The sequence below is a fragment of the Thamnophis elegans genome, chromosome 3, assembly GCF_009769535.1.
Source record: "Thamnophis elegans isolate rThaEle1 chromosome 3, rThaEle1.pri, whole genome shotgun sequence".
NCBI lineage: Eukaryota > Metazoa > Chordata > Lepidosauria > Squamata > Colubridae > Thamnophis > Thamnophis elegans.
This window is the reverse complement of record NC_045543.1, coordinates 22939381-23083559: the sequence shown is the minus strand read 5'-3', so window position 1 is coordinate 23083559 and position 144179 is coordinate 22939381. Positions and strand designations below refer to the sequence as shown.

Below are 144179 nucleotides of genomic sequence, written 5' to 3'. Positions count from 1 at the left end.
AGGAAATCCAATAACCTTCAATTGACAATTTACACCAAATTTAGGATTAAATTAAAATTGACAATTTAAAATTAATAATTTATTTTATTCTATTCAGGCCAGGCCGGCTTGCTGAAAAAGCCAACGGAAGGACCGGAGGTCGGGGGTTATGTGAAGCTCCAGGGGCAGCTCATTCCAAAGGGAAGACGCTCCCAGAGAGAAGGCTCTCCCCCTGGGGGTCGCCGGCCGATACTGCCTGGCCGACAGCACCCTGAGGAGGCCAACTCTGTGGGATCGTACTGGACGGTGGGAGGCTACCGGTGGCAGTAGGCAGTACCCTGGGCCTAAGCCATGGAGCAAGTACCCTGGGCCTAAGACATGGAGCGCTTTAAAGATCATAATTAATACCTTGAATCGCACCCGGAAAACAACCAGCAACCAGTGCAGGCCGCCTAAAAGGGGTTTAACATGGGAGCACCTAGGTACTCCCATGACAACCCATGCGGCCGCATTCTGGACCACCTGGAGTCTCCAGGTGCTCTTCAAGGGCAGCCCCATGTAGAGAGCATTACAGTAGTCCAGGCGGGAAAGGACGAGAGTGTTAGTGACTGTGCACAGGGCATCCCGATCCAGGAAGGGGTGCAACTGGCATATCAGGCGAACCTGGTAAAAGGCCCCCCTGGTCACAGCCGTAAGATGCTCTTCTACACTAAGTCACGTATCAAGGAGGACTCCCAGATTGCGGGCCCTCCCTTTATCTTCCTCATAAAAAGCTAGTTCATAAATAAGTGTCCTCTTAGACTCACAGATCTGACTTGAAGAGCAGGTGACAGCTATGGCTAAGACGGCCTTTCAAAAGATCTGTTTTGTGTATTGTTATGAATTATGGCCTATCCTGGATCAGGAGGCTTTGCTAACTGCCACTTATGGCTCAGTTGTTTCAAATCTGGATTACTACAATGTGTTCCACAAGGTTGCCTTTGAAGGGCATCCAGAAACTACAACCAGTCGGGAATTCAGAGGCTTGAGCAATTAAAGATATTGTTCCATCTGCTTATGTAACAAACACCTCTGCTACAAGAGCAGTACTTGCTGCCTGTTGGTTTCCAATGCAATATGAATGCTGATTGTCATCATTAAATAATTCCATGGCTTTCATGGCATATCTATAGGCTCACCTTTCCCCTATTAATTTGTTAAGATTTGGAAGACAAACCTCTCTCTGGGTTCCATTTCAAGAGAATGACATTTTCAGGAATCCCAGTGAAAGGCTATTTCTGAGATAGCATTCCCCCAAAGAGTCCCATCCTGTCAGCTTTTTTGTGGAACCTAGCTGTCTCAATAGGCCTTTGGGAGGTGGAAGGGAGCCATTATAAAGCCACATGATAAGAAGAGTTTTATGATTGTCCCAAAGTGCATGAGATGTTGATTACCCCATTATTACATGGTATAGGTTGTTCTCAACTTATAAGCATTCATTTAATGATCAATCTAAGTTACAATAGTATTGAAAAAAGTTATGACTTATGACCAATTTTCACACTTAGTTCCCGCATTCTCAAGCTAACATAACTAAAAATCAGGTGCTTGAGAACTGGCATGTATTTATGAAAGTTTACACTGTCCTGGAGTCATTTGTAACCTTCCCAGCCAGCTACGGACAAGCAAAGTCAATTGGGAAAGCCAGAATCACTTAACAACTGCATTGTTCATTTAGCAACTGCAGTGATTTGTGTAATAACCGTGGCAAAAATGATCATAAAATGGGGCAAACTTAACAGCCTTGCACAGCAACAGAAATTTTGGGCTCAGAAATTGTAGTCGCAAATTGAGGACTACCTGTAATGCATACTGTATATTCTTATATTTAATTTTGATCTTATTGTTTGGAGGTGCTTAGAAACAAGCATATAAAAGCAGCATATACACCTAAAATAATAATAATAAAATCATCAGAGGCATTTTTCAAAGGTCTATAATACTTTTAATAATTTAAAATGTGTTAATTTAATCCATTATTAAACTGAAATCAAATATTAAAGTAATATTCTTTATTACATTTAAGTTCATAATTTAACTGTCATGCTAGAGTTTTTAAATTAACTTTCTGCTGTTTGAATACTATTTTTATGTTACTGATATCTAGCAAATAATTTACTAAGTTTCTAGTTAATTTTTTACATTGTGATTTCAAAATATTTAAATTGCAAACACTTTGTTTTAAAGTGTAGACCTCAACTGTTTAAAATATAAGAATAAATTGTAACAGAGTATATTTTGAAGCTACAGATGCATTCCAAAGTTTGAAATCATTTGTTTGGGAGTTTTTTGTCCACTTTCTTACTTCAATGCATTGGTCTAAAAAAAAAAAGCATGTGAAAAATAATTAAGTTAAATGAAACAGATTAATTAGATATATCTATGACTAGCCATTTGTCCACTCTTTACAAATGACTTGGGGACATTCTGGAGCAAGGACAAGATTAAAATTGTTGGTTTCTACATGAGCCTGAAAATTATGTCGAGTGTTTAAATGAATCAACTAATTAGACTTAGAGTAATTTTATTGTCACTTTGAATGTACACTAATAGGCATACATTAAAATGAAATTGTTTTGCATATAGCTCTCAAAGGGTCTCCACCTCCAATATACACTACATAAACATGACAAAATAAATAAATACAAAATTATGCATACACCAACATATATTATATAACACGGAGAAACAACACAGTCTAGTTCAGATGTACACATGTACATGGGCGAGAAAAACTAAACTTGTGAGTTCACTAGGTGGATGGCATAGGAAACAAAGCTGTTACCGAATCTGGTAGTCTTGCTAGAAATACTTTGAAACCTCCTCCCAGAGGGGAGCAACAGAAACAGACTGTGAAGTGGATGTGTGGGGTCTCTAACAATGCTTCAAGCTCTAAGCACGTAGCACTTTTAAGCAGCATCTTGAATACCAGGAAAGTGAACTTCCTACGGTCTTCTCCGCTGTCCTTACCACTCTCTGAATAGAGTTTCTCTTATGAACTAATTCAATACTCAAAGCTGCCATAGTCCCCTACTTATGAACAAAATTGGGGCCAGAATTTCCATTGCTAAGTGAGATAGTCCTTGAGCCATTTTTGTTGTAAGCAAATCACTGCAGTTATTAAGTGACTCACCTCATTAAGTGAATCCAACTTCCCTTCTGACTACTTGTTGGAAACTGACAAGAAAATGGCAATCACATGACTCCAGGACACTACAGCTATCATAAATACATGCTGGTTGCAAGCACTCACATTTTGATCATGGGATGGTGGGGATGCTGCAGCGGTCATAAGCATGAGGACCAGTCATAAGCCACTTTTTTCAATGCCATTGTAACTTCAAACATCACTAAATGAATTCTTGTAAATCAAGCACTACCTGATCTTTTTTCACCCTCATACATATGCCTGAATGACATAGCTGGCAATCAAAATGACTTTAGCCCATTAAGCAATCCCCAACCTTTCCGGCTCTATGGACCAGCAGTGGTGGCGGGCGGTGCCAGCAGGAGGCAGTAGGGAGGAGATAGTTTCACACGTGCAACCTAATCCTGCACATATGCAAATGGAATTTTGCACACTCGCCCACAACTTGCACGGCCTGGTTCCCAAGAGGCCACAGACTTGTAGCAGGCCAGAGAATGGGGATTGGGAAATCCTGCTTTAAGACAATTTCAAAAATCACAGTGGAACGTAAGCAAAAAGTACCTGATGCACAAATATAGTCAAGGAGCCTGTGCCAATGGAACTATACATCAGAGGGTTTCTTCTCTGCAAGTAATAATGCTGTACCTTCCGACAACTGGCTGCTCACTGACATCAATACAACTTTAGAGAGGGAAAGGTTTCTCACTACCACTGGCATGGTAAGTCTACCCAAGTGTAATGTCAGAAAAGGTTCTTTTCTTTTCAAAATCCCCACTCACTTTTTCAGGCTCAAAAACATATGCTTCAAGCTTCCATGCTCTTAAGAAGTAAGGCGCACATGATATGGCACAGTAGGAGCTAAAAATTGAGGGAAACAGCAGTCGTCAACGTAAATGAAGGATTAGCAAGCACTGGAGGCTACATTTCTTTAGTTGCATTGGCAGCATAGAGTTTGTCACACCAGGGTTCTGTCTACCCTGATATGTGAAGAATGCCTGCAGGTATCATCACTCCCGCTCTGTCACTTTTGTTTCAAGTGAAAGAAAGGCAGCATTCTGTAGTAAGGGAAAAGATAAAGAGGTTCCCACATATCTTAAAATGAGTTTTTATGCAGTTTAATTGTGTTAGAAGTGATCTCCTACTCAAAAAAACAAAGCAAAAACAACCTTCTATTTAAGTTAATCCATGGTACTTCACTGTCTATTTAGGATTACTCCAGTTTAATGTTTCAGTCAAGCTGCACTTACAATACTGTCCCTACTATTTCAGTGCCTCAGGCATTAAATCCTGGATGATTTTAGTAATAAAAATGCATACTATACTTTTATAGAGTGGCAAGTAGAAGCCATATTGAATGCATGCATACTTACCATAGTTCCCTTTACTGAAAAATTAGGTTCCAGGTACTGAAAAATGTTATTAATGGAGAAAAATACCTATTTGGAACGAGCTCCCCGTGGAGATTCGGACCCTCGCCACCCTTCAGGCCTTCCGGACAGCCGTTAAGGCCTGGCTGTCCCAGCAAGCCTGGGGTTGAGTTCCCCCCCCCCTACTCGAATTTGTTGTGCTTGCTGTGCTTTTTTAAATTGTTGTATTACTCTCCTGTTTGTCTTACTTTCTGTATTTGTTTTCCCCTTCCCCTGGTTTTTGTTCAGCCGCCCTGAGTCCCTTCGGGGAATAGGGCGGCTTACAAATCGAATAAATACCAAAATACCCAATACCAATATTTGGAACAGCAACCAAAATATTTCCATTCCTAAGGGACTCAAGCTCTAAAATTTGAAAATTCAAGCCTTTCAAAAAAATATTGGCTCTATTCCAGCGGTTCTCAACCTGTGGGGTCGCGACCCCTTTGGGGGTCAAACGATCCTTTCATAGGGGTCGCCTAAGACCATCGGAAAACACCTATTTTTGATGGTCTTAGTAACCGAGACACCGCTCCTCTATGGTTGGGAGTCACCACAACATGAGGAACTGTATTAAAGGGTCGCATCATTGGGAAGGTTGAGAACCACTGCTCTATTCTGTGATTAATTTGTAATTTTCAGCCCATGGCTCAATCCCAGTCTTAATTCCTATCCATTACTGCTGTTTTAGACAGTTTTTCTAGGGAAGTTACACTATCAGTGTTCATATTGCTCACCTTCATATGAATGCATTATTATAAACTTGGTAAACTTGATAATCTAGGATACATCTTCTCACAATAAATATAAATCACAATAATGACCCCACAATGCCCCCCAAAACTGAGGGTTCTAAATTTCACTCCCAAAGTTGTATCACACAATAAAATCCAAAACAGGGAAGAGAGAAAAAGTTGCTATCCAGAGTATGCTTTACCAGCATATATTCTTTCTGAAAAACAAGTTAACTAATCCTGCCAACCCCTGTGTTGAGACACCCAGGTTAATCTTTCATCTTTTCAGAATATTCTTTGCATAAAAGTTTATTTTGCTTCTGATCAACTTCCTTGAGGTTGAGAATTGGTGCCATCTAGGGGTGAAATTCAGCAGGTTCTGACAGGTTCTGGAGAACCGGTAGCGGAAATTTTGAGTAGTTCGGAGAACTGGCAAATACCACCTCTGACTGGCCCCAGAGTGGGTTGGGAATGAGGATTTTGCAGTATCCTTCCCCTGCCACGCCCACCCAGCCATGCCCACAGAACCAGTAGTAAAAAAATTGAATTTCACCACTGGTACCATCATATAATTCTGACAAGTTAAGGAAAGCATTCAAAAGACATGTGTTAAGTAGAGTGACTTAGAAGAAAGACAGAGTAATGGTTATATTCTGAACAAGATTAGAACAAAAAGAAAGAGTTGTAAAGGAGCAAATTACAGCTATAGGATTGGATGATATCCTATAGCAATCATTCTAAAGCTAAATCGATTTGAAAGTAGTCATTATCCAAATTGGAGATATCAGAATATTACACCCATTCCTCACTTAAGTGACTATTCACAAATGCAACAGAAATAAAAACTTTACTTTCCAAACAACCAATGGAATTATGACTAAATTTCAGACATCTAACAACACACATAGGAGTAAGATCAATGATACTATGATATTACAAGAGAGATTTTCCGGTAATCCTTGATTTACAACCATAATGGAGGCTGCCCATTATGGCAGTAAATAGTGATGGTCAAAAGGCAGATAATCATATGAGCGACCTGATTTTATGTCATTTTGTACAGTGACCATTAAGCAAATCACCATGGTCATTAAGTGAATCAATAGTCATTAAGTGAATGCCATAATCATTAAGCAAACCCATTATTTGCTATTGGATGTTCTTCCTAAAGACCAGAAATAAATGCACAGTTTTGGCAAAAACATAGTAAATCGCAGTCATGTAACCATGAGATGCTGCAAACAGCTGTAAATCCAGGCTGGTTGCCAAGCACCTGCAATGGAGTCTCATAATGTGTGTGGGGATGGGGGGAGAGAAGGTGGCCATCAGGAGTGGATCAGAAGTACCTTTTGCAGGGTCCATTTTAACTTTAAAAAGTCACTATGACAACTATTCATCAGAACTACCTGTAGCTGAAAGAAATTGCAGAAGCCAGTGATCTTTGTAGCATCTCTTTTTCACATGTTCACTTAGTGACCATTTTGCTTAATGACCTAATTGACAGAACAGAACAAGGATTGGGTGTATATACACTATTCTGAGTTCCATTATGGAGAAAAAAAAAGAATGATGTGTTGTAAATTTGATAAAACACAGTGGGTTTTCTGGAAAATTGACATGATCAGAGTGGGATGGATCTCATTTAAATAAAACACATCAAGATTTAGAAGCCTGAGCATAGCATAAAGCACTTGGATGGAGACTCTCTAGCTGACTCTTCATACATACAACATTTTAAGAGATAAACAGTAGTTTATCAATCACATTCACTATTAGCATATTGAATGAATTTAAGACATAATAGTTTGTTTTGGTTTAGAACACTGAACACAGCTTCGTGATATTTGGTCTGACCTATGAGTTCAACATTTGAAGGGCAAAAACTACACAGCTCTCAACTTAAACAATGTCCACATATTGCACAGGAAAACATGAACAAAGCTGTCTGCCTCTATGACCTACAAATATCACTGTTCATTTACTGTGGGCAGTAACTGTCATATCTTCACCACGTATCTAAACAACCGTGCACAAAGAAAACCGCTCAAAGCAAAGTTTGTACATTCCAGGATTAAAAGGATGGGGGGAAATGCTGATAGTTCAGAGAAAGCTAAGATGACAGAAGTTGGCTTTAAGCTAGAACCTAGCTGTTTAAAATCTGGACAAAAAGATCTAGTATTAGGGGGAAGCACACAAATATTAAAAATACCTGTCAACAATTTTTGGAGTAAAAAAAATATTAAAATGGGAGTGGGGAGAGAAAAATAAGTCTTCTCAACTAAAGACTTGCTGTTTTGAGAAGCACCTGTCAGGAAGGAATAGAAAGTCTTCATATAATTACTCTACCGTTTTACATGCAGATTGTAAACATGTAGACCTGTGCATGTCTACGGAGTTTCTCAGTCGTCTAGGTCATAATTGTCTCAAAGGTGCTTTTTCTAAAGGCAACTAGACTGAAAAAGAAGTTTTGATTCTCATCCAAGTTGTGATTGGATAGCGGAGGGAAGACTTGTACTATGTCTTTTCATGTAAGGAAACTGAAGCATGTCAAGTAGCCCTCAATTCCAGAACTAAAAAAATAGCAATTAACAAAATTTATCTGTATTATTTAGCTGGATTCACACATCAAAATAAGCCATAGCACAGCTTGTTTAGTTTTGATTAAGTATGATATGTAAATCCATATATGGCCTAACATTGTATGCAAATCAAGCCAGTATGGACTGTTACACTACGTTTTACAACATGACTTAGTATGGTTAGTATTGCATCTTTACCACTTTCTTTGACCTCTGGTCTTCTCCATTAGTGGCCACATAGAGTATTAGTAGCAATAACTAAGTACTGTTGCTAGGTTACTGCCATATCAACATTAGATCATCATGAGAAACCAAAAGAGGTTACTATATTCACTAGAAAAACACCAAACTGTTTAAAAAGAACACTTATTTCCAGACTTATTTTTACTCTTCCCAAATACTACTGAAATTGCAGAAGCCACTAAAGTCAATGACTATGATCAGTTAACCAGAATTCAAAAAGTAATTAGGCACTTGTCCTGAAGAGGCTAAAAAGAAGAAAGGATAGATTATCTTTAAATAGCAATGACAGCGTTAGCATTATTCTCTCTATTTATTCAAGTAATGACAAAATCTTTTTGGTTCTATTTTCAGTTTATTTTTGACTATCATGCTGTAAGATACTAGGTTGATAAGCATTGATAGCAAATACACTAATGTGACATTTCCACAGGATGGAGCAATAATTCAGCTTTTGAATAATTATTGCTTCTTTTCCACTCGAATCTTAATCTGCAATTCTTGTCAATACTTAATGAACTTTAAAATCTATATCTGTATCTAGATATCTGGTTCTATCTATCTATTTATCTATTTATCTATTTATCATCTATCTATCTATCTATCTATCTATCTATCTATCTATCTATCTATCTATCTATCTATCTATCTATCTATTATATCTATCCAGGGGGGAGTAGTCTTTCCAATAAAGGAGAATATTTGTAGCTCAGGGTTGGCATAAGGGGTCCTTAGTGCTCTCCGAGCTTGCTTGTTTTCTTGCAGACGTTTCATTATCCAAACTCAGTAACATGATGTTATGTGATGTTACCTAGTTTGAGTAATGAAAAATCTACAAGAAAACGAGCAAGCTCAGAGAACATCAAGAACCTCTCAAAGCAAGTCCTTGCTGGGAAAAAAATGGCAGTAAAATGGTGATTATTTTAATTTTCTAAACAGGAATTTCTTTACTGAATTTTGTGATTGTGAGCATCTTATATTATATGTATTTATTAAATTTATTCACCAGCCATCTCATTCTGCAAAGCGACTCTGGGAAACTAGTAATATTCATTAAAGTGATGCAGTATGGTAAACTGCTTTTACTCTATTGCCAACAATACAACAAGGATGTGTCCATCTGGTTATAAGGCTTGAACATTACTCAGAGGACTTATTCAGCTGAAATATAGAATTCTCCAGCAAGTATTAACTTGTTTCCTAATGAGAACTGCTTGTCCTGGGCATCTATCTATAATAATAGAGCATAAATAGAACTTATGCTTCTCTAGAGTAATCTTCTTTAATTATAATTTTCTGGAATGCAAGATTGATATCAAAATTGTAGGTCCTTGAATGCACTAAATCTGCAGAGTCCAACATGGATGCATAGACATCTTGCTTGCTAAGTCTCATCCCTCTTGATTGTTTTATGGCTTGCCAAGTATCATCACAACCATAATGCTTTAAGTATGCACTCTAACCCATAAGATAGCAAACACCTATATAGTCAAAGATAAAATAAAACAAATTGTTCATAAATACTACAGTATGTCAGATATTGAGTCATTTGCAATTTTGTCTGTTGTCTGCTATTTCCTACAGCTATTTTACTCTAGGTTATTTTTAAAAGTTTTTGATTAACTTAAGTATAAAAACAAGAAGATTTAGATTTGATTAAAAAAAGGTACTATATAGAGAAAGTAGAATGTACTATATACAGCATAATTACTCACTATATCCCATCTAAAAATTATATACACCATCCTAATTGAGACTCTTACAGAACATTAACAATTGTATATAAAATTAATCAAAACCCTAACAAGACAGACCCCAGTGACAATCCGGGCAATAAGATATAATGTGTGTTTTGGCACTTAATTGTACTTTTAGAGTTGCATAAACAAGGATATATTATTAAAAAAGAAAAAGGTGAATCAGTGTACTAGCGCTAACAAAAGTTAGCATTACAAGAACAAGCAGTAGCAAATTTGCAGATATACTCCCTGTCCCGACATAAAAGCAACATATGTGCTATCATTTCATTGTTTATTAGTTGAGACCACTTCATAAACATGGTTTTATTTCATAGCTGCCAATATTTGGTTGTAATCACAGTTAGTCATAGTTATTCACACCTCTGTCCACCAGCTGCCAACCCACCACTCTTATATTTTAAGTAAAAAATGCAAAGCAAAGCACCAGCAGCATTATTTTTTATTTCCAGGAATGTTACTATGCTTCAAATGGATATAAAAAGCCTTCTTAGAAAATAAAGAGATCAATGAATAAAAATTAGCTTTGTTTCTTTGGTTGGAAATATGCCGCCTGCCTAGAAAGTACTCGAAGGAAAACAAGAATATTCTGTTGGCAACAGATGGAAGTGATGGTAAGAGTCGTTTTGGTAAGCTGGATATATCCTTCACAATAGTTCTTTTAAAACTTATCAAGATTTCATAGCAGTTGTTTTGTGAGAGCACCCACAAAATTCCCGAAGTACCAAATATATGAATAAAATTAGGGATTCCTACACTACAGTAAATTGTTAAGTTAAAAAAAAACCTATTACATCTGTTTAAGGTAAGTAGCTCTATGATGTTTAACTTCACAAGACAGCTTTTGTCATCTTGGTGCCCTCAAGATGTATTGGATTAGAATTTCTTCCACCAGCCACCTGTGAATTATGAGATGTTTGATCAAATACACCTAGAAGCCAGTACATTGGGTGAAGCTGTTTAAAACCATAAGGGCAGATAAAAATTTAATAAGAAGACTTACCATCACTTTGGGCTTGGCTTTTCATTTCTTCCTTCCATGTTGGAATATCTTTCAAGGGTACATAATCCCGTACATATTCTTTACGTCTCTCTTCCAATGTCATTTTCAACAAACGTTCTATCAGAAAGCACATGAATATGTTTTAGCAAAATTATGAAGCAGATCCATGTGTAGCATGAATCAATTATGGAGTTCTAATACAAGTATTTGAGGAATTTATGTAGACTAAGATCAGATTTCAAGGAGATTCAACTAATTTCTTTACTCAGCCTAATTACTAAGACTTGGAGTGAGCCAAAACTTCAACAACTCAGATATGATTTCAGAAGCTCAATAAATTGTACTTTAAGTACTTTAAGCCTAAATCCATCTGAGAAAGTTTAGGGATGAGAGCAACATTTAGTTCTTAAGAAAGATTGCATTTATTCTGTTTATATATCCTTTTTTGGTATTTTATATTACAGTTTGTAGGCCACTGTTTGATCTTGGCAGATTGATTAGTTTACATGTTATTGTTCTATAGCAGATAACTCAATTTTTAAATTATATAAATTATTCTAAGCCATTTAAGCATGGTAATCTTCACTCCTCACTTGAATTTCCACCAAGAGATACTTCTTGATATTATGGTTAACAAATCCCACAAGCTATTACATCATGTTACAACTTGAAACAGTTTTTGAAATTATTTCATTAATGGTTATTTCATAATTTAGAACTTATCTTCCATTGGCATTAGGCATTTAAATATTTGTCTCAAAAATAGCATATAGTACATACATTAGTGACACCACCACCACCACTGTATCAAAGTGATTAAAGACATGTGTAGCACTTAGGGAATTGATAAAATACAAAAGCTACCATTTGAGTCATCAGTGACAATCATCTACCTGGAAGTAGCCATGGAAGCATAAATACTGTTTATCTGCACCGGCAGTTCCATTTCTAGCATTAATAATAAAGGGCAGATATGATATTGTTGCCATTACAGAAACTTGGTGGGATGAAACCCACAATTGGAACATACAGTAGAAGGATTTCAATTATTTAAAAGAAATAGACCAAATAAAAGAGGAGGTGGAGTTGCAGAAATAACTACATCTCTACAGAAATAGAGCACAACAATGATGAGAACTATCTTGAATGCATTTGGGTCAATATTAAAGGAGGGGGAGACATTGCCATAGGTCTATACTATAGGCCCCACAACCAAGCAGAGGAAGTCAATGAACTTTTTGCTACTCAGCTAACTAGGTATGTAGGAAGCACACCACAATAGTAATGGGGGATTTTAACTACCCTGACATCAAATGGGAAACAAACTATGTACCAAGTGGAAGATCCAACAGGTTCCTAACAAACCTAGCAGACAACTTTGTTTCCCAAAAGGTAGAGAAGGGAACAAGGGGATCGGCCATATTGGACTATATTCTCACTAACAGAGAGGAAATGATAGAAGGTGTTGAAGCTACAGGAACCTCGGGGGCAAGCGATCATGCAATACTGGAATAACTTTATGCAAACACAAGTAATAGAACAAAGTCAAACTAGAGTATTGGACTTTAAGAGAGCTAATTTCAATAAACTTAGAGAGAGCTTCGGAAGGATTCCATGGATGAGAATCCTCAAGGGGAAAACAACTCAAGAAGTTTGGGAAATTTTGAAAAATGAGTTTATAAAAACCCAGTCTAGCACAATACCAATGAAGAAGAAAAATAACAGCTCCCAAAAGAAACCAGCATGGCTGCATAAAGAACTCTCTGACAAATTGAAAGACAAAAAGGATAAATATAAAAAGTAGAAAGAGGGGGACATAACTAAGGCAGAATATCAGCAAATAGCCCGAGCCTGTATAGATGAAGTGAGGAAAGCTAAGGCTCACAATTAAGAAAAGCTTGCCACAAAAGTAAAAAATAACAAAAAAAGCTTCTTCCAACATGTTAAAAACATGAAAAAGGTTAAGGAAACAATTGGTCCATTGCTGGGAGAAAGTGGCAAGAAGGTGACAAGCAACAGGGAGAAAGCAGAACTATTTAACTCATTGTTTGCATCTGTCTTTACACAAAGGGAAAAAACAGTCCAACCTATCAAAAACAGCACCACAAAAATCAGATTAGGAACACAAGTTGAAATAGGGAAGAAAATGATAAGTGAGCACCTGTCTACCCTAGATGAGTTCAAATCATCAGGACCGGATGGATTACACACCAGGGTTCTGAAGGAACTGGTAGACGAGATCTCAGAACCACTGAACTATATCTTTCAGAGATCCTGGAGCACCGGGGAACTGCCAGAGGACTGGAAAAGAGCTGATGTGGTTCCCATCTTCAAAAAAGGAAAAAATAGATCCAGGAAACTATAGACCTATCAGCCTGACCTTAACACCAGGGAAGATTTTGGAAAAGATAATCAAGCAACGAATTAGCGAACACCTAGAAGCAAACAAAGTAATAGCCAAAAGCCAACATGGGTTTGTCAAAAACAGATCATGCCAGACTAATCTTATTGCATTCTTTGACAATGTGACAAAATTAGTGGACCAGAGGAATGCCATCGATATAGTTTACTTGGACTTCAGTAAGGCATTTGATAAGATAGATCATAACCTACTACTAGATAAAGTAGAAGAATGTGGGTTAGACAGCATCACCACCAGATGGATTCGTAACTGGCTGACCAACCGCACTCAACTTGTAGTCCTCAATGGAACTGCATCTAGATGGAGGGAGGTATGCAGTGGAGTACCCCAAGGCTCTGTTTTAGGCCCAGTACTCTTCAACATCATCATCAATGATCTGGATGAGGGAATAAATGGGGAACTTATGAAATTTGCAGATGACACCAAGTTGGCAGGAATAGCCAACACTCCAGAAGATAGGTTTAAGATACAGAAGGATCTTGACAAACTTGAACATTGGGCACTATCTAACAAAATGAAATTCAATGGTGAAAAAAGTAAGGTTCTACATTTAGGCAAGAAAAATGAAATGCACAGGTACAGTATAGGTGGTACCTTGCTCAATAGTAGTAACTGTGAGAGGGATCTTGGAGTCCTAGTGGACAACCATTTAAATATGAGCCAGCAGTGTGCAGCAGCTACCAAAAAAGCCAACACAGTTCTAGGCTGCATAAACAGAGAGATAGAATCAAGATCACGTGAAGTGTTAATACCATTTTATAATGCCTTGGTAAGCCACACTTGGAATACTGCATTCAGTTTTGGTCACCACGATGTAAAAAAGATGTGAAGTCTCTAGAAAGAGTGCAAAGAAGAACAGCAAAGATGATTACGGGACTGGAGGCTAGAACATGTGAGAAATGGTTGCAGGAACTGGATATGTCTAGTTTAATAGAAAGAAGGACTAGAGGAGACATGATAGCAGTGTTCCAATATCTCAGAGGTTGCCACAAAGAAGAGGGAGTCAAACTATTATCCAAAGCACCCGAGGGCAGAACAAGAAGCAATGGGTGGAAACTAATCAAGGAGAGAAGCAACTTAGAACTGAGGAGAAATTTCCTGACAGTTAGAACAATTGATCAGTGGAACAACTTGCCTCCAGAAGTTGTGAATGCCCCAAACAGGCAGGGGGTTGGGCTAGAAGACCTCCAAGGTCCCTTCCAACTCTGCTATTGTATTGTATTGTATTGTATTGAACTGTTTATTAAAACAATCCTAAAAGAAGCTGTAGGATTAAATATTAGAGTTTCTTCAAAGCTACAAGATAAACTTATCACACTAGAAACATATATAAAACACAAACCTTATTGTGGCCTGAGAAAGATTGTTTAATCTGAAAAGATGTACTTAATGCAAGTAATTAATAATTTGTAATTTGGACAATGCTTTATGTATGCAATTTAATCTCTAATTATAAATATTCTTACCTGGAGGTTAATGCATACACTTTTATATTCTTGTAAGTCTCTTGTAACAATGTTTAGAAATCAACCACATTTCTATACTAAGTGATACATTTCACACAGTATTCTTTAGGATTGTTATGTGGAAAAACAGTTATTTCCCTCCCATCCCAGCAAAATGTACTTATCTGTGATGAAGTTAGGGGCTTCAACTTTAGCAGTACAGAATGTATTTTAAGAGAAATTGAGGCAGTTTTAACAGCACCAGTGACAAACTACAAAAGGTTTTTTTTTTACATCTTACAGTGCAAAGATCTAGTTTGTTAGAACTAATCGAAACAGAAATCCATACTATAATTTAAACAATACAGATTATGTAAAGCTGATATACCAGTTTATATTATACAATTCAAACAGTCTAATCTAAATTTACATGTAAGGGCATGAGAGATGGTCAGTCCTGAACAGATAAATACTGTGTGTAAAAATATGTCAATAGTTGGGGTTTCTTCTCCTTAAGGATAGATAGATATTTGAACTTTACATCAATCATTTTATTCTTCCACGCATTTGATATTATCTATACAGCATAAGAATTTGCAATATACATGTCATGTGAAACTCACACCAAAACTTCACTATCAACATTTTATTTATTTATGTCAAATTTAGAGACTTCCCATCTCATAGAGTGACTCCAGATTAACAAAAGAATGCTTATTAAACATTTTATTAGGAAAAGATAATTACTTCACCATTAGAAGGTTTGGTATTTTACCAAGTGAAGCAATCCACCCTTGCAAATTTAGAATGACTGGGTAAAGTTGATCCAATAGATGTTTTCAACTCTCACAACTTTCACACAATACACAAACAATAGCTTTTTGTAGTTTATCTTCCAAAAGGCCCAAAGATCCAGGCTGAGCAGTCCTGTCACTTTTTTGCAACCCCCTCCACAATAGGCAGCAACTAGAGTGAGAGGCAAGTTGAAATTCATTCAGCCAGCAACTTATCAAGGACTGTAGCTTCCATTCCAAACATTTTGAAACAGAGAAATTCATGGGCAGCAGACAGAGAAACCTCACTTTCATTTCCAAAGTGGCACTCACACCAACTCTGAGATATGTCAGCGCACAATTTGCAAAGCACCATATGAAACCGGAAACTCCGAAAAAGTACATTCCAGGTTGACAGCTTTGCTCTAGGTTAATGCATAGGGGACTAAGAGGAAACAAACCGTGATGACCCAGCAGAAAATAACTTTTAAAAGTGGGGGGGGGGATCATCGGTACCCGGAAAAAAACAAAAGATTCACCGGCCAGTGAAACGAAGTAGGAGGAAGGTTACCAAGTCTGAAACAGAACAGACTTAAACCAAAACTAGGCACAAAAATAAAAGGAAAATCAACCGATCAGCTCCTATCAGGGGGACGTCCTGGACACGTCTAGGTAAAGCTGACCCAAGAACCCTTGCCAAGGTCGCAGCACCTGAGTGGCCAGAGAGGCCTGGACCCGTTAAAATTACCCTAAACTGCCCCTCTCTTGGGGTGCCCCCTAACCAGGCTGCTGCGAGGGCTTTGCGGAGAGGATGCCGTCCCATCCTACTCCCCTCCCCCGCCTCCAAAGGCGGGCTCGGTGTCCGGAGAAGAAAGAAGCGGAGAGAAGGGGGGTGGAAAAGCGCCAGCTAAGTCAGGAGGAGAAACGTTGCAAGCAAGGGGGAGGCGCGCGGCTGTCCTGCCAAGATAACCCGGCGGAGGCGAGAAGGAAGGCAACGCCGCTCAGGTGAGAGCAGGGCAGAGACCGCCGCCGACTCGCGCGGAGAGGAGGAGGAAAGGAGGAGCGGCAGCCTTTTTTTTTTGCCCGCACGCCTCGTGAAGGAAACACGAGTAGGAGAGGCGCGGCGTTAAGGGGACCGCCCCGCACCCTCCGCTCGCCCCAGGAGCCCCGGCGGCGCTTTTCAGGTGAAGGAGGTCAGTACCTTTCTCCTCCCGCCAGAGCTTTTTCCGCTTGTTCCCGGGGTACATGGTGCTGTGGCTAGCGGCGGCTTTGAGCTGCAGGTTCCCCAGGCTCACGGGCGAGAGAGAAGCACGCTGACCCGGCTGGGCGACGGCACCGCTGGGGTGGCGAGAGTGGCAGCGTCGGTGTCGGCGGCGTCGGCGGCTGTTTGCACCTCTGCCTCCTTCCCACTCCCCGCTCCTTCCAGCGCGCGTCAACTGGGTCACGCCTCGTTCTAACCCGACAGACACCCCCGCAACGCCCGCCTCCTCGCCCGCCGCCCGTTGGCCTTGCGAGACGCCGTTCAGAGACGCGCCCCGCCCACTTGCGCTCTGGAGCTCACGGCGGAGGGGGGGAGGGGGAGGCTTTTTAAAGGGGCAGGACGCGAGTAAGCGCGCCGAAGAAGCGCGGGACGGAGCACAAAGCAAACAAACACAGCGCCGGCGGCTACGGCGGAAGCTCGCTCCCGTGTCGGTTGAGAAGAAATGACGGCATTCGGGAGGGTTTTGTCACCTTGGGGTGCCTCGAGAGTGGCGGCTGGCTCCTTTGGGGCATGCATGCTCGTTCGCTCTTGCGTAAGTTTCAACTGTGTGTCCCAAGGGTGCTTTTGCACGAGGCAACTGGGCTTCCTTCTTTTTTCTATCCCGTCAGAACTGAAGAAGCTTCTTGGATGAGAAGCGAAATGTCTTGAAAAGAAAAGAAAAAAAACCTTTGGGACAGCCATGACTTGGTTGACTGAGAATCCCTACAGACTTTTAGCTATATAATTTGGGGTGAACATTCTTTGAATGATGTGGGAATAGGAGTGGATTTCCAGAAGGGGGGAAAGTGCAAACTACAGGAGCCAGGAGCACTACTCGGGTTACCCAAGGACACAGATAAACCTCCAAGTGCTTCAAATCGCCCTCTAAAAGGATGCAAATGACCAGCTGTCTGCAAGGAACACAAATCCTTCCATTCTCCCATGATCATGTCAGAGCTGAAGAAGCTTCTTGGATGAGAAGAAAAAACAAGAAAGTCCAGTTGCCTCCTGGAAAAGCAGAGACAACCATGACCTGGAAGACTGAGAATCTCTACAGGCTTTCTACTGTGTGGGTCTCCTGCTTAGGCATGTGGGGTGGGGGTTGGAGTGGATGACCTACAAGGTCCCTTCCAGCTCTGTTAATCTGAAGCTTGCTTGCTCCAAATCAGCGTGTGCCTGCAATTAATTGGAGGGAGGCGACAGACCCAGTGAACGCCATGGGATTTTCCTCTATGCCTCGTTGATTAATAATGCTTCTTTCTGAGTGGGTACAGTGTAGGGTTGTTCTGCAACTTCTGAATAAATGTGGTTTGCGCTTTGCTTAATTTCATCGCCCACACTCAAGTGTTTTGATTAATGTTCTTACTCATTTATGTGCATAAAAATCTTCCCATTAAGGTAAGTTTAAGAACTATAAGAAATGTATTAATGCCACTGGCAATAGTATTATAAGTAAAACATCTCTGGGCTCAGGTTTACATTTTTACGTTCAATGGGATGCTTTACTTCCACTCCAGATTTTCTCTTATTATTTATCTTCTATTCCAAATATGTCTGCACCTGCTTTAAGTACATTCTCATAAGACCCTTTGGGGCTAAAGTTTGTGTTGGGTGATATGTTTACTATATTTGGAGGGTTAAGAGAAGGCTGTACCAAAGCAGCAAAGTAATGCAAATGCTTTATTGTGGATCTAAAGCCAGGTCCTTTCAGGAATTTACCAACAATCTTGCTTTGCCGAGTTGCTCAGTTTTGTAGCTTTAGCACATTTGGCCAGAGACTGAGGGCTCTGCCCTCCTCTGTTAAGCTGTGTTTCATGAACCCTTTTTACAACAGTTCATTTAATGACCTTTCAAAGTTACAATGGCACTGAAATAAGTGACTTATGACCATTTTTCACATTTATGGTGATTGCAGCATCCCCAGGATCACACGATCAAAATTCAGATTCTTGGCAGTGAATTTATTTCTGTTGGTTGCAGTGTCCTGGGGTCATGTGATCACCTTTTGCGACCTTCTGACAGGCAAAGCCAAAGGGGAAGCCAGATTCACTTAACAACTGCATCACTAACTTAATAACTGCAGTGATTCACTTAACTGTGGCAAGAAAAGTAAAAATGGGCCAAAACCAACTTAACATATGTCTCACTTAGAAACTGAATTTTAGGGTTCAATTGTAGTTGTAAATTGTGGACTACCTGCATTCATTTGTGGCTATTTCTGTGGTGTCACGATAAAACACATACTATTGTTCAACTTCTAATTGAAAAAAAAAATTATACCTTTCTGTTCTTCTGAATTATTTCTGGATAAAAAGCAGTGATCTCCAAAGCAACCTTTCTAAGCTAATAGACAGATTGGAAATGTTGAAATTTTTATTTTTAATCTACCATACTGGATACCTGTTCATTCATTGTTGTTAATCAGACTCAAAGCATCATTTTGCCATAGTAGTTTCTGCCATAATTTCTACTACATACAGACACTCGTAAACTACTCTAAATACATACCTTTGTCTTTTTTTTGGTAAGCAAATGTATTTCTTCGGAAATAAATACTGAGCTGCAGCATGGTATATTTAAAAAAAGACAAAGCTTCATAGGATTCTTTCTGACCCATAGATGCTATCAGAAATAGAAGTATTTTTCTGGGGCTAGGACTAACAGATCTTGGCTGCAAAACTGCAAATGATTACTACATTCGTTTATTGTATTTATTTATTAATCAAATTTCTATATCTGCCATATTACAAAATGCAACTTTGAGCAGTGTGGAACAATTGGTAAGCATTAAATATGTTTACATTATACAATACAACCACAGAGTTGCAAGGGACCTTGGAGGTCTTCTAGCCCAACCCCCTGCCTAGGCAGGAAACCCTATACCGCTTCAGACAAATAGCTATCCAACATCTTCTTAAAGACTTTCAGTGTTGGGGCATTCACAACTTCTGGAGGCAAGCTGTTCCACTGATTAATTGTTCTGTCAGGAAATTTCTCCTCAGGAAATTGCTTCTCTCCTTGATTAGTTTTCACCCATTGCTTCTTGTTCTACACTCAGGTCCCTTGGAGAAGCCTTGCTTTGACTCTCTCTCCTTTGTGGCAACCCCTGAGATATTGGAACACTGCTATCATGTCTCCCCTAATCCTTCTTTTCATTAAACTAGACATACCCAGTTCCTGCAACAGTTCTTCATATGTTTTAGTCTCCAGTCCCCTAGTCATCTTTGTTGCTCTTCTCTGCACTCTTTCTAGAGCAGTGGTTCTCAACCTGTGGGTCAGGACCTCTGGGGGTCGAATGACCCTTTCACAGGGGTCACCTAAGACCATCGGAAAACATATTTTTGATGGTCTTAGGAATCGAGACACCACTTTTATGGTTGGGGGTCAGCACAACATGAGAAACTGTATTAAAGGGTCGTGGCATTGGGAAGGTTGAGAACTACTTTTCTAGAGTCTCCACATCTTTTCTACATCATGGCGACCAAAACTGGATGCAGTATTCCAAGTGTGGCCTTACCAAGGCATTATAAAGTGGTATTAACACTTCACGTGATCTTGATTCTATTCCTCTGTTTATGTAGCCTAGAACTGTGTTGGCTTTTTTGGCAGCTGCTGCACACTGCTGGCTCATATTTAAATGGTTGTCCACTAGGACTCCAAGATCCCTCTCACAGTTACTACCATTGAGCAAGGTACCACCTATACTGTACCTGTGCATTTTGTTAATTAATTATTAATTAATTACATTAAATAATTACATTAATACTCCTAATGCTACCATTGATTATTAGTTTAATTTTCTGCAATTGTGTCCATGCATATTTAATATAGGCATCCTGTGATATCCATATATTTTAATGGCAGGAGGAAAAAAAGAAACTCTCTCTAAATTAGATCATTAAAATCAAGAAGCAAAGGATGTGGGGGTATGTATCAAAAGAGATATTTACGGGTACTTATATTTCAATTCTAGTACACACGTTAATGAACTCTTCAACTGACTCTTTTTTCCAGGTAAGTTTTTCTATTTTGCTAAGTAATATTGGGCTGACCATTGCACAAACATACTTATATTATACCATGAATCACACTGAATTTAAACATGTTCATTTATTCATTCAATTTTCACCGCTCCTCTGTTCCATACCAGTTCTGAACAGCTCACATAGTCATCTTAAATAAAGTATACTTATGGTAATAGAATGTCTGGGAATCAACTCAATGGAACTTATTCTCAGGTAGATACTTGGATGTTCTAGAATCCAATGTTGTGCTTCAAGAAATTCCTGAACTTTGGTAAGAAATTTATTTAAACCATACAAATGATATATCATAAACAAACAGCAAAGATAATGGTAAATGGAGAATTGACAGATCCTACTGAAATAAAGAGAGGTATGAGACAAGGTTGCCCATTATCACCGTTACTCTTTGTCTTAACATTAGAAGTTCCTAATAGAAAGATCAGAGAAGAAGAAGAAATAAGAGGAATGAACATTAAAAAAGAAGAATATAAGCTACAAATGTTTGCAGATGATTTAGTTTTTATTCTTGAAGATCCACTAGAAACAGCACTCAAATTGTTAGAAAGAATAGAGGAATATGGAAAAGTAGCAGGTTTGAAAATAAAGACAAAACAAAGATTATAACAAAGAATATACCAGCAAGACAAAAAGAAGAGTTGTCAAAAGCTTTGCAGATTCAAATTACAAGTAAGGTTAAATATTTAGGGATATGTTTATCACCTAGATGCAGTACTCTTAAGGAGGACAATTATACTAGACTAAAACAACAAATTGCGACTGACTTGATGAAATGGGAAAATTTACAACTATCAATGATGGGAAGAATTTCTACAATTAAAATGAAAATTCTACCTAGAATTTTATACCTGTTCCAGACAATCCCAATCAGATTGGGTAAGGACTTTTTTCAAGACCTAAATAAAATAGTCTTGAAGTTTATTTGGCAAGGAAAAAAAGCTAGAATAAAACTTAAACTGTTACAAGATGCTAGAATTAGAGGAGGATTGGGCTTATCTGATTGGGAGTTATACTACCAAGCAACAAACTTGATGTGGATTAAGGAGTGGATAACACTAAAAAAACTCTAGACTATTGAATGTAGAAGGTCATGACTTACTGTTGGGATGGCATGTTTTTTTATGGTATAAGGGAACTAAAGCACATGGCTATTTTAGAAGACATTATATAAGGGAGGCTTTGTTATTAAACTGGGAAAAGGTTAAAAGATTACACTACTTAAAAATTCCAGTCTGGATATCAACGATTGAAGCATTTTCATATCCAATAATATATAAAAAGGAACAAACAGATATGTTGAAATATTGAATGCAGAGGGTGAACTCAAATCTATCCAAGAGTTGAAACAAGAAGTGATAGAAATGAATTGGTATCATTATGTACAGATAAAATCTAGATAGAATGAAGATAGAAAATCAAAAGGTTTTTACAATAAAATGACTGAGTTAGATAAAATCTTAACAGGTACTGATGAAAAAGTAATTTAAAAACTATATGGATACTTATTGGAGGTTAAATTAGAAGAAGAACAAGTTAAAGAAACTATGATAGCTTGGGGGGAAAATTTAAGGTATGGGATTGATTTAGAGAAATGGCAGAAACTGTGGTCTCAAAACTATAAAATGACAATGTCTACTGCATATAGAGAAAATTTGTATAAGATGTTTACAGGTGGCATCTACCCCCAACGAGAATTGCAAGAATGTCCAAGAATAAATCAGAAAAGTGTTGGAAATGTCATCAATACCAGGCTCATATTACCACATGTGGTGGACTTGCATTGAAGGTAAAAGATACTGGACTAAAATCCACACGTGGTTGGAGAAAATGACACATAAACACATAGACTTTAAACCAGAGGTCTTTTTATTGGGAATCATACCAGAAATCTATAACAAAGACTTAAAATATCTGATTGTAAACGTGTTAACAGCAGCCAGAATCGTATTTGAAAAAACTGGAAAAATGAAACAATACCAAAACAGGAAGAAGTTATTCAAAAAATAATGGACTGTGCTGAAATGAGTAAATTGACACTTGAAATTAAAGAACAAGAAGACAAGCAATTTTATAAGATATGGGACTTGTTTTATCAGTGGCTGGGGGAAAAAACTTGGAAATGAAAAATGTTTTACTCATGTTTTAACTGAAGGAGTTAAATGATAACACAATTATGCTGTGAAATAGATTAACAACGATACAATGAAAAACCGATACATCTATGAATTGAATACTTTAGAATTTTTTGTTTTAAAAAGGATAAGGATAACAATGATTTTATGTATACTTGATAGAGGATTGGTGATATAATGTATAACCCTAAGAATATATTACAATGATACCTTGTTGATAAATAATTTTAATAAGGGAATAATTAAAAGTTAGCATATATATGTAGTGACTATTTAGAATATTTTGTTGAAAAATGAAGGAATAAGATTTCTGTTTGAATGTATGATGTACAAGGATAATAATGAACATCATACCTGATAGTTGATTGGTGGAATTATGCATAATTGAAAATAGTGACATACAAATATAAATGGTTGGTAATTTTTTTTTTCACATTGGGATCTGTGATTATATAAAGGTATACTGTTATCAAATAGACAATCAAGAATGTAAGGGAATTAGGTTTATTGGGGAAAAAACAATAATACTAATTGTAACTGAACATATACTGTACAATGAAAGTGAGGTATTTAGTTATACTAGATGAAAAATCTGTGATGGTAAATGTTATTCGAGAATATGGATGTAAAAACACTTGTAACCAAGCGATATGCTGTATGTAATGATGCTTTTTTTTGTCTTTTTTTGGTTTTTTTGTATTTTGTGTGTGTGTGTGTGTTGTCTGTTTAATAAAAATAAAAATTTATATTAAAAAAAAAAGAAATTCCTGTAATGTAGCCTGGTAGAAAAGTGGCAGAGCTAAAATTTGAGCGCCTAAAGTCATCTTGAACTGTAGATCTCAAAGTTATAATTTTTTAATGTAAGACTAGTCTTAATACAGACTAAACAGTTTAGCTTCAGCAATTTATAGCCAGCTAGTCTGGTGGTTAAGGCACCATACTAGAAACCAGGAGATTGTGAGTTCTAGTCTCTAGCATGAAGGCCAGCTAGGTGATTTTGGGCCAGTCACTATCAGTCCAACTCACTTCATACAATTGTTGTGGGGAAAATAATGAAGGATCATTAGGTATGTTCATCATCTTGAGTTATTTAAAAGATAATAAAGATAAAGATAATAAAAATTAAATTAATAGACATTTGAAATATTTTGTCACCATTACCAGTAGAAACAGGAGACAGGAATCTGCTGATCTACAACAAATTGTAGTACATCAAAATATATTCAGCTGTATCTTTCAGCAATGCCTAAAACAAATGATTACAGGCCCTAAACCTGAATCACTTTTCAGTTGTCCCTTCTTTTATATTGCTTTTCTGTGTGAAATCTTCCAAGGTGCTGGAATGTTTATGGTTCCTACTGTCCTCAATCAGTACATATCATACTGCCATTCCCTCTTTCCCTAATACATTTAAGGAAACACATTTACTGACGGAAGGAAAAAGAAGAGGAAGGAGGAAAAGTTGTTATAAATGGAAGAAACTATTGTTTCACCCTCCCCTCCCATATTCACAAATGATAAAGGTAATTGCACAATATATACCTCATATTGAAGAATCCCAGATGTATGAATTAGCATAACCCAACCACTGTCATAGTGCATAATAGCTTAGCTTTGAAAAAATAATAATAGAAGACAACATTCTTCATGGAACCTTATCTTCTTTCACCACATCTTCAGTTATTTTTATTGCCATGAAAAACCCTTTAAGAAGGGAACAGTAAAATGATTTTATTTGATTTAATTGATAGCACTAGGATCTTCTGTCAAAGAGGTTTAAGAGTTCATCTACCTTTTGGTGCCAAAATGCACAGTCTACCTATAGTCACATTTTAGCTTACTATGTTGCATGAAACCATCCTCTATAGCTATTTGTGGTCATTGCATAAACCCAAAATATTGGGTTAAGAAAGGCACAGTTCCCTTAGTCATTGGTAACTCTGTTGTGCAAATATAGCCAAATATCCATTTGGGATGCTTTACATTCTCCTTCCACTCCATATTTTCTTATTGTTTACCTTCTATTCCAAATATTCCAAAGCAGTCTGCACCTGCTTTAAGTACTTTTCTCATAAGACCAGCTCAACTTCTGGTTCTATATGGATAGTTTCATCTTTTCTTGGCAATAATATGAAATTAGTTTGCCCTGCTTCAAGATTTTCCTTTTAAACTTTTCAGTCTGAAAGTTCATCTTTCCAAGTACTGGCCAGTTCCAATTTAAAAGCCCTCTGCTAGGCTAATTGCATTTTTTTTTCACAGCCTACTTTCAAACGCTATAGAGAAGGAAAGAAATTGCTTCCTAATAAGGTGGAGAAAGATCAGGGAAAAGACAAGAGCATATGTAAAAGAAAGAGTACAAGCAGAAGAAATGAATGTTTTTTTTAAAAAAAAACTTTTAAAGATATAATATGATTCTGCACATTCATCTATTGACTTCGTTTGGAGTCCCAAATTTGAATCTTCTGTTTGGTCTCTAATGCTATCTTTGAAAGGGGTATATCAGAAATTGATCTCGCTTAAAATGCTACAACCGGGAGAGGGGGAGACTGAGCAATTCAGGTTTAGACTGAAAGTACGCCACCGCCGCCGCCGCTGCTTGTGGCCGCAGGTGTTCCTGCCTAGGAATAACGGCGAAGGCTGACGATGCTGCCTTTTTTTCCCGGGTAGCGGTTCAGCAGGAGACTGAAACACGTGATTGGCTAGTGTATAAAGAAAAATAGTTGCTAGGTAACCGCATCAACTTCGAGAAAACCGAGAAGCAAAAGGAGGCGCTGCGTAGTAGGGACGAGACACGAAAGCTGCCTAGTAAAAAGTCATTTCCCAGTACGCTATAATAATATTGGGGAATCGCTTCAGGTGGTATTATGTATATGGCTTCGTACCTCATGGCTTAAGCAATCGGGAATTCTAAGAGCCGAAAGCGGAGTAATCATTCGTCCCCGATCGCGCCTGTTCAATGAAATCCCCCCACTGCGAAGGCTTAGGTTGGGCTTTATGTGAGATGAAGACTCCGTTTTTAGTGCTGTGTTTGATGCACTTCTGGATCATCGTTTGTAGTATGTATCTGGGATTCTGCTTCCTCCGTTTCGCGGGCGTGGGGAACGGGGAGGTTTGCCGATTGCCATTAAGTTTTTATTTGCAGAAAGAATGAGGTAAAGGTTGTTTTTCATAGCGAGGCTAGAAAGCGGGAGCCATGAGTTCAAGTGCCCTCTTAGGCGTGAAAGTCAGCTGGGTGACTTCGAGCCAGTCATTCTCTTCCAGCTCAAGCCACTTCGCAGGGTTGTTGTTGTTGTTGTTGGGAAAATAGGAGGAGAAAGGCATATGATCATCGCCTTGACTTATTTGTAAAAATAATAGGGATATAAATAAATAAAATCAAGAGAGGCTATTACACTGTCCTCAGGGATGTCCAACAGATATTTATTTAAAAAATCAGATGTAACACATAGTCACCCACAAACAAATTTTCATGATTTCCATGGATCAAAAAGCCTGGTCTTCATGATAAAACATTTGAAGCAAATTCCAAAACATATTAGAACACAGCATTGTTCTAGAACACTAGAAGACCTCCAAGGCCCCTTCCAATTCTGTGACTGTATTCTGTTGGTTTCAATGTAATGAAACAGGTTTCATTGTCCCTGAGATAATTTCTTAACTCAGATATCTAGTAAGTGACTCTGCCAGCCATATGTAAATAAATAAATAAATAAATCTCTGAATATGTTTTATAATGCTCTACATCTACCCTCGGGTTCATATTGTCCTGAAATGCTCTGCAGAGTTAAATACATATTAGTGCATAAGCTTTTATTTCTGTCGGTACAAAACCATTCTTTTTTTTTTTTTGCTTCCTCTTTGAAAGCTGAATGTTTTCCCATCTTACCCTGCACATGTTATGACTCTCAGCTTCAAGCTGTAAATGTTTCCTACAAACACTGTGAAACATAACCAACATTGTGCCATCTCTTACATATAGTTAATCAGACATTCTCAGGAAAGTGTGTAAAGCAACTTTCGGAAATCTGATACCCTCTAGTTAAATTGGACAACAATGGATATATTCATATTTTCATCGGCTAATTAGAAATTAGAGAATTTATCGAAATACCAGATTTGGAAGGTCTGGTAATATAGGATTGCACGAACAGAGTTTTAACTGTATTTTTTTCAATTGAGAGTTTCAAGTAAGTAAGTGATAGTTGCAATAATTTTGTTCTGACCTTTTCCGGCTTGGTAGTTGAACCTTTCCCACTTATTTCTTCCTCTCCTAGTAGATTCAGGAATTGGGTCAATTACACTTTTCCTGTGAACCACTCATTGGTGTGAACAGCAGGTGACTTTATAGCTTTTTCTTTTATTTGGCTGACTCTCAGTAAATTGTCCAAAGGACTCCATTAATAGGTCAACCTTATTTTTGACTGAAGTTAAAAGTTTGGAGATAGAGATAATCGACTGTGCTGTTAGTAGGCATTGTCTAGTCTTTACATTCTCCCTTTTTAAGTTAATGATTCCCACCTTGAATAAGCAACACAGCTTTTGAACAAACAGCAGTAGGGGAGCATCCTCTACTAGGGAAAAGTTCCATAAGGTGTTGGTTTTCAATATCTGTTTATAGAACTCATTCCAAAGGGTTATAGAAGTTATGACTACCTGGAGAGTAAATAGAGTTAGAGTTGCAGGTAGCCTTCAACTTACATCCTTTCATTTAGTGATTGTTCGAAGTTACAACAGCAAAGAGCCAAGGTGACGCAGTGGTTAGGGTGCAGTACTCTGGGTTACTTCAGCTGACTGCTAGCTGCAGTTCGGCAATTCAAATCTTACCAGGCTCAAGGTTGACTCATCCTTCCATCCTTCCGAGGTAGGTAAATGAGGACCCAGATTGTTGGGGAAAATATGCTGACTCTGTAAAACCACTTAGAATAGGGCTGTAAAGACATTATGAAGCAATATATAAATCTAAGGGTTCCACCACAAAACCGCGGACGACAAAATCGCGGTCGACGAAAGTGCATATGTGACGTCATCACAGCGCGATGAAAAAGATCGAAAAATGTAAAAATAAAGCAAAAACCTTACCCTAACCCCCCCAAACCTAACCCTAAACCTAACCCTAAACCTAACCCTTAACCTAACCCTAAACCTAACACTAAACCTAACCCTTAACCTAACGAAAAACCTAACGCTAACCCTTAACCTAACGCTAAACGTAACGCTAACGCTCTAAACCTAACCCTAACCCTTAACATAACCCTAACCCTAACCCTTAACCTAACGCTTACCTTTATGTGAATCGGCTTGCTGTAATTTAATTTTTATTTCAATTTTTCGATGTTTTTCATCGCGTTGTGATGACGTCACATACGCGATTTCGTCGACCGCGCTTTTGTGGAACGCGGTTTTGACGGGTCACGAAATCTAAGTGCTATTGCTATTGCAAAAAAGTGACTTATGACCATTTTTCACACAGACAACCATTGCAGCAGCATCCCATCAACCATTGCAGTCAAAATTCAGATGATTGACAACTGTCATGTATATATGACAGTTGCAATGTCCTGGGGTCATGGGATCATCTTTTGCAACCTTCTGACAAGCAAAGTTAATGGGAAGCCACAGTCACTTAACAACCATGTTACTAATTTAACATTTGCAGTGATTCACTTAACAATTATGGCAAGGAAGCTCATAAAATGGTGCAATACTCACTTAACAACTTTCTTGCTTAGCAACAATTGAGCTCAATTATGGTTGTAAGCTGAGGACTACCTGTACTTGATCTTGAAAAACTAAGCAGTTGAATGAAGGTAGTATTGGGATGAAAAACCATTTGGAAGTCCGAACGTTCTAGATTAGGTTAGGCACAAATAACTTTTTTTAAAGTCCTAGAAGAAAGCAATGCCATATCATTTTTGTACTGTTGCCAAGAAAGCAACTTGGATGTATTCATAGTCTTTTAGGGATCAACCCTATAAATAATCATTTCAATTTAAAAATCCAAATAAAGATCTCATTGTTCTTTTGGGAGTTATTTATTCCTAGATGTATATATTACATTTTGGACTGATAATTTTGGAAAAATACAGAATCTTTCACTCACTCAACCTCACCTGAATCAACCTATAAAGTAGGTTGTCCAGTGATTTTGAATGTGATTAGGAAATCCAAGAAAAAACAGCCCCAATGTAAAGTATCATTTTAAACTCATTTCAATTTTAGGGCTACTGCAATAGCAAAAACACTTACACTTATATACTTCTTCATAGTGTTTTACAGCCCTTTTTAAGTGGTTTATAGAGTCAGTATATTGCCTCCAACAATCTGGCTCCTCATTTTACTGACCATGAAAGGATGGAAGACTGAGTCAATCTTGAACCAGTGAGAATCGAACTGTGAGCAATCAACAGAATTAGCCTGCAAAACTGCATTCTAACCACTCCTATACAAAGAACTAGTTAGTCTGGTAACCTGTATCTTACATTGCAATGCTTCTCCTCCCTCACCCCCACCCATAACCCGGAAGGTGGAGTCAGTAGAAAGTTATACATCTTTGTTTCATTTACTTAGTTTTATAGTGTGTTCAGAAACATTAATCATTCTCTTTCAAGAAATTTTGAAAATATTTTGAATACAGTATACACATGGAAATTTTAAGACACGGTGAATGGTGATGGGGGAGAGTGGGCAGGGCTCACAAAGGGCTCATTCTACCTTCAGGTAGATGGGAAAAGTTGATACCATATTCCCTCCATACCAGTGGTGGGATTCAAAATTCTTTACTACTGGTTCTGTGGGCCTGTCTTTGTGGGCGTGATGTGTCTTTGTGGGTGTGGCAGGGGAAGGATGCTGCAAAATCCCCATTCCCTCCCCACTCCTGGGGGAAGGTTACTGCAAAATGCCCATTCCTTTCTCACACTACTAACCTGCTTTCCAGCTCCGTTCTCCTGTTCAGGAAAACAAAAGAAGATCGGCTGGGAGGCAGCAGCGGTGGGGCCAGCCTATTTGCCAGTTCTCTGAACTACTCAAAATTTCCACTACTAGTTCTCCAGAACCTGTCAGAACTGGCTGAATACCCACCTGTGCTCCATACCATATGCAATGGTATGGAGGAAAGTACCCAGTTGCAGTTTCTTCCAACTTCCCTAGCATGATAGCCCACCATTGGAGGAAAATAATTAAAAGAGGGAGGGAACTCTGCAATAAAGGAAAACTGGAGAAGGATGTGTCTTACAAAGTTGGTTTCAAATGGGTGGGAAAAAGAACAAAATGATTATTCTTAATGTGAATGGCACTTTTCATTTTTGAAGTGCTGAATTTAGAGAATTGAAAGCTGATTGAAATACCTGCTCATCTAGAAGATTCACTGAAAATTCACTTCCCTCACTCTCATCTGTCACATCAGGAACAAATAATAGCTTTGACCTTGGTCCTTTTAAATAAACTTTTATAGTTGTTCTGGCATAGGAGCTTTTCTGTGATCATTTTAAAAACTTTTCTGTTGTTGGAAGTGCTGGTTATGAGAGTTTGCCAAAGTTTGGGTTAGTAATAGAGACAATCAGGAACTGTCGGACAAATTGGATTTTTTGAGGTGATAATAAACAGGCTACGTTTCACTGAGGTTGCTTGATTCAATATTTGTTAGTCATTAGTGGACTCAGCTATACCGCATGCCCAGAACAGTGTCTCTATCACTGTTTTATTTATTTTGAAACTGCCCATTTCCCTCACAAAGAGTCTCTGGGCAGTTTGCAAGTAAAATACTAAAACATAAAAACAGTGTATAAAATTGAAAATTATATATAAAATTGAAAAAGGCAAGGCTGACTTTAAAAAAAAACCATTGTTAGAAATTAATTAAAAGTTTGGGGGGGTTCGGGACACTGACCAGCCCCATGGTTGCATCCTCCTCTGTAAACCCCACAAAAGATGCAGAACAGTGTTTTCACTCCTGTCTGAAAGGCCAGGAAAATGGGGCCCTGCCTCACTTCCGAGTGGAGAATGTTCCACAGCATGGGAACAATTATGGAGAAGACTATCTTCATGGACTCTGTCAGTCAGAATTGTTTAGCTGACCAGGTCCATAACATACTTTCCATGCCTGACAAGGGTGGGACAGGCTGATGTAGTGAAACCAAGATGGTTCTGTAGGTAACCAGGTCCAGTGACAAATTTTGAAATCAATATAGGTCACTGGAAAAAGTCAGTTTAGAAAAGTGAGGTAATTTTTCAATCATATTCCCTGATTCAAATGTACAGAGAATGGGGACTAGGGATGGAAATATTTTGCACTTGCAGGCAATTGGTTGTTTTAGTTGATTTACATTTAACTACTTACGTAGGTAATCACTTGCTGGATGCAGTGTGATGTTCTAATTATACTTGCTTTCAATTTAAACTTCATATACTTTTAAATATGGCTTTGGTTATGTCTATAATATTTCCTCATTTTGAAGTGTAGCAAAAGCAATGAGCTTGGTTGCTGAGAAACTAGAAGTCTCCTATAGGGCAAATCACTAAATATCCCTACGTTTGCGTAATTTGTGGGTATATCGTTCTCTATGTTTTGGAATAAATATTCTAAAATGAATACTTGTTTGCTGTTCTAGGTGGAATGTATTCTCTAGCCAAAGTACATTAATGGTAAATTTGACCTTTCAGAGGATGATTTTTAAATGACTGTCCATCTATTCCACATATACAGGGTTTTATAAAAATGTTCATAAAAGCCAAATATACAGTGCAGTCCTAATATATTGACTTTTCACTGACATGGAATTCTCTTCTCTGAGAAAGGGATAAGGCCATAAGGGCAGTGGTGGGATTCAAATTTTTTTACTACCAGTTCTGTAAAATCTCCATTCCCTCCCCACTCCAGGGGAAGGTTACTGCAAAATCCCCGATCAGATGTAACTCGGAAGGCAGAGAATAGATGGGGGCAGGGCCAGTCAGAGGTGGCATTTACCAGTTCTCCGAACTACTCAAAATTTCCGCTACTGGTTCTCCAAAACTTGTCAGACCTGCTGAATACCAACTCTGGATAAGGCTTACCTATTCAAAGTCAAACTCAGTGCTTCCATGTTCTTAGAAATCGAATTGGAATATTCTTTTCTCTCTGTATGAATTGATACATGAAGGGTGGTGAAAGTCTAATATTTTAAGCATCTATAGTCAGGCAGTTCTTTTATTAGGATCAAATAATAAAATAATCTGACATTGAAGATAATTTGCGGTCAAAGTTATATTGCTGAATTTAGATTGTGAATTGTTTTTTCTTATACTTCAGTTTGGCTTCCTTTCCTTTTGAGAAGCTTGTAGTAGATTATAGGAGTATTTTTGCTTCTTACAGAAACAGAAGATAATCCTGATGATCAAAGAGAAGATGACATTTCAGAAGAGGTAATTAGCACTGTTTAAAATGTATCAGTTTTATGGTATTTAAAATAACATTAATGATCAACAAGTAAAAGTAATTTTATGGCTGTTTCATATGCAAGGGCAATAAAAGAACAAAATTCATTTGATCTGGGAAAAATATCACATTGTATAGGGAAGTAGAAAGCATATCATACTTGGATTCAATACATTTTAAAATAGCCACGTGTTGAATTCTAAATTTACCTGAAAAGTGAATATTCTGAACAAGGTTTCCCAAATTAATGCTTGGATACAATCAAACTCTGTCATTTTTTTCAATGCTATAAGCAAGTGCTTAATTGTCCTTTCTGGTTCTGGAATGGAGTCAGAAAATCAGAAAATTTTGGATCTTAAAGACAATTTAGTCCAAGCCCAGGTCCATTGAAAAAAATCTATAATTTAACTTAAAACATGTTTTTAAACTGGTATTATTTTACTAGTGCCAAAAAAGTCTTCAATCATGTGTATTAATGATTATTGTCAGGGTACACTTACGTCCATCATTATGAAATCATTGGAAAGACTGATAAAATAATTTATTGTATCCAGTCTCCCTCTAGCATTTGCCTCACTTCAGTTTGCTTACCATCCGAATTGCTCCACAGAGGATGCTATTTCCTTTGTTTTCCATCTGAGCTTTGCACACTTAGAGGAAAGAAAAACTCATGTGCGAATGCTGTTTGTCAACTTTAATTCGGCATTTAATACGATTATTCCTCAGAATTTAGTAGATAAACTGGGTCTTTTAGGCTGTAATGCTCTTTTCTGCAAATGGATTCCTTAATTTTCTCACTGATAGGTCCCAGTATGTGTGAGCTGTGGCTGATATTTATAACACCAATTTCTTGAGCACAGGTTCTCCTCAGGGCTGTGTCCTAAATCTGCTGTTGTTCAGCCTGTTGACCCATGTTGTGCAAGATTTGCCCCCAACCATATTGTGAAACATGTGGATGACATCACAATAGGGGGCCTAATTCAGGATGACAATGAGGCTGCTTACAGAGAGGAGGTAGTGGGTTGGTGGACTGCCTCTTCTAAATGTAGGAAAAACAAAAGAAATCATTGTCAATTTTTTAAAAGACAGGGACAGCCATATACCTCTAGGTAGTAATGATTCAACTGTGGAGGTGGTTTTTAGTATCCAGTTTCTGGGTATGCTGCTAATGAGTATATTAGCTTGATCACTCAACGGTGAGACACTGATGAAGCCGGCAAAGCAGAGGCTGCATTTTCTACATCATATGAGAAGAGCACATGTGATGGTGAACCTATGGCATGCGTGCCACAGGTGGCACAAGTAGCCATTTGTCAGGGCACGTGAGGCATTGCCCTGTCAGCTGGCCAGCGCATGAGTGCGCTGGCCAGCTGAGTTCACCCTTTTTAAAGCCATTTTTCTCTCTCCCCAGGCTCCTGAGGCTTTATAGAAGCCTGGGGAGGGCGAAAAGAGCCTCCCCCCCCAGAGGCCCTCCGGAGGCTTCAGGAGCTTCCCTGAAGCCTCCGGAGCACAAAAAAACAGCCCTATGGGCAAACTGGAAGTTTGGGAACGGACTTCTGGTTTGCTCGTAGGTTCGGTTTAAGCCCTCTGGAGGCTTCAGGGATCTTCATGAGGCTTCCCTGAAGCCTCCGGAGGACTAAAAATGGCCCTACGAGCAAACCGGAAGTGACTTCCTGTTTGCTCGTAGGGTCATTTTTTGCCCTTCGGAGGTCCCTGAAGCCTCTAGAGGGCCTCCGGGTGGCGGGGGAGGCTGTTTTCACCCTGCCCAGGCTCCTTTAAAGCCTCTGGAGCCTGGAGAGGGCAAAAAAGCATGCAACAAATGGGGGAGCGCCTCTCATTCACGCATGCACACTGGGGGGTCACGCATTATGGGTGTGCCACGCCTGGGCATGACCCCCCTGTGCTCCTCCCTTATGGCACACGACCCAAAAAAGGTGAGAGTGGTGAGGATGGCAGAAAAGAATATTGGAAGTTCACTTCCTTCTATCCAAAACATGGCACATAAGTGCTGCTTGACCAGGGTCTGCAGTATTGTCAGGGACGCTACACATCCTCTCCATGACCAGTTTTCTTTGTAACCTTCTGGGAAAAGGCTTTGTGGTATCCAAAGCAGAACTAGATTTTCTAATGGCTTTGTTGATATAGTATCAACTTTGTTAACTTTCAAGACTCTTTTTTCTGCTATGTATAGTACTACCAATAGCATTTAGACTAACTGTATATATTGCTTCATAGAGCTTTTACAGCCCCCTCTAAGCGGTTTATAGAGTCAGTATATTGCCCCTCATTTTTACAGACCTCAGAAGGATGGAACTCTGAGTCAACCTTGAGCAGGTCAGGATTGAATTTGTGGCAGTGGAATCCAGAGTTTGTCTGCAATACTGCATTGTAAGCACTACACCACCATGGCTCTGAAACAGCTGTTCACAATTGTTCTCTACTCACAACAGAGCTGAACTGTGATATATGTTCACATATGTCTGTGTGTGTGTGTGTGTGTGTGTGTGTGTATGTGTGTATGTGTACATGCAGGGCAGAGGTGGGTTCCTACTGGTTTGGACTGGTTTGGCTGAAACAGTAGTGGTATGTCAGCCGTCTACCCAGGCTGGCCATGCCCCTGAACCGGTTCCCCTATCGCCACCATTGTCACCGCCATCTTTTTTGGGAGAACAATTTCCATTGAACTGTACACACACGCACGGACGAAGTGCGCACATGAGCGAACTGGCAGTAACGCCAGCTAGAACCCACCCCTGATGCAGGGGTGAAATGGTCTGAAGTCCCGAACCAGTCCCGAACTGATAGTTAAACAATGCTAAAAAAAAGTTTTAAAAAAGTTCTGACGATCAGCTGTGTGACAATCAGCTGTGCCATGCGATCATCAGAATTTTTAAGCATTTTTTGCTATAGTTCGGGCGAACCAGCCTGAACTGGTAGCATTTCATCCCTGTGTACATGTATATGTATATGTATACCTACACACACTCATTCTTCTGAGAGTGGGCATCAGAATTTTACGTTTAATGTATCTCAGTGTGTTCACAGAAAAGTGACAATAAAGATTATTTTATCTGTTATCTCTCTTACCATCTGTCCAAAGTATCTACATAACTGCAGTGCACGGAGTTTTACCTATTCCATTAAAAAAAGGCCAAGAATGTCCTACCTATCAGTCCTGCCAGGTAGTCCAGACAAGAAGCACACCAAGGAGTACTAGCTCTATCTTTATTGTAAGATTACATTAACAGAATTTTGCAAATTGGAAAGTAAACTTTCTATCCTTCATTTTTACCCTTCCGAAAGCGGGTCCCTTCTGAGATATTTTCGCCACCCCTCCTCTTTCATACTCAAATTTCATTTATTTGACTCTTGTCTAAACTGGCTGTTACTCCTGTCTCCCTAGGTTATTCTGACATACCATCACACTAGGTGAAGAGGGAGACAAGTCAAAGAGAACAAAATAAGCAGAGATAATTTGATTTATGTGTAATTGTTATTTATATTATATATTTTATTCTGTCTCCCCTTTATACTTAAATTTCACTGGGTTTCTGTGAGTTGAAGTTCAGCAATAGAATTACACATTCAGGAATTCTAATATCTGTGATGCTCTTTTTCATTAGTAATAAAAACTGGGTTTCTTCCATTTCTTCCATAAATAGAAATACATTTCCAGACAAATTAAGAATGCAGAACACCCGTTACCTAAAAATGGTACTATAACATTGTACAGTCTGGTTTTGTGGTTCCTTTATAGATTACTTTCAAAATCATCTGAAGAATATGTTTATAACTGCAGAAATATAGAAGAAAGGATGAGGCTAGACTTCCTTAATCCTTTTTCCACCTGCAAATCCCATGAATGTATATATCTTGAAACCTATTTCCAAGGAAGAGAAAGGATCCATTCGGAAAATGAAATTAATGTATTAAAGGAAATATAGTTAGATCACTAAGCTTTGCAAACAAAAGGTTATGATTGGATTCCATCTATTTATTATCACTGATGTTTTTAGGTTGATAGCTAATCCATGTAAAAGGAATTACTTTATTTGGCCAAAACTTTTGAGTTTCCAAAAATGTATCAGTTATAGTAGTAATGGTAAATTTGCAAAAAATTGTTTCATGGCGATACCATGGACACTATCATATAAGGATGGTTTGGAAAGATATTTGGGGGCGGGGGTGAATTTTACCAAGATAGTTTGCCACCCTTCTTCTGAGATGCTTTAGACTTCCCAGTCCAAGCTTCAGATCTTGAATTTTCTGGTGGTGTCCCAACTAAATACTAATTACAATACTGTAGTTATGACTCTGCTTAACCTCTGAGCCTAGATGAGTTTGCCACCCTTCTTCTGAGATGCTTTAGACTTCCCAGTCCAAGCTTCAGATCTTGAATTTTCTGGTGGTGTCCCAACTAAATACTAATTACAATACTGTAGTTATGACTCTGCTTAACCTCTGAGCCTAGATGAGAATGGCCTGCTGCTGCCATCTGTTGATTCAAGTGAATGCAGTAATAATTATTTATGCCAAAGGACTGCAGAACTGACTCAGCTCAATTGCTTAAACAATTGTCTTATTCATTGATTACAATATCTTTTTTTAAAATTAAGTATGGCTTTTTCTGCCAGTGGTAAAGTTGGTTTTACTTTATCCCAGCCTAAATGACAGATGGTGCATCTAATGAATGGGAGGGTTGTATTTTTTTCATATTCTAGTACGTTGTTTCTAGGGGAAAAAAGAGTCTGTTGTAAAGTGAGTCATTTCATTCAAAGAAGAATCTAAATTGGGAAGAAAATGCTTATATGTGTTCTTCCTTGAGTTTCTTAAATCAAAGGACGGAAATATACCTTTTTTGTGTAATTGTGAAAGGCTATTTTTAGAGGCAAAAATGAAAAAGATTTTATTTTCTGAAAAACAAAAGGGAAGCAATCTTGGCAAGCATCATTTACACAAATAGCTAGTACAACACGTTTTGCAAAGATGTGAGCAGTATATGATAGGTCAGACCATTCAAATCCTATTTTGTGATTTGTGTAGAAAGCTTAGTATTGCAACAACCACTTAAAACCAGTTGGAATTATTGGGGTCTTTTTTCACATTCTTTTAAAAACAAGCCAGTTTGCATACTATTAATATGGTACCTCACAGTCACATTGTACATATTGTATGTAGAAAACAGAAATAACACACGCAGTTACCATCACATAAACATGTGCCATGAGACAATTTCTAGGTCAATTTCTTTCAATATTGAAAAATGGTTTAACTAAACTATTTTTCAGGAGATCCTGAACATAATCCGAAGAGCAACAATGCAAGTTTCTTTTCCAACCCAAGGTAATAATTTCACTTCAAGGGTGGTGATCTCTAATTTACACTTTTACGATACTGTGAGCAGACCTTAGTTTACTGGAGTTTGGATGCAACAGAGAAAATCTGTTCTTATACTCTATGCTTATGCCCATGCATAAAATGTATAAACTACATAAAATATGCATACATAAATTTCCATTCCCATTTTATGCATGCATAAAAAGTGTAAAAATGCATGGGTAAAATCCCATTTGGATTTAACAACATTCTGCTTGAACGACCTCTTTATGTCACCAGTAGTCTGTAAATCAAGAATGTACTGTATTATTAACAAGTGTTAAATGATCAAAGCCATGATAAGTGGTAGAAGATTATATCTAAGAGTCCATCTGGTAATGGAGATGGCATTTGAACAATTGTGTCTTGAAATATAAGAGGAATGCATAGTAAAGAGCATTAACAAGTAAAATTAAAAAAAATAGGTGTGTCTCTCTAAAATTTAACCAAGGGGTAGGAGGGAATAGGTCTGAATGAAGGTGATCTGTTCTTACAGAGTTGATGAACACATGCAGTTATCCTTCATATGATTGACAGTTGAGTGCTACAGTGCCTATCAGGTTTCTTTATCTTCTAACGCATATAGTTATACAGGTGTGTGTGTTGAGAATAAGAGGAGAAGGCAAGGATGTGAGATGGAGAGGCTAATGGGGTGAATAAGATGGATCATAATAACTCAATGTTGTCAGGTATGGGGAGATGTAATTGTGGGAGATGGGACAGTCTATTTGTTGGGACATTTGTGTTCCCAACAAATGCCTTATAGTGGGTTCTTATTGCAGCCCCTTGGCTCCACTCATTTGTCAGCAGACTAACATTTCTCCAGGTTTTAAGCTGGTGTATTTAAATTCCAGATCCATCTGTAATATGGCTCATTGCTGGAGGAAGGGATGCTTCTCTCAAATATGTTCCCAGCTGGGTATATGGTATGGCCTCAGCCTAGACTGAAGTCATGTCCGAGCCATTGTGACCTCATGGACAACATTCCTCCAGGCGTTCCTATTCTCTACCATCCTCTGGAGTCCATTTAAGATCACGCCTACTGCTTCGGTGACTCCATTCAGCCACCTCATTCTCTATCATCCCCTTCTTCTTTTGCCCTTAATCTTTCCCAGTATTAGGCTCTTCTCCAGTGAGTGCTTCCTTCTCATTAGGTGGCCAAAGTATTTGAGTTTCATCTTCAGGATCTAGCCTTCTAAAGAGCATTCAGGGTTGATCTCCTCTAGGACTGACCGGTTTGATCACCTTGCAATCCAAGGGACTCGCAGGAGTCTTCTCCAGCACTATAGTTCAAAGGCCTCAATTTTTTGGCGTTCAGTCTTCCTTATGGCCCAACTTTCACAGCCACACATTGCAACTAGGAAAACCATAGCCTTGACTATACACACTTTTGTTGTCAGGAATTAGATGCAGATTGCCACTATTGTACCAGCTTCCCTGCTGCATAGCTGCCTCTCTGTCCGACCTCTTGGATCTTAGATCTGCAGAGTTAGCAGTTGAGTTTCCCAGGCTTATAATTCTGTGGGATTTTAATTTGCCTTCCTTGGAGGTGAAATCAGAGGTAGCTCTGGAGTTCATGGAAATCATGACTTTCATGGGCTTGTCCCAAGTCATTCAGGGTTTTACTAGGAATAGGGTAATTTAACTATGGCTTTTTAATATGGTACACCACCTGCAGTCACTGTGTGTGAGTTGGGAGACTGCATAAATTTGTTAATTAAATGAATAAAGTTAATTATGAATGAAACACCTAAAACGCACGTCACAAACATGAATGGTATGATTTAGGTTGTTATAAGTATGTATAAGAGTTCCCATCTTGGCTCATCTCTAGGAAAGCTATTGAAACCTGGGTTTTTCTCCAAGCTTTTGGGGCCACTTGAATGGATCTCCTTCTATTTCTTTTTATATTAATGCTGGAGTTATCAACTTAGTTTCTGTATTTCATGTTTATAACGTTACATGGTTCTTTTGGCATTATTATTTGTTTTTTGTTATATGTCTCCCAGGGTCATATTATTTTAGTTGGGGAGGGGGGGCTTATAGATCCAATAAATGAATAAAGAAAATATGTGTGTGTGAAAATAGGAATACATTGGCATATAACTCTCCAGTGAATTGTGAACCAGATGAATTCTGGGAAAAACTGCAACCTTCCAAATGAATAGGATTCAATGATTCTATCAGCTGACATGAATGGAGGTAAGGGAATGAGATGGGAGATGACAAAAAGGCCAATTTCAGTGAGAATGGTGATGGGAGGAGGATATCTGTTTTAAAATTCTAAGACAAAATATGTCTATTCACACATATAGTACACATTGCATATACATCTAAAAGCTAGATTGATTGTTAATGTTTCTGATAGGATATTGGCAAAATTAGATAAAAGAATGGGAAGAGGTGTTGAATAGACAACAGACCATTACTTCCTGGCCATTGGGAGAGATTGGGAGGAAAAGACTTGGGAAAATAAGAGGAACAATGTTAGATGCAGTGAACCAACAGATGGGAGAAGAATTAATTACTGTATATACTCGAGTATAAGCCTAGTTTTTCAGCCCACTTTTTGGGCTGAAAAAAGCCGCCTCGGCTTATACTCGAGTCAGTGAAAAATTTGCCCGAAATGGAGGAGAAAAAGGGGCGGGGCCATGCCGCTGGGTGACACTCGTGAATGGCCCAGTGCCCCTGTGAGTTTCCCCTCCCTCTGTGTCAGTTTGCCGCGCAGCGCGCACCGCACCATCCCCCCTCCTCACGTTCTAATGTAATGCAGGGCTGTCTTACGATTCCCCTTCCTCCCCCTCCTGCCGCTCTGCAACGATGTCCCACCTCCTCCTTGTTATGGCAAGCAGCCACATAGCGATGTCCCACCTCCTCTGGTACAGTGATCCAATGATAGGAATCACTGTGCCGTGTGTCATAGGAGGCGGGACATCGCTCCCGCGGCTGCACGGGACATCATCATCACAGCGGGACATCAGCATCATGAGGTGAGTGAAGTATTTCATTGAATACACCGCTAGTTTACTGTTTTTCTTTGAAATAAATATTCAAAAACATTATTGGTATCTATTTTTATTTTTGAAATTTACCGGTAGCTGCTGCATTTCCCACCCTAGGCTTATACTCGAGTCAATAACTTTTCCAGTTTTTTGTGGTAAAATTAGGTGCCTCGGCTTATATTCGGGTCGGCCTATACTCGAGTATATACGGGTAATAATGTATTTCATGTGGAAGCTGATTCAGGTTGCAAAAAGCTCTGGAAGAAATTTAAAATATTCAAAAGATCTTATCTTAATGAACTCACTAAAATGAGGGCTGGAAGTTCCTAATATAATATCCAAGATTTTGTACTTTACCTTTAATCTTTATATTAAAACTTCTTATTGCAATTTGTATATAGTGCACTGCAGTGAGTAATGTTAAAATTGAATCTTGAAAGAAATGGACATGGAAGAAAAAGAATACAAGTGGCGAAAAAAATGACAATAAAATAACTGCAAGAAGAGACAGTATTCTCGTATGAAGTAGTAATAGAAAAAGGAAAGGAAGAAAGGATGGAAAGAGAAAATGCAGAACAATTCTCATGAAAATTAAAACATTTTTTTAAATATGAAAGAGGGCTAAACAAGGAAACTTCAGGAGAATGAATGGAATTTGAAAAAACAAAGTGATGAAATGATTTGCGATAAAATCGAAGTAGAAAATGTTAGAAGAATTCTAGAGACTTGCATGGAAATAAAGTAACATGTAAAACACTAAAATTGTATCTAATGCTACAAGTATTAGTTTCTCAGAAAAATAGATGAAATCAGAAAATGTTAGGAACAAGTTAAATCATTAATATTGGATGGTTTAAATCCAGACATGTTAAAATATAAATTTGCTTGGGAATGGCAGTGACGTTTATTTAATGTACATAATGATTGTGCCTGAACATTGGAAGAAATGCCATTATTGTTCTGACTTATAATAAAGAGAAAATTATCAAAAATGAAAGCAAAAATAACAGGGATTAGCTGTTATCTATCCTTGAAAAGATGTTAAGCATTTATTTTTTGCCTGAAAAAAATGTAAGGAAGGAAAGAACCAGCAGATCATATTCTTCCTCCAGAAGGTGACTGAAAAATGAATGAAGGTCAGAAAATGTATTATGTTTGTTTATTTAGGGAAAATATATAATAAAACAAATAAACTTGAATAATAAGATAGCTTGAATGAATACGGAGATTTAAGATTGCTTGCTAAAAGCGATTAGTGTAAGATGATTATAAAATAAAAATAAAATAAATAAATAATAAAATAAAAAAGAATACTTATCGAACTGTTTCAGTTTTAAGCAGGGAATAAGAAAAGAATGATTAATGCCTGCATGTTTAATATATGTATGGGTAAATGTGTACCTATGCAGTGGTGGGTTTCAAAATTTTTGGGAACTTCTTCGGTAGGTGTGGCCTGCTTTCCAGGTCCACTGGTGGAACCTTTTCTAACCGGTTCAATAGATTTGACGAACCGGTTCTACCGAATAGGTGCAAACTGGTAGGAACCCACCTCTGAACCATAGTAATATTAGAGGTATTTGATGGATGAAAATTCCTGTGCTCTTGCAAGTAGACAATGCATGTGTTGCCTGACAGCCAAAATTACTTGTTGTGAAAACAGTGTAGGATATAATGAGGAGTGTGGATTTGAAAATAAATATATCAAAGATCATCACAGTTGTGTTTGACAGGAAAGATGGAATGATAGAATGTGTGTGTGTGCGCGCGCGTGCGTGTGTGCGTGTATATAATATAACAATTAGAATAAGTAGATGCGTGTGCATACCTTGACAAAATGTTTACTACATAGAGAAAAGTTGATGGACAAATTTCTGTCACTAAGCGATGGGGTTCTAAAACAAAATATCATAGGACCTCATCACTTAGCAACCACAAATTTCAGCAGTCATGATTGCTATTGTTTAGCGAGTCCCAGCAGTCCTTACATTAGGACCCACCCTGATCCAAGCCATTAGGGCATCCATTGGAACCCTGACACGCGGATTGGTTCCTCTCAGCTTCTAGCCTTGGTAAGATAAGGGACTGCCCCATCTTGAACTCCCCCCCCACCTGCCTGTCTCCCACACATCTCTGCCATTTTTGTTGCCTACCCATTATTACCACTTGCCCTCTTTGCCTCATTGAGGGAGTGCATGGTGACCATGTAGAGCCGGACCTAACTTGGATTATGTCCTACCCTATATGGCCTGCTTGTTTACATCTAATTTGTAATTTGCAATTGACATCACATGGGCCAGATAAGAATAGTCAAACAGCTGGATATTGTCGGGGCACGGGGGGGGGGGGGAATGCTCAGGTCTGGATCAGTGAGTAGTGCATAGTCTGTTATAAGGAATTAATATTCATTCAAAATTGCAAAAATGGTAACGTATATGTGCTTCTGCCAACTTTGTTATAGGAAAGTAAGACTTAGGAATGTCAGGAGAAACAAAAAAGCAAATAGAATGCAATTAAAAATAAGAGATTTAAGAAGTGTATAGTTCTTGACAAGAAAAGATAGGGTCAAGAATATAAATGGATGTTGTACGAATGGATTAAATGCAAAACTGAGTAACCAGCAAAAAAGAAATGCATTAAGGTGGTCTGTATAAAGGTAACAAACGAGGATCAAATTAGAAAATGAATACAGTATATGAAGGAAGGGTGAATGAGGCGAAAGGAAATGAAAGTGGAAGTTCAAAAAGTCAGGTTTGGATGATTTATTGCAAACTTCAAAAAAGAGAGTGGCAAGCAGTTCAAGGAAGAAAAGCAATGTATGAATGACAAGGCTGTGATGGAAGTAAAGGACACAAAGTTAGAAGTATAGTGGGTGGTGTTGGTGAAATTAAATTTAACACTATTTCCTTTAAAAAAAAAAAACATTCCTTTAACTCAGTGTTTCTCAACCTTGACTACTTGAAGATGTTTGGACTTCAACTCCCGGAATTCTGGCTGGGGAATTCTGGGAGTTGAAATCTAGACATCTTCAAGTGGCCAAGGTTGAGAAACACTGCTTTAACTACTTTGACCTACTATTTCTGACTCTTTCTGTGCTTCGCATAATATTGTCTGCCTTGAGAGCAGGTAGCATGATGGCCATGTATATGTAAGATAAGCAGATATTTCACTTGCATAGGTGAAAAAAGAAAAACAGCTCTGAACATACAAAATCAATTGGAAATGTTTTAAAAGCAGATTTGAATGATGTTGATACAAGCAGTAAAAACCTGGACTGTTACTGTAACACTTTATACAGCTACTACTGTTGATTGGACACAGGCTGAGTTAGTTGCTTTAGATCACACACTCTGAAAACTTGGAAAAATGTACCTTCCATTTCACCTTCTAAATGACATAGATTTTTGTATTTATCTCCCCCCACCCCCACCCCAAAAAAGTTGGTTGTTGTGGTTTGTTGTAAGAAAAGCAGATAGCAGAGACTTAAACAGCTACATAAAAGCAAGCAAGGAGAAAATGTTAATAAATGTCTGCAGGGGAAACAGTTTTGAATGTTAGAGAATGAAAGGCAACATCCAAAACTGAATAATTAGAATAATGAATGAAAAACTGGAGGAAAATCAAACCTCTGCCTAGTCAAAACCTGAAAGGAATTGAAGGCAATGTGAATGATAGCAAAAGTTGGCGAGGCTTGTGATTGATCCATTAGGAAAGAAAAGATTGCAACCCCAGGATATAAGCACTGGCAATCAATGCCTTTAAAAAAAAAACCTGAAACAGCAATATGCATTATGCAAAAGGAAAGGAAAGACTGTTTGATCATCTAATAAGTAGTTGTAGCAAAACTGCCGAGATTGTGGCAAAAATATGCATTCAAATGTGTAAAATCAGTATGAATTTGATTTATAAGAAAGACGATAACATAGAAAGTGTGTTCCAGAATCAACATGGAAAGCTGTTATGAACTTCTGAATTCTGAATAACATCTAGAACACGATATGCCAGAAATCATAATAACTGAAGAAAATCACATTTTATTTATAGATGTAGCAACACCGAACATCAGTGAAATAGCTCAGAAGGAACTGGGTAGATTATAAAGTATTAGGACGTAACAATTGAAATGTAGAGATTATGGAATTAACCAGCGAAATGGTAGAATTGTCAGAACAGCTGAAAACAATAAAATTATCCAACCTCACAATTTTCAACTTACAAAGCAACAATTCTATACATGCCTATAGTCTTGCAACAATAGCAGGATAATCCTTAGGATTTTAAATAAAGTTTGAATTGATCCTAAACCATCATTAACTTAATTTTTTCAGATAAAAGACTTTTCAGAAATTTTTCACCTGGCCTGTTTGCATGTTATTACTGCTTACAAAATGGTTTAGTATGGTCTTTGACTCCTTTCTAGCTGCTATTGGGTGCCTGGAGAAACTTATTCTGCTATGAATTTTCAAAAGTGGTTTGCCATTGCCTTCTTTCTAAGACTGAGAAAAACTGGCCCAAGGTTACCCAGCTGGCTGAAGGGACTTGGAAAACTAGATCAATTTTTCAGTGTTATTTGGTAAAAGAAGCATTAGCCTTTCAGTTAAACAACCTAATGAAGAAGTTCAAGCAATTAACAGATAATCTCTTTTAATTTATGGATAATACTGGACAATATTTTTTTCCCCAAAGTTTTGCTTCCTGAAAAACTTTTGGTGATTATGATAGACCCTTTCAAACTGAACACAAATATAATTTCAATATGACTAATATATCATGTAGGAATCTTGAGAAATATGAAATGCACTTTAATGACTTTTTAATGTATTTAATTGTCTAATGTATCTGACATGTCACATGAATTCAACAGGGACAAAAGTGTTTTGCTGCTCATTTTCATTTGTAGTCAGTTTCTGATGCCTCTCACTACAGCGTCCAATAATAGTCAGCCAGCATTGATGAATTACAGTTGGCCTGATACCATTTTTCTATTGTGGCAATGTCCTGGGGAAAACTTTCATCATGTTTGACATTGACTACACTTAGATTTTCAGGAAAGAAGTACAAATGTGACAGCAGAAAATGAATCTTTAGTGACATGTTGTGTTTCATGGTCTTGTATGCGTTAAGAAATTTGTCAACTAGCTGAATGTACCAGTAGTTTCATGCTCTGTAATTGCCAAGAAAATTCTCAATGATGTCCTTGAATGTTTTCCAGGTGATTTTCTCTGACCTCACTAACAGATCTTTGAACCACTTATCATTGATGATGCATCTGATCTGTTGACCAATCGAAATGCCTTCCTTAATCTTGGCATCAGTTAGAACACCTTCTTGTTCATCGCGTTTACAAAAAATTTCATCAATCTGATTATGTGCAACAGAGGCAAAATTATTTTTGTTGAGGCAACAAGTGGTTCATGTGCCACATTTTTGTATTTAAGAGCCAAGGTGGCGCAGTGGTTAAATGCAGCACTGCAGGCTACTGCTAGATCAGCAGTTCAGCGGTTCAAATCTCACCGGCTCAGGGTTGACTCAGCCTTCCATCCTTCCGAGGTGGGTAAAATGAGGACCCAGATTGTTGGGGGCAATATGCTGACTCTCTGTAAACCGCTTAGAGAGGGCTGAAAGCCCTATGAAGCGGTATATAAGTCTACTGCTATTGCTATTTTTTTCCCCCTAGAACCCAATTCTTTCAGAATGGCCACTTATTTTTAATGCAAGGTAGCTCTCTTGCCCAAGTTGTTCCATTCACACATAAAACATCAATACTTGGTACAGATAGACCTCGACTTAAGACCACAATTGATCCCAAAATTTCTGCTGCTAAGCAAGACAAAGTGAGTTTTGCCCCATTTTGCAAGCTTTTTTGCCACAATTGTTAAGTGAATCCCTGCAGTTGTTAAGTTAGCAACACAGTTGTTAAGTGAAACTGGCTTCCCCATTTGATTGTTAGAAGGTTGCAAAAGGTGATCATATGATCCCCGCAAATGTCATAAATATGAATCAATTGCCAAGTGTCTGAATTTTGATCATGTGACCATGGGGAGATTGCAACGATCGTAAATGTGAAAAGCGGTTAAAAGTCACTTATTTTCAGCGGCATTGAAACTTTGAATGGTCACTAAATGAACTGTTGTAAGTCAAGGACTACCACTAGGTCACCACCAGATATTCCAGTTATACTCGGTGTGCTGGATTTGCTTCGCTAACAGTTCCATGTTTTTGTATATTCCTTTTATATGTGCAGCATAGTCAACAGACACTGAACGATGTACATTGCCATTGTGTTAAAAAAACAGACAATTTCTATAAATGGTATATGATTGGTTAAATTAAAGGTTATTTTCAAGATTACAAGCCCAAAATCTGTTAAGATACATCGAAAAGTGTTCAGGAAGCAAAATCTTTGTTGTTCAGTGTAAAAGGGGACTGGAGTTTTGCCTATTCATTTTCCAATACTTTTTATCTCACTCTCTCTTTTCTCAGGATTAAACTTGATTAATGAAAATATCTGTGAATCTTACTCCTCTGATTATATGTGACTCTTTAGAAGTTTGTCATAATATAAGGATCAAGATCAGGCGTAAAGAGCCTGAGACCAGAGAGGTCTATTATTACAATAATGCACACATTTTAACTTCTCTTCCTAATGAGAAACAGTTGGCTCTCAATATCTACGGAACTTCTCAGTCATCCAGGTCGTGGTTGTCTCAATGGTGCTTTTTTCAGAGGCAACTGGGCTTTTTTGTTTTTCTTTGAAGGTGTTTTGCTTCCCATCCAAGAAGCTTCTTCAGCTCTGACTGGATGGAGGACAATGGAAGGATTTATATTCCTTACAGAGAGCTGGTTATTTGCATTATTTTAGAGAGTTGTTGAGGCCACTTGGAGGTTTATCTGTGTCCTCGGGGTCACCTGCATAGTGCAAATGGGTGTGGAGCCTTCTTGGAACTGCTGAAAGGTCTGTGTTGCAGAGCTGTGCTTTTTGCAGGATGTTTTCTGCCCTGTGTCCCTTCATTATTGAATACGGTGCAGGGTTTAGGGATGAATCTATGTTGTTTGCATCTCAAAGTGAAGCGCAAATGGTTCCTGTAGTCTGATTTTTTTAATGGGAATCCATTCATATTCCTACACTATTCAAAGGGTGTCCATCTCAAATTGTATAGCTAAAAGTCAGTAGAGATTCTCAATCATCCAGATCATGGTTGTCCCAAAGGTGCTTTTTCCAGAGGCAAGTAGACTTTCTTGTTTTTCTTTGAAGACATTTCACTTCTCATCCAAGAAGTTTCTTCAGCTCTGACTCAGTCCGAGATTAAGTCAGGGTAGTAAATAGGCAATATACATATATTCCATCTCCTAGATTACTTCTAATAAATTTGAAGTTTTCGTAACTGCAGCTGCTTTATGTATCTAACAAAAGAGAAGGAAGCAAAGTTGGGGGAATTTGATCATAACTCTATTGTGTCATATTTTTTTGGGCTGTTAGAGAGTGAAAGCTTAGCAGATGCGGAGAGGAAAATAGGCCCCAGATGAATAAGAAGAATTACCAAGCTAAATTTAGTTCACCGAGGGGAAATAACGGAGGTCCATGCTTCTGAGAGAGACTCTGTGACAAACAACATTTGTAAAAGGGGACATGTATCCAAAGGAGAGGGCATGACCACACTGTGGTGAGGAGTTGCAAAAAAATGACAGGGCAAATAAGTTGTAAGATTAATGAGAAATTACAGAAACTGGACAGTAGAACTGCTTCCTGTTATTACAGCTTCAGAGAGTGTTAACCTCTGAGTAGGTAGATTAAAAGACTGGGGTTTTCAGGAAAAGATCTTTATAAATATTTCATGGGGTTCTGCAGTGCAAGCTATCTATTGTAAGCACAAACTGCCTTGCGCTGAATGCATCACATTTGAAATATGTCTCAATTAATGTGCAAATTTTACTTGAAATCTGTATTTCAATTCCATTCTAGCCTTCATTGGAATAGGGTCATTAAATACTCACAGATAGACACTCATTCAGATGCCAAACACAAGAGAGATTGCTAATGATGACCAAAATGACATTTGTTCTAAATCTGATTTCATTTTAATTCTTTTCTGGTCAAATTTCTAATAAAAGAGGAGGTTGGAAGAAAGAAGAGTATTTCTCAGAGTAGCCAGAAAATACTGAGGCATTTGAAAAATGACAAAGAGAAGGAACAGTAAGTATCCATTTGTTTTGATGGCAGAGCAAATATATATCAGTAGGAAATATGGCACACCACTGATTATTAAAAGGACCACTTATTAATTCTAAAATGTGCACTCTTTACTGCCTATTTCCACAAGCAAGAAATTATTGAAATGAATGAATAATAATACATTATTTAATATTATTAAATAATCAATTAATTTAACTGTAATAAATTATTTTAAATAATAAATTATTTTAGTTCAGTGGGACTTTTGCCACAAATCAGCGGCAAAAGATGAAAGTGGGGTCAGCTTTTGGAAATCGTCTAGATAAATTTCTCAAGAATGCCTATATAGAACCATTATACGAATAAATCTGATACTTTGGTCAAATGAATTAGTAGGCAGGAGAAGAACTATACCTGCAAAATTTTATGGATCGGGACAATCTGACCAAGTTCTTGTTTTGCCTTTTGATGCAAAAATCCAATTAATTAAATTTCTGTTTAAAATGTGAGATGGAGAGTTAATTTCCAAACATTCATACTATTTGCAGGATTTCTAGAACTGCCTCAGGTTCACACTTTGGTGAATATAAGGGAGAAGGGAGTTTGCAATGGATGAAGAATTATTATATAGTGGCAAGGGAGAATCTAGACAATACACAGGCCACCTGTTTATTCCTCTTTGGGATATATCAATGATATGGAGAAATCATAGGCGGGCCATGGGACAAATTTACATTTCTAAAATAGTGTGCTTGCAAACACATTGAATCCATATAAGTATGTACTAATAGATATATGCACACAAAAGTAGTCAAGTGTTGGATAGCTGAATTCAGCAGCAGCTTTGATTAGAAGATGTGCTCTGAACCAAAACAGATACCGAGTAATTAAATACCAGACCATGTTAATTAAAGGTGAAATGTTCATAATAAGATCACTTTGGATGCAGAGTAAAGGATTAACTGAACTATCAATGAATGCTAATTGACATTCTTTAATTTGAAGTAAGTGGTAGATTAATTAAGAAATATATAGAATTAGACAGCCCCACTGATTCTAAATTACATCTTGAAGAGAGATAAAAATTGGGAGGGGAGGGAAACAGAAAACGCCATCCTTCCCTTATTTGTTTACAGCACCCTTCCCTTATTTGTTTTTTGCCTAATAAAAGATCTTTCAAATGTCAAATATGGGTTAGATCAGCTATCAATGATTACAATTGGAGTAAAGATAAATTTAAAAAAAATATGAAGGCGGAAAATTTTGAACAAAACGTTCATAAACTTGCTTCTATCCAATTTACCTCTTAAAGAGATGGAAGTATGAGAGACAGACAGACAGGGCAAATTTCCTTTGCCTCTTAAATACAGATTTATCTAATTAATAATAAACCAGGTAGAAACCAGTGACATGCAATCAGGGGAAGCAGGGCCTCACCACTGTCATCATGAAAAGAAAAAAAATGTAAAAGGAAAAAGACTGAGGTAGTTGCTTCCAGAGTCACAGTGGATGACTCTGCTTAGTGCTTAACTGTTTAAAAAAAGCCTCTAAAAAGTGCCCTCTACAGGAGGAGGCAGGAGAACCATGTGCCTCATTTAGTCTGACTTTATGATCATTCAAGCAGAGTTAAGCAAGGGTTAAAAGCCAAAAAAGTCCTCCATTGCTGCCAGAGTCATCCATTGGGGACTCTGGCAGCAGCTAACCCTGTTATACCGCAGTCCGTCCCTGGAGGAAACGGCTTCTCCAGGGCGGCACCTGGGCACAACAATCAAGGGGGGTCACCCACGAAGCCAATCCTAGAAAGAACTTGAGGACACGAGATCTCTCTGGGTGAAATAACCAGTTTATTGTGTAGCAAAGCTGAATATATAAACTTTCATACGCAAATGAGGTTTTCAAACATTACAAATGTCATTGGTTACAAATTATGCATCTGGACCAATAACAGAATTGATAACTGCGTGCTTCCTAAGTTTCACGTGTGCCCTACTTTAGCGTTTTCAAGCAAGTACAAAACAAGCAAATTCTACAGGTGTCAAGAACAATTTGTGGTCGGCTATATCCGTCCTGTGTGGCTAGATGTGCAGACTCTGCAAGTCCTATCTAGCTACCTGTCTAAACCATTTCCTATAGAAGGAGGCATGCAAAGAAAGGCATTCTCAGAGAAATAGGATAGCGACATCTCCTCCTTTCTTTTTATTATCTTTTTGTCAAAGAGACTCTTCCTCTTCATCTACCAGGGCTAATCACAGCATTCTACACATAAACCAATAAAAAATCACATCATGGCAAAGGGGGAATAGACAGTTACAGCACAGCATAGGGGGGAGAAAGGGCATGTGTGGGAGTTGCTGGTCACATAGTTCATGTTACATGAGGCGCATAATGAGTCCTGGCCGTTTAGGCTGGAAGGATGCTTCTGGTGCGATGTTTTTGCATCCCTGTGTATGTGTGTTTCAGACAGCAGAAACTGCCCTGCACACACACACCCGGAATGAATTCCAATACTGTTTTTGTTAAAAGGCAGCGTCTCCCATCTTCATCGCTGGGCATGCGGAAGGGATCTTTCCCCATGAAGGGGTTGATGTTCATGTAACTCCATGTGGTTGACAATGTGAATATTCTTCTGTGGAACCAAGCTAGAGTATATTCTTACACATAGTGAATAAAGAGGGTACACATTGAATACAGCAACACAACAGTATCAGCAAAGCAACAAGGGTTTATAACGGTCTTGGAAACATTTCCCAACCAGTTAAAATTTGGTAACCAAGAGGTCATCCAATCCCACCAGGAGTCCAAGGCTTTGTATGTTTGTCCAACTGTTTGAACGGTATCATGTAATTTTTCCACACTGGTTTCAATTTGTCCGGACTGGTTCAAATAATGACAACAGGTAGCATTCAACCAAACACATAGTAGGGGGGATCTGCGGCGAAAGACAGGGCAGCCGGGTGGGGGAGTGGAGGGTGGAGGGTGCTCTGCTCTGTGTTCCAGGTCAGAGACAGAGACAGCCTCAAGCTTGTGGTTTCCTGTTGGTTGGTCATGGTCAGGCTGCTTCTGTGTTTGTGTAGGTGGTTGTATAGGTGGTTTTGGCAAATATGGTCTTACGTGCCGTCCTGGGATCCAAAGAACTTTGTCTTTTAATGGATTGCAGCGTAGTCCTTTCCCAGGTCAGCAGGTCAGCAGGTCCTCGCCACGTCAAGTCAGGCAAGCAGCGATAGTAGACAGGTGGACGGGAGGTGTCTGCAGTAGTGGAGCTGCAAAATGACGAGTCGCTGCCGAGGATGGGAGCTGCGGTGTGTTGCACTGCTGGGAGGCCAGGGGGCATTTTCCCCTATTGCCAATATATCTGTCCAGGGCATGTTTTAATGTCTGGTTGGCGCACTCAGCCAACGCCTGACCCTGGCTGTTATAAGGAATGCCAAATTTCTCTTTTGGGCGTCCCAGCGATGCAAAGGTCCGAATCGAATGATTAATAACATGTTTGGTGGCTTCACCCCTTTGGGGGGATGCCATAATGTAGCCTGAACATGTATCAATGGAAACATATAAATATTCCAAGGAGCAAATGGAGGATATTGGGTAACATGCATTTGGCAACACTCTGTCCCTCAGGGATTAACTCCCATAGGGAGAGGGTTTGCCTGCTGGCTACAGGTGGGGCATAGTTGAATAATTGCTGATGCCTCATTTGCAGTAATGCCAAATGGTTTTATGAGCGCCTTTTTATTCTGGTGAAAGTAAGAGTGGCTATCCCAAGGTGTGATAGCAGAACAACATTGACATGGGGTGGGGGGGCTGATGCCGCAGCGTCAGCAACATCATTGCCCTCCTGGAGAGGCCCAGGGAAAGGCTAATGACTTCAGATATGGGAGACATGGAAACATAACAGCGAGAGGAGACAAGACCTTGTAAAGTGAGAAACAGAGACAAAAGTTGTGAATCAACAGAAGAAGAGAGATAAGACTCACACAAAGAAGTTATAATCTGAGTCACATAAAGACTAGCAAGAATTAAGTTAAACGGTTGTTTGTCAAATAACTGAAAGGCCAAGATGGAAGTGGCCAATTCATCTCTTTGAGCAGATTTTTGTGGCTCTGTGAGCCGGGTGTGCCATGTACCATCCTCCTGCCAGGCACATGCTCCCATCGGCAAAGACAGTTATAGCGTCTTTGATAGAAAAAAGCTGTTGAAGGAGGCTTCCACTGGAGTGGAAGGGCTTTTGTAATTAGGGCTGCAAAAAGGGTGGGTATCTGAGAAATAGTGACAAGTGTCTGAGATTTTTCAGCACTCTAAAAGGGAGGGCTTCATAGACCGGGAGCAGCGCCCGTTATGTCAATGGGAAAAGCAGAAAGAAGTTCCAGATCATCTGGGGTAAGAGAAGGATCGGCTCGGGCAGAAGCCAAACCACGGGCCACAGCACTGCCAGCCATAGTAGGGAGAGTGAGAGAGGATGCAAATAAACGCCGCAGGACCAGAAGAAGGAGGGGGAGATGATGTGAGCGAAATGTCGGAAACAGAAGGAGAGGGAGGGGGAAACAGAGGGAGAGGAGACAGACGGGACCAAAACTTGAAGGGCGATCTAAATAAGGAGGCGGGGGAGTAAGATCAGGGGTTCTATGGGAAAATCAGGAGAAAGGGTCAGAATAATGGAGTCTAAGAGCAGCAAGTGTGACTTTCCAAGTCAGGAGCATCGAAGCAGGAGCCGAGGTTCCAGATGGAGGATATGTGCCTATTTTCACCCATGGTCAGGTTTAAGGGAGCCATGGTGAGGATAGGAGGGGCAGTTTTGCCAAATGTGCATTAACGTTGGCGTAATTCAGATTTGGTAGGAAAGACAATTTCTTTGTTAATGACTTTTTAGAAGCTCTGAGAATCTGGCCAAGTTCCTCTGCTTCTTGGACAGATCCGCCCCCCATACCTACGAAAGATCAGTCGTTTCCAGAATGACGACGAATCCTGTGCCGCGGGTAAGCGATGGGGTCTCAGGCACGCAGCGGCGAGGCTGCGTCGGTCCGGCGGGAAAAAAAATCACGTCGGGGTCACCACTTGTTATACCGCAGTCCGTCCCTGGAGGAAACGGCTTCTCCAGGGCGGCCACCTGGGCACAACAATCAAGGGGGGTCACCCACGAAGCCAATCCTAGAAAGAACTTGAGGACACGAGATTCTCTTGGGTGAAATGACCAGTTTATTGTGTAGCAAAGCTGAATATATAAACTTTCCTACGCAAATGAGGTTTTCAAACATTACAAATGTCATTGGTTACAAATTATGCATCTGGACAATAACAGAATTGATAACTGCGTGCTTCCCTAAGTTTCACGTGTGCCCTACTTTAGCGTTTTCAAGCAAGTACAAAACAAGCAAATTCTACAGGTGTCAAGAACAATTTGTGGTCGGCTATATCCGGCCTGTGTGGGCTAGATGTGCAGACTCTGCAAGTCCTATCTAGCTACCTGTCTAAACCATTTCCTATAGAAGGAGGCATGCAAAGAAAGGCATTCTCAGAGAAATAGGATAGCGACATAACCCAGCCTGACCTCAGTAGTTCTGCCTTTTTCATTTTATATTTTTACATTTTCATGATGGCAGGCAAGAGCAGAGTTGAAATCCTCTGTGATTGTGAAACAGCAGGAAAAGGTATGTGGGTCGGAGGGAGGGGGAGGAATTCAAATTAATGTAATTTGTAAGTAATTGTGAGTAATTTGTGTGTGTGTGTGCGCGTGCGTGTTTTGTTTCTTCACACAGAAGGAAGGGGTAGGAGAGGCAGGGAGGGCAACCCGCCAGCTTTCTTTCTCTATGTCGGGGCAGCCCACCAGCAGAGGCGGGTCTTTACCCGCATCTGCTGGCGGGATGGCACTTTCTTTCTTTCAAGAAAGTGGCTTTTGGCCGCCCCGGTGCTATGTCCAACATAGAGGTGGGACGCCTCTATGTCGGACATAGTGCCGGGGCAGCCAAAAGCCACTTTCTTTCTTTTGCCTCATCAGCCATAAACCTCACCGCACGTCACTGGTAGAAACAGACCTAGGGACTGCTGAGATGAAAACACTTCCCTGAGAGGTGGGATTGTCTGCCATTTCTCTGCCCCAGTTGCTGGGTGGGCATGGCCATGGGGCATGGCCTAGTTGGCTCCCTGCACCATGGTGGTGGCTCCAGGAGAATTCTTGAGCCTCCAGAAGGGAAAAAACGGCCTCCCTGGGCTCCGGAGGCCCTCCGGAGACCAGAAACGTGCCCATTTCTGGGAGTGGAGGGTGGGCGGGATCATCTGGCCCTTGTAACTACTGGTTTGGCAAATCAGGATTAAAATTAAAATGTGGTTCACCCAAACCAGACCGAACCAGCTGAATCCCACCCCTAACTTCCCTACACCTGTTTGTTGCCCTTTCCTCAGTGGTCAAAAATGGCTCATTGTACACAAAGTGACTATCATCAAATTCTAAATGAGCCAGTACAGGTTTTTAATTGACCTATTTGTATGCATCAAGAGGTAGGAACTTTACGTTGCAGCTACTTTTTCATATTTATATTCATAGTTATATATATATATATATATATATATATATATATATATATATATTATATATATATATATATAATATATATATATATATATATATTATATATATATGGGAGAGTCTAACATGACTGATTAAATCTGAAATACATCTATTTTGAACTAGAACCACCAACGTCGTCTTGAGGCAGCAGAAAAACAAAGCCAAAAAGTTATGGAACGACTGGCAGCTGATATGCTTTTTGGATATAATGGTCCCCAAAATGTAAAAGCAGCTGTATCACTGTACAAGCTTTTAGCCAAAGAAGGGTCCATAGAAGCCAGACTGTATGTGGTTCTTTAATTAACTGCAGCTTTAAATAATTAGTAGTCTGTTTAAAATGAATAATAAATAATTGAAAAGGAATAAATGTATGTACTTGGAACAAAGAGATCTCATCTAGGTGGTAAGTAAATAATGAATTCAGTTGACTAATTTTACAAGGGTGATGCATATATGCATAAAATATACCCACAAATTATTTCCCCAAGCTAAATATACATTTATAAAAATGTTTAAAAGCCAGGTTTACATTCCTCCCCCCCCCACCCCCAATGTATCAGAAGAGCAGTGAGATTAGAGGGCTGGAGAAGGAATATAATTCAAATTGCATAAAGTTGAGAGAGATGGAGTTTGATGGTAGCAGATACAGGGTTGGAGAAAACTGGAAAGTAGAGTTGACCTGGAAAAGTACCTATTTTGGTAAGACAGTACAGCCACAGGAGAGAGTTCTTTGACCTGCAGACAGTTGTGTGATGAGAGGAGTGAGCTTTCAATCTGGAGCAATGATTGTGGTGACAACAACTCTGCTACAGTAGTAACCATTGCTAAAGGGGATGGTTTGAGTTTAGAGTGGAAGCAGCAATGGCCAGGCATTGCTGGAAATGTCATTGGAGTGTTGGCAAGGAATGACACACAGGTGGAGTAGTAGCAATAGCAATAGCAATTAGACTTATATACCGCTTCATAGGGCTTACAGCCCTCTCTAAGCGGTTTACAGAGTCAGCATATTGCTCCCACAGTCTGGGTCCTCATTTCACCCACCTCGGAAGGATGGAAGGCTGAATCAACCTTGAGCTGGTGAGATTTGAACCGCCGAACTGCAGCGAACAGTCAGCTGAAGTGGCTGCAATACTGCACTCTAACCACTGCGCCACCTCAGCTCAAGTAGCAATTGTGTAGTAGGATGGCAGTGGAGGAGTGAGAGAGACCACTGATAGAATGTTTAGAACGTGATAGCCATTGCTGCAAGGGTTAGTAGTAACAACAATAAAGAAAAATTGTAGTGAAGTTATAGTCAACTTAACAAGGGTGGATTTTAATACGGTTAACATTTGGATTAAGAATCATCTGGGAATGGCTTCTATAGGGTTGGAGTTGGTGTGAATGATTTACCAGAATGCTGTCGTCCATCCATAGGGTGGTTGTAGGATCTGTGATGGTGAACCTGTGGCTTGCAGAGCCATTGTCAGGCACATGAGGCTTGCCCTGTCAGCTGGCCAGCACGCATGTGCCCGCTGGCCAGCTGACTTTGGCTTTTCTTTTGAGGCCATTTTTCGCCCTCCGGAGGCTTCAGGGAGGGCTAAACCAACCCTACAAGCAACTGGAAGTCCATTCCCGAACTTCCGGTTTGTCTGTAGGGTTGGTTTTTTCATGCTCTGGAGGCTTCAGGGAAACTCCTGAAGCTTCCGGAGGGCCTCTGGGGGAGGCGGGGGAGGCTGTTTTCACCCTCCCCAGGCTCCTATAAAGTCTCTGGAACCTGGGGAGGGTGAAAAAAGCATGCAAAAACTGGGAGCGCTGGTCATGCGTGCATGCACACTGTGGTCATGTGCATAGCATTATGGGTGTGGCACACCCATGCATGACCCCCCCCTGTGCTCCCCCTGCTTTTGTCATGCAAGCCAAAAAGGTTCACCATCACTGTTGTAGGATATAATAGAGTTTGGAAAGGGAAACTTGATTGGTAGACTTAGACAATAATAACTTTATTATCACTTTGAATGTACACTAATCGGCATACATTAAAATGAAATTTCATTGCATACAGCTCTTAAAGGGCTCTCCAATATACATGTGTACATAAACATGAAACAATAAATAAATAAATACAAAATTATGCATATATCAACAAATATTAGATGACACGGAGAAACAACAGTCCAGTTCATATCAGAGGTGGTATCAGCTGGTTCGGATTGGTTCTGGCGAACCAGTAGCAGAAATTTTGAGTACTTGAGTACTTCAGAGAACTGGCAAATACCACCTCTGGCTGGCCCTGCCTTCCCACCCCTGCCAATTTCCTATCCTATATTCCCTTGTTGTTTAGCTCAGCTGATTTGCAGAGCGGATTGCCGCACCTCAGCTGAGCTAAAAAACAGCTCAGCTCACCAGCGCTGACACCAAGGGCGGTCTTTGAGGTTGCGTGCATGCGCTCTCATAGAACCGGTAGGAAAAGATTTGGAATCCCACCACGTTCAGATGTATACATATACAAGGCAAGAGAAACAAATTCTGCGAATTTACCAGATATTGACATCCATGGTGGTTGAATAGACAGATTGGACTATGTAAAGCAACATGGCTGCCCTATCCAAGTGGTGTCAGGCTGAGCTTGCGCTGGATCTCTTCTATGAAGCCATGCCATTTAGTGGGACCCAGGAAGCATGGTTCCTCTGTTATGTGCTTGCCCTATTGAACAATATCCTCCTGAGATCTAGATGGCAGCCATCCTGTTAGTTTTCTGGAAAGCCTTGGATTTTCATGTAGTTTTCAGGACCCCAGAATTGAGGCCTGATTCATGTTATCTTTGTATAGTAAAATAGCTTGCATGGAGAAGCATTTGGTCGAAATAATATAATAGTTTTAGTATGCTAAGATTCCCCTAAATTTAACCATAGTAAGATAAGGTAAATATGCCAATTCATTTTTTACTTGGGAATAAATCAAAGCTAATCATTGCAGGAAATTCTGATAAAACCACATCAAATAACTTTGTCATATTAATATTTAATTTAACAAATTTTTGTTAACACATTGGTTGGTAAAAGGACTTTTTGTTGTTGCTGTCTTGGTTCTATAGGCATTAGGATTCTTGTCATCATACGGAATAGGAGTGGATATAATCAGGCAAAGGTAAAAGGAAATGCTCTAGTCTGTTAAATCTGATCTAAAATGGCATTTAAAATATATTTCTAGCATGATAATATTTATTTTTTTCCTTAGGCACTGGTATATTACACATTTGCTAGTATTGGAGGAAATCTTATATCTCAGATGATCATGGTTTGTAAACATGTATTTCAATTATTTACGGTTCTAAATTCCTAAATAATAAGGAAAATAATTTTGATTTTTCCCCCTGTTTTTTTTAGGGTTATCGTTACTGGTTAGGAATCAATGTTCCAAAGAATTGTGAAGCAGCATTAACTAATTATAAGAAAGTTGCAAAGTTCGGTGAGTTATGTTGATTTAAAATGTATCTACTGTATAGTCGTTTAAGACCTTTACAGAAAAAAATGGGGGAAACCCCCCCCCACTTTACACAATATAAAAGGGGGGAAAATTTCAAAAGAACATTGGATCCATTATTAGAATACAAAATGGTATTTAAAGGCAGTCATAAGTGCAAGGAAAAATGGAAAGATTCTCACTTCTGAACTGCCCTTGAGCAAACGGTTAAAACATTTTTCCCAGAACCAAAAAGATTCTCTAAGTGCACACCATACTTACATAAACTTCTGTCCTGTAAATAGAATTTATAGATCCTGGTACAGAGCCCTTTGGGTCTGTGGATATGCAGAGAGCAGAAATCTTCCTTCACATTATAGCATGAATACTTGCATTTTTCAGATATATCAACCCCGCTGCCCATGACCTTCGCTTTTTGGTAACAGTCTAGGAACATGAAGTTTGCCTTCAAAACAAAGGCTACAATTGAGGCTCTACAATCTGGACACACCCAACATTATAGCCTGAGGGCTCATTATAAGGATGGATCACTCTGTTCTGCCCAACAAACTATCTAGCAGTTAATAAAAAATGTGTGTGCATTTGTTGAAAGCAGTGCATTAACTGAGAACTAAATAATCCAATCAAAATTGTATTAACTAGTGTATTGTTGATGTGGTCCTTCCCCTCCTGGATGCTGAAATAACAATAGTACTTAGATTTATATACTGCTTCACAGTGCTTTACAGCACTCTCTAAGCGGTTTACAGAGTCAGCATATTGCCCCAAACAATCCAGGTCCTCATTTTACCAACCTGGGAAGACTGGAATGCTGAGTCAACCTTCAGGATCAAACCCTCGGTAATCAGCAGAATTAGCCTGCAATACTGCATTCTAAACACCTCACCACCACGGCTCCTAATGGGTAAAAGCTCATCTTTTTCTACTGACCCTCAAAGCCAGCCAAAACTATCACCTGCTCAAGGTTAGAGATGGAGAACATAAGGTAACAGGCCAAGTAGTCAGAGAATAAGGAAAAGAGAACTGATTTGAATCCTGCCATTGTATACAGGTTTTTTTTTCTACTGAGACATGAATGTCAGTCTATATAAGCATTTTCCATAACAGAAAACATAAAAAAGCACTATAGAAATTGTATTATTATATGAATTCTTGTGCAAAGTATGTGACACGCAATGTAAAATAATGCTAATAGATAAGACAGATAAATATTTTTCCATATCAAGGATCCCACTTGCCTTTGGCTACCTGGAGCATATTAAAAAAAAGATTGCATCCGTGGAATTTCATATAATGATGTTACGTCATCATCATCATCCTTTCCCCTCAATGTGAATAGATATTTTTTTATCCACTCTGGATAATTTTGATTTAATTCCATTTTGCTTACATGCACTAGTGGGCAAATGCTTAGGATCATAGTACCTATTTTCCGGTCATACACCTTTCATTTCTTTTTAAAACATATTTTTACTATTTTAAATATATTATATTTTCCATGCTGTTTTCATATTCTGCAATAAATTCAAATAAATAAATAAGGGAGGAAGAGTCAACAATACAAAATAACAGAGCAGAAAGTAGATATTAATATTAATCATAGGTTATACATAGCACTCGATTTTTCAATAGAGCTTACCCTAATTTATATAATCTTTCCAGATTCAACTAAAATGTGATTCATCCCCTTGAGTAGTCAGTATTCAAATTTTATCAGTCACTTTTTCCATAAAAGCATTTTTTTTTTTGCACATCAATTATCCAATGATACATTATTCAGAAATCTCAATTTTGCAAGCAGGATACAAGAATATAATTCATTCATCCTTCTTTCCTTCCTTCTTTCCGTCCTTCCTTCTTCCTTCCTTCCTTCCTTCCTTCCTTCTTTCTTTCTTTCTTTTTTTCTTTCCCATCTCACTATCAAGAAACTCTGGCATTTTTGGTTACTTTAAAATAAATTACGACCCTCAAAATTATGTAACTCTGGCATGTATTCTACTTTTGGTTAGTTATAATTGTTTGAATATTGTTTCCAATATGACATCCCCTTTCATGTCCATCACATGTTCTTTTCTGATTGCAACCCATCCAACATTTTGATGAATAACTATAGGTTATTTGTGCTAATCTAGTTGGAATAAATGTGCGATGTCTTCCACTGCATCTTTTGTATTGAACTGATAAGAAAGCACCTGATTTCCAGTGTTGTCCATTTTTTTCCTCTTCATTTGTTTTACTAAATCTGTAACAGTTTTTCATTTTTCTCTGTCCCCTGAAGGATGATTTTGTAGTGTTTATATCTTACAAACTACAGTAGCTGTTTTGATAATGTAAGTTATTGTATTGTTATCAATAGTAGCTAACAAATAGAAAAAATGAAGACATACCCGTTGAAAGAGTTGAGGACTGATGGAAAGGCCAGAAAATCTGAGTATCAATGAAGAATTCTTGGACTGGGATTTACATCAATACTTAAGTTTTTGGCTGAAAGAGGAAACACACGAATACAGGTAAGAGAAATTTCCTAAATTTCTTCCTCCTGACTTGCTTCACATAAGAATTAACCCACTTTCTGAATTCACGAAATACAAGTAATCTAATGGTCTGGGTTTCTACAATACGATTAGATAGCTAGATAGAGATAGTATCGACTAGATAGATAGATAGATAGATAGATAGATAGATACGATAGATGATGGAATGGTAGATAGATAGAGATGGATGGATAGATAGATAGATAGTAGATAGATAGATAGATAGATTAGATCGATCACTAACAAATAATAATAATAAAAATTTATACAAGGCAGAATTAAGAAGACAGAAAGTGCAGACTATGCAAAGAAGCTGAAGAAACAGACATCACTAGATAATTGCTGCAAGAAGATTGCACGGACCTACAAGTTGCAGGTCAATCGGAGAGACTGGGAGAGATTAATATCAGGAGAGAATATTTCAAGGAGATTCACTATCACTGCTACTACTTGTCAATATTTGTCATTGCACTGTTACCTCTGTCAATAATACTAAGGCTTGTATCTAGACATTGTTTTTAGCACTCATATGCTAGTTATGATGGCTACTCCATTTATTCCAGAATCATATCCTGATTGTAAATATTTGTTTGGTTGTCTTGTCTGAAGTGATATTTTCATCTTTGTGGATCATATTTAACCTGATCCTTTCTGTGATCTGTCCATTATAGATAATTTTTTTCTGGTGTAAGCATTTCTATTGATGTAGCTCATAATGTCATTGGACTATATAAAGCCCATCAAACTTTACAAGATAATGACCCATGAAGAGATGACTTAGTATAATTGCAGGCTATAATTGCTATAGAGATTCCACATTTCCATATAGTTCTCCAAGGTCTTATTCTTTGCCATTATGTATAATTCATTCACTTTGCATACCAACAATTCATTTTTCCCAGATATATCTTGGACAGCTGCATCTTATGGGAAGAAGAGGACTAGAAAAAGATCATGCTGTATGTATATTCAGATTTCAGGGATGAATGCTGTTCCATTAACATTCATTAATGTGCACATTCTCAATTTTCAGTATGTTTAAAACCATCCTTTTTTAATCCCAATATCCTAATGTTAGATTAAAACTCCAAGAATTCCCATCTAAAGGCTATCCTGGCTAAACATTTTAAATGGGTGGTAGTTGGAATGCAGCAAATATGTATACAGATTCTTTTAAGGTTCTGTTTTCTTTTTAAATTCTTGTATGTACCAAATGCATTTGAAAAGGTTGATGCCACAATTTTTCAAACAAAGTAATAGCAACATGAGAAAGGATGGCAATGTGGGAATTTCATCAGCGTTATCTGAGAAGAATAAACCTTGGCTTCTCTTTTGGATCCCACCTCAGATTTAAATACTACAGTAGGAAACATTGAGCTTTTATTTTCCTATCGTGTTTCAAGTTGTATTTTTCAAAAGGAAACGGGATTTCCTAAAATTGGGAGAGGGGGAAAAAAAACAACTCCAAACCCAACTTTCTTAATTTCACAAACAGACCCAGGTGCATTAGCAGCATATGAAACCATTGCATTATTGTCAGTTTTAGAATCACTGTGGGATTGCAGTACTTTTTGATAAATAATTAAAAACTATTCTATTCAAATCCATTTCAATCAGAAACTACTATCGCAGAAGATACATTGCTTCCAAGAACTTTTTTTTTTAAATTTTTACTTTTAATTTCTCATTTTCCCCATTTTTCTCTCTCTTTGTATATGAAAGTATACTTCAAAACCTAAGAGACTAGTTTGGACAAAAATCGGCTGCACTTTTTCATGAGGCTGTTGCCAAAAATAGGATTGCCAACATGATCACCAACGTCCGATGATGGATATGGCTCAAATTAGAAAGAACATTGTTATAGAAATGCTAACTTTTCCTTGCTGTTTTTCATCAGAAAGCTTTGTACTACTTCCTAAAAGCAGCAAATGCAGGGAATGCATATGGGATGGCGTTCATTGGAAAGGTACATATTTTTTCCTGAGATGAGTTTGGGCTCATATTATTTTCTATTCCTTCCTATAAATAAAACTAGGTCAGCTACAAAATACAGAAAATTGGGGGAGGGTGGGAAGGAACAGGGCATAATAGCTTCTTTGGGATTTCTGCTAAGGTATTATATATCCATCAGCTAAATTGTGTTCTTTTAATATATGCAGATGTATTTAAAAGGAAGTACTGTTGTGACTCAGAGTAATATTACGGCTTTGAAGTTCTTCACCATGGCAGCAGATAAGGTAAGGTACTAATTTTTTTTAAAAAATTGCTTGGACTGCATGGGTTTCCAGGAACTTGCAAAAATGCTCATTTAATTTAGCTAGGGAGTCTTGCAGAGAAAGAAGGGGAAATATGAAAGGGTATGTGAAGGTAAGACTTCTACACTGACACTACTAGCACCCAGTTGAACTTATATAATACCATACCAATAATCCTATTGGACATATATAATATATATGGATAAAAATAATACTGAGATTAAATCTGATGCCATTGGGCCATAAAGTAAAGGAAAATAGTTTATTAACTTATGATGGGCAAAAATAATTGAAAACCCATACGGAGGAATTTGTATGAACAGAATAAAGTTTAGTGTCAGAAGGAAACATGGTCTTAAGAAGATCACAGGTAGCTAAAGGAATGGATCAATGTAAAAGTTGAGAAATTAGAAAATATCAATCAATTTTGCTTTTTAAGTGACCGAAGACTTTGTTGTGAGACACCCTTGTCATTGCAGATTCTTTTTTTTTCTGGAGGGGTTAGGAAAATGGACAGGACATGGCACTTTGTTTTTTTAAGGGCCTTTTCAATTCCTCTTGTTTCTCCTGCAGTTATTAGTTATGTGCTTCCTGTTATAATAAACATAGCAAATGTTACACCATAGGTATTACCTCAGAGGCAAGTGGAGACAAACAATAAAACGAGCGTTGTGACATCATAGAGCAAACTCTGCTACTTTTACATATGCATGTGCTTTATTACATTGCATGCATATAGGAAAGGAGCAGATTCTTTGTATCTTGTCACTCAAGATTGGTTTGCTACCTCTTTATTGCACTGTGGTCTTGGTCATAGACCTTCTGAATAGAGTTTATACTTTGGACATTACTGCCACTTCACTGCCACAAAAGGAGCTCTAGGGAGGTTCCAGCTCATATTCATCAAGGCAAATATTGTGGAAGGTAGAACTATGAACAATCACTTAGTACTTCTGTCAATTTTATTGATGAAGATTATCCTATGTCTAAATGAGGCTATCTCTCCTATTATTTAGGGTAATTCTGTTGGACTCTGGGGGCTTGGTATCCTTTATTTAAAAGGTAAAGGTGTCCCACTGGTAAGTCTTAATTTTGTTAGGCCTCCTTCACATCCTTCATATTAATGAGTAAAATCATGGAAAAAAGTTCAATCTAATGTAGGGTAACATCTCATAAGAGTTCAAAAACAGTCAACATCTGCAGACTTTGAATTTAAGACTGAATCCTGTTTTACTCAGTTTTCTAATAATTTAGCATTAAATAGTTGTTGAGGCATTGATAGAGCAATACAAAACTAGAGAAAATTAGAACTCTACTGTGACTCATCAAAGTTTATTTACTTTTCAGAATTACACAGAAGCTTTTCAGTATTTTCAAAAAGCAGCGGAGAAAGGATATGACAATGCCCAATTTCAGCTAGGAGTCATGTATTATGGTAAATCCTAAATTCTTCCCTCCTTCCCACCCTCCCTCTCTCCTATTGAAAATCCAAAACTCCCAAATTAAATTTTGTTTCAGGTGGCTTAGGAGTGAGGAGAGATTTTAAACTTGCCTTCAAATATTTTTACTTGGCATTTGAAAATGGCCATCTCCTTGCAGTGTACTATTTGGCTCAGATGTATGGTGAAGGAATGGGAGTGTTTAAATCCTGTCAAAATGCAGTTGAAGTAAGTAGCACCACCTGCTTAAGTTAACCATAATGTCTTTACAGGTAATTGAATCAATAGTTGTTATCATATAATCCTCTTACTGTCCTCTAATCAGTTGTTATTGGGAGGAGGGGGGAACTGATCTTACCCACATACAACTGTTTGAATAAACACCATACAAAAATCAGATTATTGTAAGAAGATCCAAATAGCTGGAAGATGCTTTGGGATGTAGGGAGAATCTTTTCTTCCAAATTTAGCCTCAAATGTTCTGCTTTGAATTGTTCTACGGTGTCTAATGCAATGTTCAAGAACAGGAACACTAAACACTACAGCAATCAGGGGAAACATATTTACACTCTGTATCTGTGCATCTGCATTGGGAAATAAGCCTCATTAGGTGACTTCCAACTTATACAAATTCCCTTTATAGGTGTACTATAGGAAGGGACATCTATTTTTAAATTGCTTCCTTTATCTTCTCCATGATTCTCATGGCGGGGTGTGGGTGGGAAGGCTCTACTATTGGATTGAAATATTACTTGAGAGAAAAGCTACTGGCTGTACTTTTAGGTGTGTGTTTAAAAGAGTAACATTCAGTTTATGCAGTGACATTTTTTCCCCTCTCCTGAGAACAGGTAATGGTTGTTCACTCACTACCGGGAAGATGACTCTTCATTTTTAAAGCCACTATGGTGTCATTCTGCTTAAGTTGTATACTTATGTATAGTTTGGATATGGGGGTTTAGTTGTATTTAATTTCCATTGATCTGCGATAGTCATAATTTATTAATGCTATATCACATAATATTTTAGGTTTTTTTTAAAAGTAGCTAATATAAAACTATCTAAGTATAGCAATAGCACTTAGACTTATATACTGCTTCATAGTGCTTCGCAGCTCCTGTTTACAGAGTCAGCATTTTGCCCCCAATAATCTGGGTCCTCATTTTACCAACCTTGGAAGGATGGAAGGCTGAGCCAACCTTGAGCTGGTGAGAATTGAACTGCTGGTAGTCAGCAGAATTAGCCTGCAACACTGCACTCTAACCCCTGCACCACCACAGCTTGGTATCATAAGCAAGCCTTTTTCAACTTGAGTTTTTCAGTGCTGTGTAGTGATCAGAGAGTTGATCTTGGATCAGAATGTAATAGTATGTTCAAATTAACTTGGGAGAACCTCTGCTAGACAATGATCTGATGAACAAAATCTGAATCTGAAGTAGAGATGGGGATGGAGAAAGCATCTCAGAAGGGACCCTCCCTAGATTTTGACAGAGTAAATGTGAGGGAGAGGAGGGGTGCTTTCAGACCTGCAAAATTCTGTTACTGCAACCTTACAATAAAGGTAATGTTAAAATCCTATACCCATGATGGTGAACCTATGGCATGCGGAGCCATGTCACCTGCACATGTGGCGTGCCCATTACTCTTCCGTGTTCTGGCGCGCATACACATTCCACAATCAGCTGGCATTCATGCATACGGCAGTGCCAGAAACTGGAAGAGCTGGTCTTCAGTTTTCCGTTGTGAGCATTCACGCCGACCAGCTGATCATCATGCGCGCCAGTAACAGAAGACTAGCTGGCTGGCGCGGATGCATGCACTGGAAACCGGAAGTTCATTTTCTGTCATGCTCATGCCCCATGGGCAGCTCCTCTTCTGGCTTGTGCCCCCGACGAGCGTGCGCGCGTGCGCTCCCTTTTCAGCATTCGGTGCCGAAAAGGTTTGCCATCACTGTCCTATATTCATGGTTGGTGCTTCTTGGCTGAACTACCTTGAAGGGCTGACACAGAGACACCTTCACTCAAATCTACCCTTCCAGTGTATCACTTCCAATAGATCATCACTCTTTTTTCAGTGTAACCGTTTGCAAAATGTATCCCCTTTATTCAATCTCAAGGTCCCTGCAAGAAAGGTAGGAAATAAACACGAGATTTGTTAATCAACAGGAGAGACCAGACACTCCAAGCATTATTCGCTGGGTTTTTTTTAAAAATAGCTTTCTTTGTGCTCCTCAGCTTTATAAAACTGTATGTGAACTAGGAGGATGGTCAGAAATGTTCCGGACAGCATTTTATGCTTACCAGACTGGTAATTTAGACTCATCTCTAGTCCAATATGCCTATCTAGCTGAAATGGGCTATGAAGAAGCTCAGATTAATTCAGCTTACATCATGGAATCTGGTAAGGGAAAATCCTATTATGCTCATTCTTGCATTCTGCAATAGATGGACTGCCTTAAGATATGTGATGCCACAATTTTGTTACAGAAAAAGTTATACTTCTACATAGAAATCAAGTGTATCCATTGGCTCTTCTCTTATTGAAGCAAGCTGCAAGTCAAGGTATGAACAGAGTTAAAAACAATAGTCTTTTATTAACATAATTTCCTCTCTTGTGCTTTTAAAGCTAAGTAGCAAGAAATGATTTCAGAATACAGAATAACAGAATTGGAAGGGACCGTGGCGGTCTTCTAGTCCAACCCCTGCTCAGGCAGGAAACCCTATACCATTTCAGACAAATTGCTGCTCAATTTCTTCTTAAAACCTCCAGTGAACACTCACAGTTTCTGGAGGCAGGTTGTTCCACTGATTAATTATAGACTTTCTCTTGTACAATATGCCTTTCTATCTAGCTAAGGAAATTCCTCATTAGTTCTAGGTTGCTTCTCTTCTTGATTAATTTCCATCCATTGCTTCTTGTCTTGTCTTGAGGTGTTTTTGAGAATAGCTTGACTATTCTTTGTAGCAGTCCCTTAGATATTGGAACACTGCTATCATGTCACCCCTAGTCCTTTTATTCATCAAACTAGACATATCCAATTCCAGCAACCATTCTTTTTATGTTTTAGATTTTAGTCCCCTATTTATCTTTTGCACTCTTATGTTAAGCCCATCCCAAAGAAACATGCAGTATTTGGGATACAGATATGGAGACAACTTATTATTAAGATGGCATTTTCTCGGACACTCATTTTATGTTAAAATTCATATATTTTTATTTGTTTGTTTCAGTGTTGAGTCTGCCCAACTCTGCAATAGTCTAGGCTGCTTACAGATAAAAATTAAATGAAAACAAATACAGCAAGAAGAAAAAGAAGAGAATATAAAAAACCCCATATGCCTGTTTTGGGGTTTGTTCCTTCTTCCTTGCTTTTTTTGGCCTATTTTCGTGTTTATAACTATTTTAACCAACAGTTGAAATCAGTTCAGGGGAAAAAAAACACAGTACCAGTCAATTTTCATTTAATGACTTTCTTATTGCCTCCCATTTTATTTTTAGTACTGAGAAGATAGTCTTAAAAAGCTTTAAATTGCTTTACTTATTGTTATTTCAATCATGCAAGTCATTTCATTCTATCAGAAAAAAAAGAATGTTTTGTTTGTTCAAGAAAGTTATTTATTCAGTTCCTTGACCTGCCTCTTAAACTTTCTTTGTGAATGTTTAGAGCACAGAAATAAATTATGGAAGATTTTAGCTATGTGCCTTTAATTCCCGTTCAAGCACAGCAACTAAAGTATATCTCTTCCTTTTCGGTGCCCTGATGGTGACTACATTTATAGAAGTTAAGTAGACTATCAGTCTGCCACACTGTCTTAGATTTAATTTATACCAGCCTGCTTGGAAGAAAGAGATGGTAAACTACTTCCATATTATTGCCAAGAGATTCATGGTTATTTCCATGTAATCAGAAATGTCCAACTCATAGTAAGGAACCTGTTACATTTCTATTACCAGAGAGAGCAAGAGGGAGTCAAATTCACCACCCCCAGTGGACTAGAATATTTTACAATGTCCTCTGCATAATAGGTTTTATATTAATAACATTACTTTAGAGTTTAATTATAAAATAGAGCAATGCTTGATGAAAATAATTGAATCATTTCTCTTTCTAAAATAGATAAAATCCCTCTCCCCTCAATGTAGATTCTGTGAATTGCAAGTGGTAAAAGATGCATAATAATGAGCTGAATTCTACCAATTACTGATCAAAACTATCATAATAGATTACAATAGTTGTACTTTATGTAATAGATTATTGTTTATGTAATGACAAATTCTGTTGAAGGTTTAAAACATAAATATAATTTAATCACTTTGGCCCTAAGTTTGCTTTGAAAGCCTAATATTTCAGAAATCAAATAAGATGTTTGAGGATTTATGGATTTAAATGGAATTGGATTTATGCAGGTAGAGAAAATAAGTCAGTTTTACTCCCTATCCGAAGGCCATCTTGATAAGAAACCATAAAGATGATAAAGAACAGCTGGCAACCTTAAACAGATTCTCACCTTCTGATTCGGAGGTCTCCTTGTTGGCGCAGGGAAGAGATCCACTTCTTGAATTGCTTCCAAACTGTGAAATACACTTATAGTCAGGAAATACATTCAGCCTCACTTTTTGTCTTGCACTCTTAAGGATAATTATGGAGATATTCGCAATTTTGTATTCCAAGTGTTTGTTTTATGTATTTTATTGTCTTTAGCTGTCTTCAAATCCCTATAGATCAATGGTAGATATAAATAATTTAAAACACCCAGGTGTAAGGTGACCAGATTTTCAGATTGGTAAAGAGGGACACCTTTGACCGGGGGGGGGGGGGGCTTCATATAACGCAAAAATAGTATTGTAATTTTTTTTCAACATAACTACAATTTACAAATATAAATTGTAACTGTTGCCAAACATCAAAATTTTGATCACATGACCATGGAGGATGCTGCAACGGTCACTAAGTGTGAAAATGGTCGCTAAGTGTGAAAAATGGTCATCAGTCACTTTTTTCAATGCCATTGTAACTTTGGTCACTATACCACCTTTCTTGCCACAGTTCTTAAGTGAATAACTGCAGCTGGTAGTTTGTATTTTGGATAGAATCTTTTTTAAATAGTCTAAGACAATTTAAAAAAAGAATCCACACAGAATAATTGAAGTAAAACATTTCAAACTATTCCACACAGAATAAATTTAAGTAAAACTATTTTTAAAAATTCTATGCACATATATTTCAAAGTAGTGTGCATAGAATTTTAAAAATGGTTTCACTTCAATTTATTTGGATAGAATCTTTTTAAAATAGTCTAAGACATTTTAAAAAAAGAATCCACACAGAATAAAACTATTTAAAAAAAATCCTATGCACAATAAATAAAATATTATTTTAAAATACATTAAAAATAAAAGAAAAACCCAGCTCACTTACCAGCAGGCTTGCATTCCAAGTCAATCCAGAATGATGTAGATGTTAATACAAAGAACTGAGCAAATTAAAATGGTGAAATTATCAGGAAGTATTTTTCAAAGAAACTTTGCCACCATTTTTTCCCACACGAGCCAACCTCCACCTCCATGCCCCTCCCCTCCGGAAAATCCAAGAAGGAACACTCGCAGACTTCTCTAGCCAAGTATTTCCTGGAGCTCTATGGTACTGGGTCATTTTTTCTTATAAAATGAGGTAAAAGGGCGGGGGAGGTCCGTTTTGTTGCTTTAATGTTTTAATATCTTCAATGAAAGTACTGAGACAGAAAGAGGGTTTAGACAGGGTGTCTTTTGTCTTGCCCCGGTTAGGATTTCTTAAGCAAATCCACTGGGCTTTCAACATGAAGCCAGAAAATCAGGACTTTTTAAAAACGCCCTGGGACAAACGAGACAAATTGTTATAAATCGTGACTGTCCCCACCAAAATCAGGACGTCTGGTCACCTTACCCATGTGGGACATGGTTTGCATTTTCCCAAGATACTTCAAAAGGCAGTGGAAAAATTGATTCTGAAAGGTTTATTGTCATCATTTCAAGACAATAGACAATGTACAGATAGAAAATAAAATCATCATCATCATCATCATCATCATCATCATCACCACCATCACCATCATCATCATCTTTATCCCTTCCATGTATTTGTTTTCCAGGCAACGCATTTGCCAGAGTTAAATTGGAGATTATTACTTCTATGGCTTTGGAACAACAAAAGATTATGTTTCAGCAGTAACTTATTATACTCTTGCGGCAAATCAACACAGTGCTGAAGCTATGTTCAATCTGGCATACATGCATGAGCATGGTTTAGGGGGTTCCTCAGGTAAAGTAATCTACCCCTGAGGCTGTTTCAAACACCAATGTTAATATTTATTATAAATATTCTAGTTAAATGCAAAACAAAACTATTTCTAATGCAATGTCATGAGCTTTAATCAGTTGAAAACCAACTAGCTATTTTTGTAAGTTAAAATGTTATCGATTACTTGTTGACTATAGAAAATATAAAGCATTAAGAAATAAGGGGTACCATGACATGTACTAGTTTAGTTATAGAATACAAATTAGTAGATTGTAGAGTGAAAATTAGTTTTATTTTGTCATGGAGAAATGAAAATTCAGAAAAAATCCTTCTCCCACTAATGTATTGAACTCTGATCTTCATCATTTTCAGCTAGTGACATTTGGCCAGTTTATCTGGGAATTATGGAAACTGTAGACCAATGTGTGCAGTATTTTAGAAGACTGCTAATTGAGAAAAGGCTTAAGACCAGCCTAAAACATTTTGCAGCCTATTCCACAAGTGATAAGCCTCATATCCAGACTTGGACAAGTTATTTTAGCCCATTCCTGGCACTACAGTGGAGTGACTTACAATTTAAGGCTTTTTCATGATGCCTAAAATGTGTTGCCTGAGTATAGTGTTTCATTCTGTGTAGCAACATTTTTCCCCTCCCAGACAGGAATCTCTATTTTGGTGTCCTGAGATTGTTATAGCAATGGAAAAGCCATCACACAAATGAGAACCTCAGTTGTAGGGCATTGCCTCTTGATTTATTTAAACCAGTGGTTCCCACCTTTTCTTGGCCATTCCCCACCTAAGCATCTCTAAAATTCTGATACAACCCCCCCCCCCTTGACATATAATTCTTAGTTTATTCAAAAAGTAAACTCTACTCACACAGAGGAAGCCTAAAAGGCCATTAACATGGTTTAAACAGGTTTAAATTGCCCCCATTAAAAATCAGTTTGCCCCCCCCCCTGTGGGCCTGGGCCCCACGTTGGGAACCACTGATCTAAACCATGTCTAGAAAATAATGATAGAATCCAAGTAAGTAATGATTCATAACTAGAACCGTCTGCTGTCTGATGTTTTTTAACATGAAACATCTTAAGGTCTTTGGTTCATATCCATACTGTCTCTTCAGGACACTCAAACAAATGAGCTTTAAAAGCTCTACAATTATGTTCTTTCTAGAAAATACATGCATATGTCTATATAGAAGTACACCTGACTAAGATTAGTTGCAGTTTCCAGTTGCTGTATTTTACCAAAGCAATTTGCTATTTTAGACATTATTTTGTTTAATGTTTAGGATATACATTTAGCTAGAAGATGGTATGACTTGGCAGCTGAAACCACTCCAGATGCTGTCATGCCAGTGTTCCTAGCATATATAAAACTCGAGACTATGCATGTGCTTACGTATCTGCCACTTCTCAATGTAAGTCTAGTTTATATAAACTCTAATAATGTTAGCTGTATGACTGTCGGATCAAAACTCCAGAGAAATACTGATTTAGCTGTGTGTGTGTGTGTGTGTATATGTGTTTGTGTGTGTGTGTGTGTGTATGTATGTATAGCAATAGCAATAGCAGTTAGACTTATATACCGCTTCATAGGGCTTTCAGCCCTCTCTAAGCGGTTTACAGAGTCAGCATATTGCCCCCAACAACAATCCAGGTCCTCAGTTTTACCTACCTCGGAAGGATGGAAGGCTGAGTCAACCTTGAGCCGGTGAGATTAGAACCGCTGAACTGCAGATAACAGTCAGCTGAAGTGGCCTGCAGTACTGCACCCTAACCACTGTGCCACCTCGGCTCTATATGCTGGTCTGTTGTATTCGGGTCTTTTCCCGTGTAAGATTGAGATTGTCTTGGCAACGTTTCGGCGAGGTCTCACTCACCAGTCTTCAGGCTGGTGTTTTCGGCAGCTCCGACCACGCTTTAAGCCGAAACACCAGCCTGAAGATGGCAAGTGACAGCAAAAGCTCAAGAAACTGCATTCCAAACAGTGGTGGGTTCCGGATCCTGTTGCAACCTGTACGTGCAACAGGCCTGGCATCCACCACATGAACATGCGCAGTGCGCGCATGTGTACTTGAATATGTACAATATTCAATATTCAGGAAATATGCACAATAGTTTTTAATATAAATATGGCCTCTTGATAGTGTATTGGATTACTCACCATATAAAGTTGATAGACTGTTAGACATTATTGTTTAATATTAAACCAATGTGTCAGATTGTTGTCAAAACAATCAAGCAATGATGCCTTTAACTGTTTCCATTAGATGCCCAATAAAAGAAAGGCAAGGAAGGAAGGTGACATTTATACTAAATTAAGCTGAAGGGGATCATATGAAGGATCAAGCAAGGCTTTAACAATTCATTAACACCTTTAATTAATAAATGAATTTGGGGTGCTAAGGAAAAGAAAGAAATTGAGATTGCTCCTGACATAAGCAATAGCTTCAAGAAAGATGGGTGGGTTGTAAAAGCACAGAGGATGGTGTCAATGACACTGGCAAATCACACAGTATATAAAAATGATTACAGGAGAAGAGAATATTATCAAATTCATATTGCAAAAATTGACTTTAACACATTTCCTATTTGTGTTTCATGCGTAAATTAGTTTTATGGTTTGTAGGACCATGATTTACCTAGTGCATTCATAAGCATGGTTTAAACAATTTGTGACTTTGTATTATGCTAAGCCAGGATTGGAAAGATATTTGTAGAGACCTGGAGTGGTTCATATATCAATCTATTATGTATATTGATCTTTCCCTCCTGGAAATTGGTGGGTGGGAAGGAGTTGCAGAAGAGGTTTTTTTTTTCTTACAACCCAAGATTTGACAATTCCTTCACAGCACAGAAAGAAAACAGTCACTAACTGTGGGTGATGATGCATACAAAGTAAAAGGATGATGCACTTCAAAAGAGCTTGAACATAGTTGAAATGTAAATGCCTAGGGGATGGGCAGAGTCAGCATGAAAAATTACAGTTATTCCATTATTATGGTATATACATAATCATGGAGGTTGGAAGAGAGGCAGGCATTTGAAAGAGAAAACAAGGAAAAATTGTACAAAGAAGAAGCTGCAGCTGTCTATAAAAATATGAAATTGCAGCCAGGGTTTTAGTGAAAGGAACAAAAGATGAGTATATCTTGAAAAGAAAAGAAAAAGAAAGAAAGATATTGCAACAAATAGTTTTGGGAGGAAAATTAAGAATAAATTCCAGAACCTCTAAATCTGTGCAACCAAGGGCATTATGGTGGTATTAAACACTTCTAGAAAGATATTGCACTGCAATCCTAGCATGATTTACACAAAAGGAAGACTTATTGAGGCCAATGGGAATATATATTCTCAGCAAAAGATTGCATTTAACCAGTGGACCAGTCAGAAATACACTGCTCAAAAAAAATAAAGGGAACACTTAAACAACACAATGTAACTCCAGGGCAATCACACTTCTGTGAAATCAAACTGTCCACTTAGGTAGCAACATTGATTGACAATCAATTTCACATGCTGTTGTGCACATGGAATAGACAACAGGTGGAAAGCATAGGAAGTTAGCAAGACATCCCCAATAAAGGAGTGGTTCTGCAGGTGGTGACCACAGACCACTTCTCAGTTCCTATGCTTTCTGGCTGATGTTTTGGTCACTTTTGAATGCTGGCAGTGCTTTCACTCTAATGGTAGCATGAGATGGAGTCTACAACCCACACAAGTGCTCAGGTAGCATAGCTCATCCCGGATGGCACATTAATGCAAATTGTGGCAAGAAGGTTTGCTGTGTCTGTCAGCGTAGTGTCCAGAGCATGGAGGCGCTATCAGGAGACAGACCATTACATCAGGAGACGTGGAGGAGGCCATAGGAGGGCGGCAACACAGCATCAGGACTGCTACCTCCACCTTTGTGCAAGGAGGGACAGGAGGAGCACTGCCAGAGCCCTGCAAAATGTCCTCCAACGGGCCACAAATGTGCATGTGGCTGCTCAAATGGTCAGAAACAGACTCCATGAGGGTGGTATGAGGGGCCCGACATCCACAGGTGGGGGTTGTGCTTACAGTCCAACACCGTGCAGGACGTTTGGCATTTGCCAGAGAACACCAAGATTGGCAAATTCGCCACTGGGCCCCTGTGCTCTTTACAGATGAAAGCAGGTTCACACTGAGCACATGTGACAGACGTGACAGGGTCTGGAGACGCCATGGAGAACTTTCTGCTGCCTGCAACATCCTCCAGCATGATTGTTTTGGCAGTGGGTCAGTAATGGTGTGGGGTGGCATTTCTTTAGGGGGCCGCACAGCCCTCCATGTGCTTGCCGGAGGTACCTGACTGCCATTAAGTACCGAGATGAGATCCTCAGACTCCTTGTGAGACCATATGCTGTGCGGTTGGTCCTGGGTTCCTCCTAATGCAAGACAATGCTAGACCTCATGTGGCTGGAGTGTGTCGGCAGTTCCTGCAAGACGAAGACATTGAGGCTATGGACTGGCCCACCCGTCCCCAGACCTGAATCCAATTGAGCACATCTGGGACATCATGTCTCACTCCATCCACCAACGCCGTTGCACCACAGACTGTCCAGGAGTTGGGGGATGCTTTAGTCCAGATGTGGGAGGAGATCCCTCGGGAGACCATCCGCCACCTCATCAGGAGCATGCTCAGGCGTTGTAGAGAGGTCATACAGGCACGTGGAGGCCACACACACTACTGAACCACATTTTGATGTGTTTTAAGGACATTACATCAAAGTTGGATCAGCCTGTAGTGGTTTTTTCCACTTTAATTTTAAGTGTAACTCCAAATCCAGACCTCCATGGGTTGCTAAATTTGATTTCCATTGATAATTTTTGTGTGATTTTGTTGTCAGCACATTCAACTATGTAATGAACAAAGTATTTAATAAGAATATTTCATTCAGATCTAGGATGTCTTATTTTTGGGTTCCCTTTATTTTTTGAGCAGTGTATATCTTGATGGGTTTCCACAGCACCAGTAAGTTCTTGTAGTAGCCAAAGCGGGGGAAAAGTAAGACTTAAGTACAAAAGATATCCATAAGAAGCATTTTTTGTACATATATATGTTTTTTCTGTCCTTCTCTTCAACAGATTACTGCAGTCTGGAAAATGACAGGATTTGATGGTTTGCTAAGAATACATTGGGATCTGCTTATGATTATATTCCTGTTGCATTAGTGATATTGTTAAGAGCCAATCAGCAAAACTGAATAGAATTTGTTCATATTTTTGATTATCTAAACTGATTTTAAATTCTAATTTTCCAAAGCCTTTCTTTAATAAGAAATTAAAACATAATAAAATACTCCCATTCACCCTGGGGGTCTATCTTGTTGACATTCTTCCTTTTAGCAGCTCCCTTCGTACTCCATCTTTGCATCACCCTGACATTCACTCTGATATCCTGAAATGGCTCATGAGGAGATAAACATGTTTATGCTCTTAACAAGGAAAACAAATTTTGATAGGGGAGCTAAGCATTCCCACTCCAATGTAATTTCTGCAGCCAGAAACACTGGAGTCCATTCCCACTAGACGCCCTGTCATCCACACCTGGCTGACACGCAGAAGGCCCAAAGAGCTTTGTTTATTTAATGTGCGTGAGTGCATGGAGATATTTCCAGAAAGAGACCATCTGCAGCTGGTTTCCCATTTGATTTCATTCCTGATTCTTTCATTCTAGCATGTTAATGCAACTTGTTTAACCTTGGCTTCCTGAACCAATCACAGGAGTTGAGTTTGTGTTGCATTCTGCCTTAAATCATAGTCTTCAATCTAGAATAGCTTGGCATGCTAAGCCAAAACCAGATAAATCCAGTGGTTTGATAAACCTATGAGTCCACTCAGTGAAAATGTCACATATTAATGGGACTGATGCAGAGGTGGGTTGTTCCCGGTTCGCCCCGGATTGATCGAACCAGTAGTAGCGGCGGCAGGAGACTATGCCCACCTGCCCGATGCTTCTGTGCATGTGCAGAAGCTTCTGCGCATGCCCAGAAGTGTTGCATACACAAGTGCACCCAAACCGGTATTAAACAAATTGGCAACGCACCCTTGGACTGATGTTTCATTGATTTAAAATATTAAAAGGCAGCATTAGCCTTTTATATAAAAGAAGCGGAGATAATAGTGGCTACATAAAGGAACAGAGACTTTAGTCTTCTTTGAAAATATAAGCTTGAGATTTGATGATTCCGGGCGTTATCCTGGAAAGGGTCATGTGGACACACACTTGAATAATGTAGTGAAATTTCAAAAACCAGAGAAAATTTCAGAGATTACCTCTTGAGGAACTCCTTGACATATTCAATGACTTGTACAAGTATTATGAAGATTTTTTTCTAATTGAATAATTTATAAAGGTTATAATTCTGCTTTTTTAACATTTTAACTCATATTGTTCTGATTATTTAATGCAACTATATATGTTCAGTACATACGTATTTGCAGACCGGAACTAATCTTGATTTTGTCCAACTACAGTAATACATATCTGAAAACACTCAATGCCGCTAAAGCAATAGCCTTTACATGATTTCTGCACTATAGTTGAAGGCGTAGGACAATATGTTAATTCTCTTTGCCACAAATTATTTGTAGCATACATATTGTTGTAAATTAATTATAAATAGATCCAATTGATGTTAAGATATCATTTTCAAACCTTGGTGCCATGAAGGTTCACACATTGCATATGAGAAGTTATGAACCATAGTTTGTTGAACATATCACAGTAGCCTGGTTTGTATATAATACAAAGCTATAAGTGAGCTCATGTATCATGCTAAGCCCAAACATATAAGCTCTGTCGTTAATTGTTTTAGTATTATGTAAACTAGGTCACAGACATTTGGGCCAGTCTGTTTAATTAAAGGACAGAAGAAGAATCCACAACTGAGCTCAGCTGTACAAAAGGTGAATGAAAGGATATTATAGTTTAACCAATCAAGCTAAGCAACCATGTCCTGCTAAGAATAATTCTTGCATTTAATTTCATTGTGCTAATATAAGACAGCAGTCGGAGTCTTCCACAGATAATTATTATATTGTTATATTTCTTTCTAGTTCATTAGTTCATAATCCTTAGCTCTTTGATGAATATCAGGTCAACAGACTAAAATTAAGGACAAAAGAATGTAACCATAAAAACTGCACAGTAATAGGATGGGGTAATAGGAGTACTGAAATCTAGTTTTGAAAATGTGAAAAAGATCAAATATTTGGGACATTTAAATGCTCAAATGGATTTGTTTCAACTATTTGAATCTTTAGACACTTACTCTAAAAGTTTCTTCATTATCTCCATGTTCTAAGCTCAGTAGCATTAAGTGGCATTCTGTATCATTAAGTTAAATACAATTGTTAGGCTTTATAGAATACACTAAGCCCATGATAGCAAACCTATGGCACGTGTGCCACAGGTGGCATGCAGAACCATTTCTGAGGACACACAAGGCGTTGCCGTGTCAGCTTGTGTGCATGTGTGCGCTGGCCAGCTGATTTTCGGCCTTGATTTTTGGCTGTTTTTCACCCTCCAGAGGCTTCAGGGAAACCTCCCGAAGGAGAAAAACTGCCCAATGTGCAAACTGGAAGTTCAGGAATGAACTTCCGGGTTGCCCGTTGGGCCGTTTTTCTCCTCCGGAGGCTTCAGGTAGCTTTCCTAAAACCTGCGGAGGGCAAAAAACGGCCCAACACGCCTCCCAGAAGTCCGGAGGCTTCAATGAGGCCTGTGTGCATGCAGTGTGTTTGTGCACACATGTGGAAGGGGAGCATTGCATTATGGGTGTGGACACGCACATGCACGACCACCCCCATGCTCCTGCTTTTGGCGCACCTCAACAAAAAGGTTAGCCATCACTGCGCTAAGCCATACAGCAAAACTAAAAACTACAAGGACTGGATTCACACAATATACTAAATTTCAAATAAGCCAAACTAATTTTGAGTACAGATGTACAAAACTTTTTGAATTTGAAAAAAAGTGTTCCATCTGTATTCTTGGCTTGATAGTCTTGATAAACCAGAACGCTTCCAATAAGTTTAGAACAAGGAATTTGAAGCTTGCATTGTTTAAAATCATTTATATACCTATAATATTTGTGAAGTAACCATCCTCTGCTACCAAATGTGATGTTCCCGTGGGTCGTCCATGAGGCCAATGTTGAGAAAAGACAGGACACGAACTTTCTCGAGATGGAGCGACCCAGATTGGGGGTCTGAGAGCCCCTTTTATTGAGATAGGACAAAGGCAGGAGGAGCAATAGCATGTGCTTAAAAACAGCCTGTAAAAGTACAATTTCTAATCTACTGCTTCAGGAAAGTTCTTTCTATATATGGTCAAATCCTGGACGTCAATGGTAGGGCACATCTCAGAATGTTATGTTATTCACTATCAGGATGTTATGGCTTTCTAGGAGTTTGTTTTCTCCTGTGTGATTCAGCGTGACTCTGCAGGCCCTAGTATGGACTAGGCCATGGAGGACACACACCTACACAAGGAGTTATATTACACAAATATTAATTCAGCATTATTGTGAAAGTAGGGAAACTCTAAACAAGCAGTAATAGACACTCAAGACAAGTGTATGCAGTTGCATGCAGACATCTTGATGTGTGATTGGTTCATTCAGAGTTCAGCAATACTGCAACTTATAGATTTTGAACAGGTGAAGAACTGCTTCACTGAGTTCTTTCCAGCAATTTCTGAGTATTTAGCTTTTCTGTACCTCAGTTTCCTCATATCATTATGTGATTTCATTTCCTCCACATTGGAAGAAAAATTATGGATATACCTGGAAGAATGAACAAGTCTGGTCGATCACAACTTGCCATGCACACCAAAAGTGAAATATACCTCCTTTTTAAGGCAAATTAGACAACCCGTGACCCATTGGATCATTGTTTTAGATATATTTTCTTCCCAAATTCCTCAATTATTTCAGCAATGACAGAATTTCCAATGTACTGCTTTCACTGGAAAATTTTTTATAGTTATATCTTCACTTGAAAATAGGCCCTTGTTGAACTGCATAGCATAACCTAAAGAGGTTGACCACAGGGAATGTTTTATAATATTCTATAGTACTGTATTATGTCACACAAATGTTTGTGGTGATTTTTACATCATAAAATGTTTTATAAAATTTGCCAAATGTCAATTCCATGGCTGTTATATGTTTTGAATTTACGTTAGACCATTTGAGGTACCTTGGTTCAAAAATTGTTGCTCTACAATGCACTGTTTCACCCAATTAAAGGTTACAGACACAAGAGTTTTGGTAGTATATAGATCAGTTGATAAGCTCTTCCAAATTATCTCTCGCCAGCTTGGCTGGATTCCCACAACATAATAGGCTAAAATGTGACTGGCTTATGTGTAGATCACAGTGATGTGCAGTCAGGGAGGCAGGGCCTCACCACTGTCGTCATGAAAAAGAAAAGAACATAAAAGGAAAAAGGCTGAGCTAGTTGCTGCCCAGAGTCACAGTGGATGACTCTGCTTAGTGCTTAACTGTTTAAAAAAGCTCTAAAAAAAGTGCCCTCTGCAAGAGGCAACAGAACCATGTGCCTTCATTTAGTCTATCTTTATGATCATTGAGCAGAGGTAAGCAAGGGTTAAAAGGCGAAAAATTTCTTATGTAGTAGATGAGCATGTGTTCTCTTCGCCCCCCTCCTGGAGAAAGCACTTTTTTTAGAGGCTTTTTTAAACAGTTCAGCAGAGTCATCCATTGGAGGCTCTGGCAGCAGCTAATCCAGCCTTACTTCAGCAGCTTTTGCCTTTTTCTTTTTACCTTTTTACATTTCATCATGGCAGACAAGAGGAGAGTTGAAATCCTCTGTGAAACAGCTGGAAAAGGTATGTGGTCGGAGGGAGGCATTCAAAATTATTGTAATTTGTAAGTAATTTTATTATTATAAGTAATTTATGTGTGTGTGTGTGTGTGTGTGTTTTACTGGGACTTTTTTTATGTGGGGCACAAAGGGGAGGTGGGAAGAGAAGAAAATTGTGAATTTATGACCAATTAATTCGAGTAAAGCTTACACCATCTGCTCTAAATGGTTGCAAAAAATCTTTCTCCCACCTTGCAAAGGTGGCATTTGGGGGGGGGGGGCAGCTCTCCCCAAATGCGGCCGCCGCACCCATTTGCTGGCTTCCAGTTTGTTCCGCAACCTGTGGCCGGGAGGTGAGGCCGAGGCGGCCTCCTCCTGCTCTCCTTTCAGTCTCGCTTCGCCCAAGGCCCCACTTCCGCCGCCGACTCCTCTGCCGACACCCAGGCCTTTGTGGGCCGGCCCTGCTTCCTGACCCCAGCACAGCTCAAAAGTTAGAGAGGGAGGCGCAGCTTGGAGGTTGGGAGAAGGGAATGGTGGTTCCACGGCTTTAAGTGGTGGCAGGGCCCCAGCGGCAGGGCTTTAAAGTCCCGATGCCGCATCCGCCATAGAGGGGGACGCATCCCGCTCTATGGTGGACGTGGCGGCAGGGCTTTAAAGTGGTGGCAGGGCCCAGGCGGCAGGGCTTTAAAGTCCCAGCGCTGCGTCCACCATAGAGTGGGACACGTCCCGCTCTATGGCGGATGCGGCGGGGGGGGGCTTGGTGGAGCTTTCGAAAGCCGCACCGGGGCTTTGGCGCGGCTTTCCAAAAACTCCGCCGAGCCCCGGCGCTGGCAGACATAGGCGGCTTTTGCCTGCTTGCCTCACCGGCCATGAACCTCACCGCACGTCACTGGTAGATCAATGTGGAGTTAATTCTAGTAAACTATGGTTCAGTTAACTGTGCAAGCACAAGACTTATTTTATACACAACAGGCACACATGCACAATATACAGTAGGAGGAATTAAGTGTAGCAGCTCCGCAAAATGCTGAAATCATAATATTACAATCAAATTATGTGGCTTATGATTTTTTTTACTGGAAAAAGTTAACAGTTTTAGAAAATGCAAAGAAATAGTGGTAAATCTTTAGATAATTTTGCTGCAAGTCAGCATACATGCCCAACATAACTGTCTAATGCAACATAAAAACTCTTTTATTTTAGATAGTTGAGGAAAAAAAAATGAAAGAAATGGTTGCAACCAAGAAAACATTGGATCTTTATTATTTTGGCTGGAATATGAATGTCACAGGGTGGCAAGATGGGTAAATGCTTCTGTGTGCATCATATCCACAAGTAGCTCAAGTTAACAGATGTAATTGTGCAATGATACATTTCTCTAACCATACCATAATGCATGTGATGTCATTGTGGCTTGTATAGTTACCTATGGATAACCATACAAATAGAAGCCGAATATTCCTTTATTCTTACATATCCCTACTGTATACAACTACATTACATTTCATCTCAACTCTTCACTGGTGGGCCTTGGGATCCTGGCCAACAATCTAAGCCCTATAAGGATGTGGCTTGTCATAGTGGAAGAGCCCACTAGATAACAGAAGGTACATTATCTCACAGAAGGTACAAGAATTGCAACCAGTCAGAATTAGACCTTCCAGGAACAACTATCCAAGTCTCCATCATTCATTTAATCTTTGATTGATAGAGGAACCTCTCATATTTCTCATAGGCAGGTAATATGTGTACAGATAAAATATGCATCCAGATAAAATTGGGCAATTTTACTAATATCATTTGCATATAAAATATGCAAATGGTAATAGTAAAATATAGCCATTGACAGGGTAACAGCATATAGTCCCCCACCCTTTTTTTTCTAGGCACCAAAGTAGGTTTGGGGGAAATATGTTTGTTTGTCAAAGTTAAAGGTAACTGTTAAAATCCAACAGGCTATGTACAATTTGTATTACTATATATCATGTCAAAGGTTTTTTTTGCCTGAAATAAGTTCATTTATTTTTCTCAGATCTCCAAATGATGCTGTTGCAGAACCTCTCGGTGCTGGTTGTGCCTGAAAAGGAGAAAAAAGTTGTCATTTTAAATATAAGATCCAACTATTACCCTATTTTTCAGAGTATAAGACGCATCTTTTTTCCTCAAAAAGAGGCTGAAAATCTGGGTGCGTCTTATACACTGAATACAGCATTTTTTGCCTCCCAAAGCCCCACCCCCTTCACCAAAATGGCCGTGCATACCCTTATGGAGGCTTTCAGAGAGCTCCTGGGGCTGGGGAGGCAGAAATGAGCAAAAAACGGGCCGTTTTGGGGGGGGCAGTCCCTGGTAGCACTCTATAAGCCTCCATAATGCTATGCATGCAAATTTTTGGACAAAAAACAGGCCCATTTCGTGGAAAAAAGTGGCTGTTTTTGCTTTTTTGCCCCCCCCCCAGGAGCACTCTGCAAGCCACCCCCCAGGCTATCATGCCTTTTATTTGAAAAAAAAGGGCCCATTTTTGTGAAAAACGGGCCATTTTTCAGAGGTTTACAGAGTGCAAAAACTTTTTTTCCCCATTTGGAAGACTCTTTAACCGATGAGAATTACATTGATCAAGTGCTGTGCCAGCAGAAACAAGTCTGGTTTGTCAGCAATTTCCTTCTCCAGCCATGGATAAATACACCTGGAACATCTACCTACCTATTCTCTCTCTCTCCCTACCTACCTACTGTATTTCTCTCTCTCTCTCCATCTACCTACCTACCTACCTATTCTCTCTCTCTCTCTCTCTCTCCCTACCTACCTACTCTCTTTCTCCCTACCTATTTACTGTATTTCTCTATCTCTTTCTATTCCTCTTTCTATCCCTCTACCTACCTACCTACACACTCTCTCTCCCTACCTACCTACTGTATTTCTCTCTCTCTCTATCCCTTTATCTACCTACCTACCTACCTACCTACTGTATTTCTCTTTCTTTCTCTTCCTCTCCCTATTTTTTTTTATTTGCCTCTTCAAAACCTTGGTGCATCTTATACTCCGGTGCATCTTATACTCTGAAAAATACGGTAAGTAAAATATTATGATAACCCTCATACATACACTTATTTAGCTACCCTACATATAACAAGGAAGGTAAATTTACCTGTGATTTGTGGAATTTCCATCCTATCATATAATATCTGAAACGTTGCTGGTATTGTCCCATCCTTATTTCCTACAGTTCTGTAAAAAGAAATATTTTGCATTTATTTCATTGCAGCAACAAGAAATACAGCAGAAACCTACCTAATCTATTAAAAATAAGTGATTATATACAATTCAAGGCAGCTTGATGCTTCAAAGGTATTGGTTCAACTTCCAGTGCCAGCAAATTTATCAACTATAAGTAAAGGTTCCCCTCATACATATGTGCTAGTCGTTCCCAACTCTAGGGGGTGGTGCTCATCTCTGTTTCAAAGCCGAAGAGCCAGTGCTGTCCGAAGACGTCTCTGTAATCATGTGGCCGGCATGACTAATGCCGAACGCTGTTACCTTCCCACCAAGGTGGTCTTTATTTTTCTACTTGCATTTTTACATGCTTTTGAACTGCTAGGTTGGCAGAAGCTGGGACAAGTAACGGGAGCTCAATCCATTACACGGCACTAGGGATTCAAACCACCGAACTGCCAACCTTTTTGATTGACAAGCTCAGCATCTTAGCCATTGACCACCGCATCCCTTTTATCAACTATATTTTATCAACTTTATCAACTATAGGAACTACAAAAGAGAACACAAGGGGATGCAATGGGTTCATTGGAATCACACCAGCCCTCTTGGCTTAAATTCCTCTCCCTTTCCTGTCTTTGAGCTGAACACAGGTTGTGCTACTCAAATGGGACACTGATAACAATGGCAATATGTGAGAAAAATCAACAAAGAAGGGTAACTTTTAATTATAACTGTGTTTTACTGACTGTAGCTTTCCATTCTCTCTTTAGTATTAGGGCCAGTGGATTAGACATCCGTGCTTAGTGAACCTTTTTGAATTTTCAATATTTCTGCATAAATGTGACTTAAAACCTGATTTGTTCGCCACACAAGTCCTAAAGCGGATAAATAAAATCCTATTAAACAAATGAGTCAAAAATGTTATATTTGCTCATTTATTTACTGGAGAAAATTATCCAAAGCTATATATTTGTGTGTGGTAAAAGAGAGTGGGATGTTTTTATAGGTAGTCCTTGACTTGTGATTGGTTTTTAAAAAAAATAGTTTGAAGTCACAACAGCCTCAGACAAAGTGACTTACAACCTGTCCTCAAAATTATGGTTGTTACATCAACCCATGGTCATGTGATTGCGATTTGGGCACTTGAGAACTGGCTTGCATTTATAACAGTTGCAACAGGTTCTGGTCACATGTTCACAATTTACAATCTTCCCAGCCAGCTTCTGACAAGCAAACTCAATTGGGGAAGTTGGATTTGCAACCACATTAAAATGGTCGTAAAATCGTGTTCAGTCAGGTAATGATTTGCTTAGAAACCACACTGCTTTACTTGGTCTCCAATTGTGGTCATAACTCAAGGACTGTATGTAAGACTGCTCAAAGAGGGACACTAGCTACAGAAAGCAAACTTTTTCACAAACTTTAAAGCAGCAGAGAAAAGATGGTGGGGCAGAAAAATTGCATGAAATGAGCAAGCTTGAAAATATAGAGCGACAAAATCTACCTCCATGTGATAAAGTTGTATTATTTCAGAGGTTCCCAACCTCCAGTCTGCAGCCTTATGGTGGGCCACACCCTGTTCGTAGCTGAGTTGTGGAGGTGATGGGCAAGTGCGTGTGTGAGGAAGCTGCCTTTTGTGAAAATGGAGAGCGGGGGCGAAACCATCTCCTCCCCTCCCTCGCCACTTCTGCCGGTCCACCGAAAAGGTTGGAGGCCACTGTGTTACTTAGTAGAAAGCTCATACCTTTATATATTGTTGCAGCTGCCAACATAGTCGCTCTAGTATCATAGTTTTCCTGTTCCAACAGCAATTACTTTCTCCCATACCTAAAAACAGTTTAGGCTTTAAAAGAAGATACAGCACCACACCATCAGTTGAATATTATTTCAGCAATATGAATAGGATCAGATGAGTGCAAATGTTTTAAAATAACACCAAAGATCTTATTTCTGCTTACTCAAAGACAAATTTATCCATCAACAATGAGGTTAAAATGCAGAACTGCAGCCCCAATAAGTAGACTTTAGTTCGAAAATCTCCTTATAAATTTATATACAGTAAGATTAATGAACCCAGTGAAAACTGGGACCTATACAAAATAAAAAGTACAATTAATATGATTTGCCAGCAAACAATTTTCTATGAAAATGTCTTCGGAACACCTGCAGCATAAAACTTCCAATATATACATATACCTTCCTTCTACAACAGAACAATGTTTTATATGTCACCTGGGAGATAAACTCCACTAAATTCAATGGAATTTATTTCCAGCTAATTGTGCTTATGCTTCTCTTTAATGCACAGATTAATCAAGATAGTTACAACCCAGCTCGCAAAACATTTCCTTCAACTATTTTAAGGAAGAAAAGATGTATATATGATTAGCTTAAATGGAACCAGCAAATTGGCCTTCAACAAATCTATAATTTAGACCCACAATATGCCTATAGGAATGCATGGATCACTGCTATGGCTTATTTATTTAAAAAAGTCACTCTGGCACACCCTAGATCAATTCAGAGGTGAGAATCTTTTGAGGGAAGGGGCAGCATACAGCTTTTTTCAACTCTCTTTGTGGAGGAAGGAAGGGGGTGCTAATAGTGCCATGGTGTGGTGCTGCAGGGTACAACTTTTTTGGGGGGGCATGCAATGGTGTGATGCCTGGAGAAAAGAAACAGAGCTTATGTCCCAATGATGCTTTTGTCATCTGATCCCCATGCCCCCTTCTCCTTTGCCACCCCCCTGTAGAGGCAGCCATAGGGTGGTTAACAGGGAGAAAGGCAGCTGCGGCCTCTAAGAGATAAATTGCTATAATTTCCTTTTTTAAAACCCTCCCCAAATTTGGAGGATGTCCAAAAATAATACCCACCCCCAAATTTAACCATTTTACTATTAACCTCTTTGGCATAATTTCAGAATTTGCCACCTATTTTAAAAATGTGAGCATAGCATACAGTGGTTTTTGTTTTTGACTTTGAGTAAGTTAAACACAATATGCAGAACTGTATACTATCAATCTTAACAGGATATGAAAAGTAGACTGCAAGAATAAATTATATTATGCAAGTCCTGAAATGTGCATTACTTCTATATTTATATAGTTTCTATTAATTTCTCCTGAAAGAGTGTATGCATTCTCATCAATATACTTCAGAATTCAATAATAACGTAATGAACCCTAATTTCTTTCTCCAAATGAAGTCAAATCACTTTGGTAACTCACTCTTTTAAGAAAAAATCTGGAACTTGCCTTGTAGATCAGCCATAACTTCAAACATTCCTGGATAGTTAACTTGGATTTCATCTGAATCCTGGAAATAGTAAATAGATTTCTGACAATCCCCGAACAAAACACATTTAATCTAAAAATTTATTTAAAATAAATAAATGAGGTCAAACCCAATATGCTAATTATATTTTTCCCATCTTACATACCGCTGCATATCGTAGAATACTTTTTTTAAAAAAATTGAACTGGAGAAGCACCTATCAATGAAATGCTAACATTGCACATTGACAAAAGAATAATCTATTTGGCTAAGAAAAAAAAAAACCTACAGCAAACCCCAACAAATGGTAGTTTTACTCCAGGTTATGGAAAGAGTAGTAGTCCAGCAAGCTAGATAAACAGAAACCTGAGGCAATAGCTAGGAAAGAGATGCTGGGCTTGTATACCACACTAAGCCTTGTCATGGTTTGATTGGCTATTGTGGTTGGCAAATCAAAGACTGGGATTTGGTGTTGTGTGTAAACTTGGACAATGTAGTTCATTTGACAAGCTATGGCTTATTGAAATGTGTTACTGAAAATCATCCCCTCACTTCCTTTCTTTCAGTCCTTGGGATTGTAAGGTTGGGGGACTTCAACCCAACTTCGCCTCTGCTGGAGACTTGAAGCAGCCCAGTAGTCCCTAACCACTAAGTTCCTAACAGGTACAGGATTGACCAACTAATTAGGAGCCTGATATACATTAAAGGTCACAGACTAGATCTAGTTTCTGATATGGGCAGACACAAAGAAACTGGAAAATGTGGGGGTGGGATATTAAATTTCACCACTTCTCATAGAGCAGTGTTTCTCAACCTTGGCAACTTGAAGATGTCTGGAATGCTGGCTGGGGAATTCTGGGAGTTGAAGTCCAGACATCTTCAAGTTGCCAAGGTTGAGAAACACTGTCATAGAGGATATTTTCTTATTATCATTTCAATTTATATGCTGCCCAATCCCCAACAATTCTAGGCAATTGCAATAAAAATGTTTTAAAACATTTTGTTTGTTTGTTTTAAAGGCAAACAAAACAACTGTACAGAGTAAAAATGGCAAGGATGACAAAAGAAAGATGGGAACAATTTAAAAACAAATCCACACAATGCAAAAGGGCGGTTTCACTCACTCACCAGTCAGATTACTCTCTGTCTGCCATGGAATTTTACAGCATGACCCCACTTTCTCCACATTGGGGGAAAGATGGGTCAGAGGGCATTTGGAGAATCTCCCAAGAGTCAGGTCTGCAGTTTGATTATGGTCACTCATTGGAATAATGGGTCATGTAGGGGGCTGAACTAGATTGCACTGGGGCAACCTCTCTCTTCCCGGAGATCCACTGCAGTTTTTTGGTTTACTGAGGAGATGAGAGACATGAGGTGGTTGAGAAGATATCTGAACACAGCTGGAAGGCCCACCTCAGGTCTGATCGGACATTGATACAAGCTCATGTTTAAACCATACCCAAAATATGTTGCCATCCTAGTACTTTCCAGTAGTCCTTATAATGCCCCTTTCTCAACAATGTTTGACAAGACTGGCATCTGAAGGATTGCTGTCAAGAATTAGCATTAAAACTGCTTAGATTTAAACTGCTAGACTTCACCTGGACTAACACAATGAAACTTTGTGAGATGCAGGGCACCACGGTCCCTGGGGATGCCAGCCCCCACTGTGCTCGCCACCTCCTGTGCAGGACACCTCCAGGGCAGCCCCGTGGGTCTAAGGCTGGCCGCGTTCCAGCCCAGGTCGCTGCCATCAGGTTGTAGATCGGCGTCTGGTCAGCCTGGGCTGGGCTGAGGCGCCATGGGCTTCTCCTTCACTGCTTCCAGGGCAGCCTCGCAGGCCAGATAGCAATAGCAGTGGACTTATATACCGCTTCATAGGCCTTTCAGGCCTCTCTAAGCGGTTTACAGAGTGTCAGCATATTGCCCCCAACAATCTGGGTCCTCATTTTACCCACCTCGGAAGGATGGAAGGCTGAGTCAACCCTGAGCCGGTGAGATTTGAACCGCTGACCTGCTGATCTAGCAGTAGCCTGCAGTGCTGCATTTAACCACTGCGCCACCTTGGATGCCTTGAGTTTGATACCCCTGCACTACAACTTAAAAGATTTCTTTCAGTCAAAGCAAGATAATGCTTAACATCTGTTGTAGTTTTCTGGAATGTTCATTTCTTGTAATGGATAATTACCACTGTCAGTGTGTTGAAGCCAGCTCTTCCCAGTAGATGTCCTAGATCACTCACAGCTGTAAAAGGGGATACATGTGGGGAAAATCCACCTTCTCTTTCTAGTTCTGCTAGTTGCAAAGAGCAGCGAAGCTCAAAGAGTGTGTCTCCCCCAAACATAGAACCAATAAATACTCCATCAGGTTTAAGGACTCGGTGTACCTAAAATAAATCATAATTAAACCAGGCATTAATAAAGATCTAATATATCCCTAGCTACATTTTGATGCTAAGGTCTTAATTCAGAGTAAACTGAAAGTCACTGTACAATACTTGGACCTACTTCATTCTTAAATTCCACAAAATCTCACTGGATATGTAACACAAGAAATATTTAACTAATGCATTTGTGGAAATTAGTAGAATTGGAAGGGGCTGCCTAGTTTGGTGTAAGGATCCAAATTAACATATCTCAATTATTATGAAAAGTATTATATGGGATAAGTTCAGCAATTTCCCCCAAACATCTGGATCAATATACTAATTCAGAAGTGAGCAATCCTTTTGGTTCTGAAAATTACATGTAGAAACAGCTACAAGTCAGAGCTATACATCAATAATACACACACACATGTAAAGGTAAAGGTTCCCCTCGCATATATGCGCTAGTCGTTCCTTATTCTAGGGGGCGGTGCTCATCTCCGTTCATACGCCGAAGAGCCTGTGCTGTCGAAGGCACACAGAATGCTGTTACCTTCCCATCAAAGGTGGTTCCTTTTTTTCTACTTGCATTTTTTACGTGCTTTCGAACTGCTAGGTTGGCAGTTATGCAGTGCTAGGGATTCGAAACGCAGAACTGCCGACCTTTCTGATTGACAAGCTCAGCGTCTTAGCCACTGAGCCACCACGTCCCCTTACACACAAATGTATATGCATGCAAAAAGGGGCGTTCCCCAAAACACAGCAGACTCCCTTTCGAATGAGGAAGAATAAATATCCGGGTGCGACTCCTGGCAAAAGACTTTAACTTCTGTATCCAATTAACTTCAGCCAAGGTTTTCTAGTAGCAATCATAACAGCAATAGCACACAGCTCCACAGTGCTTTACAGCACACTCTGAGAGGTTTGCAATATCACCATATTGCCCCCAACAATCAGAGTCCTCATTTTACTCTGGAAGGGTGGAAAGCTGAGTCAACCATGAGCTGGTCAGGATCAAACTCTTGGCAGTAGGCAGAGTCAGGCTGCAATACTGTATTCTTACCACTGTGCCACCAAACTTCCAATATTATTATCCACAGGAAAAAAGCACAAACCTTGAGACAGGATGGGAGAGTAAGAAAGGAGTAAAAAAAAAATTGCACTTCTGTTGTTGCTGCTACTGCTGCTTCTAATAGCTGTCAGAAGAGCAATCTTTTCTTTCCCATCTGGTAATCCATTAGTAGCAAAGAAAAAAATGTGGGCCATCTGGGTTGTATAGAGGGACCATGGTTACATGTGGGTTATGGATTACCGAATTCTGCTCTGGACTGGACTTTAGGAGCCGAGATGGTGCAGTGATTAGGGTGCAGTACTGCAGGCCACTTCAGCTGACTGTTATCTGCAGTTCAGCGGTTCTAATCTCACCGGCTCAAGGTTGACTCAGCCTTCCATCCTTCCGAGGTGGGTGAAATGAGGACCCAGACTGTGGGGGCGATATGCTGACTCTGTAAACTGCTTAGAGAGGACTGAAAGCCCTATGAAGCAGTATATAAGTCTAACTGCTATTGCTATTGCTATTTATCCACTTTGCTGTATTAACTGTGAACAGGTGAGCACATTACAGGTAGACTGTGCAGGTAGTCCTTGACTTATGACTGTTTGTTTGTTTGAAATGATGACAATCTTGAAAAAGTGTCCTACAAGCTGTCCTTGAAGTTACAACTGTCATATTTCCTCCTGTGGTCATGTGACCGCAATTTGGATGCTTGACAACCTGCTTGCATTTATGATGATTGTAGTGTCTTGTGGTCATCTAACCACAATTTGCAACCTTTCCAGCCGGATCCAACAAGCAAATTCAATTGGGGAAGCAGGATTTGCTTAATAACTACTTGATTCACTTAGCAACCATGTGATTCAATTAACAATTGCAGTGATGTGCTTAACAACCATGGTAAAAATGGTTGTAAATCAGATCCAAACATGGTCCCAATTGTAGTCATACGTTAAGGACAACATTTGGAGAAGATACGACCTGTATCAAAATATTATAGGTCAGTATCTCTTTCAACCTGATTTCTGTTAGAAATAAGCTCAAGGAGGCTATTTTACTCCACTCCTTTCCTTCTTTGCCAACTCACACTCAATATATCATAGCTTTAAGGTAAAGGTAAAGGTTCCCCTCAAACATATTCCTGACTCTAGGGGGTGGTACTCATCTCTGTTTCAAAGCTGAAGAGCCAGCGCTGAAGACGTCTCCGTGGTCATGTGGCCGGCGTGATTAAATGCCAAAGGCGCATGGAACGCTGCTACCTTCCCACCAATGGTGGTTCCTATTTTTCTACTTGCATTTTTTACGTGCTTTCAAACTGCTAGTTTGGCAAAGTTGGAACAAGTAACCGGAGCTCACTCTGTTACGCGGCGCTAGGGATTCGAACCACCAAACTGTCAACCTTTCTGATTGACAAGGTTAGGCACTGAGCTGATTGAAAAGTCTTAGCCACTGAGCCACCGCGTCCCTCTATAGCTATAGTTATACACAATTATATAATTATATAAGCTATAGCCATAAACAATTCTTCCTGAGTTTAGGATGCTTGTTCTTACAATGTTATTGTTGCTTTAGGAATACACTGATGTAGTTTCCTTGGCAACTGTAAGGATGTAGCTTATTACTGCCACCTTCTGGGATGTCATTTCAACCTCTCAGTCTAGTCCCGTCTTCTTGTCCTTCTCTCTTCACAGAGCTAACTCAACCTGTACTAGCGTAGCTTCTGAGCCCAAGTAAGGTCAAGCAGGAGCTGCCATCTGCATGCTAAAACGATGGTTAAGATTGTTATTGTCTCCACCATATCAATACTTTATAGGGAGGGGACAGGTGTACTTACTTCATACAAGGCTTTGGGAAGATCATTGACCCAATGCAAACTAAAAAGTAATTACAATAGAAATCAAGTTAATAAAAGGCAAAAAAATCTCTTTCACCAGTGTAAATTTTAGATGGCAAATTCAGATTGGCGTATTGGCACAAGAAAAAATATACCACACCAGAGCTGCATTTACATAATATACTAAGAGAATGACTTTAAGTAACATAAACGCATGCGGCATCATTTCCGCTGTGCATTTCACCCAAAATTTCAGTTTCACTATATTGTGCAAATTCAAAACAGACACCATCCTGGATCTGGATTTAGCTTAAATACATAGTGATGTAGAAACTAGTATTCAAACTTTCCTCATTTTTTTTTTACTGCAGATAACACACCACACTTCCTAAAACAGTGTTCTGGAAAGGCTGCAGGAGTATATGTAGTAAAGTCAATTTTCTTCATATTAATCTTCTGGCCTCTCAAATATAAATTACCGTATTTTTTGAGTATAAGATGCATCTTCCCCCCCCCAAAAAAAGAGAGTGAAAATCTTTGTGCGTCTTATACACAGCATTTTAGCTGTGTATAAGACGCACCTCCTTCACAAAAATGGACGTGCAGAGGGTTTGGGAGGTCTGCAGAGTGCAAAAACGTTTTTTTAAAAATTACCTCCTCAAAATCTTGGTGCATCTTCAAAAGGTCTTTGATAATGTGAACTGGAAATTTATGATAATGCAATTTCAAATGATGGGATTTGGTGAGGGATTTATAAATATGATCAAAACAATATACAATAACCAATCAGCAAAGGTAATGGTGAATGGTGAGATAATAGGAAAGATAGAGATCACGAAGGGAACTAGACAAGGTTGTCCACTATCGCCATTGTTATTTATACTGACACAAGAGATTTTGAACAGAGAAATACGACAAAATAAAGAGGAAAAAGTAATTAAGGTTAAGAAAGAAAAATATAAGCTACAAGCATTTGCAGATGATTTGGTGTTTATTATGGAAGATCCAATAGAAACAGAGCCAAAGATAGCTGAAATAATAGAAGAATATGGAGAAGTAGTGGGCTTGAAGATCAATAAAGATAAAACAAAACTTTTGGTGAAAAATATGACAGAAAAAAACAGAAAAAAGGGTTGATGGGGAAACTGGATATACAGGTGGTGAAAAAAGTGAAACATTTGGGTATTCAACTGACATCAAGGTGTGTAACACTAAAGGTGTCGGTGTTCCAAATATCATGCAGAATTAAATCAGTCCAAGGCAGAGCTATCCTTAAAGTTCCAATTTAATAAGACAGACATGTTAGCACAAACTGTGGAATCCCAAATCTAAAAGCTTCCTGGGATTCCACCCATATGAAAGTAAATAGAATTTAGACCAGAGATATTCTTATTAGGTATTATCCCAGAGAAACTCAAGAAAGAGGATACCTATTTGATTATACACATAACTACAGCAGCAAGAATTGTATTTGCCCAAAATTGGAAATCAAATAAGCTACCAACAGATGAAGAGATAGTAAAAAAGATATTAGATTGTGCAGAGATGAATAGGTTGACAATGAAAATAAAGAATAAAGAGGAATCGAAGTACTTTAAGACATGGGGAAGATTCTATGATTGACTAGAGAAAGGAAACTAGAAAAGAAAATAGGGAGAAGATATAGACCCCAGATGAGGCACTGTTAAATGGAAAAGGGGGAGAAGAAGGGGAAAACAGAAAAGAAAATATTAAATATATAAGTATACAGCCAAAAGCGAGATATAAAGGGGAGGAAAATATAGCTAGGATAGATTAGCGAAGGTAAGGGAATAAGAAATGATATCAAATTATATTTGGGTCTGTGGAAATACCATCCCAAGGAAATATAAACTGAGGTTGGAAAGAGACACCTACAATAATAGAAAAGAGAGAGAGAGAAAGGAGGAGAACATGAAAAGAAGATGGGGGAAAGAAGAAAGAGGCAAGGAGAGTAGGATGGAAGGGGGAAGAAGAGAAGGAGAGAGGGTAGGAAGGGGAAGAGGAAGAGGAGGAGTGGGAAAAAGGCAAGGGAAGAAGGAAGAGGAAGGAGAGGAAGAAGAAAGAAAGTAGAGAAGGGAGGGAGAAAAGAAAGGGAAAATGAGGTTGTGTTACAACAGGAAGAAGGGACGGTAATAAAGCAACCCAAATTGTATATTATAACCTATTAAATAAAATAATAAATGTATAAGAATGATAAATGAATAGAAGCATGACAACTATGTGAATGTATACTTAAAATGCTATGTAAGAGAATTAAAAAAAAATCTGAAAAAATCTTGGTGCATCTTATACTCCAGTGTGTCTTATACACTGAAAAATACAGTACATTTTCCAAGCTTGTTCTTGTAGCAGGCCAGATACTGTAGAAGATGGCCAGGCTGAGCCCAAGGGAGGGGTCAAACGCATCATCAGCCATGAGTCCCTGCGTGCCCAACAAAAAATCTGAGTTCAGCCTACCTTGAATTTCTTCTTAACTCTCGTTTCTTTCCTTTGACCATTAGTAGTTCAGATTCTTGTCGAGAGCTTTAGCTTTCAATGAATCTTTATACTCATTTGAACTACCCAAATCTCTTGATTTCCCCGGTTCTTGACAGATATTATACTAACACACATAACTGCAACCTCAGGAACAGTATAGAACCTAAGGCTCCCAATTACAAAAATCACTATTCTCATTATAAATGTTTCTGTCTACTTTAATTAGTTACCTCAGACTGCTGACAACAAGATTAAATGTGTTTTCTTTGAAAGGAAGAAATTCTTCATCCGCTATGATATTGACTCTTGGTATTTCTGACTCTATTGTGTTCTTCTAAATCGGATTAAAAGAAAAATAATTTAGGACTCCAATTAAGAAAATTTATCTTTTCAAAAGCACAAGTTAATATATGACAAACAGCATGCAAATCTTACCAGAGCATTTTCAGCGACATCCGATTGAAAAAGCCTTTCAACAACATCCTGAAAGAAAAATAGGTGGTAAATAATTTACAGTTATTTTATTGATTTTACTTAGGAAGCTTAGTTAAGTTTGTCTAGCCAGAAGAAAAATAAGAGTAGCATGTTGTATGTGATAAGGCTGTTTCTTCACTTAAGCATAATATTGTATGTTTGTGCCATTAAACTATTTATTTGAGTTTGTTGTTTTGCTAAAATAATACTTCTGAAACATTGTATTTTAAATAATTGATCTATGGAACTACAGTCACTAGTCTAAAACTACCCCAAAACATTTTGGAAAAGCAGGTATTTGGGGAATCAAAACATACTCAAAACTACTTACCTCTATTTCTTTATCTGAGGAAAGCCATTTTAATTAGTTGAAAGAGGCTTCTGATCAGACATAGAAAATATAATTAGGATTCTCTGCCCGCCCCAGAAAACCCCACATATTCTAAGGAATGGCAATTAATTCCAACCTTCTGCATAATTGCTTAAAAATCCAATTGAACCAATGAGGCTTACTTCTTTGTAACCCTACAGTATATCAAAAAGCTGAGACTGTAAGACACAAAATGATTAAACAGGACTGACATTTGTTACATCTTATTTTGAGCATGCAACAAAGGCTTGACTGATTGCTTAGGTCAGTTGTCTGATTCAAATTTACAAGGTTAGGCAGGTTCCCACAACATATTAAGTCATGATGTGATCTGTCTAGCTGCAGCTTCATGCCTTGTAGAAACCCAAGCATTCTGGTTTATAACCCATGGTTTATTATTTTGATGTATTGTGTAAATCAGTCAAATGTGATTTCAGTAGAAGAGAATATTGTTATTTATTAAGCAATCCACAATCTAACGGTGTGCTGCATGAATAAAACCAAACTACAAATTAAAAAAAAGCTTAATACCTTGTTTAAATGCTGAGCAATGTAGCTTCGCCCACACCCAAGGTCCAAAGCAAGGGGAAATGTCCTTAAGAATGAAAAATAGAATAGGATTAAGGTGCAAAACTGAAAATCAATCTATTTTAACCTACATTTCAAAGATGTATTGCCTCCTTGGAGTGCTGATATACGGCTTAATCTGATAGCTGCAACAAATCGAAAACAGGCTTCTTTCACTGCAGAAAACATTTCTGTTTTTAGGATTATTACGAGACTTTAAATTCCCTCTAAAATGATATTAAGCTTATTTTAGGGCTCACACTGGTGGAAAAGTGTGGGAATATTTCCCACATTTGGGTTACTGTGTTTGAAAAGTGTTTCCTGGTCGAAAAGTGTGAGAATATTTCCCAAATTTGAGCTATGTGGTTGATGAAGATTTCCAGAATCCCCAAACCAGGTATGTTATGCAACTGGAGGTGTCAGATTTGTCCAGTCTTTTTCGATATGCAGAGTGAGACCAATGAGTAATATTTACAGTGAGATCTGAGCTTCATCTAAGTTGTATGAATAGACAGAGATTCCAATTAAATAGAAACACAGACAGAAATGTACTTTGTCATGTCTCCACTCAACAATCTGGGCCAACATTATTTTTATAGGAAAAGGGATGTGAGATTTTAATCACTGACTATACCTTTGGTTACTTCAATCAAACATGCCAGCAATGGTTTTACAGTTCTTTTGAGCTTCATGAGCATCAAAACTCCCCCCACACTCCAAGGATTAAATCTCTTTTGATAGAGGCATGATTCACTTCTACAATCCTGTGTCAAGAAGACCATGTTCTGAGAAAGGCAACCCAAGTGTGCAAATGTACAGGAAAAGCCCCACAAATTCACATCCGGTTGAAACATTTGACTCCACTGACTCAAATGAGACAATTATCCTAGAATTTGATGTAATTTTAAAACATTGTCTCAATATTTACAATACAGGTTTGAGTCAGGACTTGCTTGTGCTATATGCTGTTTGCTTGACCAGAATTCTTTTATCCTACAGACAGCTCTGATTGCACTGTAGGTCACAATACTTCAAGATTATCTATTTTATCAGTCCTGGCTCAAGCTGGCTGCGAGCCCAAAATTAAACATAGATAAAGTCTCTGGCAAAAAGTTATAATGCAAAAACAAAAAGCTCTTACAGCAAACCAGGTTTACAGAAAGCAAATCACTTATCCAAGTGCCTCTTTGAATCTCGATGAACCACACACGATGAACGACGAACCATGAACGAACGTTGACTTCTGCCACTAAGGTGTGGCACCATCCGTCTTTTATCTGCAGAAGACAACCCTAACGAGCAACAGCTGCTCATTATTCCTGCATCCTGACGCAACTCACAGCAAGCTGCTGCTGAGTCACAACATCTATCTATCTATCTATCTATCTATCCATCTATCTATCTATCAATCTATCTATCTATCTATCTATCTATCTAAATGGCTCTGTGTGTGTGTGTCTATGTTCCACCATAACTCTGGAACACCTCGAGCAATTTCAACCAAACTTGGTACACAGATGACTTATTCTCTGGAAGCAAATGCTGAGACAGTAAGACACCCCTAACACTCCTTGGTGTGTGTGTGTTCCAGCATAATTCTGGAATGCCTGGGCCGCTGAAATGAAAAGGAATGAATTATATCTAGTGTCAAATCAAGTACTTTTGACAGTGATAGTGTGAAGTGATAGTGTGCATTTTGGATTCAAGTTAGTGTGTGTGTGTGTCTTTGTGTGTGTTTCAGCATTACTTTGACTTGACACTATAGATATAATCCATTCCTTTTCCTGTCTAATACAGGATTAGAATAAATAAGTACCCGGGCAATGCCAGGTTATCAGCTAGTAGATAATACTAAAGAATTTACATTTTTTTTCTCCTATCCCCATATCCACAAATAGATCTGTCTGCCATTTAAGGAGCAGGACTTTAAGATAAGTGAGAGACATCTGATCAGGCTTCTGTTCAGAAAAAGACAGAGCAACATAGTCACATCTGCTTCATAGATCAGAACTTCCTTGTCCTCATTTTTCAATACTGACAAGATAAAATGTAAGGAACTTCAAGTAACAAACAAATTAGAATAATTTTACATTATACATATAACAAAATTTATATTATACAGACAAGGCACCTCATTTTGTAGAGAAAAAACACAAAATAAACTCTTACTTGGCTATGTCAAACACACGATCGGCCATCCTACCACCAACCTAGAATACAGGGGAAAAAATGTCTATTAGACACTGGAGGCTTTCAAGGAGACTGAAAAGGCATTTATCTGTAATAGTATAGGATCTCCTGCCCGAGCAGAGGATGGGATTAGAGGACCTCCAAGATCCCTTCCAACTTTGTTATACTGAATTCTAAGATAGTTTTGCTATTCTTTGCAATCTTAATATTTGGCATAGAATTTGGGGAAAATGTTGAAACTATTACAATAATTCACACTTCACGGCAAGCCACGGCATTAGGGCTACCAGAAGCAGACTGTAAATAATCCAGATGACCACTAGAGTAAATGTTGTCTATTCTTTGCTGCCATCATATGGTCCAAAAAGGGTTTGCATCCTAGTTCTGATAATTCTAATAATGGAATTGTTTCATAGTACATTGGTACCTTGGTACTCAACTGCTTTGAAATTGATTGAATTTGGCTGACTGTAATTTATTCAACAACTTACCAAGGATGAACAAATTGTGGCATCTAATCAAATAAACTGCAATTTGTAAACATTTTTGGTATCAGTTTATTAATTCTAAGGTATCTTTTGTTTTGTTTTTTTGATGGCATTGTGTGTTTTTTAGTGTCACCAATACTTTGAGTTAGTGTTGACTCATGGCAATTGCCTGTGGTTTTCTTGGCAAGGCTTTTCAGAAGTGGTTTGCCTTTGTCACTTTCCTAGGACTGAGTGTGAATGACTGGCCTAAGGTTAGCCAGCTGGCCTTGTGCCTAAGACAGCAATAGAAATCAATGTCTCCAGGTTTCTAGCCTGGTGCCTTAACCAACTATAACAAATTCTTGCCTTTCCACTGCTTGTCTTTCCATTGATAAGCAAGGCAGTTGAGTTGTGCCCAATTTTACTAATTTGCCTTGGTTGTTAAATGAATCATAAATACATGGCAGTTGTCAAGCTCCTGAATTTTAATCATGTAACGGTGGGAATGGTGCAATGATCATGCCATATATCACTTTTTCAATGACTTTGCAACTTTGAATAGTCACTAAACAAATGCTTGTAAGTCAAGGACTATCTGTTTATGACACTGGCGGCTTTTAGAGCATGGCTAGAGAAAATGTTACAACAAGAAATAGAATTTAGACCAGAGATATTTTTATTAGGTATTATCCCAGAGAAACTCAAGAAAGAGAATACTTATTTGATTATATACATAACTACAGCAGTGAGAATTATATTTGCCCAAAATTGGAAATTAAATAAGTTACCAACAGATAACTTATTTAATATTTATTAAATAAAGATACTGGATTGTGCAGAGATGAATAGGTTGACATTGAAAATAAAAAATAAAGAATAATCTGTGTACTTCAAGACATGGGGAAGATTTTATGATTGGCTAGGGAAAGGAAGCTAGAAAAGAAGGTAAGGAGAAGATACAGAACCCAGACAATGCACTATTAAATGGAAAAGGGGGGTGGGCAGAAAAGAAAATATTAAATATACAAGTATATATTTCAGAGTGAGATATAAAGGGGGGCATAGTTAGGATAGATTAGCGAAGGTAAGGGAATAAGAAATGATACCAAATTATATTTGTGTTTGCGGAAATAGCATTCCAAGGAAAAATAAACTGAGATTTGAAAGAGACACCTGCAACAATAGAAAAAGAGAGAGAGAGAGGAAGAGAGAATTAGAGGAAGTTGGGGGGAAAGAAGAAAGAGGTAAGGAGAGGAGGATGGAAGGGAGAGAAAGAGAAGGAGAGAGGGTAGGAAGGGGAAGAGGAAGAGTAGAAGAAAGGGAAAGGAAGAAAGAAAGGGAAGGAGAGGAGGGAGGAAGAAAATAGAGAAGGGAGGGATGGAGAAAAGAAAGGGAAAATAAGGTGGTGTTATAACAGGTGGAAGGGATGGTAAATAAAGCAACTCAAACTATATATTATAACCTATTAAATGAAATAACAAATGTATAAGAATGACAAATGTAAAGAAGAATAACAATTATGTGAATGTATACTTAAAATGGTATGTAAGAGAATAAAAAATAACAAAATTTATAATAAAAAAATTGTTTACATCTCATGTACATCTTCATCACTAAAGGTCAAAATCAAAACGACCTTGAATCTAACCCCAGCCATTTACTTACTTAACTTTATGAGGGTGATTAACCAATACAAGAGAATTGGTATTCAAATGTCCACGTCCCAAACTAAATCGACAATGTCAGAATAGTTAAGACAAGTATATACAGACCCCCACCCCCTCCAAATTACTAAAAGAAAATACGAAATCAAAATAGGCTAAAAGGTTCGCTCAGGCTCCACATATATCTCCAGCAATGTATCATCGTATAAGGTTTTTAAGACGTGGCTTCCATTACAATATAATGTATTCGTTACTGCCCGAAGGATCTTAACAATATTGGCTGTTTTTGTTTTTTAAGGCACTGGATGCAATCTCAGCAATACAATACAGTGCAATGGAGGCCGGATTGCTTGGGGCTTTTCTCTGACAACAGAACCGTAAAGTATTTTCAATATTTTCCAAGCAAGAATAGGGAGCGCCCTGTCATCTCCTCTCGCTCCTTCGCCTCTACCTCTTCCCGCAGGTACTCGCAGCGCTCCGCGTGAGGCTGCCCGGCTGCCCAATTCTTTTGCTTCCTCTTCATCTGCCGGTCGAAAGGGCTGAGGGCTCCGGGACCCGTGACGGGACGAGACCCCACAGCCCCGGGCGCCGAAGGGCTGAAGCGGCGGCGGAACCAGAGCCCGCCGGGTGTGCCTCTCGCCGTCGCTGTCCGCAGACGGCAAAGGCACGATGCCCGCAGAAACGCCTTCGCTTCCATTGCTCCGCCGGCGCCAGCTTTGCAAAGACTGCTAGAGCTAGTAAAGAGAGAGCAACAAACGCCTGTCGGGTTCGCAATATCGAGCTCAGGTCACTTCTGCACGCTAGCTTGGAGCTAGAGGAAGCAGACAAACCTATTTGAAATAAACGGATTGACTCATTTATACTGCATATTTAAGTAGAGGAAACATTCGTGTTTTTTTTTACAATAAATCTGAGAGCGAAGTTTCTTAACTTAGGGGGCTGGACTAGAAGACCTCCAAGGTCTCTTCCAACTCATTCTATTCTATTCTAAAAGTAAAGATAAACCCTGCTTGAATTGCTTGAAAAAGGCAGGTGGGAAAAGCATAATAAACACCTCACTCCTGAGTTCACCGCACCGGCTTCTTTTTATGGGTTTAGGCTATTTCAGTCTGCTGTGATGATCCTTTGAAAAGTAGAGAGAGGCTAAAATCAATGCACTTGAATAGAAGTTGGTGCAAGATTGCTATGTAGTGTACAAGCTTTTTTGATCCAGAAAGTCGATTAAAATTCTGAAAGAACAGGAAGTAATAGAGGAGAAATAAGCAATAGGTTCCTGTATCAGTTACAGGTAGGATTTATCTAAACCATTGTAGGAAGTTATCACCCAGCCCTCTCCCAGAAAAATGAAATACCCTAGGAAATATTGAAAAGGCAGAATATTTCTCTCAATGTGAAAAGGAAGAAACATGTTTCAAAAAGACAAAGTAACTCTCCCTGCAGCTTCCTGCTCCCCACCCACTTTGTCCATGAGCCATTAAAGCCTGAGCTAGTCCCTTTACATAATAAAGAGTTCTCCCCTTCAGCTCCAAGGTGATGGGATTAAGGCATGATAATATTGGCCCTTTATCCAACTGACCACATGGCATCTGAGAATTCAACCAAACCTGGACTCGGCCTAGAAAGTTGCCCCTGCATGGCCCCATGTGAGTCTGACAACCAATTAGAATACTTTTCTTGCACAGGAGCAGGAGGCAGATAAGTGGGGCCGAACAGATTATAAAAAGCCCTGCAAGCCCCTCCCTGGACCCTTCTTCCTCACCCAACATCTGGAAGCATGTGATCACCTTTTTTCCCCAGGACCTCAAGCCTTGCGGTCCTGTCCACCATTAAAACATTAAACCATCTTTCTAAGCAGCCTCCATGCCTCCAGTGTCTTTTTCCCCCTTGGAGCCGAACCCAGAAGGACATTTCTTCAAACACCATTATGTGCAAAACCAACCCATTGGTTTATTCAATAAACCATAAACAAGTATGAAGTGTGAAATCAACCCTAGCGTGCTTTTTGCAGGACACCCAGGACTACCCAACTAAACTTCCCTCTGGCTTCTAGGAAGAATATTAGTTTGCAATTTCTGCTGACTTGCACCCTAGGGAAATACTACAAATATTATAACAGAATAACAGAAAAATTACTTAGAAGCTCTGTTTATATTAGGTATTTACACATTTAATATATTGTAGCTATTGAATAAAGCCAATTGCTAGGATTCAGCAACAGCCCAAAACATAAACGGTTTTCATTGGCTCTGTTTACATGACATATTGGGCTTCAAGTTACGCAATCACAATTTTATAGAGGAATACTAATTCAGTCTAAGAAACCTAAGTCATGATTGCCTTAAGGCTTCTCTTTCAGCCTCATTGTAGTTAAAATATTGCAGCACTGCATCTCTGAGCTCCAGTATGAATGGTGAAATGCACTACAGTATTATTGTAAATTGTATCTCTGTGTTATACAGGAACAGGAATCAAATTACAATTGCATTTCTAAGTCTTTCTATGCTCCAGCATTTCGTGCATAGATGACAGTGCTGATCTCTCCTCAATGATAAATTCATGGATCTGTGTTATAAAAACAAAAATGATAGCGGGATTGAGGAATTTTATTAAGATTCCTATTTTTAAAATGACCCAAAATAGTAGGGAGTGAAATTTCCTTTAACGTAGTTCTTCGAAATAATCAAGAAGTTCAGTCTTCCTCTTTTCTCTCTCTCTCTCTCTCCCCCCTCCCCTTTCTGGTACCTTTACGAAGTTACGTTAATTTTGTCTCTTTCCAGTCGCCGTAGGAAATGACGTAAAATTTCTGCGCACGGAAGTCTTTTCGACCCGTGTGATCAACGCGGGGTCCATATAAGCGAGTGGAAATATTGGTAGATTATCGCGATTGACACGTAATTAAGTAAGTGTGATTTTTTTTTTACTGGGGATCATTACAGGGCTGTGAGATTCACGCGAGGGTTTTTTTCTTTCCTTCTCTGTTCTTTCGAGGCTCAGGTATAGATAATCGGTCCTTGACTTTCATTTCCCTTTGCGTTGCACGTTGTTTGTGCTAAATAATTGTTAAGTGAAAAGTGGGTTCAACTTTGATTCCCGCAACGCGATAAATTAAAATATAGTTGTTTGATGTTAACTAACGAGGAATAACTGCTGTGTTGTTAGATTCTCCATTAAAATATACTAGTACCGGTTATTTCCACGCATGGTACATTGGTTAGGAACCATGAAGGTCCTGTATTCAAATCTCAGTCCTAAGATTTACTACTTGGTTTTGGCCAGTGTTTAAGTTCTGGCCATCCCACAATATATCTGTGGAAGGTAATATGAGAAAGGATCTTAAGTATACTCCTTTGATCTTCTAATTAAAGGATAGCATAGTGTAGCATAGGGACGCAGTGGTTCAGTGGCTAAGACCCTGAGCTTGTCGATCAGAAAGGTCGGTAGTTCAGCTGTTCGAATCCCTAGTGCCATGTAATGGAGTCAGCTCTCATTACTTGTCCCAGCTTCTGCCAACCTATCAGTTCAAAAGCATGTCAGGAACAACTAGTACATATGTGCGAGGGGAACCTTTACCTTTAAGTGTAGCATATACATTGATAAATGCATAGCACATTTATTCAAGTCTGTTAGGTTTAATATGCAAATAAATGGAACCAAAGCCACTTGAATCTTTTTCAATGTTATTTCAATTTATCTGTCTCAACAGAGGTAGATGTAGCATACTACTTAATTCCAAAAGTGCTTTTTTTTTTCAAGAGGCAACTGGATTTTCGTGTTTTTCTTTGAAGAAGTTTTGCTTATCATTCAGGAAGCTTCTTCAGCTTTTGGTTGATTTAGCTCTTGAGCTGAAGAAGCTTCTTGAATGAGAAGCAAAACATCTTCAAAGAAAAACAAGAAAGTCCAGCTGCCTCTTTCGGCGGTGGGGAAAGCACTTTTGGGACAACCATGATCTGGATTATGAGTACCTCCATAGACATACTGCCTAATATCCTTAATTGACCTAAAATGTTGGATGGCTCCAAGGGTGACATATAGTTCCTTATAGGACCTAAATGCTGAATTTATTGCATTCCTAATTTAAAGCATCACAGATATCAGATATCTGTGCGCCTAGAGCACCGTTGGAGGTCCGATAAGTCCGCATCGAACCGAGCAATGATAACCACCTGCACCAGGGAATATACTAGGGCACTTAGGGCAGCTAAAAGATCACATATAGCCTCCCTGGTCGCATCCGCTGAGTCCCGTCCAGCCGCCCTGTTTAGGATAACCCGCTCCCTATTGAACAAAAGGGAGACGGGGGAACCCTTGCAGGGCAGAGCTGAAGAATATGCCCAATTCTTAGCGGACAAAATTGCTCGGTTTCGGACGGACTTGGACTCCACACCTGCAGTTCCAGCCGAGGCACAGGGGGACCAAGTAGAACAGCTCTGGGTTGAGTTTCAGGAAGTTACCCCCGGGGATGTGGACAAGGCCATGAGAGCTGTGAGTTCCTCCACCTGTGTCCTGGATCCGTGTCCCTCATGGCTGGTTTCTAACTGCAGTGAGGTGACACGAGGCTGGATCCAGGCGGTTGTAACCGCCTCCCTTCGGGAGGGGAACTTCCCCGCCGCACTGAAAGCGGCGGTGGTGAGACCCCTCCTGAAGAAACCATCCTTGGATCCAGCTGTCCTTAACAACTATCGCCCGGTCTCCAACCTCCCCTTTCTGGGGAAGGTTGTTGAGAAGGTGGTGGCCTTCCAGCTCCAACGGTCCTTGGAGGAAGCAGACTATCTAGACCCCTTCCAGTCAGGCTTCAGACCCGGTTACAGCACGGAAACCGCTTTGGTCGCATTGATGGATGATCTTTGGAGAGCCAGAGATGAAGGACATCCCTCCATCCTGGTCCTCCTTGACCTCTCAGCGGCTTTCGATACCATCGACCATGGTATCCTTCTGCGACGACTGCGGGAGGTGGGAGTGGGGGGCACCGTGTTACGGTGGTTCTCCTCCTACCTCTCGGACAGGTCGCAGTCGGTGTTAGTGGGAGGGCAGAGATCGTCCCCAAGGCCCCTAAAATATGGGGTGCCGCAGGGTTCGGTCTTATCCCCCCTACTATTTAACATCTACATGAAACCGCTGGGAGAGATCATCCGTAGGCACGGGATCAGATACCATCAATATGCGGACGATACTCAATTGTATCTGTCCGCCCCGTGCCAAATCAATGAAGCGGTTGACGTGATGGACCGGGGGCTTGAAGCCGTCATGGACTGGATGAGGATTAACAAGCTTGTGCTCAACCCGGAAAAGACCGAGTGGCTGTTGTGTTTTCCTCCCAAAGATTTGGCCAATAATCCAACACTCAGGCTGGGGGGTCAAATTTTACACCCCTCAGAGAGGGTCCGCAACTTGGGAGTCCTCCTGGATCCACAGCTGTCATTCGACCATCATATAGCGGCTGTGACCAGGGGGGCATTCGCCCAGGTACGCCTGGTGCGCCAGTTGCGACCCTACCTGAACCGGGAGGCCCTCACAACAGTCACTCGGGCCCTTGTGACCTCTAGGCTGGAATACTGCAACGTGCTCTACATGGGGCTGCCCTTGAGGAGCACCCGGCGACTTCAGCTAGTACAGAACGCAGCCGCGCGAGTGATTGCGGGTGCACCCCGATTCACCCGCATTACACCTATCCTCCGCGAGTTGCGCTGGCTACCTGTCGATCTCCGGATGCGCTTCAAGGTGCTATTGATCACCCATAAAGCCCTACATGGCAGTGGATCTGGATACTTGAGAGACCGCCTTCTGCCAATTACCTCCCTACGACCTATAAGATCCCATAGATTAGGCCTCCTCCGCATTCCATCGGCCAGCCAGTGTCGGCTGGCAACCACAAGGAGGAGGGCCTTCTCAGCAGTAGCCCCGACCCTTTGGAACGAGCTCCCCGTGGAGATTCGTACCCTCTCCACCGTCCAGGCCTTCCGCACTGCCTTGAAGAACTGGCTCGCCCGTCAGGCCTGGGGATAAGGATTTCTACCCCGCCCGAATGTTGTATGCATGTTGCTCATTATTTTATTATGTGTTGTTGTCTCAATGTTGTATTTCCCCTTTCCCTGGTTTTCTGTGAGCCGCCCTGAGTCCCCTCAGGGAAAAGGGCGGCCTACAAATGCAAATAAAACCTCAAACCTCAAACCTCAGATGTGTGAAGATATTTATGTAAAAATTTGTTTGGTTGCATTTATTAATTGAATATATATCTATTACATTTATTAATTGAATATATATCTATTACAAATTTGTAAAGCAATATCCCACTATAATTTGAATTGTATAGAACATAAATTCAATGGATACAGTTACCACATATCTCAGAAAAAATATCTGAAGATTACTGTATTCCGCTGGTTGGCAGTACCAAGGTTCTCCAGGCTTGGGATGGTAGCATTCTGACATTCTATCCAAATTGTAAAAGGATAGTGCTGGGTCAGCAGTCAATACAATAGTTGCATGCATTATTAATTTCAAAATATTTTTCCCAGGCAATAATATTCCATCTTTGAGATGGCATGAATAAAGCAGCAGAAGAGTAAGCCGAAACCACTCACAATTCTTGCATCTTAATTTGCTGTATGGCTTAAAACATGAAAATTAGTAAATCACACTGAAATAAGCATTTCATATTAATATAGCAGCCATTATGGATACTTCAGTTTTCTACTTTTACTTTTTAGGAGACTTTTTTGAAAATTTGGTTTGTATTCCATCTGTCCTATTTCCTGGGGGAAGTGGATCAGCTATGTTCATATACCTTGTGATGATTTCTAAATTAAATTACTACAATTTTATAGAATGTTGAACATTAGAGTGGAAGGAAGAGGATTGAATGTGTTTTCCTATTTACAATATATGCCTCTCTGAAAATCTCTTTATCAAAAATATGTCTTTAGTTTTTATGGAATGAGGCCTTTTAATTTTTTACAACTTTATTAAGTTTCAACAAAAAAATAAAATGTAAGAAAACAGAAAAAAATAGACAAAAAAGATTAAAACTAATTAGCAACATTAGGAGTGAAGAAAAGAAAAAGAAATAGAAAAGGGGTAACTTCCATCTTTCTTCAATGGAGATAAAAATATAAAATACATTAAACTCTTACTCTGAAATTAATAATGCACAATATTTTTATAATCATAAACTATTCTAATATTCAAATTCTAAAATTAAAGTTCTAGTATTTCAGTTTCAAGCAAAACATCTAAAAACAAAGCAAGACAAAGCATTTTCTTAAACCAAAATATTTAATTTCTCCATCTCACCCAATTTCATCAATTTAATCCATTCTTCCATTGTAGGAATTATTCCACAATAGAAGTGTCACTGCTATTGTCATATATAGAAACAAAATTCCATACTTTCTTTTAATTTATTTATTCACTTAATCTCTGGTTTTAATTGTACATTTGTTTTAAGAATTCTCTAAACTAAAGTACATAACTGAGCCCAATATTTCTTGGCTTTGTTATATGTTTACCAAAGATGATAAATATTGCCTTCATATTGATTGAATTTTAACATATATTTGACACTCCCATACATCTTTGATAATTTATCAGATATCAATGATACTTCATCTTATAAAAAATGAATAGGATCTGTATACTAATGGTGAACATGTTATTGCTTAAGATGTATAAACTTTTATTGAAAATTAATATGGAACATGAATGAACATGAAAGACTATATGATTAAATGGGCTAAATCTTTTGGATACAATATAATGTCTGATCAATGGGACAATATGTGGAGTAAGTTTATATTGAATTATAATTTGAAATATTTTAATTTTAGAAGATAGTGTTTCTCATTTTATGATATAATACTTTTTTTCTTTATTTTCAGTTATTCAGGTTTGTTACATTTTTAAAAAAAGCAAGAATGGCATCTAAGAAGGAACTCACGAGTGATAAGCGATTTTCTCGCATCACAAAAGACCCTCGGTTTTGGGAAATGCCAGAAAAGGACCGAAAAATCAAAATTGATTCAAGATTTCGGGCTATGTTTCATGACAAAAAATTCAAGTTGAAATATACTGTGGATAAGCGAGGTCGACCAATTAATCGTACCTCTATGGAGGACATGAAACGTTTTTATGACCTTTCTGATTCAGATTCTGATATTTCAGAGACTGAGAGTAAGCAGACTGAAAAGAAAACAAATAAAAAAAAAGTCAAATCTAAAGGGGGAAGAAACTCCACAAAGTCTTCAGTTGGTAGACAAGCAAGCAAGCAAGCAGATGAGGTTTCATCTGTCTCACAGTCAGATATTTTAAAAAGTGATGATCAAAAAGACAAATCATTTAAACCAGAAAAGGATATAAAAGGGAAAAAAGCAACTAAATCTCACCAAGACCTTGCAATAGCACCCCCAAAGCAAAACAATTGTGATGAAATTTCTAAAGAGACCTTATGTAAAAAATCTTCAAAGAAGACTGTAAAAGAAAAAGCAATGGAAAAATACAGTAAGTAAAATAATTCAGGCCATTGAAAAGTGAATAAGGTTGGTTGAACATACTATAATTGTCATTTGCATCTGGTTTATTGCTCCTTGGATGGGGGAGTTGCCAGAATCTCCCTGTGATTTATAGCTAATGAATTTGAAACCACCCAAGACACACAATATGCTTCTTTTAAATCTTTAAGCTAGCTGACAGCCTTCATGTTATTATGGAACCATAGTATTCCATTAAGCATAGTTTAAGAAAACAGTGCTCTGGTTTGTACCACCCACATGATTTAATACTGGTGGCTTCTCAGATTTGTAACATGCCTGGTTCCAGTGAAGAGAGTAGCCACTGTCCCCCCTCCTTCCCAAAAAATTGCTGGGTAAATATATCTGCGATAGTACCCTCACATTTGGAATGAAGCATTGAATATAGTGATCTTAATGGTGTTATTAAGATATTGGCTCTCATCCTGCTTTATTGTAATTCTGGTGTTTATTTTATTGTCATACTTGATTTCTGGTGGAATATTTTGGCTTAAGGCACTAAACTGTAGCATGGGAAATAAGAAAGATTATTGTCATAAATTCTTTTGCAGAATAATTACCATGCAAGTATATGAAATGTCTTGTTGGCTTTCTTTAATTTAGCAAATGATTTCTCTGCCAGCCATGTTAAGGAAGCATATCTGAAAAATAAATGTTGTACAATTGAAGAGAGTTCTAATTTGCAAGAATCAAAAAGCAGTGAGGAAAGTGAAGAGGAAGATAAATTAGAAGATAGTAGTGATCTACAAGAAGAAAGTGATTTGGGAGATGATGGAGCAATAAGAGAGGAAAGCAATTCAGAAGATGATGAAGAAGAATCAATGAATGAAAGTCAAACAGAGGATGATGAGAGTGACAGTGGGCCAGATTTGGCTAGGGGGAAAGGTAATCTTGAAACCAGCTCTGAGGATGAAGAGGAAGATGATTTCTTGGAGATGTTTCCCAAAGATCCGGAAGTTATTCATGAATGGGGAGAACTGGGGAAAGATGCCCCACAAGCAGATCAGGTAAGGTTAATAATTCAATAAGCAATCTGTGCTTCTTTAGGATGTTGGGTTGAATCAACTATGAGTAGTCAATGAATAGAGATGCTGGATTACACCAATAACATTTGAAGGACTACTGGTTTCTTGCCCTATTTAATGGATTTTAAGGGACAACTATTTTAATATGCTATTTCATCGCTATTTGCAATATCCAAAATACTTTTTTTTTCTTCCGTTCAATCATATCCAGTTCTCAGAGACTGCCTGGACAAATCCCTGCAGTTTTCTTGGCAAGATTTTTCAGAAATGCTTTGCCCTTGCTTGCTTGCTTTCTAGAGCTTAGGAAGATACTATGCACCATTTCTCTTGCACCTGGAAGATTCCACATGATTAGTGTACACAGTAAAAGTCCAAATAGAACTTCATATGTGAGATGATTTGTACATGAAGCCTATTACAGTCCAGTCTCTCAGCCTGCATGATATTTACAGCTGGTACAACCTGCCACTTCTAGGTACCATTACATCTGCTCACCCAACTAATTTGGGTTATCTATCAAATAATTTCCTCTGGGTATATTAAGGAAGCAATCTTTGCATAGAGGAAACATTTTCTCAGTCTGTAAATTGGGTGGAGAGAAAATGAATCTTCCACTATTGCCCCAAGACGCTTGGATATATAGCATGAATATCATGCAATGTATCTCAAATCTTTACAGTTATTTTATTCCGTTTGCCTGCCAGAGGCACCGCAGGCCGATCCTTTGCTATTTCCAGGCTGGGCCGGTGGGCCAGATTTAAGCACCCTGTAGCTAGATACAGCGCACAGGCCTTGAGTTTGACACCCCTGTTTTAAGGAGTGACTTCAGCTGACAGATGAGATTTATAGTTCTTCAATTATGTGCTTGGTTGAGAGAGCGGAGTTAAGCTCTGATTTTAAGATTTCCATCTTCTACTCTTGTTCCATGCAAGACATTTTGTAGCTTTCCAATTAAACACTGTTTCCCCCTGCTAGATACAAAACTACATTTACATTTTGAATTTTGAATGATAGGCCTGACCGTAATGTTTCTGTGCATCATATTATTCTATTACAAATTACTTTTTTTTTTATGCAGGTCACGCACAGACTGGCAGTTTGTAACATGGATTGGGATCGCCTGAAAGCGAAGGACCTACTGGCTTTGCTTAACTCATTTACACCCAAAGGTGGTGTTATTTTTTCTGTAAAGGTAAGCATTTGCAATAAATACCTATTGAGGTATCAGGAACAGTCAGGGAAATAAATGCCTTGTCCTCATTTTGGAGATTAGGAAAAGTTTTGAAAATAGCACTTTTTTCTTTCCTTTGACGGGGGCTGTATTATCCCAATCAGAGAGGGAAAGAAATATCTTTTTTTTTTTTTGTTACTCTTTAGATTTACCCTTCAGAGTTTGGAAAACAGAGAATGAAAGAAGAAAAACTAAAAGGCCCTGCAGAACTGTTAAGCCTTCCACAAAATGTCACAGAAAAAGACAGGTATTTCATGTTGAATTTTGGATGATTCTTTGCATACCCTTTTCTCTATGCATTAAGTGCCTGGGTATCTTTTACATAGTCCATAAGGATTTGATCCAGAGTTGCTTTAATCTCCCTCCCTCCTTCCCCCCCTTCCCTCTTCCTAAATAGACTTTGGAAAATTCTGGGCAAAACTAATTAGCACTCAGGGCAGTGCTTTTAATTGTGACTCCTGAGCAAATGTTGTAATAATGGAATAAGAAGAAAGCTTACCTTTCTGTTAAAGAATGGAAGGCATAGAGTAGCAGTAATCAATTGAAATAACATGCCTAGCAAAATGAATCCATCATTTATTTTTTTTAAAAAGAAAAACAGTTTTACAAACGGCAAGTATGTGAAAGCCCATGGTAGTTGCTCAGCGAATGCAAATGGTGAAGGATTTGGAACAGGTAAGAAGAAATAGTTTTGAACATAGTGCATGGTTCTGTAGAATTTGCTTCCAACAGATATAATTATATCAACTTGGTTGGCTTTAAAAGTGATTAGATAAATTCAGTGTAAAATAAGGCTACTAATGGCAATATTCATGATAATTAAGCCCAGTATTGGTACCATAGATCTTTCAATGTTACTGGAAACTTGAGTGAGTAGGTGCAGTTGATGATATGGTTCTGCTTGTTTGCTTCCTAGTTGTGTTCTCAGAAATTTGGGTTAAACAACTGAGAGTATCATTAATTAGAATAAAGGAGGAGTTGCATTTTGTTTATTTGAGTGACAAACATTTCTACGAAGAGTAGATGGGAGGGAGTGTAATGTGAAAAAAGTATGTGTATTCCACCAGCTTACAAATACTTTCAATCTGCGTGTAACAGTTGCCATACAAGACTCTGGTACCATCATTTTTATTCATGTTACAATTGAATCATTGATTGTAAACTTTTTTTTTAAATGTGTACTAAAACACCATTGGTTTCTGTAGTGTAATGAACACTTGTTTCTAACGAAGTGCACTCACCACTGAGTTAGGAGCTTAATTCTTTTTTCTTTTAATTTTTATTTAAAACAAAAATGTATTTCCGAAAAAGATATTACTTACAAATTGACAGATAATTACTGAAGTTATACAATTAACATTCAATTAACATTAATAAAAGATCCTAAGCAGAGTGAATTGATTAGTTTTCAATATTGATTTTACAATAGTAGTACAAATTTTTAGCTTCATGCCAAATCACTATGTTGTTATTTATAAATATTGAGCAACGACAACAAAACAACCCCTGTAAAAAAAGGGTAAATGTTTAATTTCTGACCTCTTCCTTTATACTATATAGACAATTTGCAATACCTATTGGCATAGACTTAGAAGACTGTAAGTGCTTTTGTTTACCGTGTTGCAAAATATATAATTTATGATGTTTAAATTTAAATTTCTGTTTTGTGTGTGTGTGTGTATGTGTGTGTCTTTTTTCTAAGCTTTCCATCGTTTGTCCTTATAGCCATAGGCATGCATTTTAATAAATTATGGTATATTTTTGTCCTCTGAATGTATCCTTGAAGCTGCAGTTACAAGCTGAATGGTCTCATTTCTGAAATAACTGGAATTTTGCATGATGTGTTCCACCACTAGGTGGAATCTTTCTCCAATATATAGAGGCTTTCTAATTTATTGGTATTGGTATATGTGACTATTCGGTAATAAAATGGAAAAGTTGTGTGGGGTGAGAGGTTTGATTTTTTTTTTATTTGTTCATTGCTTCTACTAGTACCCATCCTGATTTCTAAGTTTAGAATGCAGCATTGCAGGCTAATCCTGCTGACTGCTGACTGCCTGCAATTTGGCAGTTCAAACCAGACCAGCTCAAGGTTGACTCAGCCTTCCATCCTTCCAAGGTGGGTAAAATGAGGACTCAGAATGTCGAGGGCAATAGGCTGACTCTGTGAACTGCTTAGGGAAGGCTGTAAAGCACTATGAAGCAGCATATAAGTCTGTGTTATTGCTATCAGATGATATCAATGGTAGCCACTTTCCATTTTTAGGTTGTAAGTTAAAGTATAAGTCGAAGTGTAATGAACAAAAATGCAGTGTATTAATATTTATTATTTCATTATATATTCATAAAAAATATTTAATAGCCACACAACTCACTAGGCAGCTTACAGAAATAAAAGCCCATTGCAAAACCCAATAAACCCCCACCCTTCTGGTCAGAACAGTCAAACCAACCAATTGACCAACTCCATGTCTCCCTGGCCAATCCCACTGGCCAAACCATGTCTTCAGGGCCTTTCAAAAGAGTGTCAAGATGGGTCCCAGTCTTTTTTCCACAGGGATGATGGTCCATAGAAAGGGAGCTACTACAGAGAAAGCCTTTTTAGTCCCCACTAGATGAACCTTCTTAGGAGAGGAGACTTGTAACATCTCCTGCTTCCCTACTCTGGTGGGTCAAGTAGATGTAACTGGGGAAAGATTCAAATTACCTGGCCCCAGGCCATGTATGGCTTTAAATATGACAAGCAGCATCTTGCATTTGCTCCTAGGACAAATCAATGTAGATCCTACAAAAAAGGTGAAACGTGTGGAAATTTAGACTTGCACAAAAGCATGCAGGTCACTGCCTATAAATAAATGTAGAAAAGATGGATCCATGGCTGAGATTCAAAGAGGGTTGTTAATAGTTCAGATTATTTCGTGTATCACCGAATTTGTATGTCTCAGACAGCAGCTGCTTTTGAAAATGATGGGCTTTTTAAAAGGTATGACTTAGGGAATACTATTCAAAGGAAGAATGTGGAGGGAAATCCTTTGGGTGATTGTAAGTTGCAGATAAATTGACTCTCTATATTCCAAAATACAAATAAGAGGACTACTAAATAGATGCATAGTATTTAAGCTACAGAAATGTTGCAAATTCTTCACATCCCTGCAAATACCAAGAGAGTTAGGAATATTTATTATCATCATGATTTAATCCTAGCTAATGCTTTTTCCCTTTTAAACTGGAAATTAGATGCTAGTTGCTAGATGTATATTGCTTCTTGCTGCCTCTTTTTCTAATATTTATTATATATTTATATATCAAACTTATTAACCGCCCATCTATCTCACACTTATTTTTCTCATTCCTTGTAGCATTTATAAGGAGAAATTGAGAGACTATCAATTCAAACGCCTGAAATATTTCTATGCAGTGGTTGACTGTGACTCCTCTGAAACAGCCAATAAAATATATGAAGAGTGCGACGGACTGGAATTTGAAAGCAGCTATTCTTTTGTGGACTTGAGGTACCGTATATTTATTTTTAAGAACTAGTTTGGTGTGACCAACTTCCAATTATCTTTCTCATGACCAAGCAAGAAGAATGTGACAGTTTGCTTTCAGGACTTTGATTGTAACCTGGGTCCTCACCTACAGAAATATATTTAATTTCCTCATGTTTTCTTGATGTTCTGACCAAACTCAATTTGATACGTGTGTCTCAAATCCATGTAAAACGCTAAATATTTGGTATGGTTGCTACCTGTGCTTTAAAGCAGTTTATCCAAGCTGGCAGTTAAGACACAACACTTGCAATTCCTGCTTATTGGGTATGGTGGCTAGGGAGCACTTGAACTATGATTAGGCATAACAGGAGGGCTGCAAAAAGCTATAAAAAGGGATAGTTAAAGACATCCTGTTGATATGATACATTAATCTTCTGGATTAATGTATGGATTGAAAAGTAGTTGCCCATATTCTTTTGCAGTTTCTGAGTATTCCATTGGATTTTCAGCTTCTTAACAGAAGATGCCTATTAGAAATTGATATTTGATGAAACTAAATTCTTTAAAAAACAAAACGAATAGGATTAATGTGTGGTAATGCAATAGCAATGAAGAACTCACTGCCAGTCTCTAGGTTTAAGCTGTTTCCTCTTTCGCTGAATTGGAGTCCTTTGGAGAAGAAAACCTGGAATCTGGCAGGTGGTCAGAATTGTCCCCCAGATTAAATGTTTTTAGCATTAATGATAGGATCAGATTATTATGAATTCATTATTATAATGATAGGATTGCTGCAAATGATAAAAATCACTGGATAATACTTGCTGCCCAATGTGCTCTGCCCAGGATATGATGATGATGATCATCATCATCATAGGATCAGTATCATTTTTCAGTTCCTGCTCTTGAGAAAAGGGCTAACACTTTCAGTTTGTCATTCGCCCTTCTCTTTTTCAGTCATTGCTTTTTTCACAGCTAATACTAGTTTAAAACCAGGCCTATCAATTTTGTTCCTTTGAGGTATTTCAATAGCTATTTAAATAATGAGCTATTTTCTTCTGGCTCCTAAGATTTATTCCAGATGATGTGACATTTGATGAGGAGCCAAAGGACATGGCCTCTGAAGTGGACGTGGCTGCTTATAAACCAAAGTACTTCACATCCTCTGCTGTGGCAACATCAAAGGTACCTTAACAATGTTTTTATAGCTATTTAAAATTTTGTTTAGCTTTGTGTGCTTCATTTGTAAATATAGCAATGGTCAGAGTGTAGCTGGAAGGGGAAAACAACCCATATGTGTTGATACAATATAAATTGTTCTTGCAAAAGAGGCCCCTTCCTCTGCTTTTCTTGGAGAGGATAGTAGTAATTATATAATTAAATAATAGGGCAGCAGTTTATTATAATTCTGATTTTATGAAGACATCACACGAGCTGTACATTGCTTATTTTTTTGTAATTTAAGGACTGCCTTTGAAAGCCAAGTAAAAAAAGTCTAAAAAGTACAGGTTGTGATTCTAAGGGGAGGGGGGGTGTCCATTCTATTGTAACAATTCACAAAGAGCAATAACTTGATTAAATGTATCTCTGTTTCTCTATCACTATGTACAGGTAGTCCTTGACTTACGACCATATGTGAGCCTCATATTCTTGTTGATAAGTTGTTAAATTAATTTTGCCCCATTTCACGACCTTTCTTACCACAGTTGTTAAATGAGTCGCTGCAGTTGCTAAGTTATAATAGAGTTGTTAAGTGAATCTAGCTTTCCCCATTGATTTTGCTTGTGGGAAGGTCACCAAAGGTGATCAGACTACACTGGGATACTGCAACCGTTATAAATAGGAGTCAATCTTAAGTGTGAAAAAGATTCATAAGTCACTTTTCAGTGCCATTGTTCATTAAATGAACTGTTGTAAGTTGAGGATACCTGAATATTTGAACAAGGAGTTCAGTCTATGGGAATTGAAAATTCCAAAGCCCCCGTTTCTCCGTTTCCTTCCACAATAACTTTGTTCTATAAAGATGGTCTCTGCATGGTATTTGTGGATTCCTTTGTTTAATGGAGTTTCACATGGCTCACAGCTTATCCCGTGGGATGCACAATAATTGAAGCAGCAACAGTAGCAGCAGCAGTAGCAAATTTATTGAAGAGACAACCTAACCGCGATGAAGCTTGCACAACTTATGCTTGCACAAAAGACATCCTGCCTTTTTGGGACACATGAAATAACAGAAAGCCACTCAGGCTTGTGCAACCCACTGATGAATGAAAATCTTTACCTGATTATTGAGATCTGGTCTCTGTTAAGTTCCGATAAATTGTACTGTATATACCAAGACTACTTGTATTTCCTTTTTAGTATTTTTTTCCAATTAGTGGTAGAATAGTGGAGCATTTTTTTTTAATGTGACAAGCCATGGATTCATTGCCTTAGTTTTCAGTCCAATGAATCTGTGATGGAATCTTCGGTTCTCTGGGTAGAGAGCAGTTCCCATCCTTTCCTATCATTGGCCACCATGGGGCTTAATTTGAGAAATTCTGTCTCAAATTATAAATTACAAATGAACCACCTATCAATAGCTGCAAGGCTGATATTAGAAGAACCTGAATGTTTAATTTAAAAATGGAAGCTTGTTTTCAAACTTCGTCCTTTGGACTGAAATAAACGAATGCATGTAGTTATTATGTGAAAACACTCCATAACAGGAAATACTTTGAACAAACCTTTCTGTGATTTAGTCTGTTGTTCTAGTAACCAGCTTCTTACCTGTCTCCAATGATCATAGGCACTGTTTCATTTCAGTCCCAGTTAATGTTATTTTAATAAGGCCCCAGTGACTAAAATATTCCAATATCTTGTTAAATCCGAGGAAAGGAAAATAAGAAGGATGAAGTAATATGTGCAGTTGCTGGCCATCTTCTCTCACTAGTATTAGTTGATGTATTCCATCCAAAGTTAGAGCTGCTCTGACAACCTATAAGGAAAGGCTGACATAACTTTCCCACTTTGGCTCTTTCGATTGCTGTTCTTTTTTTTCTTTTCTTTTCGTTTTACGACCTTGAATCCCTTGCTTTGGTCAGGACAGCTGAATGGAGCTGAGTGTTTATTGACCAATGCCCTTCCTAACACCTACACGAAGATTAAACATTTGTCGCTGCCTAGGATTGAACTCTCAACTTTCCAAGGAGGGAGGCGAGCATCTTCATCTCTAGGCCACTGTGCCACTCACAGATTTCTATTTCTTACTCAATGCATTTTGTTTCAGTAATATTCAGTAATATTCCGCCAGTGCTTGAAGGTAGGACTTTTTGCCGGATTCTCTTTGGTTGTAAATTACAGTTCTTAGCACTACAGCGGAATATCTTATGACCCCGAATTGCAACTGGCATTTGTATGATGATTTCTTTGGAATAAGCAAGCATGCCTATAAATTGTGACTAGAATTTATATAAGGTGGTAAAACAATATGTGCATGTCTTGGTTTTCGCTCAGCATGTTGCGCAAGCTTAGCCATTGTAATTGATGGCTTCATATTGTAGGAAGTTAAAACCCATCCCTCTCCTAGAAAAATGAAATATCCTAGGAAATATTGAAAAGGCAGAATATTATATTTCCCTGGATGTGAAAAGGGAGAAACCTGTTTTAAAGACAAAGTAGCTACCTGCAACTTCCTGTCCACCCCCTTTGTCAATGGGCCATTAAGATGCCCAAGCCGGTCCCTTTACATAATAAAGAGTTCTCCACTTCAGCTCCAGGGTGATGGGACTAAGGCATGATTAGCCTTTACCCACATGCATCTGAGAACTCAACCAAACTTGGATTCAAAACACAGCCTAGAGAGTTGCCCCTGCATGGCCCCATGGGAGTCTGACAACCAATCAGAATGTATTTCTTACACAGGAACAGGAAACAGAGAGGTGGGGCTGAACAGATTATAAAAAGCCCAGCAAGCCCCTTCCTCGGCCCTTCTCTTCTTCCTCACCCAACATTGAAGCATGTGATCACCTTTTTTGTTCAGGACTTAAGCGATGTGATCCTGTCCACTATTAAACCATCTTTCCAAGCAGCCTCCATGTCTTTTTCCCCACTTGGAGATGAACCCAGAAGGACATTTCTTTCAACAATATCATGTGAGGAAATATTCACTTGAGGTTCATCCAGTAAACTATTGTTAAGCAAAGTTGTTGACAGAAGTGCAGGAGCCAATTTTTATGCGATTTTCCAATGCATCTTTACAATAATAAGTTGCAGCATATTTATCTTGTCTATTGGTAAGGTAGACATTACGTGGGATGAGACGGATCAAGAAAGGGTGACTTCCCTGAGCAAAAATTTTAAAAAAGATGAACTTCTGGACATGGACTTCCAAGCTTATTTAGCCTCATCAAGTGAAGAAGAGGAGGAGGAGGAGGATGAAAAAGAAAAAGGTATTGCTAACTAAGCAGTTTAGGATGTTAAAACAATATTGCACTAACAATTTTCATGATCTTTATTAAAAGTTACTAATGGATCAATTACATTTTTTCTCAATCAAACATTCAGTTCTTTTTTTAAAAAAAATGTCCTCCTCACCAGCACCCATACTGTACCCAATTAGGAGCCCCATTTAAAACTTTTGAGGCACAAGCGTTGTGTAGTTGCTATGGAAAACCATATTATTTACTGTGTGAATAAACCTGTACAAGCTTCTGATTTACAGCCCCCCCCCCCCCAATTATTTCATGGACATAAGGAGAGGGGAATTGTTCTCTTTCACTTTAAAGGAAACTACAGAGCCTTATGATGTCTGAACTCAGTTCTATCAAAATGTATAATGAAAAGTAGGCCTTTGGCTTACTACCACAATTGAGTCCAAAAACTTGGTTAGATTAGATTAGATTTAGTTTATTTGTATGCCGCCCTTCTCCGGGAGGGACTCAGGGCAGCGAACAACTCAAAGGAGGAAAAAGGGAAACATAGAACACAATACAAGTAGTTAAAATAGCCAAGAATCACACTACCACACAGGTCGAGAGGGGTGGGGAACTCATCAACCCCAGGCCTGCCGGCAAAGCCAGGTTTTAACAGCTTTTCAGAAGACCTGGAGAGAGGTGAGGGTCCGAATCTCTGCGGGGAGTTCGTTCCAGAGGGCCGGAGCTGCCACAGAGAAGGCTCTCCCCTGGGTAGTAGCCAGGTGGCATTGGCTGGTAGACGGAACCCAGAGGAGGCCGACTCTGTGTGATCTAATGGGTCTTTGGGAGGTAATTGGCAGCAAGCGGTCTCTCAAGTACCCAGGTCCAATACCATGAAGGGCTTTATAAGTTACAACTAGCACTTTGAAGTGTATCCGGAGACTGATCGGTAGCCAGTGCAGCTCGCAGAGGATAGGTGTAACGTGGTTGTTGAGCGAAGCAGTCATTCAGTGAGATGTCATGTGACTGCTTCACTTGGTGATTGCAATCTCAGCACTCCCACTTGCGATTGCTAAATGGATGAAATCCCAGATTAAGGAATGCACCATGCCTTGGGGCAGGGAGATCCTGGGAGGCTTGCTCAGGAGATGAAATCCTCCAGGCCAAAATCTAAGCAGGATTTTCAGTCCTTGGGTGAGAGATACTTGTGCACGGCCTCCACTGAGCCTTCCAGAGGTTCCCTCGCTTGTTTGAGACATCCGACACTCTTTATCTTGTATTGCCCCTCCACTCTGCTTAGATTTCAGCTTCCTCTTATCTGTAAGGGCTGCCTAAAAGAGCTGCCTGCCCAAGGATGTCAGCTCCCTTCTATGTGTGGAAGGGAATATCTTTGACAGGATGCAAGACTGGAGCTCGAATCTTAAGGATCCGAGCTCCAGATCTCCATCGCTCAGGAGATGCCAGCTCTCCTCTGTATGCAGAAGGAAAGCAGATCCTGCAGAAGAGGTATGCTGTAGATCTCCAAAAGAATTCTGACAGGACCCAGGCAACATGGCTTTTCTGCACACCCCCAACAAGGTGAGGCTAGCCCTATCTTTGTTAACCTTCCAGAAGGCCCTTAAAACATGGGTTCTCCATCAACCTTGGTTATCCCATGGGGAACCAGCAAGATGGATATATAAGGTCATGTCACATGGCTTTTATGTTTTATTGTTTTTAGATTGTTGTATAAATTTATGTTTTTGTAAGGTAGTTATGTAATGTTAAATAAATAGATGTTTAACAAACTTCAGTGTTAATACTGTGACCACTACCCAAGCCTCATTCATTCATCCCTCCGTTACCCAAAATTCTTTAATTGCTGCTGGTAGAATTAAACCTGGTTCTTTCTCATTATAATCAATTCTGCATCCTAATACTTATACAGTGTAAATCTGTGCACAAATCTTGCAGGGTTCTCCACTTCTGCTAATTGCTTTTTTTCCAATCAGAAACTTTTGTTTATTTCTGCATTTAGATTCATTTATTCATTGATCAAATTCATTGATTAACACTGGTTTGGAAAATACTTTTCCTGCATTATTTTCATGTTGTAACAAATTACATGAAAAGTTCATTGCTAATCATAGTCGAATACTCTGATTAAAGCTTTATCATGGAACAAGAGATATATGCTGGCATATTTTCAGCCTGGAACGTTCTCACATTTTGACAACATTCCTTTTTTTAATAGAAAATACAAGGCCATTCATTTTTTTAACATGTTCCTTATGAATTATAAGATATTGTACATAACATTCTAACCAGTATTTTTATTGGGAACTAAGTAAAAACAGCAAAAGAGAAAGAATAAATCTGGGTTGTTAAAAGAGCAAAGGGAGAAGTGCAATCTGATGGAAACAGGCAATGTGTATTTATTTTATTCAGTATATTTATTGAAATATTGCATAAAAGAAAGCCATTTATCTTGTTCTGATAAGCTGCATTTACCCAGAGTTTTCTTTAAAAGGAAACTATTTTTTAACTGAATGTATAAATTGAGTCAATGAGTTTCCCATTAAGTGGAGTTCATGAAAAATGTCATTAGAAAGTGTTCATTTCCAAATCCTGGAATAGATATCAGGATAATCTTTTTTTAATCTAAAATGAAAATCAGGGTGCAGTGCTTAGTTGTCAGATAGTTGTTGTGGAGGGAAAAAACTCCAGACTTCATCTGAAGCATGCATGTTTCGAGATTACTCCTTGTTTTTGGCTTGGTTTCCTCCCCCTCCCCCTCCCCTTCCCCGGTTCAAATATGACTGGTTTAATTTCAACTTTTTACATAACCATTTTTTGAAAGATTTTCACTTCCCTCTTATTTAAAGGTAATGATGAAACCGACGATGGTGATAAACCTAAAGAACATTCCAAAGATGATGAAGACCAGATAGCAAAATACAGAGAGCTTCTTCGGAGTATCCAGGAAAAAGAAAAGAAGCACCAAGACACTGATATGGAAATGGAAATTAAATGGGTTCCTGGTAGGTGATTCTTTTTTCTAGAACTGGTGGACCATTTCTGATCTCTTCTCCCCACTGAAAAAAAAGACTGAATTACTTAAATTCCATCATTAAAGTATATACTGATTGCAGCAATCAAATTACTGATTAGTTAATATTAAGTAAAATTAGTCTGCTTAAAAGTATTTAAATATCGGTTTATGGAAAAGGAATATGAGTATAAAAGGTTTGTTTTGATTTTGGTTGTAAGATGAATTTGTCAGCCATGAGTTTGGTTCTCGTTGTCTGTGAGTGGCACAGAGATAGAGTGAAACCTTTGCTGATATTTTTAGGGATAGCAAAGACTTACTGCCACCAGAACAGCTGTGGAAGACAGCTGCATGACTACTCCCAGTTTGACGTATTAGAGTTTAGCGGCTGCAGAATGATTATACTCACAAATACTGTACTCTATTTATCTTTCTGAAAGATGTCTCTATAGTGCATAGCAAAACAGATAGCCCTCAACTTATAACAATTGATTTAACAACAATTCAGACTTATGATGGCCCCAGAAAAAGGGACTTATAACCTGTCCTCAAAGTTATGACTGTTGCACCACCTTTTGCGGTCATGTGATTGCAGTTTGGACCCTTGGCAGTCGGATTTATGATGGTTTTGCAGCTTTTTGCAGCCACTTGAACCAGCCAGCTTCTGACAAGTAAAATGAATTGGAGAAGCTAACTTTGCTTAATGACCATGTGATTTACTTTACAACCACCGTAAAAATGGTTGTAAAATTGGGTGCAGTTAACACTTACATGACTGCATTGGTTAGTGAGCAAAATTCTGGTCCCACCCAATCGTAAGTCATGGACTTCCTGCATAAGGTCTGTGGAAAATTGCTTTTGCGTATGCAGAATCCTTATGCAGAAGGAAAGAAAATTAAGCGGTGCTGGTTTTTTCTTGACATGTTTTCATTTCTTCTGCTCTAAATCTCATGTCTGCCTTTTCACTTTGGGAAAAGATCTGTGTCCCATATTGTAGTGAGGTATTGTTGCTTCAGTAAAAGCTAATAAATGATTAAAATGTGCTGAAGATGTGCCCCTCTCTATTGGTGGAAATGTTTCATTTATTTTTTTTTTTAAAAAAACATCTAGGGGAATCTAGGAGAAAAAACCCTTTTCAGTTCATTATTTACAGCGCTTTAATTTTGTGACAGATCCATTAGAAATTTATTTTTCAAAAATTACAAATGAACACGTTTGAAGTATGGCGTATCCTGTAACTTCTCACCATTTTCTCTTATTTCCTCTAAACACTGCTTCAACTTTGCACATTGTGGTTGCTTAGACAAATTGGGAAATGGTTTGGCAAGTGGCTTGTAAGACAATCTAATTTATGGCAGAACTTCATTCCCTTTATATTTCATATTACATCCAAGTTGTTTTCTTCCAAATAGAGCAGTTGATTTCATTCTCTGAAAAACTCTTTTTTTAGGATTCCTGCTATGGAAAAATATGCTTCAACACCTAACCTTGCCCTTTTAAAATAACACTTTTAAGGCTGCCATCAACATGGAAAAAGTCCATTTGTTTTTGTAGTTACCTCATTGATCTCTTAATTTGTTAGCGGTAACTGTTGTTGCTTTTCTTACAAAGAGCAGATAGGTTAGAACAGGCTGATTGCATTTTGGCATACTATAAAGAGGGGGGGGGAGCGCTGACCCAAAATTGTCTTAGCTTCTACCATAAATTGCTTACCACATTATGTTTCAAACACCTGTTGCCGAGATCATTTTTGCAGAGTCCCATTGCAGTTTTATAGTTGTTTTTAAACTAAGTCTGAGAAATGAAAGTCCTGATTGCTAAGTGTCAGTTGCTTATGCAGTCATGTATATGCTGTTGCACTTCTGTTGTCAAACCAGGTGTCAGTTATTAGCTATCCTGGTTTGGCTCCCCATTGCAAGTTGTGTTTTCCCAGTTCAGATACTGAGGTAAATGGTGATTTATATGAAATAAATCACAGTGCTGGAATACATGTGGAGAAGAAAGGCCTCACATAACAATTTCTATAAAGGACTTATCAATTCAGATGAAAAAGGTAATTAGGCTATTTTATATTTTAATATAGCCATTTTAGAATGATTTGTTGAAACTGGTTTCGTGCCATTTTTTTCTTAACATATCAAAGCTGTATTTTCTCTTGTATGAAAAGCTTTTTGTAACTAAACTTTCTCAAATGTCCTTCTGTAATCAAAAAAGAGGCTGAAAATCTGGGTGCATCTTATACACCGAATACATTTTTTTTGCCTCCTGAAGCCCCGCCCCCTTCACCAAAGTGGCCATGCATAGCCTTATGAAGGCTTTCAGAGAGCTCCTGGGGAGGGCAGAGATGAACAAAAAACGGGCCATGTTTTGTCGTCCCCCCCCCAGCCCCCAGCAGCACTCTATAAGTCTCCATAAGGCTACGCATGCTATTTTTTTGATGAAAAACAGATTGTTTTTTGCTTCCCCCCCCCCAAGCACTCTGCAAGCCCTCCCCCAAGGCTATTTATGCCTTTAAAAGGGGGGGGGCATTTTCGTGAAAAATAGGCCATTTCTGGGAGGTTTGCAGAGTGCAAAAACTTTTTTTTCCTTTTGGAAAGCTCTTTGATTGATGAGAACTACATTGATCATGTGCTGTGCCAGCAGAAATACATACCTATTTACTCTATTTCTCTCTCTCTCTATCCCTCTACCTACCTACCTACACACACTCTCTCTCTCCTTACCTACCTACTGTATTTCTCTATCTCACTCTATTTCTCTCTATATATATCCCTTTATCTACCTACTAAATACTCTTTCTCCCTACCTATCTACTGTATTTCTGTTTTTCTCTTTCTCTCCCTCTACCTACTTACACACCCTACCTACCTACCTACCTACTGTATTTCTCTCTCTTTCTCTTTCTCTCTCTATCCCTCTACCTACCAACCTACCTACTCTCTCTCTCCCTATTTACTGTATTTCTCTCTCTCTTTCTATTTCTCTCTCTCTATCCCTCTACCTACCTACCTTCTCTCCCTCTCTCTCTCTCTCTCCCTCCCTTTATCTACCTACCTATCTAACTACTCTCTCTCTTCCTACCTACCTACTGTATTTCTCTCCCTGTCTATCTCTCTATCTACCTACCTACTTTTTTAAAAAAATTGTCTCTTCAAAACCTTTGTGCATCTTATACTCCAGTGCGTCTTATACTCCAAAAATATGGTACTTGAAAAGGTATAACGAAAAGTATAATTAATACATCATAATATGGTTATGGCCTGATTTCGGAGAACTCACATATGCATGTAAAATCTGGTATTGTGCTTGTTGTTGGTGGGTTAATTAACCATGCAAGTATAAATCTAAAATATTGCAGTCTGTAAAAAAGTGAAAATATATATCATCTAAAACAAGCTTAACACATATAAATCTAAAATGATGAATATGACATAAGTGGTTATTCCTGTGACCAGTTATGCCTTTTTTTTCATGATCACTCCCTTAAATTTTGCCTAGAAAATTGAAGGGTTTAATGTGGAAGGTGAAACATTCTTTTTCTGCCAAATCATTCAAAAAAGATACTATCATCCCCTCAAATGTCTGAAACTTACTAGTAGTTTCTCAGGATAGTCCCAAGTACAGGCCACTAGATCTGGCCTTAATAACAACTCTATGAATGACATTTTCTAGGTTTTAAACCAGGAGGAAAAAATGAAGCCTTTTCTTCTGATGGAAATATTGTTCTTTTTCATGGGTTTATCTGGATTCCTTCTGAATTCAGCTGCAAGATAAATACTTCAAAACTATTAATGAGGTACAAGAGAAGACTGATATTATTTAAAAAAATAAAAAATGGCAGGGCTTCATTTTCTCTGCTTCAGTCCTCCTTTAAATAGATTTTATGCTGTCTGTTTTCATGCCATTGTTACCAACAATATAGAGATACCAAGACTAGAAAGATAGTGACTATGTATACTGATTCCTATTTACATATTGGAAACCCCAATCTTTCTGCAATCTACAGATTGGATAGGCAAGAAAATTGGGTGGAATGCAACAGAATATGGCAAGGAATAGTTCAAAAGAACTAGTTTGTCTGGCTTGCTGAATAAGAACTGGGTTTAACTTAGTAAGTGCCAGTCAGACCACTGAGAACAAGCAACCACTGGTGGTTGGTTGGTTGTTTTTTTGCCTGTTATTGAAGCCACAGCTTTACACTCATACAACATGCTATCCCGTTCCAATTTTAAAATACTGGTTTGGTGTAAAGAGCTGCTGCCTGTGTTCTCTCATTGGTTACAGGTCTGAAAGCAAATGCTGAAGAAATGGTAAGAAACAAGCTAGAAGGCAAGGATAATCTGACTCCCTGGCAGCAATTTCTAGAAAAGAAGAAAGAGAAAAGGAAAATGAAGAAAAAGCAAAAGGTAATTTATGACCTAAGTTAACACAGTTTTAAATGTTTCTCTCTTCGGAAAACCCTGAAGAACTTATTCTAGTACACAGAAATCTTTTATCTAGGATCCTTATACTGGGACTCATTTCAGGCTAGGTTTATTGGGAGATAAGACTGTTTTTCAGAACATTCCCAATACCTGGCTGCACACTGCAAGGGAACCCATGGGTATTGGGTGCTGTCTCTCAGGGAGCTTCATTTGTTTATCATTTATTTATTGCTCATATATATATGTCTACAGAGAAAAAAGATAACCGTGGATGATTTGCCGGAAAAAAGGAGAGATATGCATAATAACAATTTCAATTGATAAAAAGTTAACAAAACACAAATGTTGAGCTATATCTATACTGTGTTTTCTAAACCAGATCTGCATTTTTATCTATTGAGGGCTACATTCTTTCATGGAGAGCCTTTTGACAGTGTTGAAGCAAGTAAAGGTTGAATCCACAGATCAACTTAGGTGGAGATAATCATTGGGGTGTTCTTGCCATGACAACTCTTTTTTTCTACTCATGTTGTGTATCAGATTAGTTTCATCCTATGGTCAACATAGCATATGTTTTTGTAAATTTCTTAAATATAAATTGGGTTTCATGTGCCACGTCTTTTCTTGTTAAAGTTTGATTTTGTTTATCTTTTGTGAGAGTGATCTGTATCCCAAAGGAGGACTGTGAAACACCTAGTCTCACACCTTTATGCTATATAAACTCTCCCCCCCCACACACACACTATTTTTACATTTTAATAGTCTATGTTTTACAGATACACCAGGTGAGGGTTTTCCTAGAAGATAAGTAGTGAGATCAGGAACTATCAAGCTGTTACAGCAAAGTATGAATAGGGTCAGATTCTGAATATGCAAAGTACTTCTGGGAGAGTCTTGAGACTATCCTATATAAGGATTCATGCTGCTATATATTTTTAAGAGTTATTTATTCACTTCTTCATATTAATAATCTGTTTTTCCTCCAGTCTAGACCTTGTAAATGGGTCTGTCATTTTATCTTCATAGCATCACTGAGAGTCACTAAAATGAGAAATAGTGACTTGCTTGTAATCATTAAGTCAAGTGTTTCTTTAATCCAAGTTTGTGCTATAGTCATTACATTCCCCCACATGATTATGTTGTGATTATCTCAGCATATGCTCACATACTTTATCAGTGTTTCGAAATATGTTTGAGAAAGCATTATCCTATCTTTCCCATCCTTTTTCAAGACACCTGTAGTTGAAATGATTCCTAGCTTTAGAAAACATTCCCCCTTTTTCCCCCATTCCATTCCATGGAATATTTATTCTGAGAAGGAGCTGTGATATGTAATAAATAAAATGGTAGCTTAGTCTAAGAAAAACAGAAAATATTCCTACCAATATCCCGGTGGCTTGTTTACCACAGTTTTCATTCACTAAAAAATAGGGAATGGATCTGAATATTGTAGATTCTCCTACCATTCTTGACAAGGCAGTTTATGAGCCATAAAAATGTAGGACAAAACAAGAATCCAATAATAAATTCTTGTCCTCCACAAACAAGAGCCTCTTAAACAAGGTGCTTGTTCTTGACTGATTTCTATGTGAATTTATAGCATGCCATAAATTCTGTTGTTCCCCAACTCTGCAAGCCTATAAGCTGGTCTAGTCTCCAGATTTCACATTGGTTCATCAAAATGGCATGAAGATAAACTTATTTTATGGCATGAAGCCTAACTGACACCTAGTTTAATAGTTAATAAAGATAGGCAATGTGATGCCCATCTGATGTTTTGATGTGTGAACTCCCGTCTGGCCAGTTGTAAAGTATTGTAGCACTAAGATATTTGCAAGGCATTTGATTCTTTACCCATAGATTCAGACAAGACTAAAGAGATCCAGGATTGCAATATATGTAGATAAGAAATGTATTGCACGGTGTTCAGCTGCCATGAACTTGTTTTACTGAATTGTTATGAACATTGAACAAGACAAAGAAGACAAAGAATTTAAACATAATAAAAACATAAGTGTCCCTGCATAATATCTTGGTATGTTTTAGAACTTCAGGATTATCCTTGGGCTTTGAATTTGTGTATTTAATTTCCCAATGTTCCTTGACCTTCAAAACCCAAGGAACATTGGGAAATTAAATACACAAATTTGGCCTATGCAACTTTTTGATCATTGAAAATTGCTGGATTATCAATATTTCTAATAAAAATGAATGAAATAGATTATACATTATCAACTAACAAAAATTATTGTCACTTTTTTGCATTGCTACACACACACATGCACTTGGCTTACAAGTGTTTGAATTTTGTTCAGTTTTCTATAGGGCAATCCTGCATCATTTTGTGCTAGCAATTCAATTTTTATCACACATTTCCTTATAAAGCATTTCTTAAGCTGTCTTTAGGAAGTCTACATAGATGTCTATAGTCCTTAATCTTAGGAAAACAATAGTTTGAAATCACTTTCTTCCTTGAAGGTTTTGTGCCTTGGGATTACTTCTTGAAATCTGTTTTGAACAATTTATGCTTGATGTATTTAATTATATTACTAGTATTTAATATTGAAAATATAGTGTATTTTGTTTCAGGCTTCTGCCATTAAGGAAACACTGAGTGAAGACGAATGCCCATCTGATGTTGATTTGAATGATCCATATTTTGCTGAGGAACTTGGGAGACCAGGTTAGATGTCAGTTTTGCTATCCTACATTGTTAAAGATAATACAGTACATGTCAAATGTTTTATCCAAGAAGTTATGACAAAAGCAATCAAACCTGTTTAATCATTTTTTGTCATTTAAAAGTAGGAATAAAAGCAGAAAAACTACTGGACCATTTTTGAATAATGCGGAAATAACAGAATTTTCTAATTTTGACTGTTGCTGCTGTTGCCATTGGTTCATTTGAAATTGCTGGAGAGGGATAGAATTAGTAAATCATATCAAATCAGAATAGAAAAAAAATTACAAGTGAAGCATGATTATATTCCAAAAATACTTTATTGTACGGTGATAGGGCAAATTCAGCACATAACTGCAAATACTCAGGCTCTGTGGATGAAACTGTTAATAGAATTTATTAGGTGTAGCCAGCAGGGTTCCTTAATTTTCAGAGATGGTGTCCTTGCATTTTATCCTCTGGAAGCTACTTTGACCGACTCCTTATTTCAAAAGTAATTTGCCTTGTCAGGAAATTGCTTCTATATAAAATAACACCAAGGTAAGTACATTACAGAAATTGTGCAGAACTCTAAATTGTGCTTTTAATGTTTTTAATTATTGGAAGCTACCCATTAAGCGGTGTAGGTAGATTTTGTGTTTGTTTGCTTGCTTATTTGTAGCCCCAAATGCACGACGGTTAGGATATCAGCAATATCAGAAGACGAATAGGGTGTGTGCAATCTTGCACACATGCGTGTCTGTGTGTCTATGTATCAACAACAGAAATCTAATATAGGTACTATTCAATTAAACGAATCTAAAAGTGAAATGCCTAATGGAAAAACACTAATTTGGCTGGTTTTAGAAACATCTGCAACAGAGCCTTTTTAAATGACCAAATTAGATGGGGCAGATTTGATTTTTGAAGCTGTTGCTTGATGTATATACCGGTGTATACATGGTTTGTACTTCAAAGGGCTTTAAAGTGATAACTGGTATCTTGAATTGGAACTAGGGACAGCCGATGATTTCAGAACAAATAGACTTATAAACCAGAGTTTACAGAAACTAAAGAGGAATGAAAGGAGTCAGATTGTTTTGTATAATTAATACATTCAGCTTTCTAGCAAAAAAAACCCCAGAGCATCTGCAAGATGATGGATTTATTATTTTTTAGCCTTGGAAACCAAGTCTCTATATATTGGTAGAGACACAGCATTGCGGTTTGGTTTTTTCAAAAGATTTTCATATAGCTTTGATAAAGGAATGAGCGTCTTGAATGAATTACTTAAAGATATTTCCTATGTGCTTGCCAAGGGAGAAAGAAAGAAAAAAACAGCTTTTACATAATGTTTACTGCACATGATGTTACATTTGCTTATTTTACTTCCTGAAACATGGTTTGAGATTTTCTTTTTCTAGCATGCATTCCCCTCTCTCTTTTTCCTTTTTCTCTTTTCAAAAGACTTCGCATCATTGTGAAATCTATATTTGTATCCCCTAAGAATCTCAGAAATTTGAAAAGAGTGCTATTGGGGTAAATGTTATCCATTTAAAGTACGTCAGGCCACTCTTTATAGCAGGAGTCCTTTGTTCTGAGGAAAATAATCTCCGACTAAACCTCTCCCCCCCCCCCATGAAGATGATTTGCGTCTTATTTTCCACAAATAAATTCTATTATGTTTTTAAAGCCTGATATTTCAGAAAGTTTTCTATTATCTCTATAAGAGACCATTATTTATGTGTGTTTTAATACTTAACATTTGTTTCTGCTTAGGTTTGAATAAAACATTAAAGAAAGGAGTTGTTGAAGAAGAAGATCCTGAAAAGCAGCAGGTACGAATCACATTAAAGAAATACTTTTAATTGTGCTGTCTAGGTTAAACAGAACTTGCTTTTTGTTCATAAGATTTCATTACCTCAAATATGAAGGCAAATAATTACACCCTTAAGGCTCAAAATAGATGTGAGACTATCTACACTCTTTGAGACACCCAATTATTTTCAAGAATTAATCGAAATGTTTCTTTTATTATTGCTTTTTTTCAATGGCACTTACATCCTTGTCCCAGTTTAGAAACACATCTCATGTGGCTCTTTCCAGTAGTAACAAGACTGGTACAAATGTTGGCTTTAGCAGCGCCAAAGGATTAGCTCTTTTTCTTTTTGCTGAAGCCTTACTTCTGGAGAATGCCAGTGGTAAGGAAAGCTGAGCAAGCCAGGCTGAAGAATATCAGTGTCCAAACATAATGTGCTTTCATTTTCACTATTGCTGTTTTGATCCATCAGAAGAGGAAGGATCAAATGAAAAGTGATGTTTGGGAAGAGGACCTGCTTAAAATCTCTTAAGAGAGAAATGGGGGAGTTTTCTCTCTTTCTTGTTGTCCCAATCTATGTCTAAACAGCAGGAGAGAGGAGCAGATGTCAACCCCCCCTTTTTTTCTTAATCCAAACTGTTTTTACTGCAAACATTCTCTGAGAAAATCAATATGTAAAGTACTTGTAAATACCACCGTTCACATTACTTTGCCGTTGCATTTATTAATTTATGCACGTGGCTACTTGATAAGATTAATGATGAGCTGCATGTCATGTTCAGATGGTTAATGTATGTGTGGTATGCTGGAACAAGAAGCAGCTTATGTTGCAGGAAATCAGGATGACTTCCTAATTAAATTGATGAATGAAAATTAGTGGCTAGGAAAACCTAATAGAAAAACAGAATTTTATTCTTATTCCTTAAAAAAAGACATGAGATGGAAATTGCATTTGAAGAATGGATGTCACTTTGTGAAATGATTCTCTTGTATTAGCTAGTGTAGCAAGATTTTTTGGCAATAAATCATAGGATGGCTTTCTCAGAAACTCAGCTTTCTTTCTTCTCATTTCTGAAATGTCTATACTTGCAAGATGTTCCAAGGGTTTGCCATATAGTCTGAATCAGTTTAAACATCATCAGCATCCATGTGGAAGGCAATGGAAAATGTTTCCTCAGGGACATTCCACATAATGTCATGATATTGCATATGTTTGGAACAATACACGGCAGCTTTGAAATGTCTGTTATTTGTGATCATGTTTAAGCAGTTGCCAGATGTTGACGGTCATGTTAAGGTACTGTTGAAGACCTGAATAGAGTTTGATTTCTAGCGACTTGAGGAAAAACTCCATATTGTATTTCTGCACCACTGTGGAGGTAGTTTGCTGTTGTCTTTTTTCCAGAGTGTTTTCTCCCCCAGTAAAGTTTGCAATGTTTCCTGGTGGCCTCCCATTTAAACAATAATAAAACCTTGATTACCATATTTTTGGAGTATAAGACGCACTGGAGTATAAGATGCACCAAGGTTTTGAAGAGGCAATTTTTTTAAAAAAGCAGGTAGGTAGATAGAGAGGGAGAGAGAGAGAGAGGGAGAAATAGAGTAGGTTGGTAGGGAAAGAGAGAGAATAGGGGGAGAGAGAGAGAGATACAGTAGATAGGTAGGGAGAGAGAGAGGGTAGGTAGGTAGATAGAGGGATAGAGAGAGAGAGGGAGGGAGAAATACAGTAGGTAGGTAGGGAGAGGGAGAGAGAGAAAGTGTAGGTAGGTAGGTAGAGGGAGAGAGAGCGGGGAGGGAAAAATACAGGTAGGTAGGGAGAGAGAGTGGGTAGGTAGGTAGATAAAGAGAGAGAGAGAAATACAGTAGATAGGAAGGGAGGGAGAGTAGGTAGGTAGGTAGGTAGGTAGATGGAGAGAGAGAGAAAGAGAGAGAGAGAGAAATACAGTAGGTAGGTAGAAAAAGAGAGAGTAGCTAGGTAGGTAGATGTTTCCAGGTGTATTTATCCATGTGCTGGAGAAAGAAATTGCTGACAATCTGCAGCACCTAAGACTTAGTTCCTGCTGGCACAGCACTTGATCAATGTAATTCTCATCAATCACTTAAAGAGCTTTCCAAAAGGAAAAAAAAAGTTTTTGCACTATGCAAACCTCCCCCAAACGGCCCATTTTTCTGTGAAAAGGGGCCCATTTTTTTTCAAATAAAAGGAATGAATAGCCGGGGGGGGGGCTTGCAGAGTGCTCCTGGGGGAATGGGGGGGCAAAAGGAGAAAAATGGCCCATTTTTCATGAAAACGGGCCTGTTTTCTGTCAAAAAAACTGCATGCATACCCTTATGGAGGCTTATAGAGTGCTGCTGGGGTCTTTGGGGGGGGGCAAAAAACGGCCCAGTTTTTGCTTATTTCTGCCCTCCCCAGCCCCCAGGAGCTCTCCATAAGGATATGCACGGCCATTTTTGTGAAGGGGGCAGGGCTTCAGGAGGCAAAAAAAATGCTTTATTCGATGTATAAGATGTACCCAGATTTTCAGCCTCTTTTTTTGAGGAAAAAAGGTGCATCTTATACTCCAAAAAATACGGTAGTTGTTTAGGATGAGCCAGGGTTTGCTCTTTGTATGCCAGTTAGATTATAGTAGTGAGGCCAATGTTCCCTCTGAGCTGCGTGGCCGCGCACGTAACAAGAAAACTCCACGCAGCAGTTTCCAACTGCTGCGCAGTGTTTTTTAATTTCTTACAATATAATATTCCCCCCCCTCCCTCCTTCCTCTCTGCACCGAACTCTCTCCTCCAGCGGGTGAAGTCAAGGAAAACTCTGCCCAGAGACCGATGACGCTGCAGAAGGGAGAATTCCCATTGGTCCTCTGGGTCTTCGTCGGTTCCTGGGAAAACGTGATTCGCTGGTTGTAGCCTGCATTTCTCTGCACATCCCGTGTTTCTCAAGCATTGCATCGTCTGAAGCCCCGTTCTGGGCTTGGCAGCCTTTTGCGATCCCTTCGCTTTGCGGAGAGGGGGCTGAGCCAAAGGGGTCCACAAGATCTTGAGACTTGATTTTTGAGCAGTACCAATCCATTCCACTCTTTCCTTTCCCTTTCTGTCCTCCTTCTATCTTCCTTTCTCCTTTCCTTTCCTTTCTCTCTTCCTTTCCTTTCCTTATTTCCTTTTCCCTTTTTTCTTTTCCCTTCCCTTCCCATTCCCTCCCTTCACCCTTTCCTTTCTTCTTTCCCATTTCCTTTCCCTTCCTTTTCCTTTCCTTCTTTTCCATTTCCTTTCCTTTTTCCTTTCCTTTCTTTTTTCCTTTCCTTTCTCTTTTCATTTCCTTATTTCCTTTTCCCTTCTTTTTTTCTTTTCCTTTCCCTTTCCCTCCCTTCTTCATCCTTTCCTTTTCTTCTTTCCCATTTCCTTTCCCTCCCCCTCCCTTCTCTTCCTTCCTTCCTGGGGTTTTGGGGGAGAGGGAGGGGACCCTTTTCCCCCTTGACCCCCTCCCCAACATCTGCTCTGATGGCAATTATGGCTAAAAAAAATTCAGATGCTCAGCATGAAAACGTACCACTCAAACACTATACTTTTCTGCACACACTGAAAAAAAATTAGAGGGAACATTGAATGAGACATGCATTTTTGTCTTTTTTTTATGCTTTAAAAAGGTGATTGTCTGAAACTGGAACATTTTGACTTGGGAATATTTTGAACATACCGAATAAGCATAATTAGAGCTACCATGTATAAATACAAATGCTTAATTTGTAGATATATAGATATGCCAAAAATTATGTCATTTTCAAATTGCTAAAAAGATTAGCTGCTTGTTTTAAAAGCATAACAAATATATTACAGAGATTAGAATTCTTAATCTAGTCTTATTGCAGCGAGGGTGATGCTATTAATTGCTTTTTCTTTCCCTTTTATAATAAAGTGCCCTTATCCTTGCTAATAATAATGTTTTGTAAATAGATCAGCTATTATGGTTGTTCCAGTCCTGCATTAACACTTCAGTCTTTGATGGAGAAACATCTGGAATTTGTATTACTTGAAGTGGGATACAAACAAGGCCTTTCTGTTTTGATTGTAATAGGCTGAAATGGCTTTGTTGTTGATGATGGATGATGAGGAGGAGGAAAGGAGTCACTTCAATTATGATAAGATTGTAGAACAGCAGAACCTGAGCAAAAGGAAAAAGAAGCTGCTAATGAAGAAGGAGGAACTGGTGACAGATGACTTCCAGGTAACACAATGGGCTTCCCTTTTCTGAAATGTTGTAAACACACAGATCATTTTGAATTAATATAGACTAATAACTACATGGCTATTAACATGAAAATATATTTTACTATTATCATTCCCATCGTTTTAATAAATTTCCCCATATCACTTAAGCCCCAAGTAATCTTTTACTCCTGAAATCTTATTTGGGCATAATAGAAATGAATGGTACATATTCTTCCTTTGCCCTTGTCTTTTCATGAATATGTAGAATGTAGTTAGTGGAATAGAAGGAGGCTAGTGGTAATGATGATACATCTCATCCTTTTTATAGTCACGGTAGTAAACATACCTCATACTCCTTCCTCTTATTTTCACCACCACCATCCTGTGTCTTGGACCCAAAGTCACCCAACTGGCTTCCATGCCTAGGGGAAGCCTAGAACTCACAAGTCTCTAGGCCTACCCTAAACTAAGTGGTTTCATTGCCACTATGTTAAACTGGCTCTCTACAACAGCATATAAACAATTGATCTAACCTTTGCAGTTCATGTGAAAGGTTGTTAACTAACAGACCTAGTAAAAGGAACTCCATCACTTCTAACTGGTAATATACAGTTTGTAATTATGAAGAACAATTCCAAGTTTGATATTTTTCTCCACTTTTATTCTTGTTCTCATCCACTTTGATTCTGTCAATCTAAATATATGTCCACAAAAATCTTTACATGCAAAAGTTGTTTGTTTTATGCCTATATTCTTTTTCCTATAATTTTTCCTTCTGATGATACCTTATTTCCATAGTACCAATCTTTCTCATTCAAAAAAGAATTCCCTCATATTTTTTATCTGAAAACGTATTCTTGAAAAATACTTCCATTACGCATTTGAGGTTGTCTCACATAAGTAGTTTCCAAGAATATTTCATGTACAATAAATATGTTGGCTCTGTGGTTCAGGTTTCCACACTGTTTCCATCTTAGCAAGAGAATGTGTCTTTATTTTAAAAAAAATATAGAAATTAAAGCATACATCACAATTCTTTTGCATAAGAATTCTATTGCTAGTGTACACTAATATTTTAGGAAGGTGCTTAATGCAGTTGTGAATAATTCTGCTGGTATGCAAGAAAGAGGAATAGGGGTTGTATATAGAATGAATTCTAAAGTTTATAGAACATGGCTTCTCTGATCATTTCAGATCAGCTTCTGATCTATGAAATAGGGGAATACAGATTGATTGGAAAAGTTTCTCTTCATATATTTTCAGGATAGCAGCATGGGCTTGGTTTCTATATTGTTCTTACATAAGAAGACTCACAAGAAATAGTAAGAAGGTAAACAGAATGCATAGGCAGTCCTTAACTTATGACAGCAATTGTGACTAGATTTTTAGTCATAAGTCATGACAGACATAAATTGAAGCATCCACATGACCAGACCCGACTTTAATGATTGGTTTTACAGAGGTCATTAAGTGAATCATGTGGTAATAAGTATGAAATCATTCTTCCAAGTAGGAAGGTCTTATGCCAGAAATGGGCAAAAAGCAATATAACAAACTGCAGGCATGTAACCATGGGACACTGCAACCAGTCGTAAAGGGCCAAAATCTGGTCATGTGACTGCAGGGATGAATGGTATTTTCATGTAAGGTAAGACATGTTCCAAAATAGTTAGCATTTTGTGAAATATATGGTGTCTTGGCAGATTTTCGCTCTATGTATTTAACATTTCTGAGAACTGCTCCCTCAGTCTGAAGGCCATTGTATGTCCTCTTAAGCAACATCTACCTTGCATGATATAGTTACAATTTTCTCCTCAGTTTTTCTTTTGGCAAGTAAAATCTCTTTTTTTTGCTGTTCGCAGGTAAATGTTGATGATGCCAGATTTCAAGCCATGTATACTTCCCATCTGTATAATTTGGATCCTTCCGATCCAAACTTTAAGAAAACAAAAGCAGTGCAAAAGATTTTAGAGGAGAAAGTTCGCCGAAGGCATCAGGGGTCAACTGAATCAAAGGGAGAGCAGGACAATGTGGCAGAGAAGAAACCTGTTGCCAAAAAATCTCTAGATCCTGCATTGTCGATGCTAGTCAAATCCATCAAGAATAAAACAGAACAGTTTCAAGCAAGGAAGAAGCAGAAAATTAAATAAATTGACTGAAGAGTTTAAAGATGAAGTGAACTTTCAAAGAAGACACAATTTATTTTAGGTTAAAAAAAAAACCATTGGATCCTTGAAACTTTCTTCACCTTTTCTTCCAGTTCAAGTTCAATGCTTATAAAAATCTTGCCAGAGGAATTGCAAATGAAGCTATCCTAAAAGAGCCTAGGTGGCGCAGTGGTTAAATGCAGCACTGCAGGCTACTGCTAGATCAGCAGGTCAGCGGTTCAAATCTCACCGGCTCAGGGTTGACTCAGCCTTCCATCCTTCCGAGGTGGGTAAAATGAGGACCCGGATTGTTGGGGGCAATATGCTGACTCTCTGTAAACCGCTTAGAGAGGCCTGAAAGGCCTATGAAGCGGTATATAAGTCTACTGCTATTGCTATTGCTATTGCTAAAAGCAAATGGAACTTATTTTGGCTATATTAAAAAATGAGATTGTTTTCTTTTCATGGCATATTGTGGGATTGGTTCTTGAACATTTTTAAAGGAAGAAAATATTTTGGATATTTGTAATCATATTAATAAAATGGATTAAATAGAAAGCATCTGACTGTTATTACTGTGACTAGGATTGAATAATAACACAGTGCTTAAAGTTGTAAGGTACGTTTTTCTTTTACATTCAATTCTCAAAACTTTTCAAAGATTTATCGAAGTTGGTCATAGTTTTTTCTTAATGTTACATTAGTTCCTTTGATTCACAGATAAAAATTGAAATTAAGAGTCTGACAAGCTATGTGCATTACTGAATTGCTGTACAACTCAGAGTTCTGGCTAATCATTAATACACATTATTGTTCCTTCAAAATATGTTCTGAAATTTTACAGGATGTGGTAAATGGCTGACAATGCAAACAAGAATCAATATTCTCCCAGATTTAAGATAATTCAGTACTTCCTTTCTGAGAATTGCTAGATGCATATATCTGCACTCAAAGACTTGAATGTCTTAACTGATTAATTGTTCCAAAAGGACTGAATTTATGAAACAGACTTGATTGCCAAGCAAAATAGTACAAGCAACGCCATCCTCTATTTTCAAAACAAATTGGGAGCAGCTGCTATATTCAAGTCTTTGTGGACTAGGTTGCTCTATGTACTGGTTGAAATATTCTCTCTTCCCTTCTCCTGCCAGAAGATACAACTGGGGAGTGCTTTTGTAAGGATGGCATACTTATTTTTAGTGCAGCTAAACAAAACTAGGATTCACTAGGAAGTTTTTGCATGTGACATTTGATCCATTTTGAACCCACAGAGAAGGATTTAACATCTTATTATTTGGAGCTGAGCTTAGTATGATATTCCATATGACTTTAGCTATTATGCCAAACTTAAAAACAAATGAGTTTAGGCAGACCCTACCTTTCATTTGAACTGCAGCACATGGAGGTGGAATGCTGACCTCTTCTTTCCCCTTCTCAATTGAATCTGAATATATGTAGCCTCAGAAGAGAGAGGAACAAGACAAATGGCTATAATATAATTTGGCTTGAAATACGTGCTTGAATCACACCTTTGACAGCACAGAGCTGACCGCTTGGAGATTTCATTCTAAAAGTTTTGGCTTATGGAAACTCCTAGGGAAGATTTAATCATTTGGATCTGACATACGAGCATGCTGGAGAAACCACAGGTATTTGGACTTATCCAACCTGGGACTTACTTGGAATATTTTCATGGCAGAGTTTCTACCCTCTTCATTTGAGGAAATGCATAAAACACACATGGTTTACAGTCTGCCTGCCATAAAAATAGTTTGAGAGCATTTAACGTTATTGTTTGGAGTTCTGCTCTCTCACACTATTGATTTCCTCCCTGTCCTCTATTAAAGACATAACCAACCAGTCTATAGTCAAAAATGATAAAAGAACAATTATAACAACGCAAGTTGTCAAAAACGAGAGAAAAGTAATCTACAAAAGTAATGTGTTGACTTAAAGTGATCATTGCCAGTGTGAAGGTCAGCCTCGCTAGGGCCAGAAATCTTTGTCTTAAAATCTATTCCAAATTTTAGGTGCTACTAGACAACTTGGGTGGGGGCGAGGAGGAGAGAGCTGGAAGCTGAAGTCATATATTCAAAAAATGCTCAGTTAAGGGGAGGCACACCTAGAGTTTGTTGAAAGAAATGTCCTTCTGGGTTCAGCTCCAAGTGGGAAAGAAGACACTGGAGACATGGAGGCTGCTTGGAAAGATGGTTTATTGTTGGACAGGGCCACATGGCTTGAGCCCTGAACAGAAAAGGTGATCACATGCTTCAATGTTGATGGAGAAGAAGAGAAGGGCTGGAGGAGGGGCTTGCTAGGCTTTTTATACCCTTTTTAGTCCCACCTCTCTGTTTCCTGTTCCTGTGTAAAAAATGTATTCTGATTGGTTGTCAGACTCCCATGGTGCCATGCAGGGGGCTACTCTCTAGGCTGTGTTTTGAATCCAGGTAGAGATGAGTTCTCAGATGCCATGTGGAGAGTTGAGTAATATCCCTTCCCTGCAGCTGCAGTGGAGAAGTCTTTATTATGTAAAGTGGACTAGCCTGGCCTTCTCAATGGCCTATTGACAAAGTAGGGATGGGCAGGAAGCTACAGGCAACTATTCTGTCTTTTAAGGCATGTTTCTTTCTTTTCACATCCAGAGAAATATTCTGCCTTTTCAATATTTCCTAGGATATTTCATTTTTCTGGGAGAGGGCTGGATGATAACTTCCCACAAGTTTAAGGGTAAGGCCAAACCAATCTCTGATCTTGCAATCTTTTAATCTAGTCTTCAGTTGAACAGTTGCTAGAGGGATGGTGATACCTTGAATTTATGGGTACTTTTGCAAAATGGCTGTCACTGACTATTAAATAGATACTAGATACATAGCCTATTACATTAAATATCTAAATAGCATGTTTGGATCTCTTGACGAGTCACTGATTTTAAAGAACATTTCAGCTGTACCTTCTATCACACAGCTTTTGCTTAATGCTTCCCACTATTTCCATATGCCTTTGTCCCCTTTTGGGGTTGTTGGTTATACTCCCAAACAAAGCACTAAGTTGCAACCAGAAATTTTTGGAGCCAATCTGATATCTAGAGACAGTCTTGAAAATAAATATAATGCTCAAAATTGAAGTCTATATATCTAGAGGCTGACTGGCTGTTTTGCAATATCACAGCTTTCTAGTTCTTTCATTAAAATGTTTGTTTTAATATTAAAAATACCTGCTGGTGCCAAGAGAGATCTCCACAGACACAGGAACCAATGGATATCACACAAATCTAATGTTTCATAAAGTCAATGGATATACATTGCTCTCTTATTGGTTGAGTGTTTATTTAAAATGCTGTAAATTAGTTTATAAATGATCTGTGTTCTTGAATCTCTGCCTCCTAATCCATGCTTGAAAAATGGTTTGGGTGAAGCTTGACAAAAAAATTTCTATTTGTAATCCTGACTATTACCACCACTAGATTTATTATAGAGCGGATACCTCCTCCTGACCTAGGGCTTTTATACACTTGCAGGTAACATACAAGTAATATTTTTATGGATGTATTGTCATCATGAAAGACTAGAAGACATATTAATTCCTGGTCTAACATAGCAATAGCACTTAGACTTAATATACCGCTTTACAGTGTCTTACAGCCCTCTCTAAATGGTTTTATAAAGTCAGCATATTGTCTGGTGGTGGGATTCAAAAAATTTGCTATCAGTTATGTGGCCATGGCTTGATGGACGTTGCAAGAGAATTCCCACCCCACTCAAGGGGAAGGATACTGTAAAATCTCCATTTCCTCCCAGCTGGGAGTCAGGAGGCAGAAAATAGATGGGGGCGGACCAGTCCGAGGTGATGTTTACCGGTTCTCTGAACTACTCAAAATTTCCACTACCGGTTCTCCAGAACTGGTCAGAACCTGCTGAATACCACATCTGATATTGCCCCCAACAATTTGGGTCTTCGTTTTACCCACCTCGGAAGGATGGAAGGCTGAGTCAACCTTGAGCCTAGTGAGATTTGAACTGCCAAATTGCAGGCAGCCAGCGGTCAGCAGTAGTAGTCTGCAGTACTGCACTCTAACCACTGCGCCACTATGGCTCATGCCTTACTCAAGAACATAATGAGCCAATTTGGTGAGATATGAAAGAGCAATCAACTGTAAGTCAAGCCTGGGCGTTTTATGGCCCATAGACCATATCTGGCCCTTCAGCTGTCCCTCTCTGGCTTGCAGCATTGGTAGCAGAGTAGCAGTCCTCCACAGTAGTCCCAGTTTCTTATGCAAACTCATGAGAAAATTGCCGAACCCAGTTGTAAGTTATTTCATTCATAATGTCTTGAATGGAATTTGCACACTCATTCCTCCTGAGGTATTAAAATAGTATTGCAGAGTGTGTGGATAAAGTGTTCTTATTTAAGCAACAAATATTTCTACTTATTAAATTTGGAAAGAAAATAATCATATCTTAACCCAGTTTGCTTCAATTGCTTTTTCTTTTTCCTTGTCGAGAGTATAAGTATAGTTGAAATCAAGCAGGATGTAGAAGATAAATGACAGTTGTCCAAATTTTCCTTTTTTCTTTTTCTATACGTTTTTTATTATTATCATTTATTTACAAACATCTCATTGCATGACCAGTGTGGCATCCATGTGTCATACATTCTAATACAAATAAAACTAATAGCATAAGTCATAGTTATTACTTTCAACCAAGTTATATATTTTAATAGTAATACATATTTATATAAAGTTGCAATCTGTCACTATTCAATTATTCCATATTTTCTTATTATTGCTCTTATTTTATTATATAAAATGTATATACTAATATTCCCCTTTTCTCTTATTTCTGTCTCTTATTCTAACTTTTATTTATATCATCCTTTGTTAAAAACATTTTCTTTCTATCCTACCTAGCTTCTAATCATGTCACCTACCTACAAAAAGAAAAGAGGAAAAGAGAAACAAATCAAAACACCAAAAACAAAAAATCATCTATCCATCATCTCTTGCCCACTTCAATACTTTAATTGCTATGCTTTTTTTTTTCTTTTTGACTTGTCTCCCATATTCCTCTCTAAGATCTTTATCTTTCTACCTCTGCTTCTTGGCTGTTCAATCTGAGTATTTGTCTTTTCCATTGTATTTAGTCAACCTGTCCCTCTACTGCTAAGAGAATCAATAATATGATAATGGCTTTAGGATTTCTGTGATAGGTTCAATTTATTGTGTTTTTTTTTTCTTCATTTTGCTGAAAGGAAAATCCTTTGTGAAAGTTTTTGGCACTTAGTTCTACTTCTTTCTATAAAAATGATAACATGTATTAAATAATAGAATTGGAACAGAAATGCATTGCAAATGTAAGCAATCCCTCAGGCTCATGTTTGCTCCAATGTTTAGTCTGGCATATATTTGTTTATTCCAACAGAAATTTGGCTTTTAAAAAAAAAAAGAAAGGTAGCACACTAAGTGGTGTCTAGGGAGAGACGTTTGAATGAATCATGAAAAAAAATATTACCTTTTCCTTGCACTTTCCGAAGTCAGGATGAATGTCTCACCTTAGTCTTTACAAAATATTGCAGGATTACATATATTTTCTTCACTATTGCATGGAAATGCTTTTCACACTCTTTTTTAAAAAGTGAATTCACTTAGCTTATTATCTTGTTTACATGAATAGCTATAATTGTTTAGTAGTATTGTGCTAGATCACATTGCTGATACAATGGCTTTTAACAACATCACTGCAATAGATACATGTATTTGCACTACATATTAAATGTTGATTGTCTCTTCTAAGGAAATGTCAGTAACTGATGGTCCTTGGGAATTTTGATTTGTCTCCAGGAAACACTTTGTCGGTTCATGGCTATCATGCCACCCATAGATTTGTCTCAAATTATTGAGGCCATGACTGAAACTGGAGGTCACACACTACACCTTGTCTCAGGGCAGATGCAATGTGCTCTGAAGGTGAAGGACATCAACTTGAGTCCTTTG

General features: G+C 38.5%; 4 protein-coding genes across 4 annotated transcripts in view; 2 read left to right on the top strand and 2 right to left on the bottom strand.

Annotated features, from left to right (window-relative positions):
* Window positions 1-16961, bottom strand: part of MACROD2 (mono-ADP ribosylhydrolase 2) — a 1066625-nt gene extending 1049664 nt beyond the window's left edge. Inside the window, exons 1-2 of the mRNA XM_032212948.1 lie at window positions 16727-16961; window positions 10886-11002 (exon numbers count right to left, since the gene is read on the bottom strand). Of these exons, the coding sequence (XP_032068839.1) occupies window positions 10886-11002; window positions 16727-16772 (163 nt within the window). The 5' untranslated portion in view covers window positions 16773-16961. The remainder of the gene's footprint in view (window positions 1-10885; window positions 11003-16726) is intronic.
* Window positions 16962-53846: 36885 nt separating this feature from the next.
* SEL1L2 (SEL1L2 adaptor subunit of ERAD E3 ligase) lies at window positions 53847-76627 on the top strand. The gene is given in 22 exon segments (XM_032213017.1): window positions 53847-53870; window positions 55583-55747; window positions 58536-58569; window positions 58572-58588; window positions 58679-58738; window positions 58828-58909; window positions 61239-61243; window positions 61284-61328; window positions 61331-61394; window positions 61397-61434; window positions 62361-62417; window positions 63356-63424; window positions 63618-63695; window positions 64730-64792; window positions 65061-65148; window positions 65232-65380; window positions 67384-67549; window positions 67636-67710; window positions 71278-71298; window positions 71301-71452; window positions 72721-72849; window positions 76541-76627. Coding segments are annotated over 22 exon segments (1668 nt in total).
* Window positions 76628-82514: 5887 nt separating this feature from the next.
* NDUFAF5 (NADH:ubiquinone oxidoreductase complex assembly factor 5) lies at window positions 82515-101975 on the bottom strand. The gene is given in 13 exon segments (XM_032214365.1): window positions 82515-83357; window positions 84426-84462; window positions 84464-84497; window positions 86238-86276; window positions 86279-86320; window positions 87748-87808; window positions 89955-90152; window positions 93020-93059; window positions 95749-95852; window positions 95954-96001; window positions 96894-96957; window positions 99099-99139; window positions 101702-101975. Coding segments are annotated over 13 exon segments (1044 nt in total). The 5' UTR covers window positions 101948-101975; the 3' UTR covers window positions 82515-83267.
* A 2084-nt stretch (window positions 101976-104059) lies between these two features.
* Window positions 104060-138331, top strand: ESF1 (ESF1 nucleolar pre-rRNA processing protein homolog). The gene is made up of 14 exons (XM_032213441.1): window positions 104060-104149; window positions 109125-109743; window positions 110376-110779; window positions 111876-111989; window positions 112175-112275; window positions 115388-115540; window positions 116587-116701; window positions 119796-119946; window positions 122775-122930; window positions 127223-127344; window positions 129952-130045; window positions 131801-131859; window positions 135907-136056; window positions 137903-138331. The coding sequence occupies exons 2-14, from the start codon at window positions 109161-109163 to the stop codon at window positions 138188-138190; spliced, it is 2490 nt and encodes an 829-aa protein (XP_032069332.1). The 5' UTR covers window positions 104060-104149; window positions 109125-109160; the 3' UTR covers window positions 138191-138331.
* The last annotated feature ends 5848 nt before the right edge of the window (window positions 138332-144179 follow it).

Bases quoted from the DNA above. Each gene is read 5' to 3' on its own strand.
- ESF1 (XM_032213441.1), top strand. From the start codon at position 109,161: ATGGCATCTAAGAAGGAACTCACGAGTGATAAGCGATTTTCTCGCATC. The intron at 116,702-119,795 runs GTACCTTAACAA...TCTATTGGTAAG, and splicing joins CTGCTGTGGCAACATCAAAG to GTAGACATTACGTGGGATGA. The intron at 131,860-135,906 runs GTACGAATCACA...TGATTGTAATAG, and splicing joins AAGATCCTGAAAAGCAGCAG to GCTGAAATGGCTTTGTTGTT.